The sequence below is a fragment of the Raphanus sativus genome, chromosome 5 (genome assembly GCF_000801105.2).
Source record: "Raphanus sativus cultivar WK10039 chromosome 5, ASM80110v3, whole genome shotgun sequence".
NCBI lineage: Eukaryota > Viridiplantae > Streptophyta > Magnoliopsida > Brassicales > Brassicaceae > Raphanus > Raphanus sativus.
Genome location: NC_079515.1, coordinates 2,041,629 through 2,149,793, shown reverse-complemented (window position 1 = coordinate 2,149,793; position 108,165 = coordinate 2,041,629). Strand labels below are relative to the sequence as shown.

General features: G+C 33.8%; 22 protein-coding genes across 26 annotated transcripts; 17 read left to right on the top strand and 5 right to left on the bottom strand.

Annotated features, from left to right (window-relative positions):
- Nucleotides 1-18,932: 18,932 nt before the first annotated feature.
- LOC108856628 (uncharacterized) lies at nucleotides 18,933-19,570 on the bottom strand. Its single transcript, XM_057010530.1, is given in 4 exon segments — nucleotides 18,933-19,189; nucleotides 19,192-19,267; nucleotides 19,269-19,343; nucleotides 19,562-19,570. Coding segments are annotated over 4 exon segments (210 nt in total). The 3' UTR covers nucleotides 18,933-19,139.
- LOC108856627 (protein trichome birefringence-like 10) lies at nucleotides 19,203-21,783 on the top strand. Its single transcript, XM_018630476.2, has 3 exons — nucleotides 19,203-20,042; nucleotides 20,495-20,884; nucleotides 21,077-21,783. Exons 1-3 carry the CDS (start codon nucleotides 19,600-19,602, stop codon nucleotides 21,633-21,635), a joined length of 1,392 nt encoding a protein of 463 aa, XP_018485978.2. The 5' UTR covers nucleotides 19,203-19,599; the 3' UTR covers nucleotides 21,636-21,783.
- Nucleotides 21,784-25,133: 3,350 nt separating this feature from the next.
- Nucleotides 25,134-25,904, top strand: LOC108857840 (uncharacterized). The gene is made up of 2 exons (XM_018631863.2): nucleotides 25,134-25,340; nucleotides 25,421-25,904. Exons 1-2 carry the CDS (start codon nucleotides 25,203-25,205, stop codon nucleotides 25,748-25,750), a joined length of 468 nt encoding a protein of 155 aa, XP_018487365.1. The 5' UTR covers nucleotides 25,134-25,202; the 3' UTR covers nucleotides 25,751-25,904.
- A 1,045-nt stretch (nucleotides 25,905-26,949) lies between these two features.
- Nucleotides 26,950-29,097, top strand: LOC108862108 (3-dehydrosphinganine reductase TSC10A). The gene is made up of 4 exons (XM_018636142.2): nucleotides 26,950-27,591; nucleotides 27,704-27,851; nucleotides 28,510-28,804; nucleotides 28,891-29,097. Coding segments are annotated over exons 1-4 (975 nt in total). The 5' UTR covers nucleotides 26,950-27,060; the 3' UTR covers nucleotides 28,892-29,097.
- A 162-nt stretch (nucleotides 29,098-29,259) lies between these two features.
- LOC108862109 (peroxiredoxin-2F, mitochondrial) lies at nucleotides 29,260-30,823 on the top strand. The gene is made up of 5 exons (XM_018636143.2): nucleotides 29,260-29,536; nucleotides 29,614-29,643; nucleotides 29,729-29,887; nucleotides 30,360-30,454; nucleotides 30,552-30,823. The coding sequence occupies exons 1-5, from the start codon at nucleotides 29,321-29,323 to the stop codon at nucleotides 30,655-30,657; spliced, it is 606 nt and encodes a 201-aa protein (XP_018491645.1). The 5' UTR covers nucleotides 29,260-29,320; the 3' UTR covers nucleotides 30,658-30,823.
- A 418-nt stretch (nucleotides 30,824-31,241) lies between these two features.
- Nucleotides 31,242-32,696, top strand: LOC108862111 (uncharacterized). 2 transcript variants are annotated; one of them, XM_018636146.2, is made up of 2 exons: nucleotides 31,242-31,359; nucleotides 31,964-32,696. In XM_018636146.2, the coding sequence occupies exon 2, from the start codon at nucleotides 31,976-31,978 to the stop codon at nucleotides 32,549-32,551; it is 576 nt and encodes a 191-aa protein (XP_018491648.1). In that variant the 5' UTR covers nucleotides 31,242-31,359; nucleotides 31,964-31,975; the 3' UTR covers nucleotides 32,552-32,696. The 2 variants fall into 2 exon arrangements, with proteins under 2 accessions (XP_018491648.1, XP_018491647.1); XM_018636145.2 differs by having other exon boundaries at nucleotides 31,252-31,359; nucleotides 31,893-32,696.
- Nucleotides 32,697-32,791: 95 nt separating this feature from the next.
- Nucleotides 32,792-33,828, top strand: LOC108862110 (uncharacterized GPI-anchored protein At3g06035). Its single transcript, XM_018636144.2, has 2 exons — nucleotides 32,792-33,037; nucleotides 33,245-33,828. The coding sequence occupies exons 1-2, from the start codon at nucleotides 32,953-32,955 to the stop codon at nucleotides 33,757-33,759; spliced, it is 600 nt and encodes a 199-aa protein (XP_018491646.1). The 5' UTR covers nucleotides 32,792-32,952; the 3' UTR covers nucleotides 33,760-33,828.
- Nucleotides 33,829-34,314: 486 nt separating this feature from the next.
- LOC108857076 (mitogen-activated protein kinase kinase kinase 3) lies at nucleotides 34,315-38,277 on the top strand. Its single transcript, XM_056986677.1, has 17 exons — nucleotides 34,315-34,751; nucleotides 34,825-34,863; nucleotides 34,959-35,024; nucleotides 35,112-35,222; nucleotides 35,306-35,386; nucleotides 35,461-35,538; nucleotides 35,631-35,713; nucleotides 35,921-36,002; nucleotides 36,101-36,201; nucleotides 36,309-36,348; nucleotides 36,432-36,491; nucleotides 36,564-36,610; nucleotides 36,712-36,934; nucleotides 37,024-37,251; nucleotides 37,406-37,707; nucleotides 37,790-37,851; nucleotides 37,961-38,277. Exons 1-17 carry the CDS (start codon nucleotides 34,443-34,445, stop codon nucleotides 38,017-38,019), a joined length of 1,971 nt encoding a protein of 656 aa, XP_056842657.1. The 5' UTR covers nucleotides 34,315-34,442; the 3' UTR covers nucleotides 38,020-38,277.
- A 2,540-nt stretch (nucleotides 38,278-40,817) lies between these two features.
- Nucleotides 40,818-41,912, bottom strand: LOC108859418 (protein FANTASTIC FOUR 4). The gene has a single exon (XM_018633315.2). The coding sequence runs from the start codon at nucleotides 41,777-41,779 to the stop codon at nucleotides 40,898-40,900; it is 882 nt and encodes a 293-aa protein (XP_018488817.2). The 5' UTR covers nucleotides 41,780-41,912; the 3' UTR covers nucleotides 40,818-40,897.
- LOC108859419 (uncharacterized) lies at nucleotides 41,815-41,991 on the top strand (the record flags this gene model as incomplete). Its single annotated transcript, XM_057010529.1, has 1 exon — nucleotides 41,815-41,991. A coding segment is annotated over one exon (126 nt), but the record flags the coding sequence as incomplete, so codon positions are not given.
- Nucleotides 41,992-58,468: 16,477 nt separating this feature from the next.
- LOC108862357 (leucine-rich repeat receptor-like serine/threonine-protein kinase At2g14510) lies at nucleotides 58,469-62,495 on the top strand. The gene is made up of 9 exons (XM_018636459.2): nucleotides 58,469-58,707; nucleotides 58,784-59,345; nucleotides 59,629-60,098; nucleotides 60,173-60,308; nucleotides 60,401-60,472; nucleotides 60,551-60,619; nucleotides 60,733-60,804; nucleotides 62,060-62,131; nucleotides 62,243-62,495. Exons 1-9 carry the CDS (start codon nucleotides 58,623-58,625, stop codon nucleotides 62,280-62,282), a joined length of 1,578 nt encoding a protein of 525 aa, XP_018491961.2. The 5' UTR covers nucleotides 58,469-58,622; the 3' UTR covers nucleotides 62,283-62,495.
- A 462-nt stretch (nucleotides 62,496-62,957) lies between these two features.
- Nucleotides 62,958-63,974, bottom strand: LOC108862356 (uncharacterized). Its single transcript, XM_018636458.2, has one exon. The coding sequence runs from the start codon at nucleotides 63,803-63,805 to the stop codon at nucleotides 63,107-63,109; it is 699 nt and encodes a 232-aa protein (XP_018491960.2). The 5' UTR covers nucleotides 63,806-63,974; the 3' UTR covers nucleotides 62,958-63,106.
- A 1,871-nt stretch (nucleotides 63,975-65,845) lies between these two features.
- Nucleotides 65,846-66,418, top strand: LOC108857912 (uncharacterized). Its single transcript, XM_018631921.2, has one exon. It carries the CDS (start codon nucleotides 65,846-65,848, stop codon nucleotides 66,416-66,418), a length of 573 nt encoding a protein of 190 aa, XP_018487423.2.
- A 2,022-nt stretch (nucleotides 66,419-68,440) lies between these two features.
- On the top strand, nucleotides 68,441-74,442 carry LOC108862355 (long chain acyl-CoA synthetase 6, peroxisomal). 2 transcript variants are annotated; one of them, XM_056986367.1, is made up of 24 exons: nucleotides 68,441-68,699; nucleotides 68,783-68,843; nucleotides 68,911-68,988; nucleotides 69,397-69,468; nucleotides 69,563-69,644; nucleotides 69,718-69,823; nucleotides 69,902-69,978; nucleotides 70,175-70,219; nucleotides 70,336-70,422; nucleotides 70,792-70,881; nucleotides 71,033-71,112; nucleotides 71,281-71,374; nucleotides 71,633-71,721; nucleotides 71,806-71,894; nucleotides 72,071-72,200; nucleotides 72,412-72,530; nucleotides 72,623-72,746; nucleotides 72,846-72,932; nucleotides 73,057-73,160; nucleotides 73,247-73,332; nucleotides 73,418-73,504; nucleotides 73,610-73,696; nucleotides 73,836-73,974; nucleotides 74,123-74,442. In XM_056986367.1, exons 1-23 carry the CDS (start codon nucleotides 68,570-68,572, stop codon nucleotides 73,926-73,928), a joined length of 2,097 nt encoding a protein of 698 aa, XP_056842347.1. In that variant the 5' UTR covers nucleotides 68,441-68,569; the 3' UTR covers nucleotides 73,929-73,974; nucleotides 74,123-74,442. The 2 variants fall into 2 exon arrangements, with proteins under 2 accessions (XP_056842347.1, XP_018491959.2); XM_018636457.2 differs by lacking the exon at nucleotides 74,123-74,442 and having other exon boundaries at nucleotides 73,836-74,107.
- A 429-nt stretch (nucleotides 74,443-74,871) lies between these two features.
- LOC108860786 (sugar transport protein 6) lies at nucleotides 74,872-77,447 on the top strand. Its single transcript, XM_018634638.2, has 4 exons — nucleotides 74,872-75,289; nucleotides 75,367-75,686; nucleotides 76,074-76,700; nucleotides 76,870-77,447. The coding sequence occupies exons 1-4, from the start codon at nucleotides 75,160-75,162 to the stop codon at nucleotides 77,305-77,307; spliced, it is 1,515 nt and encodes a 504-aa protein (XP_018490140.1). The 5' UTR covers nucleotides 74,872-75,159; the 3' UTR covers nucleotides 77,308-77,447.
- Nucleotides 77,448-81,669: 4,222 nt separating this feature from the next.
- LOC108856255 (uncharacterized) lies at nucleotides 81,670-84,745 on the top strand. 3 transcript variants are annotated; one of them, XM_018630020.2, is made up of 8 exons: nucleotides 81,670-81,927; nucleotides 82,024-82,091; nucleotides 82,171-82,330; nucleotides 82,403-82,476; nucleotides 82,587-82,736; nucleotides 82,920-83,205; nucleotides 83,309-83,542; nucleotides 84,037-84,745. In XM_018630020.2, the coding sequence occupies exons 3-8, from the start codon at nucleotides 82,172-82,174 to the stop codon at nucleotides 84,406-84,408; spliced, it is 1,275 nt and encodes a 424-aa protein (XP_018485522.1). In that variant the 5' UTR covers nucleotides 81,670-81,927; nucleotides 82,024-82,091; nucleotide 82,171; the 3' UTR covers nucleotides 84,409-84,745. The 3 variants fall into 3 exon arrangements, with proteins under 3 accessions (XP_018485522.1, XP_018485523.1, XP_018485521.1); XM_018630021.2 differs by lacking the exon at nucleotides 82,024-82,091; XM_018630019.2 differs by having other exon boundaries at nucleotides 81,670-82,091.
- Nucleotides 84,746-85,061: 316 nt separating this feature from the next.
- Nucleotides 85,062-85,902, top strand: LOC108860038 (uncharacterized). Its single transcript, XM_018633947.2, has one exon. It carries the CDS (start codon nucleotides 85,379-85,381, stop codon nucleotides 85,706-85,708), a length of 330 nt encoding a protein of 109 aa, XP_018489449.1. The 5' UTR covers nucleotides 85,062-85,378; the 3' UTR covers nucleotides 85,709-85,902.
- Nucleotides 85,903-86,267: 365 nt separating this feature from the next.
- Nucleotides 86,268-87,323, bottom strand: LOC108860172 (germin-like protein subfamily 2 member 3). The gene is made up of 2 exons (XM_018634074.2): nucleotides 87,179-87,323; nucleotides 86,268-87,082 (listed from the first exon to the last, which is right to left on the bottom strand). Exons 1-2 carry the CDS (start codon nucleotides 87,285-87,287, stop codon nucleotides 86,535-86,537), a joined length of 657 nt encoding a protein of 218 aa, XP_018489576.1. The 5' UTR covers nucleotides 87,288-87,323; the 3' UTR covers nucleotides 86,268-86,534.
- Nucleotides 87,324-87,698: 375 nt separating this feature from the next.
- Nucleotides 87,699-88,787, bottom strand: LOC130512479 (uncharacterized). Its single transcript, XM_057010528.1, has one exon. It carries the CDS (start codon nucleotides 88,626-88,628, stop codon nucleotides 87,699-87,701), a length of 930 nt encoding a protein of 309 aa, XP_056866508.1. The 5' UTR covers nucleotides 88,629-88,787.
- Nucleotides 88,788-93,697: 4,910 nt separating this feature from the next.
- Nucleotides 93,698-94,665, top strand: LOC108860012 (heavy metal-associated isoprenylated plant protein 43-like). Its single transcript, XM_018633920.2, has 3 exons — nucleotides 93,698-93,928; nucleotides 94,011-94,086; nucleotides 94,166-94,665. The coding sequence occupies exons 1-3, from the start codon at nucleotides 93,917-93,919 to the stop codon at nucleotides 94,513-94,515; spliced, it is 438 nt and encodes a 145-aa protein (XP_018489422.1). The 5' UTR covers nucleotides 93,698-93,916; the 3' UTR covers nucleotides 94,516-94,665.
- A 1,585-nt stretch (nucleotides 94,666-96,250) lies between these two features.
- On the top strand, nucleotides 96,251-99,020 carry LOC108862592 (pectin acetylesterase 12). Its single transcript, XM_018636771.2, has 11 exons — nucleotides 96,251-96,618; nucleotides 96,952-97,034; nucleotides 97,119-97,248; nucleotides 97,342-97,415; nucleotides 97,511-97,597; nucleotides 97,707-97,831; nucleotides 97,928-97,988; nucleotides 98,063-98,116; nucleotides 98,213-98,290; nucleotides 98,374-98,625; nucleotides 98,716-99,020. The coding sequence occupies exons 1-11, from the start codon at nucleotides 96,426-96,428 to the stop codon at nucleotides 98,821-98,823; spliced, it is 1,245 nt and encodes a 414-aa protein (XP_018492273.1). The 5' UTR covers nucleotides 96,251-96,425; the 3' UTR covers nucleotides 98,824-99,020.
- A 212-nt stretch (nucleotides 99,021-99,232) lies between these two features.
- LOC108862591 (uncharacterized) lies at nucleotides 99,233-101,832 on the top strand. Its single transcript, XM_018636770.2, is given in 4 exon segments — nucleotides 99,233-99,491; nucleotides 100,006-100,096; nucleotides 100,099-100,382; nucleotides 100,385-101,832. Coding segments are annotated over 4 exon segments (1,659 nt in total). The 5' UTR covers nucleotides 99,233-99,446; the 3' UTR covers nucleotides 101,624-101,832.
- The last annotated feature ends 6,333 nt before the right edge of the window (nucleotides 101,833-108,165 follow it).

Here is a 108,165-nt window from a genome sequence, read left to right as displayed (position 1 = left end):
TGGAATAATTTTAATTTTTTAATATTTAGTTTACTAAAATTTCATATATTGCCTAGATTAGTGTAATTAGCATTATAAAATCTTTATTATCTAGATAAACGGAGACAACAGAGGTTCTAAACCTCTTTTACCATCATCTTATGTCATGCTCTAAGAAACTATACAATAAAACCAGAATTTCATATTTTTGAAAATTTTCCAAAATCAGTGGTTTAATCTCTTCTAAAATAATGAGTTTTCGGTAAATGCTCTATATACTGAAGTTTATGCTCTTCACTTTAGTAAAACAATTTCAAACCACATTCTACATTTGAATTAATGTATTCTAAACTATCTTTCATGGTATATAGGAATCATTCTAATTTTTTAATATTTAGTTTTCTAAAATTTCATATACTGCTTAGATTAGTGAAATTAGTATTATAAAATCTTTATTATCTGAATAATATATTGAAATTCGCAGAGGAAACCCTAGTTAGAAGAGTAGCCGTCGGTCTTCTTTCACCACCACCGGGAGCGGGTAAGACTCTGGGGAAAGAGGCTCTCAAAGCTCTTTACTGCCGGCTTTCTGTCTCCGGGAAGGGATGGTTCTTCTAACATCTCTATCGTCGGCTTTGTGTCTCTAGGAAGGATGGTTTTTCTAGCATCTCGATCACCGAAACTTATGTTCTTATGTGGTGGATTAATATTAAATTGAAGTCGTGGGAATACTGCTTTTGTTTGGTTCTTGTTGTTTCAGTCACTTCGTTGCATCCTAAGTTAGCTTTTTGGGTTCGTTTTTTGTGATTTATGTTCGCTGTGGAGTCTTTGTTCTATAGGTCACTTGGCTGCCTTGCGAGTGTCCGCGTGTAAGAGCTGATGGTCTTCTTTGACGTTTTCCCAAGTATCGTTTCAAGGGTTGGGACTGCTCAAGACATTTGTTCTTTAGGTCAGCTCCATTGATATCGAATTCTTCTCGAAAGGTGGAAGGAATAGATTTGTGGACATATATGGGTTTTAGGCTCAGTTTATGTCTTTGTTTTATTTTGTTTGGTTTATGTTCTTTGTCTTTGGTTTTTTTTATCGACACTATGTATCTCAACTTTTTCGAGTTAAAAAAAAAATCTTTATTATCTAGAGAAACGGAGACAACAGAGGTTCTAAACTCTTTGACCCTCATCTTATGTCAGTGATCTACAAAACTATACATTAAAACCAGATTTTCATATTTTTGAAATTTCTTTCAAAATCCGTGGGTTAACCCCTTTTAAAATAATGAGTCTTCGGTAAATTTTATATATATTGAAGTTTATACTTTTCACTTTTGTTTAAAAATTTCAATCCACATTCGACATTTAAATTAGTTTATTCTAAACTATCTTTCATGGTATATAGGAATCATTCTAATTTTTTAATATTTAGTTTACTAAAATTTCATATAATGCCTAGATTAGTGGAATTAGCATTATAAAATCTTCATTATCTAAAGAAACAAAGACAACAGAGGTTCTAAACTTTTCGACCATCATCTTATGTCAGTGCTTGATGATACTATAAATTAAAAACCAGATTTTCATATTTTTGAAATTTTTCTAAAAATCCGTGGGTTAACCCCTTCTAAAATAATGAGTTTCATTTAATTCTCAATATACAAAGTTTATATACTCTTCACTTTTGTTTAAAAATTTCAAACCACATTAGAAATTTGAATTAATTATTCTAAACTATCTTTCATGGTATATAGGAATCATTCTAATTTTTTTTAATATTTAGTTTACTAAATTTCATATACTGCCTAGATTAGTGGAATTAGCATATAAAATCTTTATTATCTAGATTAACGGAGACAACAGAGGTTCTAAACCTCTTTTACCAGAATTTCATATTTTTGTGAATTTTTCCAAAATCAGTGGGTTAATCTGTTCTAAATAATGAGTTTTTCGGTAAATGCTCTGTATACTTTAAGTTTATACTATTCAACTTAGTAAAACAATTTCAAACCACATCCTAAAATTGTATTAATGTATTCTAAACTATCTTTCATGGTATATAGGAATCATTCTAATTTTTTAATATTTAGTTTTCTAAAAATTTCATATAATGCCTAGATTAGTGGAATTAGCATTATAAAAACTTCATTATCTAAAGAAACGGAGACAACAGGGGTTCTAAACTCTTTGACCATCATCTTATGTCAGTGCTAGATGAAATTATATAATTAAAACCAGATTTGAAATATTTTGATTTTTTTTTTCAAAATCCGTGGGTTAAACACCCCTTCTAAAATAATGAGTTTTCGGTAAATTCTCTATATACGGAAGTTTATACTCTTCACTTTTGTTTAAAAATTTTCAAACCACATTCGACATTTGAATTAATTTATTCTAAACTATCTTCCATGGTATATTGAATCATTCTAACTTTTTAATATTTAGTTTACTAAAATTTCATATAATGCCTAGATTAGTGGAATTAGCATTATAAAATCTTCATTATCTAAAGAAACAGAGACAACAGAGGTTCTAAACTCTTTGACCATCATCTTATGTCAGTGCTTGATGATACTATAAATTAAAACCAGATTTTCATATTTTTTGAAATTTTCTAAAATTCGTGGGTTAACCCCTTCTAAAATAATGAGTTTTCGCTAAATTCTCTATATACGGAAGTTTATACTCTTCACTTTTGTTTAAAAATTTCAAACCACATTCGACATTTGAATTAATTTATTCTAAACTATCTTTCATGGCATATAGGAATCATTCTAATTTTTTAATATTTATTTTTCCTAAAAATTTCATATTATGCCTAGATTAGTGGAATTAACATTTATAAATCTTCATTATCTAAAGAAACGGAGACACAGAGGTTCTAAACTCTTTGACCATCATCTTATGCAGTGCTAGATGAAACTATAAATTAAAACCAGATTTTCATATTTTTGAAAATTTTCCAAAATCCGTGAATTAACTAACCCCTTCTAAAAATAATGAGTTTCGGTAAATTCTCTATATACTGAAGTTTATACTCTTCACTTTTGTTTAAAAATTTTCAAACCACATTCGACATTTGAATTAATGTATTCTAAACTATCTTTCATGGCATATAGGAAATCATTCTAATTTTTTAATATTTAGTTTACTAAAATTGCATATAAATGCCTAGATTAGTGGAATTAGCATTATAAAAACTTCATTATCTATAGAAACGGAGACAACAGAGGTTCTAAACTCTTTGACCATCATCTTCTGTAAGTGTTTGATGATACTATAATTAAAACCAGATTTTCCTATATTTGAAATTTTCCAAAATCCGTGGGTTAACCCCTTCTAAAATAATGAGTTTTCAGTAATTCTCAATATACTGAAGTTTATACTCTTCACTTTTTGTTTAAAATTTTCAAACCACATTCGACATTTGAATTAATTTATTCTAAACTATCTTTCATGGTATATTGGAATCATTCTAATTTTTTAATATTTAGTTACTAAAATTTCATATAATGCCTAGATGTGGAATTAGCATTATAAAAATTCATTATCTAAAGAAACGGAGACAACAAAGGTTCTAAACTCTTTGACCATCATCTTATGTCAGTGTTTGATGATACTATAAATTAAAACCAGATTTTTATATTTTTTTGAAATTTTTTCCAAAATCCGTGGGTTAACCCTTCTAAAATAATGAGTTTTCAGTAAATTCTCATATATACTGAAGTTTATACTCTTCACTTTAGTTTAAAATTTTCAAACCACATTCGACATTTGAATTAATTTACTCTAAACTATCTTTCATGGTATATTGGAATCATTCTAATTTTTTTAATATTTAGTTTACTAAAATTTCATATACTGCCTAGATTAGTGTAATTAGCATTATAAAGTCTTTATTATCTAGATAAACGGAGACAACAGAGGTTCTAAACCTCTTTTACCATCATCTTATGTCATGCTCTAAGAAACTATACACTAAAAACAGAATTTCATATTTTGAAAAATTTTCCAAAATCAGTGGGTTTAATCTTCTAAAATAATGAGTTTTCGGTAAATATTTTATATACTGAAATTTATACTCTTCACTTTAGTAAAACAATTACAAACCACATTCTACATTTGAATTAATGTATCCTAAACTATCTTTCATGGTATATAGGAATCATTCTAATTTTTTAATATTTAGTTTACTAAAATTTCATGTACTGCTTAGATTAGTGAAATTAGTATTATAAAATCTTTATTATCTAGTGAAACGGAGACAACAGAGGTTCTAAACTCTTTGACACTCATCTTATGTTAGTGATCTACAAAACTATACATTAAAACAAGATTTTCATGTTTTTGAGTTTTTTTTCAAAATCCGTGGGTCAACCATTTTTAAAATATTGAGTTTTCGGTAAGTGCTCTATATACTGAAGTTTATACTCTTCACTTTAGTTTAAAAATTTCAAACCACATTCTACATTTGAATTAATGTATTCTAAACTATCTTTCATGGTATATAGAAATCATTCTAATTTTTTAATATTTAGTTTACTAAAATTTTATATAATGCCTAGATTAGTGGAATTAGCATTATAAAAACTTCATTATCTAAAGAAACAGAGACAACAGAGGTTCTAAACTTTTTGGCCATCATCTTATGTCAGTGCTAGATGAAATTATAAATTAAAACCAGATTTTCATATTTTTGAAATTTTTTTAAAAATCCGTGGGTTAACCCCTTCTAAAATAATGAGTCTTGGGTAAATTCTATATATACTGAAGTTTATACTCTTCACTTTTGTTTTGAAATTTCAAACCACATTCGACATTTAAATTAGTTTATTCTTAACTATCTTTCATGGTATATAGGAATCATTCTAAGTTTTTAATATTTAGTTTCCTAAAATTTCATATAATGCCTAGATTTTGTGGAATTAGCATTATAAAATCTTCATTATCTAAAGAAACAGAGACAACAGAGGTTCTAAACAGAGGTTCTAAATCTTTGACCATCATCTTATGCCAGTGTTAGATGAAACTATAAATTAAAACCAGATTTTCATATTTTTGAAAATTTTCCAAAATCCGTGGCCCTTCTAAAATAATGAGTTTTCGGTAAATTCTCTATATACTGAAGTTTATACTCTTCACTTTTGTTTCAAAATTTCAAATCACATTCGACATTTGAATTAATGTGTTCTAAAATATCTTTCATGGCATATAAGAATCATTCTAATTTTTTAATATTTATTTTTCCTAAAATTTCATATAATGCCTAGATTAGTGGAATTAGCATTAGAAAATCTTCATTATCTAAAGAAACGGAGACAACAGAGGTTCTAAACTCTTTGACCATCATCTTATGTCAGTGTTTGATGATACTATAAATTAAAATCAGATTTTTCTATTTTTAAAATTTTTCCAAAATCCGTGGGTTAAAATAATGAATTTTCAGTAAATTCTCAATATACTGAAGTTTTCACTCTTCACTTTTGTTTAAATTTTTCAAACCACATTCGACATTTGAATTAATTTATTCTAAACTATCTTTCATGGTATATTGGAATCATTCTAATTTTTTAATATTTAGTTTACTAAATTTTCATATACTGCCTAGATTAGTGTAATTAGCATTATAAAAGCTTTTTTATCTAGATAAACGGAGACAACAGAGGTTCTAAACCTCTTTTACCATCATCTTATGCCATGCTCTAAGAAACTATACACTAAAACCAGAATTTCATATTTTTGAAATTTTTCCAAAATCAGTGGGTTAATCTCTTCTAAAATAATAAGTTTTCGTTAAATGCTCCATTTACAGAAATTTATACTCTTCACTTTAGTAAAAAAATTTCAAACCACATTCTACATTTGAATTAATGTATTCTAAACTATCTTTCATGGTATATAGGAATCATTCTAATTTTTTAATATTTAGTTTACTAAAATTTCCATATACTGCTTAGATTAGTGAAATTAGTATTAATATATTCTTTATTATCTAGAGAAACGGAGACAACAGAGGTTCTAAACTCTTTGACCCTCATCTTATGTCAGTGATCTACAAAACTATACATTAAAACAAGATTTTCATGTTTTGATTTTTTTTTCAAAATCCGTGGGTCCCTTTTAAAATATTGAGTTTTCGGTAAGTGCACTACATACTGAAGTTTATACTCTTCACGTTAGTTTAAAATTTTCAAATCACATTCTACATTTGAATTAATGTATTCTAAACTATCTTTCATGGTATTTAGGAATCATTCTAATTTTTTATATTTAGTTTACTAAAATTTTTATATAATGCCTAGATTAGTTGAATTAGCATTATAAAATGTTCATTATCTAAATAAACGGAGACAACAGAGGTTCTAAACCTCTTTGACCATCATCTTCTGTCAGTGTTTGATGATACTATAAATAAAAACCAGATTTTCATTATTTTTGAAATTTTTCTAAAATCTGTGGGATAACTCCTTCTAAAATAATGAGTTTTCAGTAAATTCTCAATATACTGAAGTTTATACTCTTCACTTTTGTTTAAAATTTCAAACCACATTCGACATTTGAATTAATTTATTCTAAACTATCTTTCATGGTATATTGGAATCATTCTAATTTTTTAATATTTAGTTTACTAAAATTTCATATAATGCCTAGATTAGTGGAATTAGCATTATAAAATCTTCATTATCTAAAGAAACAGAGACAAAAGAGGTTCTAAACTCTTGGCCATCATCTTATGTCAGTGCTTGATGATACTATAAATTAAAACCAGATTTTCATATTTTTGAAATTTTCTAAAATCTGTGGGTTAACCCCTTCTAAAATAATGAGTTTTCAATGATTCTTAATTTACTAAAGTTTATACTCTTCACTTTTGTTTAAAAATTTAAAACACATTCGACATTTGAATTAATTTATTCTAAACTATCTTTCATGGTATATAGGAATTATTCTAATTTTTAATATTTAGTTTACTAAATTTTCATATACTGCCTAGATTAGTGGAATTAGCATTATAAAATCTTTATTATCTCGATAAACGGAGACAACAAAGATTATAAACCTCTTTTACCAGAATTTCATATTTTTGAAATTTTTCCAAAATCAGTGGGTTAATCCCTTCTAAAATAATGAGTTTTCGGTAAATGCTCTATATACTTAAGTTTATACTCTTCACTTTAGTAAAACAATTTCAAACCACATTCTACAATTGTAATTAATGTATTCTAAACTATCTTTCATGGCATATAGGAATCACTCTAATTTTTTTAATATTTAGTTTTCTAAAAATTTCATATAATGCCTAGATTAGTGGAATTATCATTATAAAAACTTCATTATCTAAAGAAACGGAGACAACAGAGGTTCTAAACTCTTTGACCATCATCTTATGTCAGTGTTTGATGATACTATAAATTAAAACCAGATTTTTTATATTTTCGAATTTTTTCCAAAATCCGTAGGTTAACCCCTTCTAAAATAATGAGTTTCAAGTAATTCTCAATATACTAAAGTTTATGCTCTTCACTTTTGTTTAAAATATTCAAACCACATTCGACATTTGAGTTAATTTATTCTAAACTATCTTTCATGGTATATTGGAATCATTCTAATTTTTTAATATTTAGTTTACTAAAATTTCATATAATGCCTAGATTAGTGGAATTAGCATTATAAAATCTTCATTATCTAAAGAAACAGAGAAAAAGAGGTTCTAAACTCTTTGACCATCATCTTATGTCAGTGCTTGATGATACTATAAATTAAAACCAGATTTTCATATTTTTGAAATTTTTCTAAAATCTGTGGGTTAACCCCTTCTAAAATAATGACTTTTCAATGAATTCTTAATTTATTAAATTTTATACTCTTCACTTTTGTTTAAAATTTCAAAACACATTCGACATTTGAATTAATTTATTCTAAACTATCTTTCATGGTATATAGGAATTATTCTAATTTTTTAATATTTAGTTTACTAAATTTTCGTATACTGCCTAGATTAGTGGAATTAGCATTATAAAATCTTTATTATCTCGATAAACGGAGACAACAAAGGTTATAAACCTCTTTTACCAGAATTTCATATTTTTGAAATTTTTCCAAAATCAGTGGGTTAATCCCTTCTAAAATAATGAGTTTTCGGTAAATGCTCTATATACTTAAGTTTATACTCTTCACTTTAGTAAAACAATTTCAAACCACATTCTACAATTGTATTAATGTATTCTAAACTATCTTTCATGGCATATAGGAATCATTCTTATTTTTTAATATTTAGTTTTATAAAAATTTCATATAATGCCTAGATTAGTGGAATTAGCATTGTAAAAACTTCATTATCTAAAGAAACGGAGACAACAGAGGTTCTAAACTCTTTGACCATCATCTTATGTCAGTGTTTGATGATACTATAAATTAAAACCAGATTTTTATATTTTTGAATTTTTTCCAAATCCGTAGGTTAACCCCTTCTAAATAATGAGTTTTCAGTAAATTCTCAATATACTAAAGTTTATGCTCTTCACTTTTGTTTAAAATTTTTCAAACCACATTCGACATTTGAGTTAATTTATTCTAAAAAATCTTTCATGGTATATTGGAATCATTCTAATTTTTTAATATTTAGTTTACTAAAATTTCATATACTGCCTAGATTAGTGTAATTAGCATTATAAAATCTTTATTATCTAGATAAACGGAGACAACAGAGGTTCTAACCTCTTTTACCATCATCTTATGTCATGCTCTAAGAAACTATACACTAAAACCAGAATTTATATTTTTGAAATTTTTTCAAAATCGTTGGGTTAATCTCTTCTAAAATAATGAGTTTTCAGTAAAATGCTCTATATACTAAAGTTTATACTCTTCACTTTAGTAAAACAATTTCAAACCACATTCTACATTTGAATTAATGTATTCTAAACTATCTTTCATGGTATATAGGAATCATTCTAATTTTTTAATATTTAGTTTACTAAAATTTCATATACTGCTTATATTAGTGAAATTAGTATTATAATATCTTTATTATCTAGAGAAACGGAGACAACAGAGGTTCTAAACTCTTTGACCCTCATCTTATGTCAGTGATCTACAAAAATATACATTAAAACAAGATTTTCATGTTTTTGAATTTTTTTCAAAATCCGTGGGTTAACCCCTTTTAAAATATTGAGTTTTCGCTAAGTGCTCTACATACTGAAGTTTATACTCTTCACTTTAGTTTAAAATTTCAAACCACATTCTACATTTGAATTAATGTATTCTAAACTATCTTTCATGGTATATAGGAATTATTCTAATTTTTTAATATTTAGTTTACTAAAATTTCATATACTGCCTAGATTAGTGTAATTAGCATTATAAAATCTTTATTATCTAGATAAACGGAGACAACAGAGGTTCTAAACCTCTTTTACCATCATCTTATGTCATGCTCTAAGAAACTATACACTAAAACCAGAATTTCATATTTTTGAAATTTTTCCAAAATCAGGTTAATCTCTTCTAAGATAATGAGTTTTCGGTAAGTGCTCTATATACTAAAGTTTATACTCTTCACTTTAGTAAAACAATTTCAAACCACATTCTAAATTTGAATTAATGTATTCTAAACTATCTTTCATGGTATATAGGAATCATTCTAATTTTTTAATATTTAGTTTACTAAAATTTCATATACTGCTTATATTAGTGAAATTAGTATTATAATATCTTTATTATCTAGAGAAACGGAGACAACAGAGGTTCTAAACTCTTTGACCCTCATCTTATGTCAGTGATCTACAAAAATATACATTAAAACAAGATTTTCATGTTTTTGATTTTTTTTCAAAATCCGTGGGTTAACCCCTTTTAAAATATTGAGTTTTCGGTAAGTGCTCTACATACTGAAGTTTATACTCTTCACTTTAGTTTAAAAATTTCAAACCACATTCTACATTTGAATTAATGTATTCTAAACTATCTTTCATGGTATATAGGAATTATTCTAATTTTTTAATATTTAGTTTACTAAAATTTTATATAATGCCTAGATTAGTAGAATTAGCATTATAAAATCTTCATTATCTAAAGAAATGGAGACAACAGAGGTTCTAAACTCTTTGGCCATCATCTTATGTCAGTGATAGATGAAATTATAAATTAAAACCAGATTTTCATATTTTTGAAATTTTTTTCAAAATCCGTGGGTTAACCCCTTATAAAATAATGAGTCTTGGTAAATTCTATATATACTGAAGTTTGTACTCTTCACTTTTGTTTAAAAATTTCAAACCACATTCGACATTTAAATTAGTTTATTCTAAACTATCTTTCATGGTATATAGTTATCATTCTAATTTTTTAATATTTAGTTTACTAAAAATTTCATATAATGCCTATATTAGTGGAATTAGCATTATAAAAACTTCATTATCTAAAGAAACAGAGACAACAGAGGTTCTAAACTCTTTGACCATCATCTTATGTCAGTTCTAGATGAAATTATAAATAAAAGCAGATTTGAGTATTTTTGAATTTTTTTCAAAATCCGTGGGTTAAGCCCTTCTAAAATAATGAGTCTTCGGTAAATTCTCTATATACAGAAGTTTATACTCTTCACTTTTGTTTAAAAATTTCAAACCAAATTCGACATTTGAATTAATTTATTATAAACTATCTTTCATGGCATATAGGAATCATCCTAATTTCTAATATTTATTTTTCCTAAATTTTCATATTATACCTAGATTAGTGGAATTACCATTATAAAATCTTCTTTATCTAAAGAAACAGATACAACAGAGGTTCTAAACTCTTTGACCATCATCTTATGCCAGTGCTAGATGAAACTATAAATTAAAACCAGATTTTCATATTTTTGAAAATTTTCCAAAATCCGTGGGTTAACCCCTTCTAAATAATGAGTTTTCGGTAAATTCTCTATATACTGAAGTTTATACTCTTCACTTTTGTTTAAAAATTTCAAACCACATTCGACATTTGAATTAATTTATTCTAAACTATCTTCTATGGCATATAGGAATCATTCTAATTTTTTAATATTTATTTTTCCTAAAATTTCATATAATGCATAGATTAGTGGAATTAGCATTAGAAAATCTTCATTATCTAAAGAAACGGAGACAACAGAGGTTATAAACTCTTTGACCATCATCTTATGTCCGTGTTTGATGATACCATCATCTTTGACTATAATTTTTTGATATTTAGTTTACTAAAATTTCATATAATTCCTAGATTAATGGAATTAGAATTATAAAATCTTCATTATCTAAAGAAACGGAGACAACAGAGGTTCTAAACTCTTTGACCATCATCTTATGTCAGTGCTTGATGATACTATAAATTAAAACCAGATTTTCATATTTTCGAAATTTTTCCAAAATCCGTGGGTTTTTTTTTTTTTTTGAATGAATGTAAAATTTATTCAAACAAAACTTTTTTACATCAAGTGCTACCAATAAAAGAAACAAGAACAATAAAACAATGACTTTTTCTCTAAACAACAACTCTTTTCAAACTTATAAACCCAAAATCTCCCTCAAGCTTGACCATGAGACAAGTCAAGCTTGGATGCTATGTGATACTCCTCATTAAAACCCATTAGAGAAAACCCAAGTGGGACAAAACTCTAATGGGAAAAAGAGTAAGCATCACAATAGCAGGAGAGAAAACCTGCAACAATAAACTTCAGATTCCAATTTTTCCAGTTCACTGAAAAGATCAACCCCTCTTCCGCAAAACCCAGAATCCCCTCTGCAGCTAAATCCAAATCACAAAATCTTCAATTATTCTAACAGACTTGTATTCTTGAGGCAAACCACATGCTTAAGCTATCTTCCAAATATTTTTTCCCCTTTCCTTTGACAGCTAAAAGCTTCAGTCTGATTAATTTATCAACAAATCTGATTAGATTTCTCGCTTCTCTTGGTTCTTCACCATGCCTACGAGCATTTCTTTCTCTCCACAGACTGTGAAGAAGAGTCTGGAAAGAGTATCGAATAATAAACAGCTCAGTGGAAGAATAACATCTTGAACGAGAGATGATGTCAAGTAACATATCCCAGTCATCAGTAAACCCATTTTTCATGATCCCTGCTATTAGATCCTTCCATATCTCATTAGAGAAGCGACACTTAAAGAACAGATGCCTACAAGATTCCTGCTCTTCATTGCAAAGAATACACGAAGTGTTTATAGAGATGTTCCATTTCTGCATTCTATCACAAGTCTGCAATCTATTTTTTGCAGCTACCCAGAGCATAAAGGAGAATTTAGGAGTAGACTGAGGAAACCACACTCCCTTATTCCATACACACTCCGGTTGTACCTGTCTCATATAAAGCCAAGTTTTCTTAGAAGAAAACGAGCTTGCAAAACGGGTACCATCCTGTCTCCAAAGGGGAATGTCATCAGCATGATCACGCCTGTTTCTCAGAACTTCTATTTCCTCTTCCAACTTGTTGAATATCTCCACTCTGTGTCTTCTTTTACGATGATGTAAAAACACTTCCTCCATAGACGCAGTATCTGTAATGCCAAGACTCAGGGGACCTCTATCACCAATTAAATCTTTCAGTGGACCAAAAGAAGACCAAGAGTCAAACCAGAAAGATGTATCTCTACCATTATGAACCTCCATCCGAATATAACCCTTTGCAAGATCTCTTATCTTTAGGATTTTCCTCCACATCCATGATCCATTACTTGTATTGTTCTTCATCGACCAAAAAGAACCTTTTCTTATCAAGTAACAGTGAATCCAATTAACCCATAAAGAAGCTCGAGAGGAGAATAATCTCCAAACCAATTTCAGACAAAGCACAGTGTTAATCTCTTTGAGAGGCCTAATTCCCAAACCACCTTCTTGCTTTGGCAAGCAAATATCGCTCCAGTTAACCTTAGCTTTACTAGTTTTTAGCTCTGGCCCTGACCACAGAAAAGCAGAACATAATCTTTCAATCTCCTTTAAACAACTACTCGGAAGCCTGAAAGCTGAAAGCCAAAAATTCGCCATGCTAGTAATAACAGAATTTATCAGTTGCAGACGACCACCATAAGATATCATCCTCCCCGTCCAGGAGCTCATCCTTTTACGAATCTTCTCCACCATGGGCATATAATCATTCACTGTCATCCTTCTTGTAAGTAAAGGAAGCCCTAGATAACGAACAGGTAATTTTCCAGAAGCAAAAGGGAAACAATTTAAGATATCTCTTTGCTGAGTTTCAGATAAACCTGCTGTGAAAAGGGTAGACTTCTCCAAACTAATTCTTAGACCCGAGATAGCAGCAAAGTCTTCAAAAATCTTCAAGATATTCTCTATAGATCTTTTGGAACCATCAGTAAATACCAAGAGGTCATCAGCGAAACATAAATGAGTGAGAAGAATGTTTTGGCATTTTGGATGATACCCTATAATCCTTCGGGCAGCAGCTTTATCAAGAAGATGGGAGAGGACATTCATACAAATTACAAACAAGTAAGGAGACAATGCACAACCCTGACGTAACCCTCTTTTACTCTGAAAGAAACCAGCCAACTCTCCGTTAACCTGAACAGAAAAAGAAGGGGTGCAGACACAAAGCTCTATCCAGTGAACAAATTCTTCCGGAATATTAAAAGCCCTTAGAGTATTAAGCAGAAAAGGCCAATGAACAGAATCAAACGCTTTAGCAATATCAATTTTCATAGCACATCTGGCTGAAATATCCTCCTTATGGTAATCTTTAACTATTTCTGTGGCTAAAAGCAGATTTTCAACCAGCAATCTGTCCTTAACAAATGCGGATTGGTTATGAGAAATACAGCCAGGAAGAGTACCTTTTAGTCTATTTGCAATGATCTTTGAGATCACTTTGTAGAGGACATTGCAGCAAGAGATTGGCCTGTAGTCCCTCATCTCTGTTGCACTATCTTTCTTCGCCACAAGAGCTAAAATAGTAGAATTCAGACCTTTTGGTAAAAAACCTTTACTGAAAAAAGATAGTACTGCAGTAGTGAAGTCCTCTCCTATAACCTTCCAAGAAGCTTTGAAGAACTCAACAGTGAAACCATCAGGTCCTGGCGATTTATTGCTAGGCATACCCATTAGTACATCTCTTATCTCTTCCCTTGTAACTGGTTTAATTAAAAGAGTCTTCTCCTCATTTGAGCAGCGAAAAGGTAAGAGATCTTGAAGCTCTTGTACTGAGATACTTTGGGTGTCAGACGATTCATAGGAAAGTAGATCACTAAAAAACCTCACTGCCTCAGCTTTAATATCCTCCTGAGATGTTACTACATCACCCGACTGGCATTTGATCTCTCTTATAGCATTCCTGGCAATCCTTATCTTGACAGCATTATGAAAAGCTTTGTTATTTGAATCTCCAAGCTGCAACCAGTGGAGCTTTGATCTTTGCTTTAAAACTTTCTCCTCAATAGCAGAGATGCGCTGCCATCTCTCCTCCACTTTTAATTCCTCCTGAATATTCTCTACCGAAGGATTCTCCATCAGACTCTCTTGCATCTTACAAAGATCACTATAAGCTTCTTTAACTCGAAGAGATAATTTTCCCAGCTTTTCTTTACTCAAATTTCTAATCAAAGGTTTCAAAGTTTTTAGTGACTTTGAGAACCTGAAAAGAGCAGATGTCGACTGAAACAAAGGCTGATTATTTCTCAATATACTGAAGTTTTCAGTAAATTCTCAATATACTGAAGTTTATACTCTTTACTTTTGTTTAAAATTTTCAAACCACATTCGACATTTGAATTAATTTATTCTAAACTATCTTTGATTGTATATAGGAATCAATCTATTTTTTAATATTTAGTTTACTAAAATTTCATATACTGTCTTGATTAGTGTAATTAGCATTATAAAATCTTTATTATGTAGATAAACGGAGACAACATGGGTTCTAAACCTCTTTTACCATCATCTTTTCTCATGCTCTAAGAAAATATACACTAAAACCAAAATTTCATATTTTTAAAATTTTTCCAAAATCAGTGGGTTAATCTCTTCTAAAATAATGAGTTTTCGGTAAATGTTCTATATATTGAAGTTTATACTCTTCACTTTAGTAAAACAATTTCAAATCAAATTCTACATTTGAATTAATTTATTCTAAACTATCTTTCATGGTATATAGGAATCATTCTATTTTTTTAATATTTAGTTTACTAAAAGTTTCATATAATGCCTAGATTAGTGGAATTAGCATTATAAAATCTTCATTATCTAAAGAAACGGAGACAACAGAGGTTCTAAACTCTTTGACCATCATCTTATGTCAGTGCTAGATGAAATTATAAATTAAAACCAGATTTTCATATTTTGAATTTTTTTTCAAAATCCGTGGGTTAACCCTTCTAAAATAATGAGTTTTCGGTAAATTATCTATATACTAAAGTTTATACTCTTCCCTTTTATTTAAAAAAAATTCAAACCACATTCGACATTTGAATTATTTATTCTAAACTATCCTTCATGGAATATGGGAATCATTCTAATTTTTAATATTTAGTTTACTAAAAAATTCATATAATGCCTAGATTAGTGGAATTAGCATTATAAAAACTTCATTATCTAAAGAAACAGAGACAACAGAGGTTCTAAACTCTTTGACCATCATCTTATGTCAGTGCTAGATGAAATTCTAAATTAAAACCAGATTTGAGTATTTTTTATTTTTTTTCAAAATCCGTGGGTTAAGCCCTTCTAAAATAATGAGTTTTCGGTAAACTCTCTATATACGGAAGTTTATACTCTTCACTTTTGTTTAAAAGTTCAAACCACATTCGACATTTGAATTAATTTATTATAAACTATCTTTCTTGGCATATAGGAATCATTATAATTTTTAATATTTATTTTTCCTAAAATTTCATATTATGCCTAGATTAGTGGAATTACCATTATAAAATTCTTCATTATCTAAAGAAACGGAGACAACAGAGGTTCTAAACTCTTTGACCATATCTTATGCCAGTGCTAGATGAAACTATAAATTAAAACCAGATTTTCATATTTTTGAAAATTTTCCAAAATCCGTGGGTTAAACCTCTTCTAAAATAATGAGTTTTCGGTAAATTCTCTATATACTGAAGTTTATACTCTTTCACTTTTGTTTAAAAATTTCAAACCACATTCGACATTTGAATTAATTTATTCTAAACTATCTTTCATGGCATATAGGAATCATTCTAATTTTTTAATATTTATTTTTCCTAAAATTTCATATAATGCCTAGATTAGTGGAATTAGCATTAGAAATCTTCATTATCTAAAGAAACGGAGACAACAGAGGTTCTAAACTCTTTGACCATCATCTTATGTCAGTGTTTGATGATACCATCATCTTTGACTATAATTTTTTGATATTTAGTTTACTAAAATTTTATATAATTCCTAGATTAATGGAATTAGAATTATAAAATCTTCATTATCTAAAGAAACGGAGACAACAGAGGTTCTAAACTCTTTGACCATCATCTTATGTCAGTGCTTGATGATACTATAAATTAAAACCAGATTTTCATATTTTTTGAAATTTTTCCAAAATCCGTGGGTTAACCCCTTCTAAAATAATGAGTTTTCAGTAAATTCTCAATATACTGAAGTTTATACTCTTCACTTCTGTTAAAATTTTCAAACCACATTCGACATTTGAATTAATTTATTCTAAACTATCTTTGATGGTATATAGGAATCATTCTAATTTTTTAATATTTAGTTTACTAAAATTTCATATACTGCCTTGATTAGTGTAATTAGCATTATAAAATCTTTATTATGTAGATAAACGGAGACAACATGGGTTCTAAACCTCTTTTACCATCATCTTATGTCATGCTCTAAGAAAATATACACTAAAACCAGAATTTCATATTTTTAAAATTTTTCCAAAATCAGTGGGTTAATCTCTTCTAAAATAATGAGTTTTCGGTAAATGTTCTATATACTGAAGTTTATACTCTTCACTTTAGTAAAACAATTTCAAATCACATTCTAAATTTGAATTAATGTATTCTAAACTATCTTTCATGGTATATAGGAATCATTCTAATTTTTTAATATTTAGTTTACTAAAAATTTCATATAATTCCTAGATTAGTGGAATTAGCATTATAAAATCTTCATTATCTAAATAAACGGAGACAACAGAGGTTCTAAACTCTTTGACCATCATCTTATGTCAGTGCTAGATGAAATTATAAATTAAAACCAGATTTTCATATTTTGGAATTTTTTTCAAAATCTGTGGGTTAACCCCTTCTAAAATATTGAGTTTTCGGTAAATTCTCTATATACTGAAGTTTATACTCTTCACTTTTGTTTAAAAAATTCAAACCACATTCGACATTTGAATTAAATTATTCTAAACTATCCTTCATGGAATATAGGAATCATTCTAATTTTTTAATATTTATTTTTCCTAAAATTTCATATTATGCCTAGATTAATGGAATTAGCATTATAAAATCTTCATTATCTAAAGAAACGGAGACAACAGAGGTTCTAAACTCTTTGACCATCATCTTATGCCAGTGCTAGATGAAACTATAAATTAAAACCACATTTTCATATTTTTGAAAATTTTCCAAAATCTGTGGGTACCCTTCTAAAAAATGAGTTTTCGGTAAATTCTCTATATACTGAAGTTTATACTCTTCACTTTTGTTTAAAAAATACAAACCAAATTTAACATTTGAATTAATTAATTCTAAACTATCTTTCATGGTATATAGGAATAATTATACTATTAAAATATTTAGTTTACTAAAATTTCATATAATGCCTAGATTAGTGGAATTGGAATTATAAAATCTTCATTATCTAAAGAAACGGAGACAACAGAGGTTCTAAACTCTTTGACCATCATCTTATGTCAGTACTCGATGAAACTATAAATTAAACTAAGATTTTCATATTTTTATTTTTTTTTCCAAAATCCGTGGGTTAACCCCTTCTAAAATAATGAGTTTTCGGTAAATGCTCTATATAATGAAGTTTATACTCTTCACTTTTGTTTAAAAATTTCAAACCACATTCTACATTTAATTAATGTATTCTAAACTATCTTTCATGGTATATAGAAATCATTCTAATTTTTTAATATTTAGTTTACTAAAATTTCATATACTGCCTACATTAGTGGAATTAGCATTATAAAATCTTCATTATCTAGAGAAACGGCAGAACAGAGGTTCTAAACTCTTTGACCATCATCTTATATTAATGTTTGATGAAACTATACACTAAAATCAGATTTTCATATTTTTGAAATTTTTCCAAAAACATTTTGTTAAACCATTCAAAAATATTGAATTTTCGGAAAATGCTCTATATACTGAAGTTTATACTCTTCCCTTTAGTTTAAAATTTTCAAACCACATTCTACATTTGAATTAAAGTATTCTAAACTATCTTTCATGGTATATAGGTATTCTTATTTTTTAATATTTAGTTTACATAAATTTCATATAATGACTAGATTAGTGGAATTAGCATTATAAAATCTTCATTATCTAAAGAAACGGAGACAACAGAGTTTCTAAACTCTTTGATCATCATCTTATGTCAGTGCTAGATGAAACTATAAATTAAAACAAGATTTTCATATTTTTAAAAAATTTCTAAAATCCGTGGGTTAACCCCTTCTAAAATAATGAGTTTTCGGTAAATTCTCTATATACTGAAGTTTATACTCTTCACTTTTGTTTAAAAATTTCAAACCACATTCTACATTGGAATTAATGTATTCTAAACTATATTTCATGGTATATAGGAATCATTCTAAACTATATTTCATGGTATATTTCATGGTATATAAGAATCATTCAAATCAAATCCAAGACTAAACCCGATTAACAAAAACTTGTCATTACTGCTTGTAGATTTGCAAGAGTATTTGTCCTGACTAGTAACAACTGTATTAACTTTCTTACTACTTCTAGATATTATTAGATGTTCACTTCTTTACTTAGTTATGAACATTCACATTCACATTTAAAAAAAAATCCAAAGTTACCACATAAGCACATATATTTTTCCATTATTCAATGGGAATATTTACTCCCTAAATTGAATTAATTAGTTTTTGGATTTTTGTTAAAAAAAGAGAAATAAATGAATCAGTTTTTTTTTTAAAAGAACAAAAAAAAAATGAATCAATATTTATTTCTAACACCCACGATTCTCAACCAATAGCCACTCGTCTTCTTTCTCTCTCTCCTTGTTGAATGTGAACACAAAAAGACAACAAGAGAAAGTTGAGACTTTTCTTTTTAACTTCCTCTTGTCTGAACTCGAACCGAATCGCCATTGTTGTTGGCAACTTGTTGCCCTTTGGTCTCTTCTTCGTCTTCTCTTTTCTGACAAAAAACCAAACCTTTTAGTATTTTTCTTCAGAAAGATTTAAACTTTTCCCAACAACAAAAAAAAAGCAGTCAGTCATCCAGGAGTGTTTCCTCGTTTCCTTGACACATGTGTTTCGCATCATTCGTCATAATATAAATAAAAGAAGAAAGACGAAACTGACTTACCAAGCAAAGCAACCTCAACATGCTTCTCCTTCATTCGCCATCATCACCTTCTTCATTATCCTAATTGAAATTCTCAAAAAAAAACATGTCTAAGAACTCACAAGTCGAAGAAGAGAGAGGAGAGAAGCCAATCAGCGAAGCTCTGAAGAGATTCAAGAGGTCGAAACTCGTCTTCGAGCCCTCTCTAGCAGTGTTGGGGTTCTTCTTACTCGGTTTGTGTCTCGTGTGGAGCTTTTTCTACTTTGACTACAGAAGCGCCGCTAAAAGCTACAACCTTTCTGATAAATCAGATAGATTCGTTTGGCTCAAACTTGACAACAAGAGTTCAAACAGAGTTGGGTTTCTAGAAGAGAGTGGAGACGGGTGTGATGTGTTCGATGGAGACTGGGTCTGGGACGAGTCTTATCCTCTGTATCAGTCCAAAGACTGCAGATTTCTCGATGAAGGGTTTAGGTGTAGTGAGTTTGGAAGGTCTGATCTGTTTTATACTCACTGGAGATGGCAACCTCGTCACTGTAATTTGCCCAGGTGAGAGAAATAAAAAAAAAAACTCTGTTCTTCTTTTTGTACTCTGTTCTTACTCTGTTTCTGCTTAGTTTAGGTGTAGTGAGTTTGGAAGGTCTGGTTTGTTTTATACTCAGTGGAGATGGCAACCTTGAATCAAACTGTTAGTTTCTAAAGAATGTCGATTTTTGAATCCAAAAAGGGTTTAATTGAATCTTGTATGTTGTTGTTTTTGATGTCGTTTTCTATGGTCTCTGTACTCCAGTTGTGTCCGTAAGTCACGGCTTAAGATAAGGGTCAGCTCTCTCTTTTATCTCGTGAACTAGTCATCATCTTTAGCTATTAAAGCCTTTACCTTTTTGTTCTCTTCTTCTCTTTGATTTGATCTTTTTATAATTGGTCCCTTCTTCTACTTTCATTTCACATTTCTTGAATTGGATCTTTAATGTGTTAAAATCATGTGGCAAATGAAACAGGTTTGATGCTAAAATGATGCTGGAGAAACTAAGGGACAAGAGGCTAGTGTTTGTTGGAGACTCAATAGGAAGAAACCAGTGGGAGTCTCTTCTTTGTCTACTCTCTTCTGCTGTCAAGAACGATAGTTCGGTTTACGAGGTCAATGGAAGTCCCATCACAAAGCACACTGGTTACTTGGTGTTTAGATTCAAAGACTACAACTGCACGGTGGAGTACTACAGATCTCCGTTCTTGGTTCCCCAAGGCAGACCACCGGCTAGATCACACAAGAAGGTTAAGACAACTTTGAAACTAGACACTATGGAGTGGACTTCTAGCAAATGGAGAGATGCAGATGTCTTGGTGTTCAATACAGGACACTGGTGGAACCACGGCAAAACTATCAGAACGTAAGTTTTTTGTCGATGTCTCGTATGTGTTAAGTTAGACGAGCTTCCAACCAAAACCTAAAACCGTGATAAGGGAATTGGCCCATCTATCTTATATATTACTTAGTATTCTTCCAAATACTGATGTGGGAGACTTTGATTCTTTATGATTCTTTTGTTTCAGTGACTAAAAATCTTGAAATGCTGTTACAGGGGATGCTACTTTCAAGAAGGAAAAGAAGTGAAGTTGAAGATGACTGTAGATGATGCGTATAAGCGAGCTATGGAGACCGTTATGAAATGGATACAGACCGAAGTCGATTCCAACAAAACTCGAGTCTTCTTTCGAACATTCGCCCCTGTGCATTTCAGGGGAGGAGATTGGAGAACGGGAGGAACATGTCACATGGAGACGTTGCCTGAGATTGGAACTACTAACTCATTGGCTTCATCAGAGACATGGGAACAGTTAAAGAACCTCGGAGATGCGTTGTTATCACATCACTCCAACAGATCAGGGACCGTTAAAGTGAGTGTATTGAACATTACAGCAATGTCTGCTCAAAGGAAAGATGGTCACCCTTCGCTTTACTATCTCGGCTCTCTCGGTCCTGCACCGCTTCATCGCCAAGACTGTAGCCACTGGTGCCTTCCCGGTGTTCCTGACACGTGGAACGAGCTTCTCTATGCGTTGTTTATGAAACAAGAAGCTTCTGCTTCTTCTAGAAGAGTCAAGGAAGCAAAGAGTAGTGGTAATGTCACAATGTCATGATCATAAAAAGGTTTGTGATTATTTTTTTGATGGAGGGATTAGTAGTTTCATTGGATGGGAATATGTAATTAGGTTTTGATAATCTTTTCTTTTGTAAAGATTAAAAATCTCGAATGATATTAAAGTTTCATACACAAAGATTGAGTTACCTTACTGTATATTACACTTTTCTGGGGGAAGGCTGTAATTATTATAAATACTAGGGCAAATTCTACAATTATATAAACTAATTACTAATAGATGTAATTGCACAAAAAATGATGGTACTGGGTATTTTTCTTGGGCCTAGCCCAAGATTTGTAAAGATCTCAACATCCACTACATTTTGGATATATGACTAGCTCGTGAAACAACGTTCAAACTGAACAGTTGTTCTTGAAAACATTCAAGATGTTAACTGATTTCAAGAAGAACAGATAAGGATACTCTTGTCTGGATCATGTTGATCTGTGTCTAGTAAATCTTTTGAGGTTCGAGATAGCGACTAAGGAGTGCACGTAGCATGTCTGGCCACTTTCATTTGTCGAGAAAGGTGTTTCTTATACGCGACATGCATATGCGTTTGTATTAACAAAGCTAGCAAGATTTATATCTTCTATTTTACATATGTATATGTAGTAAATATTAATAGATATGTTTTGTTAATTCTCTCTTGTAGTGCTTAAATATATCTTTCAAATCATACACAGCTATATACCGTTAACGATCATTTCAAACGAGACATGCACACCACTTCAGCCGCACGATCTTCCACCGGCACAACATGCTTTACCCTACTCGATGACTACTTTTTAAAAAGAGTGTTTGGTGTGTCATCAATTATTCCATTAAATGCACCAAACTTCTTTTTATGGATAGGTTTTATGTTTGTTTTTATCGTATAGTATAATAATATATAACATTTTTCATAAAAAATGATATTTTGACATTTTCACAAAGATTAGAAAAATGATTGAAATGCATATTAATTACATATATTTAATTAAATAGTATTTTAAACAAAAAATATTTATAAAATTAATATATTTTAATTAATATTGAGATGAAAGTTGTATTAAAGTTGTAAAACGACGTTTTCCGTGATAAAAAATATTAAAATAACATTTAATATAAAATAGAAAAAATATTAATTATCATAAAGCGGCCTTTTAAGTGAATCTAGTCATTAACTATGATTCCCAAAGGACAAGTCGGTGAGGCTAAAAAAAAACTTCGGTGATCGTGACATGACATGAGCCTTAGCAAGAAGCTCGTGAGTGTTTTGAGATTGTATATTCTGTTTGTAATTTTCTCTCTTTGATACTTCATTCTTATCTCGTTCAAATTTCGTTGGCTAATATAGGGATCTTGGAGTAAACATAGAGATAAAACTTACTTCACTTTAATCTGCAATTTATTAGGTTTGATTTTTCTGGGCCTTATCTGGTGATGTATGCAAGTTGGATGTGTAGGTGTAGGGTAGAGTATAACTTATCTATGACACAACCTTGTGGTGTTCTATTATTTGCTCTTTTTAATATTTGTGTGGGTGTAAATGATGAAAACACACATCCAATTTCGGATAAGTTTCTCTTCAATACAATATTATACGTCCAAGTTATATATATACGTACCATGAGTTTTAGTTAGGGTTAAGAAGTACCCCGTAGTCCGCTAGCCGATCACATGTTAACTGATGTCATTTATCTATGTACATATTATCACTCTAATGGTCACTCATACGCATGAGTGAACATAGCGTATAAAAGATAAACATAGAAAAAAGACACTTCACGTCTTTTGTATAACTATTAGAAGTCTTGATAGTTATAGATGCTACAGTATATGACCGTAATTTGAAGAGATTAGTCTAGAATTCTAATATTTCAGCCGTAGACGAGAACTATTTGAAATATGTATTATAAAGCAATTATTGAGTTCTATGTAAAGAAATGGAGGACTCTTAAAACCTCGACTTGGAATCGTTAGTTCTAAGTGACCAGCTTGACCGGTGTTGGTGTGCGACCCCACTTCCATAAAAATTAAGAGAATCTATTGAACTCCAACCAAAACAAATCATGGAGATAGATTCTCTTTGTTTTCTTCTTTCTCCTTATCTCCAGAAAATCTATATTCTTAATGTTCGTAATTGTCCACTTCAGATGCGACTCACCCGTGAATTTCCTCATAATTTCGTTACATAAACGAATAACAATAATTCAATTCACCAGCTATCCAAAATCCTCACATCATAGCATAATCAGTTCTATAAATTTGTTTTCTTCGAGTAATTTGAATGAGCAGTTTTAGATAAACAAAAGAAGTGATACAAATCAGCAGTTTGACAACCTTGTTTTGTATATATTAGGTCAGTCATCGATGAAGAAAAATTTGAAATTGTTTTCTTCATGAGGCTAATAACGAACCATCAATATATTTCAAATTCAGAAGTTAAATAAGGTTCATATACTGTATTCTCCTAACATGTTGAATGTCGATAAATAGTTAAAACATATCAAATGTGACCCCACGGTTTCATATAGTTTGGTATACGCATATTGGTCACCTATCGTGGGCATGTGCTAGCTTTCCTTTTTTTATTGGATGTAAATTGCAAATGGCTGCGAATACACCTCTTATAAAGTTAAGACTAACATGTTAAGCAACGATGCTCCATGCAGTCTCAAAAAAAAAAGGTTTTTAGAGGCTGTTCTAATACAAATATAATAGTTTATAATGAATTGAAAAAACGAATATATCTTACAGATGTATTATGTTATTTTGTATATATATATATATATATATAACTTTTTAGAAAAGCTAAGAAAATCAGAGAAATTCTTTTTTTAATATCAAAACTGATTTCTCATTTTTTTCTTGACATTTTCAAATGCATATAATCCATGCAAATTTTTATAACAATTAATTAGCATTTTCTTAGATCCTACGAACACACAGTCGCCCACACTTTTGGATTCATAAGTCTATTAGAGTTTTAGTTTTAATTTCTACACAGGTCATTTATTAGTTATGTTACGAGGGGAAGTATATATATTATATACTATATTATCTTTTTGTATCTGAAGATATTGACTAAGAAAGTCATTGGATAAGGTAGGTAATATATATGAGTTCCATCCATAAGTGGAGATTATTGGAACTATAAACTTTGAGCCATACAAGAAAATGAAGTTCGATTTAGACGCTAGAGTGAGAGGGATGGGCTTTGTGGATGAGATGATATGATAATTTTATTATGTGAAATGAAAAATATATATAAGTTGGGATAGATATGGGTGTTTTGTTCTTGTTGTGAGTTGTGAACTACTTTTGATTTAATATCTTAAGGATTTGCAAACCGTCCTTCATGATCCATTTATGTGTGGGGACTTACTTTTGCCAGAATAGATTGCATTATATATTTCTCATATCTTTATTTTGGCCCCACCCTCCCACATGCACTTCTCTCTCTAGCCTCTCTCTCTCTCACCTCAACATTTTGCCTATTTATGCAACCCTTTGAACATTCCCCCTCACAACTCCACTTAAACCATATTTTCTTAACACACTTCTTGAAAGGCTAGATATATGGCCATGGAAGTTGCTATGGACCTGGAGCTCGATGATGATGTCTTCTATGCAGACATAAGCAAACAAATCAATCTCTTAATCACAGATGAAGATGAACAGAACCCTATCTCACTTTCTTCTCCTGTCTCATTCCAGGTTTGTCCAAATTACTTCTTCTCTATCTCTTTCTTTATTAGTGAATATATGTGGTTGTTGATATTTGAATTCATGAACAGGGTTTGTTCAGAGAAAACTACCAAGCATCAGCAACACCGTATATGATATACCATGAGCAGAATTACAACCAAGTTAGAGAGAGCAAAGGGACAGGAGTGTTCATCCCAAGATGTTCTCAGCCAAGAAGGAAACAACATAACCATTCTCATCAGAAGAAGCAAGGGAGATTCGGTTCCCTCATCCCCAAGCAACAGTATCCTCATCATGTTTATGACAACAACAACAACTCCACAACTTTCAACAACAACCAAGAAAGCATCACCCTTCATCATGCAGCTTCTACTAACCAAAGAAGAACCTACAGAGATGCAGCATCTCTCTTCACTTAAGTCTCAATCAAGATTCAAGACATGGATTTGTGTCATTAATTTCATATTATATATTGATTATTGATATTTATAGATTTTGTGTTTGTAAAATCAGCAAATAATAAGAATGAAGGAGAAACCATCAATCTAAAGGGATTTGGTGTGATTTATGCAATTGTTTAGAGAGATTAATTCACTCACTGTTACAACATATACCACTTTTATAATTGTTTCAAGTCAAGTGGAAAATAAACATATGTTCAAAAGAAAGTGGAAAATAAACCCCATGAAACTAGTCCTTAATCATCAATGGAGGAATTAAACTGGATCAGGACAAGTCTCATGTGAGCTTGGAAAATCTTCCTGTGTTAGGTCCAAAACCAATCAATCTCTTGGGACCTCCCAGTTACAGAGTTACAGTTATGTTGGCAACAATGTTTGAATAGACAAAAGTCAGATCTAAAGAGGAAAAAGACTGTCACAGTCTCGCACCCACATGCCCATCACCCTCCTCTCTATCAAATTGATTATTTATTTATTTTAAATACATAGAATTATATGTATATTCTCTGATATAATATTTGAGAAAATCAGAGTTTAGACATTTGTATGGAGAAGAGCTGTATGTTTTCCTGTCAACTAGCTGTAAATTTTGCAAAATAAGTTGTAAATGTCAAATATGACTAAGCATCAATATGTGAAAGTATTAACTCAAACCTGTCTCTTTGCAAGTTGCAGACTACGAATTCAACCTTTCTGAATCCCTAAGATACGTAGTTCTTATGTGATCGGTTGCAGAAAAAGTAAAATTAATTTCATAAAACTAATCTAAAACAAAACATAAATGCATTGTCATTTATTTGATAAAACTGTTGTACAATTGTACAATTTGATAATAGTAAAATCGTATATTCCTTCCGTTTCTTTAAAAAATTATTTTATCATTTTAATTTTGTTTCACAACAAATGTCACTTTAAATTTTCATTGCAAATTTGTAAACAATTCTTCAATTTTAACTTCATAGATCTAACGTATTAATCAGAGATAATTTTTATTAATATATCAATGATATAAAAATGATTTTATTAGTTTTTAAGAAATTTTTTTATAAAAATGTTAAAATGACGGTTATTCAACTAAAATAACAGACATTTACAGCTATAAATTCAACTACCGGTTCAGATTGAAATCCTTAACCGGGGTATTTTGCATCGTTGGTTTATTTCACAATCGGGTTTTTTGTTTTCTTCTCTTCTCTTCACGAGTGAACGTCAACGATCACGAAGCTTCACAATCGCGCCACGAGATCCAAAACTCTCGACGCCTGGCAATGTCTCCTTACTTCCTTCTCCTCCTCATCCCCATCATCCCACTCTCTCTCCTCGTCATCTTAGCCCTAATCGTACGCCCCAAACCCGTCAGAATCCCCATCAAGTCCCGCCACGTCTTCATCACCGGCGGATCCAGCGGCATCGGTCTCGCTCTCGCTCACCGCGCCGCCTCGGAAGGAGCTCGCGTCTCCATCCTCGCTCGCTCCGCTAAAAAGCTCGAGGAAGCCAAAGAATCGATCAAGCTCGCCACCGGAGTCGAGGTCGCCGCGTTCTCCGCCGACGTCCGCGACTACGACGCCGTTTCGAAGGCGATCGAAGAATCCGGTCCGATCGATGTGTTGGTGGTGAACCAAGGCGTGTTTACGGCGAGGGAGCTCGAGAAGCATAGCGTGGAGGATGTCAAGTTCACGATCGATGTTAATCTGGTCGGGAGCTTTAATGTGATTAAAGCTGCTTTGCCGGGGATGAAGGCGGGGAGGGAAGGTCGTGGACCTGCTTCCATCTCTCTCGTCTCCTCTCAAGCCGGTCAGGTAGCTATTAATTAGTGTATCCCGGTTTAAGTTGGTTAATTTAGATTGTACCAATGGTTGGTTAGTTTCCTTTAGCTAAACCGTTGGACATGTTGATTGCTTTGTTGTGTAGGTGGGTGTCTACGGCTATGCTGCGTATTCGGCGAGCAAGTTTGGGCTACAAGGTTTAGCGCAATCGCTGCAGCAAGAAGTTATTGCTGATGACATTCATGTCACTCTTGTTTTCCCTCCTGACACTGATACACCAGGGTTTGAGGAAGGTAAAGACTAAAGACTATACTCTGAAGCTTTTGTTTAGTTATTCATTGTGGATGCATAGAGTATAATAGCACATGACAGTAGGTAGGAATAGGATTAGGCAGCTAATGAGTTTGCTTATACTAAAGCAGATAAGGCAGTTAAATGCATAGAAAAAAAGTTGGAGACAGAGTACATAACGCTGTTCTATATGGTTGTTATAATGAGATCAAAGCTGCACCGTTATGTTTCTGGCCTGAATATTTGCATCTAATTTGCTTCTTTGCTACGAAATTACCTGCTAGGAGAAACGCTAAATACTTAGTATATTGACTACGAAAGTGTTTAGAGTTGTGTTCTTTAAGTAGTTTCAAATTGGTTGCACTAGTTGTAAAAATGTTTTTGTTTGAATAAATTTTACATTCATTCAAAAAAAAAAAAAGAAAGAAAGTGTTTAGAGTGAAGTTTCTGCTTTAGTGTGGTTCGTGTGATACTGTTTAGAAGAGAATAAGGGATGCGTAAGGAGATGTTGTTATGCTTAGGTAGCATCTGAAACGACTTCGTCTTTTTTCTATTTGAGAAATAAGTTAATACTCTATTGACTGATGTTTTGAGGTTGCTTGGTTCATTATTCATATAAGTTTATACTCTATTGATTCTCTTTTTTTTTTGGTGTCTCAGAACAAAAGAGCAGACCTGAGGTCACTTCCATAATAGCTGCGTCTTCTGGTTCAATGAAAACAGAAGAAGTAGCCAGAAGAGCTATGGAAGGCATCAAAGCAGGAAAGTTCACTGTCTCATGCAACTTTGAAGGATTCTTGCTGGCTCTCGCGACAACAGGCATGTCACCTCAAAGATCATTTTGGCTAGCTTTTCTTGAAGTCATAACCGCAGGACCTATAAGGTTGGTCGCGCTCTTTTTCCAATGGGACTGGTACAATGCCATCGAAAAGTGGAGCAAAACCAAAAACAAATAGTAAGTAGTACTTGATACCATCAAGCCGTTCAATTTAGTAAGTCTGCTTGACTTGCTCTAATCTTGCTTCTCTTTGGTAATTTCAGAGAGCTAGAGACATAACATAGCTTGACAGTGTTTTTAAGGCAGAAACGCTGATGGCTACTCTTGCTGTTAGTTTTGTGGATTCATGGCACGGTCGCAGAACAAATTTGTGTTTTCTTTCTTCGTATAGAGAATCTAAAAAAAATCATTTGAATGTATTAGCCTCACACACTCTTTTTACTTGATCAAGATATGAATGTTCTTCACAATTTGATGTTTTCGAAATAAGTCAAAGATGAACCAACCTAGCACATAAACAAATAAAAGTGAGTGCTGTTCCGAAAGCCTTTGGAACAGCGTGCAAGTTTGACCGGCGTGTTACGAAACGGCAAGATGTTTCTTAAGAAATGGTTGAGACAGAGTCACTATATAGTAATCGAAACGGAACCATGAGGTGGAGGACTACTTCTACTTCACACTTATCAAGCGGCGATGGCGATGTCTCTTCTGAAGCTAAGAAACTCACCTGCTTTGAGATCGGCGGCGAATATTTCCCCGATCGGAGTTTTATCAAGGGCTTTCTCAAAGCTCTCTGAGGGCACGGACATAACCTCGGCGGCTCCAGGCGTTTCCCTCCAGAAAGCTCGCAGCTGGGACGAAGGCGTCTCCTCCAAATTCTCCACCACACCATTGGCCGACATCTTCAAGGTCAAATTCTTAGACTTTTGATTCGAGGGTAATAATCTCAGTTTCTGACATAACTATGTTGTTGGTATTGGTTGCAGGGGAAGAAAGTCGTCATCTTTGGACTTCCTGTAAGAAAAAAATATTCTATCTTTTAATCTTTCTCATGTCTTGTTGATCAGTTCTCTGAGGTTTGATCGCTGTGTCTGTGTGCAGGGCGCGTACACAGGAGTCTGCTCACAGCAGCATGTGCCAAGCTACAAGAGCCACATTGATAAGTTCAAAGCCAAAGGCATTGACTCCGTCATCTGTGTCTCTGTCAATGATCCATATACTATAAATGGTTGGGCAGACAAGATTGGAGCCAAAGACGCTGTAAGTTCATACTTTTTTTTGTGTGTGTTCCTAACATCACCATGGTCTGATGTTTTAGTTCTCTGCTGTATCTTGATCCCATAAAAAATTATTAATATTATTGGGTGGTAAAGATAGACCATTTAGGAATCTTCTTACTCCCTTTAGTAATTACTATTGTTGATTGCTATATATATATGTATATATATATATATATATAGGTAGGACTGTTACTCCATGTTTCAGATTAGTTATTGTCTCAAAGCTTATGGACTAGAAGACTTCTATGGTTAGATGATTGTTGAATATATGATTCTATGGTTAGAAAGACTTCCCTCATTAGCAATTTCCATTATACTTAGCATTCCAATAAATTTCATATCCTTTTCCATGCTAGATATTCGTGGTTTACACTTTGTCATTTGTGTGTTTATCTTTGCTGTTATCATCACAATGACTTAAAGGTGATGATCTTGAAACTTGTTGACATCAGATTGAGTTTTATGGAGATTTTGATGGGAAATTCCATAAAAGCTTGGGGCTAGACAAGGATCTCTCTGCTGCATTGCTCGGCCCTCGGTCTGAGAGGTAAACACCACTGTAAAAAGTCATTTTGTAGAACTTTCATATCCCTGAACCCATTGATCTTAAGTAGTGGTTTTGTTTGTGTGATGTTGATGTGCAGATGGTCGGCTTATGTAGAAGACGGCAAGGTGAAGGCTGTGAACGTGGAAGAAGCACCGTCTGACTTCAAGGTGTCAGGAGCAGAAGTCATTTTAGGACAGATCTAACAAGTGTTTCGACAAGTTCTTCTTTGTCTCTGTTGTTTCCTCTTTTATATGAGTTGCGAGTGAGAATAAGTTTGATCCGAACATCACCAAAGGATCACACCAAGTCAACAACTCCACTTCTTTTTTTGGATCTTGTTTTATGTTTCAATAACAAAAAAGTTTGTTTCTTGCCGTTTCTCAGCAAATGTACATCATAACATGATAGATAGAGTAGAGTACTCCATTAGTAAGTTATTCAAAGATAAATTTTATAGATTTCTTACCTATAGTAAAAAATACAACTAATTTTTAGCTATAAAATGCATAACTTTAGTAAATTAAAATTTTCCTATGATTCTAAGCCAATATAGCTAGTCAAAAATGTAACTAGTATCAATAAACATTTATTGATATTTCAAACTTGTTATTGTTTACTAACAAAATATTCGTTGAAAACTGTAAAAGATTTATTTTTAAAAAACAACAAAAATGCTAGAAATTTTTAATAGAAGTAGGGATACTAATCTATCGGGCTAGCCCATATTTCGAGATATAATTTTATTGTTGAGTATCTATTGGGCTTAACCAATTATATCAAAATGTAGCCCAAAGAAAGGAAGGTTCACTCTAAACCCCTCGTGTCTCTCTCTCTCCCCCTCTTCACCTGCACCATATCTCTGACCCGGCGAAGCTAGCCGTTCTCTCCCAACCGCAACGCGCCGGGTAAGCCATTCCTCAACTTCCTCTCCCTCCGATTTTAGTGCTTTATTCTCACATCATAGAAGGTATATGCTTTATAGATCCTATTGTTTCGATTTCGGGACTGTGATAGCTTGCAAGGTTTTCGATCTTTAGGGGTTTGTTTTCTCAGTAATAGGAACGGATCACTAAGTTTGTTATAGATTCTAATCACTTCCACACTAGACCATTGAATCTGAATATGACCTGGTAAATCCAATCGGTCTTATGAATCTCTGCTTGCTTGTGAAATCAACCCGTGTTTGCGCTCTTCAGTTTGCTACAGTGATCTTGTGATAAACGCTAATATGGATTTGATCAAACATTGAGCCTAAACCGATACAGTAATATAAATATGCCAAATCTTCACGCTTATATTGGTCCTCATGTAGCCATAATCAGTCTCGTTCTGTGATTTTGGATCCCTTCTTTGCATTGGTCAATAACAGCATGTACATTTGGAGATCTGGAGCTATAAATAATTCTCTTTCTGTTTCTACTGTTGCTGTCCTGTGTAGATCTGGGGGCTTGGTTAACTGTTTTTCTGTCACTTGGAAGTGATTTTGGGTTGACTTTTGTATGGTAGCAGAGTTGTAGAGTCATGAAGAAGCTTATATCACTTGTCAGGAACCTTCATTCACGCCAATGCCACCAACCCAAAGCAAACTGGTCTGTGCAAGCGCGTTTCTTGCAGCAAGACTCTGTATCCAAACCCAAACCCAAGAAATACAAGTACCCGTCGCTCTATGATCCGTACGGTCCTAGACCCCAGCCTTCGAGCAAGATCGTGGAGCTAGCCGAGCGTATCTCCGCGCTGTCTCCGGAAGAGCGGAAACAGATCGGTCCCGCACTCAATGAGCACCTGAGGCTTCCGAAACAGCAGATGATCTCAGGGCAAGGCGTGAGTATGGGAGGGAAGCAGGATGCTGGAGGAGGGAAAGTAGTGGAGGAGAAGAAGGAGAAGACGTCTTTCGATGTGAAGCTGGAGAAGTTTGATACGGCTGCGAAGATCAAAGTGATCAAAGAAGTGAGGGCGTTCACGAGTTTGGGACTCAAGGAAGCGAAGGAGCTTGTGGAGAAAGTACCCGTCGTGATTAAACAAGGTTTGACGAAGGAAGAAGCTAATGGAATTATAGAGAAGATCAAAGCTGTAGGTGGAGTTGCAGTTATGGAGTAAGTTACGTTGAACACTTGTGTTTTTCGTTTGTCTTTTGGTTATTGTGTTTGGTCACATCTTGGCACTGTAATAACAAGTCAATTAAACCATTAAGTTTACAAAAACTTGGTTTCAAATTTAAAATCTGTTTTTGGTTTAGTGAGTTTATGTCCTGCCACATTTGTTCTCGCTCCTCCCTACTCAGAACAGAACGACATCGTATAGGAGCTTAAGTGGCCGACGCAGCGTCACAATCAAGTAAGACAAGTAAAGCACAACAGAATCAAATACACAACCGTCAAAGAGTTAAAGCTAAGCAACCATTTTCACGCTCTCTTTTTTTATATCAATAAATAAAAGCTATTCATTTGCCAAGAAAAGAAGAAAAAAAAAATCAAAAGAGAGTTCTCGAATCAGTTTCAATGGCGATTAACAACAAGCTTCCTCTTCTTCTCCTTCTCTCAGTCATCATTCTCTTCCTCAGTCGCCCTGTGCTCAGCGACACTGGTAACTTCCTCTCTCTTCCATAACTATCTTGTTCTTGAGATGATTCTCTGTTCTTGATTTGCTTAGGATGTTTTTAGATCTGATCTGAAATCTCTTAAGATCTGTTCCTTTCACTTCATTTAGATCTTTAATCTTATAAAAAGATTTACTTGTGAATATGATCCTGCAAACTATATATATTTTTTGACTAGAGTTCTTGACCTGCAGATGAAGAGGACGTCCTTTTCACAGGCATCAACAGCTACAGAACATCACAGAATCTCACAACCTTAAACAAGAACAAAAACGCAGAGTGTCTAGCCGACGAACTAGCCGATCAATTCAAGAACAAACCATGCACCAACGACACCGGCTCAGCCACAGTGCCTGGAACCGAACCACAGTTCTCAGATTACCCCAACATTCTAGCTAAATGCCACTTAAACGTCTCAGACACAAGAGACGGCTCTATTATGCCCGCGTGTGTTCCTCGTCTAGAGTCAAGCCTCGTCCTCACAAACTTCACCAAGTCGCAATACTCCATGAGTTTGAACGATACCAAGTATACAGGGATGGGGATTGGTAAGGAAGATGATTGGATCGTTGTGGTTCTCACCACCAGCACACCTGAAGGAAACTATTCTCCAGCTACAAAACAGGATTCAAGTGGTTTCATCTTTAGTATTGGCCTCTTTAATTACTTGCTTGCTTTCACGTTGTCCTTCTGTTTCTTCCTCTGTTGATGAGAGTGACACCTACCACACATGTTATGAGTTTTTTTTTTGTCTCAAGAATAATTTTTGCTTATGTTATTTACTAAATTTCTTTAAAGTTTTTATACATATTAAAAGGCATCTTAAATTCTAATTATAAACAAAAAAAAATTTGTGATTAACTACTTTATAATTTTAAAGTAATAAACATAACAATTTCCAAAACTATAATCTATATCATTATTATTTATTTAAAAAACACTAAAAACATTTTTTTGTTTCGAAACATAGATTATTTATAAACGGAGAGACCATATAAGCTTAAATTCAAATTTAAACGTAACAATCCGACAAAACAAGATTAAAGTTAAAGCAAAATTGCATGTGATTAGTAATAATAGCCATGTATTTTAATCTAATACCTTTTGTCGGTAAGTTTGGTGGAGAGAGAGACCTCATGATTCAACGGCCAACACACGATCTAGCGCTTTGCCACGTGCAGACTTAACGTAAGGCCCAATACTAAAGAGAAGGCCCATTAACGAAGGGATTTTGAATTATTTTTTCTCGAAACGAAAAAAAAATCACTTTTAATTTTGAATTGCAGATCGAGTCTCTCATTCCCTCCTCTGAATATCACGAAGCCGATGAATCTTCTTCACTAATCTCTGTAACGAATCACTTCAAGCTTTCTCGCGAGAGAACCACTAACGATGCAAGACATTCTCGGATCGGTTCGCCGATCGTTAGTTTTCCGGTCATCACTAGCCGGAGACGACGGAGGAGGAGGAGGAGGTCTAAGCGGATTCGTCGGGAAGATCAACTCCAGCATCCGCAGCAGCTCTCGGATCGGACTATTCAGCAACAACAAGACGCCTCCCGGTCTCCCCGCTCCTCCTCCTCGGAAGGAAGAAGCGCCGCCGATTCGGTGGAGAAAGGGGGAGTTGATCGGCTGCGGCGCTTTCGGGAGGGTTTACATGGGGATGAACCTCGATTCCGGCGAGCTTCTCGCGATTAAACAGGTCCATTTTGAAAAAAAAAATTGTTTAGTTAATTGCTTAATTATTCGTTTACTGATTTTATTTGTTTGATTAGGTTTTAATCGCTCCGAACAATGCCAAGGAGAAGACTCAGGTGAGTTTTTTTTCCAATCGCTTTTGATTTAGCTCTCTCAGTGGTTTTGGAATCTTTGTGTGTTTAAGGATGATGAATCAATGTGTTGTTGTTAGGGTCATATTCGAGAGATTGAGGAAGAAGTACGACTTCTTAAGAATCTTTCACATCCAAACATTGTTGTGAGTATAGATATTCACTTCTTTCCTTTATTTATATAGATTTAGTGTCTGTTATGTTGATTTTTTTAATTTTTTTTTTGTTTACAGAGATACTTGGGTACTGTAAGGGAGAGTGATTCGTTGAATATCTTGATGGAGTTTGTTCCCGGTGGTTCTATTTCATCTTTGTTGGAGAAGTTTGGGTCTTTTCCTGAACCTGTAAGTCTCCTTACTACATCTGACTTTTTGTGTTTGGGCTTTCACAGGGGATTAAATGTTGTGCTGAGTATATTTATGAGTAGGTAATAATAATGTACACAAAGCAACTTTTGGTTGGTCTGGAGTATCTTCACAAGAATGGGATCATGCATAGAGATATCAAGGTGCTTTTCTGTTTTTTCCCCAACATATATGATTATTATGGGCCTGTGGTTGCTTAAAATAACTTCTTCTCCAGGGGGCTAATATTTTGGTGGATAACAAAGGGTGCATCAGGCTCGCAGATTTTGGTGCTTCTAAGAAAGTTGTAGAGCTAGTATGATTGGGCTTCTCTCTCTCTTTAGTCATATTTCAATATGTTACCTCTTTTTTTCACTACTCTAATTGATTGTTTTGCTTTTTTTCCAGGCTACTGTAAATGGTGCCAAATCTATGAAGGGAACGCCTTATTGGATGGCTCCTGAAGTCATTCTCCAGACTGGTCATAGCTTGTAAGTATTTGTAGAATACCATACTAGTCATCTTATTTCCCTAAAGTCTTAGTCATGTTATTTCCCTAAAGTCTCCTACTTTCTTTAAGCTTCTATTTTTGTAAGATGATAGATTACAAATGTTATGGGGTTTTGGAAATGGGTTTTCATCTATTTTCCCCTCTGTGTATTGCAACTTTTCGTCTGAACTTCTTCTTGAATCTGAAGCTCTGCTGATATATGGAGCGTTGGGTGCACTGTGATCGAGATGGCTACAGGGAAACCTCCCTGGAGCGAGCAGTATCAGCAGGTAGATATATATCAACTGGGTGAAAGACAATTTTCAATTTCTTTGAAACATACACTGCTGTCTTTGGTTTAGAAAACTGACAAGTATTTTTTTTCCAGTTTGCGGCTGTTCTTCATATTGGTAGAACAAAAGCTCATCCACCAATTCCAGAAGACCTTTCACCAGAGGCTAAAGACTTTCTACTGAAATGCTTACACAAGTAAGTCATAAGTTCGTTTCTGTTTTGTAGACCGATGTCCACCTTTCGTTTTCAATAGAGCGTTTATTTCTGTTTATCATATTTATAAGAGCTATTATACTTTGCAGGGAACCAAGCTTGAGACTCTCTGCATCCGAATTGCTTCAGGTGTTGTGAATCTTATATTTTGTGCAAGTATAACATGGTTATTTTTGTTGTTTATAGTACTAACATCTGGTTGACGTTTCCAGCATCCCTTTGTCACTGGAGAACACATGGAATCTTATCCAACTTCCCATAACTCTTTTACGGTTAGTACATTAATTATGCAGTGAACCATGTTCTGGTTTTTCAACCTTCTGACATTCCTTCAAATATATTAGGAGTGCGAAAACTCAATAGCCACACAAGGAATCAGTGTCAGGAGTTCGTAAGTTTCTTTGCAGATATACTTTCAGTTTTCTTTATTATTACCCCTGATTATGGTCTCTTGATTCCTTTTTCACTTTTCCTATTTATTTATCGTTCCAGAATAAACTCTTTGATGAGGAGGTCAACTTGTTCAGGCTTGAAGGATGTATGTGAACTCGGAAGCTTGAGGAGTTCCATTATATACCCAGAGAAATCAAATAACTCAGGATTCCTTTGGCGAGATGGCGACTCTGATGACCTATGTCAGATCGATATGGATGATCTCTGCAACATTTCATCACTCAGTAACAATGTTTTGTCACAATCCACAGGTTTAAACAAGGTGATCAATCTCTATCTTCCAAATTTTCAAAAACATGTCTGTTGATTACAGTTATACTGACAAAAAAACCTTTTGAACTTCTCTAACAGAGTTTTAATCCCATGTGTGATTCCACGGATAACTGGTCATGCAAGTTTGACGAAAGCCCAGAAGTGATGAGAAGTAAATCTAACTTGCTTTCTTACCAAGCTGCTGAACTCAAATCTGGTGTTCCATGTGATGAGGAAGCCAGCTTAACACTTGCTGGTAGCTCTTCCGTGGCAGAGGATGATTATAAAGCAACAGAGTTGAAAATAAAATCGTTTTTGGATGAAAAGGTAAAGACCCCCATTGCTGCAGCTTGGTGAGAAATCAGATAATACTATGCATGATTCATGTTTTCTCAGATTCATTTGCTAATGCATATATGCTACCAAGTGAGGTTTTGTGATGAGTATCTGAATCTGTTTTTGGTTTATCTCTCTTGTCAAGGCTCAAGATTTGAAAAGGCTGCAGACTCCACTGCTTGAGGAATTCCACAACGCTATGAATCCAGGAATACCACAAGGTGCACTTGGAGACACCACCAACAACTACAAATTACCAAACCTACCAACTATAAGCAAGTCACCTAAACGACTTCCGAGCAGACGTCTCTCAGCTATCAGCGATGCAATGCCCAGCCCATTCAAAAGCTCAAAACGTACACTGAACACAAGCAGAGCGATGCAGCCAGGAACCGAGTCAACTCAAGTCAACGAGTCGTCCAAGAAGGCAGTAACTAATAGCCGTTGGTTAGTTAGCTCTCGCTGAAGTTACTGATATTGTTTTTTTTTCTTTGATGTTTATGTTTTCCTTCTTTGAATCCGCCTGCAGTTTTTCAGAGATACGGAGGGAGTGGGAAGAAGAACTCTATGAAGAGCTTGAAAGGCACCGAGGCAAGTGTTTTTTTTTTCTTCGAGTCTAAACATTTTTAGTAAAGGTTTTGAATTTTTTTTTTTAAACATTTTTTTTGTAACTTATATCGTAATAAAATAATCTGTGTAGAGAATCTGAGACATGGTGGTGCAGGAGGGAAGTCTCCATTATCAGCTCATAAAGGATAGCAGAGAACGAACGGCTAAAGAGAAAACCTAATCGCCTAATCGCGTCTTAAATTAATATGAAAAGGCATCCCACTATTACTAAAAGAAGACAAAATTACATTTATTTTAATTGTTTTAATTGCACAGGAAAAAGGTTTATGCATATACACTTGTAAACCCATCCTTTTTAATTGTTTTAATTGCACAGGAAAAAGGTTTATGCATATACACTTGTAAACCCATCCTTATTCTTTATTTTACTTACCAATCCTTTTGCTCTTCTTAGCCACCAAGAAAATACCCAATTCTACTTTGCGTGATGTCATTTAGTTTCTCCTCTATTTTTCCACATTGTTGCATTTCATCCGCACCTGTCTTTATAATTATATTTGTGCATATTGTTGTATATAATACAGTCTGGCCTAATTTTGTAACATACCAATAGAGGATTGCGTCATGAATCATACATATATATAAGACCAGGTTTATTAGGACTACTGGATCAGATCAATTAAAGAGGGTCGGAATAAGACAGCATGAACGTCAGCTTTATTATGGCTTTGTGTTTATATATTCAAACGTGGAAATAAACTTTGGAGTGGTTTATGTTTCAAGAGAGTGCGTATTTTCTAGATAAATAGGAATTTTAATTCGTTGTCAAAAAAAAAATAGGAATTTTAATTGTGCGAGTCAGTGTAAGTAACTAGTTTGTTCTGTTTCTGTTCATACTCCCTCAGTACCATTAATTTTAAGTAGTGTTTAAGTATTTTTATTTTGTTTTATAATAAGCGACGTTCTTACATTTCTAAATAAAATTTAATGTCAATTGAAATTTGCAATCAATTACAAAATACTACATGTTTTTCTTATTGGTTAGACTGATTTTACTTAATGCAATTTTATGTAACCAAGATAAATTATATAGAAATTTGTATTTTCTTAATATTTGTGTAAAAACCTTAAACATCACTTAAAATGGTACAGAGAGTGAGTACTAAATACTAATATATATACAAATAGTTTTATTTGATAAAAAATTACAAATAGTTTTATGTGTTGTTAGTTTGTAGTCGATTTTAATGATTAGTTAATTAGCATAATCATTTTCACATAAGAAAATCATTAACCAAGGCAACAGCCGTTCGAAGTTTCCATTTATGATTTTACTATTAATAAATTCCATCTATATGTGGATTATGTATCGATTTGATATTAGTCCGTGTATCTTGATTTATCAAAAAACGATGAGTTAAGTTGTTTAGTTCTAGAAGTGTAAATATAAATACATTGCGCAAATGGATTAACGCAAAAAAGTTCAAAAATGGATAAAAGCACATGTAAAGTTTCAAACTACTCCTTTTTTCAAAAAAGAAGTTTCAAACTACTTTGCAGAAAAGAAACGCGAAAAGGATCGCACTTATACATCAAATTCAAACCATTAGTTTTGGGATAACGGATACAATAACAATTAATGAATAATGTTCAATTTTAAGTTTGTAGCAAACGAGTAGTCATCAACATAAGGAGAAAACAAAACTTTGAAGTTTCCTATAGAGTTTTACGTGTCATGCTTTCTATATTAATTAGTTTTGTTTTTGATGTAACAAAACACAGACACCAATTAGGGGAAAACCATGCATGCATGTATATAAGTTGGCAATTACTAATAATTATTCATTTGAAAATACTCATAATTAAGTGGTACCTCTTGTCTCTTGTATTTTTTGAACTATGACACCTCTTATTTCTGAGCAATAGGTTATGGACATGGTTTTTCTAGTCATGTAAAAACAATACTCAAATCCCAATTTTTGATCTGAAGAAAAATATATATATCATTCTTTGTCAAAAAAAAATATATATATATCATTGTTTAAATTAACGAATTTTCAGCCAAACCTTTTTATTGTGGACTTGTGGGGCTAAGAGAGAGGCTGAGGGAATAGAAGCGGAGCCTCGGAGAGCTTTTAGCATAGATGTGACGTCGTCATTGTACGGAACAATAGTCCCTTCTCTATTTCTCATTGTTCTTCTCTATTTGTATATGATTTTTTTTGTTTCCATATATGATATAATATTTAATACCAATGACGTTAAAAAGAAAAGTTACATGCCTGCAAAACTTTTTTTGGTAAAACATGCCTGCAAAACTTATAGAGATGCTTCAGCCTGATAATATACACCTAAAAATGACTTCTCAGCAAGGATTATTTCACAAGCATAGAATGCCCACTTAAATACAAATCAAAGTCTTAATTAGAGATTAGATCATAATTCAACTTTTAGAAAATAAAAACGTTGAAAAACAAGAATAGACAGAGTGAGGTGATGTGTGTTCCCATGATGAAGGCACTTCCATGGTACAGTCTCCTCCTCGATTTTTTCAGTCTGCCACTTCCTTCGGATTGTTTTATCGAATCTCACCAAACCTTATTAACTAACTGTTTACCACCCACTGACCCACCCCATACCCTCATTTCTTCTCTATAATTTTACTTTTTCTGAAATTCAGGTTCATGTTATGTTATCAAAAAAACGAAAAAAAAAATTAAGTACTAGCTACTAATATTTGGGGTTTATTATAATTGTTACGATACATGAGCGGGAAATTGTTGCCAATTTACTAAACTCAGTTTTCTTTATAAAACATTTATATACATATGTATATATATAACATTGTTATTAATTATGAACATCAGATTTTAACAGGCCGTAAACACAACCTTTTACGTATTAATTAAAAAATAAAGGTCGTTGACAAAAGCTAATAATCAAGGTCTTTGTCAGTAATCCAGTATTTAATCTTTAACCATATAGACTGATAAAAACGCTTGTTATTTATAACAAAAAAAAAAACGAAAACACAATGCATGAAATAAATTAAAAAAACTGTGTGAAACTAAGAAGTGGCAACACATAAAGATTCCCAAGTTAGAAATCCTCTGTTTTCTCGATCCCCTTCATGACATCTATTTGATCTTTGAATCCTCTCAATAGCTATCACTTCGTTGTCTTCTTCTTCTTCAACTTCTTCCTCGTAGTCTGGAATCTCTTCTTCGTTATCTCTCTCTGTCTCCATAGTTTCTTCTTCTTCTTTGATCTCTGTCTCTTTGTGGTCATCAGAGTCAATCAAGAACGCGAGTCTGACGCAGCCATTACTTCGGTCCTGTAAGCATCTATCGCGGGGCAGAGGTTTCATGGCCGTCATCACCAATCTTCCGTTCTCACGGTGGGACTTGACTTGAATGCAGTCAAAACCTCTCATACTTGTCAAAGGAGGTGGAAGTGAAGCCAACGCATCTCTCTTCCTATCTTGTCTTGATGTTCTTGTTGTGGTGGTCGAAGTTCTAGTTTCCCTGGTTTGTAATTCGGATGAAACCGAGAACAAATCTTGATCGGTAATAACATCAGAGCCGGTCTCGCTACCGAGGCTTTCAGTGCACAATGCTAAGCTCTCATCGCTGAGAGTTCTACGAGAAGATGGAGAATGAACGTAGGGAAGTAGTGTCTTCTTGTCTTTTTCATCAGAGCTCGAGTTCGAGATGGTCTCGAGCCAACTTTCCAAGTTAGAGCTCGGTTTAGGAGCTGGCGAGGGCAAGGAAGCTGCATTAGTGGTAGAAATGATGTCTTGTGGAGTGATGGATGAGTCAAGTAAATGGGGTTTGAGAGGTGTGGATGAGTGATGATTGTTAGGAGAAGAGAGTCTGAGTCTTAGAGTTCTTGGCTCAAAGTGTTGTGACTCAAAATGAGATTGATACCCTTGATATACAACAGTTGCCATGGCTTAAGAGTTTTGGAAGAAGTTTCTTGTAAGATTTTCTTGTTACGTGGAAACAGGGAAGCAGAGAGGGAGAGAGACAAGTAGAAGAGGAGATGAGAGAGGCTTTGGAAGTGAATTTGAGGGATAAGGAGAGCATGAGGGTGTTATTTTGTAGTGCCTAAAAGTTACTTTCTTCCAAGAAAATATAAATAAACAAAGAAAAGTTTGAGAAAGAATGTTTTAGTGTATAGAGAGAGAGATGGTGGGTAAAAGAGCTTTTCTACACTACCACTTGTACAAAATGAAAACTTTTATTTATGCCACATAATGTATATGAGAATATATCCATTAAAAGGCAAAAGAATAGAATATGGTCACTGTACAGTTCCATATATGTAGTATTACACTAAAAATGTTTATGTCTATATTTATTTAAATAAAAACTTTTTTACATATAGTAGAGGAAAGCAATTGTAGAAACGAAGGATGTTTGGTAACATAGTTTTATCACTTAAATAGCAAAAAAGAGAGAAAAGATATAGTAGTACATGATTGAGTCAGTGGCGAGGAAGTATCGATCCTCGTGCATGTGATGTGGCTAGAAAGAGACTATCCACACAAAAACAAAGAAGAGAAAGAGACTTTCCTATGCAAGTAGTGAAATCAGAAAATGTGGTTTGAGAGCACATGTGTTTTTGAACCTAAATAACGATTTTTTAAAAAAAACACACAAAACCAAATCAAATCAAATCTAAATTGATCTAGGGAAAATGGTGAAGAGTATATTTTTTTATATATATATAATTAACCCAAAAAGAAACGTCATTCAATTCCATAGAAAATAATTTGTAAAGGAAAAGATATGTTAACTGATAAACTAAAAATAATTAAAAAACGAAAAAAGTACATACAATAATATATATAGGCTAATTTTGGTTTCAGATTTGTTACTTTATGTCCTAAACTAGAACATAATAAAACCTATAAGAGTTTTCAGGAACAAAAATGCTTTTACTAATTTTGTATGGTTTAATTTTTTAAAATTTAAACTTGATAATGTTTATTCAACATTTATCCGTCATTATACATATTCTCGACCGGTGTAACAAAAAAAAACATATTCTCGACCATAAACAAAGAACAAGACATGTTGAGTTTTTATTTTTCTAATCATAGCTTCGACTAGCTCTTTTAGCATCTACTTTTTTTAACAGTAGCGGTCGATTCTCTAACCCAACTTACCAACATGATTAAAACAGCTCAACAATGTTGAAAGCTCTTTTACTAACCACAAAAATATAAATAATATAAAGTTATGGGCATCAGTGAAGAAGGCGTGAACATCTAAGGAGGAATGTTCGTTAACTGAATTATGCATGCATCATCCATGAAAATAAAAGAATTAACGTTATAAAAAAACATAAAGTGTGTCTAAAAACACGCCTCGCCCAACAACGCTACATTTGAATGCAGGAACAAATTCCCATTTTCCGCCCACTTTGTTATGCGCTAGTGATAAAAATGGTCCTAATAATAATAAACGAATAATCAAAACATAATTAAATGAAAAAAGAAAAAAACATAATGAAGTAGCTTAATTATCTTAACACGTTAAGGGGAAGGTTGTTTTAGTATCACTAAATGTAGCTAGATTAATTTCTGGTCTGCTATATATTTTCTCACTACCAAAAGAGTGTTTGGATGCGCTAGAACATATATGTAAGGCCTTCCTTTAGACAGGTGCTCCCAACTCGGCAAGATGAGTAAAAGTCTCTTGAGAAGCTGTATGTTTCCTAAAGGAGTGTGGAGGGTTGGGTCTTCGACGTCTCTTCTGTTTAAATCAGCTCTATGAAATTAAAATAATTTGGTTTCTCGCTGCTGGTACTGATTTTTTGTGGATTGCCTGGATTAGAAGTCACGTAATACCAGGGAGAATATTTTGGACTTCTGATTTTTCAACTGTGGGCAGTTGAATTTGGAAGCGCCTTATGAAGCTTAGACACTGGGCTAAAATTCACATACTTTGACACGTTAATTCAGGAATAACTACGTCTTTTTGGCATGATAACCGAACGGAATCAGGGTCGTTCATTGCCACTAAGGCTGTATGGTTCAGTGAGAGACTTCCTAAATATTCCTTTATAGTCTGGCTTGTCTTAACGGGCATAGTGTTAATCCAAGACATATTAAGGAGGTGTATTAATTTAACATTTGATGTTATTTGATTTTTAATAGAGTTTTAGATAATTTTAATAAGTTACAGATTCTTAGGTGATTTTTGTTAAACTATTCTAGAATCTCACATAAAACTATGAGATTTTGGTTTTAATTTATTTAACTAAAAAACTCCATCCAAACACCCTAAAATCACCTGAAAACTTTAAAATTTTAAAATTTAAAATATTTTCATTAACAGTATATTTCAGACTATTTTACGAAATGTCAAGTTCATTAACAGTGAATTTTAAATAAATTATTAAAAATTCATATTTGAATAAAAGAGAATTTGTCATTTTAATACAAATCACCTAAAACTCCCAGTTGAATACACCCCTTAAAATCGTGGGGTCTCGTGGTTCCGGAGAGTTTCCGGGAAGTGTCTTCTCTATGCTCATGCGGCAGAGACGGCTAAGCATCTGTTTTTTATTGTCAATTCTCGGCTGGAGTCTGGAATTTGCTGTTATCTAGAGTCCGAATGGATTATCCCTCTACCTAAAATGAGATTATTCACTGGCTGATTGATGTTCTTACGAGAACCAAGCTGAAGGCTATCTTGAAGTTAATTTTTCAAGCATCGGTTTACTTCATATGGAGAGAAAGGAATTCCCGTTTGCACTCTGGTGTGCACAAACCGGCCAGCCAAGCTCCAAATCAGGGCAAAGTTACTTGGTCTTGATAAGGAAAAACCTCTTACTATTCAGGTTCCATTGAGTAGACAAGAGTCCTTCAATTCTACCTGGTTTGGTCGATTTCAAGCCTGAAAAAAAATCATCTTTTCTACACTAACAACACTCCTTCACATGAGTTTCACCCTTTATTTATAGATTACCTCCGATTTTGCTGTATAATGATGTAAACATTCCCCTTTGTTGGGTATACAAATATTTGGCCAAAAAAAAAATTATGTAAACATGCCCCTTTGTTGGGTTTGTTTGGAAATAGTATTTTGTTTGAAAAACAATGTAGCTAGATTTTAGCCTGAGTGACCAGGGCCGTCTAATAGCACGTGTAAGTGGAGCGGTCGAATATAGTCCAAATTAAAAAATTTAAAAAACATTAAGAATTTATGAAATAAATATATAAGTTATAATATAAAACTTTAAATTTTTAGACATAATACTAAATTTGGTGTTGATAATTTCAAAAAAAATGTCAAATATATATAAATAAAACAATACACTTTTAAAATTATTCTATTACATCGTTAAATATATCATCAATATTTTTTGAACAGAGTCCATAAATAGTTTGAGACGGCCCTACCTGAGTCTATGGACATCTATCTTATTAAAGCTGAAGTACAATTTCGGTGTGTTTGGATACTTGGATAAGAGTATTAAAAAAATTTGGTGTGTTTGGTTACTTGGATAGCATTTATAAAGAATAAGTTTGTTTGGAAACTTGGATTGTAGTTAAAAAAATTGTTTGGAAACTTGGATTGTAGTTAAAAAAATTGTTTGGAAACTTGGATTGTATTTTTTATTAAAAAAATATCTCTATCCAAATAAAATCAGCAAATCTATTTAAACTTCCTACATTTTAGGAAACCACTAATTGATCATATATGTTTTCGTGATACACAATATTTTTCCCCTAGATTTTTAAATTAAATAAATATCATTCGAATATTATAAATATCGTAGGAGATTCGAGTTGGATCATTTTCGGTACGGGTTGGTTTGTAGCAACCTAAAAATATATCAATAAACTTTCATTTTAAATATGGCAGTAATAAATAATTTATATATTAAACTGAATTAATATATAAATATGTTATATTGCTATGTAAATAATTGTTTATAGATTCTTTAGTTGACTAATTTTTAATATAGCTTATATTGAAAGAAATTTATTTTAAAAAATTATATGAGCTGAAGAAAAAACAATATAAAAGTACTGTACATTTGAATTCAAAATCATTTCTTTAACAACAATTAGACAAATATGTTGAATTGTATACAAATTACAATGTAAATATTTAATTAATATAGAAATATGTCACATTGTTTAAACAAAATATCAATGTGAAAGTATTGTACAGTTATATTCTAAAATCATTTATTTTAATAATAAGCCAAATAAATATATTGATTGAAAAGAGAATAAAATAAAGTCAGAGAAACACATAGTTTACCAGAGGTACTCTAATATGTCGAATTTATTATAAAAAAAAGTTTTAATAAGATAAATACATTCAGTAATTACAAACAAATAATATTTTTCATAAAAGTGAAAAATAAGCGCGGGTCAAAATCTAGTGTCTAATTACCAGCTAATTTGGTTGAATTTTGTCTTGTTACAAATGTACGTAAAGTTCCAAGATCACTAATCAATCTGAGCAGTCATGTCGACGTGAGGATTGGTGAGAGTGGTAACTCCTAGTTCTATATATATAATATATGTATACGTTTTTGTTACAGTATTCATCATTATTTTCGTTTTACGAATCCTTGTGACAGTGAGAAGAAAAAAGAGAGAAAGAGAAATATAAACTCTCAAGCTTCATGCATTGTTGTGAGCGTATTGCTCTGAATTCACTGTTATTTTATTTTAAAGTTTTCTCTAACTCTAGTTTTTATGTTTTTCTTTTCTTTTATGTTTCTAGAGTTTTGATTAACTATTTCTCTAAGTTATCTATTGTGTTAGTTTTTACTGATATTCTAGGTTTAATGAAAGTGGTGTTAAAAAAACTCTTAAAATTTTGTTGTTAATTATATTTATAGCAACAGAAGTAAAAAAAGGTTAACCATCAGTAATCTTATTTTTATTTTAATTGCCATTCTAGATTGATGCACATATATTAATAAAATATATGATTTTGTATATTTTTAAAATAAAAACACAATTATTTATATATTTTAACCAATAAAAATATTTTAAACGGCTTCTATTTTGAAACGAAACTTTTACTTTATTGCGACAATTAAATTGCTGAGGGAGTATGTGTTATTATTTTTGCTGGTTTGGTCTATTTTGAAGATTGGATTTAGAAAACTCTTAGAAAGAACACATCAATCTTAGATCCGTAAGTACTGTGTTATAGGTGTGAACTTATATTCAAAACTTTCCGCTTATGAAAGAAGACGAATAGAAGAATGCCACCTAGGTTTCTACTTTGGAATATTCTCTCTCAGATTCAGCACATTGTGATTATAAATAGTAATCCAGGTTGGATTAGGTTCACATCAAACTTTGTCCTTTTTCTCATTGGCTAGCCAACACTAAGTTGCTTTTACCCTCTCCAAGTCCAACCCATGTTACCTCTAAAAAATTGTACGGAGTAGCTTACGAAGACAGAAAAGTTTTAGACTCGTGAATCAGCATTTGATTCCCCACTATCACTTTGGCTCTTAGTCTTCACTGTTTTCAGATGCTTACGCTGTGTAATGTACGAAAAAACCCTAATTAAAACCCTTTTCTGAAAAAGAAAGGGACAAAACAACACTTGCACACAACTTTTACAAGTAAACTAATGCCCTAAAGTAACTAATTACTCACTAGCTACCTTTTGCTTAACTCTATGCCATGTGAATGCTGATATAACAAACCATGTTCAATATTAAGTGTGTTTTCATGTATAATACTCGTTTAAAAATTAGTATAAGAATCTCACAATTTAAGACGCCAATTTCTCTCTCTGAAATCATATAGGGATCACAAATGATATATTTAAAAAAGTATAAATATATATATATATATATATATATATATATATATATATATATATATATATATCTTCAAAATTCGTTTAAAGTCAAATGAAAATCTTAGAACTGAATCAAAATTTTCCAAATTACTTAAAAACTACAAAATAATTAATTAAAATATAATATATAAATAAATAAAATATAAATTGTACATGTTTATCATAAATTTGCTCTTCACTAATATTTATCATATATTTTTCAAAACTAGCAAACTGGATTCTGTGTTTCTCTTTGCATATGAAAGTTTGCTTGTTGCTTGATCAAATTACTGAAATGTTGTTTCTTTAACTAAGCATAGCAAATGTAACTTGTTGAGCATTCACATAACCAAATTCATAGAGAGTTCTCAAAATTTTAATATACTATAATTATAAGAAAAAGTATTAATTGAATATTTCAATTTTAGAATCTTTTTCAAAATCCTTTTAAAAACATTGCAATGTGAATGATGTTATAAAATCAATTGGGCCCCAACCTCTTCCTTTACCGTATAAATTGCAAGAAAGAAAGGCTAGCTAGAAAGTGTGAGCCGTTTCCAAATTTGATGAGAGTAAGAGAGATTTTTGAGTTTATGGTTTCCTGTAATGGAAAAGCTGTCGCAACTTGTGTACTGTGCGAGGATAAAGAATGTGTATACAAATACAAGCTAGCTAGACACCATCCGTGAATTTCTGGCAAGCATAATAATATGTTATGCACTTATGCTAGTTGTGTGTTGCATAACCTACGATCGCTTTATTTAGCTAGCAGACCAAAACTTTTTGAGGTGTATAGCAGACAATACAAGTAGATACATAGTTTATAATTTCTCACAAAATTCGACGAGAGACCATGCATTGCTGGTTTTGTACGAAGATACCTTAGATATGTATTATATACGACAAGTAGATCTCAATTTCTTTTCTTTCTATTTAAGTTCTTTTCCAAAATAAGTAATAAGCTTCTAGTACTAATACCATTTTGATGGAACCGTATTTTATAAACTACGGATTACTGAATATTGTAAAGAATAAAAATGATAAAATTATATCAAAGAGTAAGAAAAGGATGATACAACTGCAGATGCGAGATATTATCTCTTTCCTTAACTCAAAATACGTCCCGTAGTGCGACGGTTCGATAACGTAATGAGTCCCAGGATACAACTGCAAACAATCTTCTGAATTTGCGTCACTCTATCAGAAGTCTGGCGAAACTAGTTTTGTGTTGTACTCTCAGACACAAGAAATAAAAAAAAATACTAACATGACTATTCAACATAGGAGATTGTAGTTTTTCTTTGGTATTTGATGTGTATGTCCTTCTATCATGCTAACAAGCCATTTATATAGAAAAATAATGAGAAGCACAAGTTTCATTTTCAACATAGAAATGAAACCTCCATGGTGCACTAATGGAGACTTTAATTTTTGTCAATTAATATGTAAATTCATTTCACATTTTGACCAAAAAATTAAAGAGTATAATTATTATTATTTGACTCATTCAAACAACATAATATACTTTAAATGGATTTCTTTTTTTATATTTTATGAATATAAAAGATCACATATATTTGATTTATAAGATTAAGTTAATGAACATGAAGTCCAACTAACAAATCAAAATCCAAATCCAAATATCTAATGTGTATATTTGTAACTTTATACAAGTTTCTCAAATCACACACATTAGATCCCTATTTCTCATTCACACTAACTCTATTTTTAGCATATGAATACATTGCTAAAAAAATAGTTCCAACACATTTTACCATATGTTCCAAGTGGATGATCACGTATTAATCAGTGCACTAATATGTGAATCTGAATATCTATTCGTATTACGTACCAAGCAGATGCAAAGATGATGTGAACAACAAAAGTGTGATATATATGAGTTTCCTCGTTGTTTAATCGCAATGAAGAACGACCTATATATTAGCTATCATTCATATCATATTTTTTTATTCGAGGCAGTCATAAAATACCCAAAATATATTGTATGTAACTCAATGATGTTATGAACCACACCATCAAAAAGAAACATTCGCCTTGAAGACATCGGTGTTCTCTCCTCTCTCTGGCCGTGACGGCGCGTGCGTCAGTTACGGCTCCGTTGGTCGTGGTTTCTTTGCTCCTTGCCTGCCTTTCTCTTCTATGGTGATATGCTGAAGCTCTGGTGATGGGAGAAGAAGAAGTCACTCAGATCTAGTCGTCTGATCTTGATTTGAGGTTTCTCTCTTTCAATCTGGAGTGAAGGTGAGTTGTAGAAGCTTTAGAGGATCTGCAGGGGGTCGGATTTAGTTGGCTTAGGGTTTAGTGTCCCAATTTTCTCTTCTCTGGTGAGACTCAAACCCTAGCAGTGTCTGTGTTGGTGGCCATTGTGGAGGGGGCGTGAGGTTTAGCTACGGTGGTGATTTGGGGACTTGCTTGGACTTGAGAGTGATGCCTCATCTCATTGGAGTCATCTCCGATGGTTTTGAGCTTTGATGGTCAGTGCCTGTGCGTTTTTATCTTTGGTTTCGAGAGGATCTTGAGAAGATAGCTGTTTAGCAGAGCGTAAGCTTCTTTGTTGTTCGGTTGCCGTCGAGTGGTGAGTGTAAGTCTTGGGTTCGGAGTGGTTTTTATCCAGTTACCGGCTGTTTGAATAAGTGTTCGGGAAGTTTTATAGGCTTCGCCGTGGGGCGCTGTTGCGTATGAGGCGCGTGGAGAACCCACTCAAGGTCCAATGGCGAGTTTTAGTTGGGATTGAAGGGTGTTTATGGCGACGGTTAAGGATTCTAACCTCTCCCGATCCAGTTATGTGTTGGTGATGTTCATGTGCTTCCAGTCTATCTCTTTGCCCTTCTCAGCCTGTGTTTATTGATTTTGAGTTCTCGTTAATTCTATGTGTGGTGTTGGAGCGGGTTTCTCTTTTGGAAGCACTCTTGGAGTTATCTTGCTACTCAGAACAGTAGGAGTGTGCTGCTCTCACTCTCATATCTTCGTCTGTTTCCTTTCGGCTCACCTCTCTTGTAGCTTGACCTTCCTCCTCGACTTTGTTTTCATCTTGTAGTCTAGTTCGTGGTTTTAATGGTTGTACCAATCTGTGTTTCCGGATGGTGTCGATCACCTTACCGGCTAATGGCTCCAGAAAGGTTTGATCATCTTTACTGGCTTTGTGTAATCACTTGTTCAAGTTAATATAATCTTCTAGATGACAAAAAAAAATAGTATGTAACTCCCCTTCAAAAAATATGTCATTGTGGAGTCCGAAAATTTACGCTAAAACTCTTCTCCTGAAGGAAGTATATAATGAAATGATTTAATTACCCTTTAGATTGATACACGATTGGAATGAATACCGTGAATTAAAAAAAAGAAAAGAAAAATAGAGGAGGATTCTATTACGTAAGCATGAGAGTACGTAAAAAGTTATGACATAATTTAATCAAGAAAAGGTAGAAAAAGGAGCTGACCTGCAGACGTAATCTGTCAACAAATATCAATCTACATATATCGAGTCTTTGATCAGCACATGTGGTCCTAAGTCTAGAACCAACGCATTGATTGAATTAGAAAGTAGCATAGCAACCCTTGGTCGCACCAAACGATCGTGCTTTACCTTTTTAAATTTGTGTCCTATTACTTAAAGATGCTTTTGATTATATTAATCGAGTTTTACAATTATTAAGTGAATACCGACAGGCGACAGAAGCAAATTAAAGTATGAGAATTTTATATACGAAAATAATTTGACTTGTCATGTCACACAAGCCCCATGATGCACACACGCACAAACATTAAATAATTTAAATACAGAGTGAAACTCGAATCGTTATCCATCAGTATTAGTTATTTCTTTCAACTAATGGAGGATCTAAAGGCAAAGAATACGTCATACCACTTCAAAATTAGTGGAGACAGAAACTTAAGCCTTACGTTTTGAGTGCATGTAACCAAACTAGTAATCGTGTGGTGTCATAATGTGAAACGAGACTGTTCATTTTTAACCCAGATGTGTTGGCATATTTGAAAGCGATTTACAAAAGATGCAATTTCTTTAGGATAATATGATTCTTGATTTCGTATTTATTCGAAAAGAATTTTCCAAGAAAACAAAAAAAGACTGTAACGGAACAAATTTGATCATTCCAAAACTAGTAGAAACGCTATATCGAATCTGAACACATGATTCGAAACGAAAGTGTACATCTCATGGCTCAAAATGATTTGCATAAGCAAAATACCATCTTTTGACTATCTTAGTGGAGCCTTTATGAGCCACTCCTTAAAACTTTAAAATTTTGTGACCATGCAATAAATCTTAAATTAGCTTATATAAGCAATGCTTACACATGTGTATGAACTATTGGTTAACAAATTTCACATAACTATATATTATTTAGGTAGACAAAGGATATGTATATAGAATGTTAGGTATTGGCCACATAGAGTTATTGTTTGTCTCCTTAGCTTTTGTTGAAAGCATGACATCCACATGAAAATATCATTCTCATCCATAACTATTGACTCACTCACATATTATCCAAGCAAACTATAACTTTCACATAACTATGACTAGTTTGGATAAGAATACTGATTCAATGGAACAAACACAGCCATGGACACTTACATCGATCTATTCCATTACTAGAACAAAAGGAATCCTTCGGAATCATCCAATTTAGAGTAAATTATAAGGCAACATGGATTTCTCATTAGTGGATATATATACAACTATGCATATTAAAGATTAATCATGTGATGAACCATAATATCTTATACTCCCTCTGTTTTATTATAAGTGTCATTTTAGACTTGTGAATACGGATTAAGAAATCATTTAATTTTGCATATTTTCAATATAAAAACATTATTACCGATACAATTCAACCAATAGAAAAATAGAACGGAGAATAAGTTAATAAATTTTACATTGAAACTCTAAAACGACACTTATTTTGCAACGAAAAAAATTCTCTAAAACGACACTTAATATGAAACGGAGGGAGTATATCTTAAGATGTGATTAACGATTGAAAGAAACTGACCAAAAGAATCTAAAGGAAACAACATCTCCCAAGAGCAATCAACTACGAACTACGAGGCGAACACAAAATGTGACCACTGATCAAACTCATTACAAAACGATTTAAGAACACTTCTAAATGGAGATTAATTACTAAAATGTATTTTCGGTGTTGTCTTATTACATCTTTCTAGGAACTGGTATTTTTGTTTCGGAAACTGATATAGAAACAAACAAACAAACAAAAAATAGGATTGCACGTGTATCACCATGTGCTTCTTCTACCAATTTCAAAATCTTTTTCTTTTTAAATTGTGGTCCAGATGATTGTGACCTACCCCAACGGTAAGCTCAATCTGATTAAAACGAGATAAATACAATGATACAATCTAAATACAAATGAATTAATTACTGCTGTTATTAACCTTTATTTGTTTCTAAATTTTGTTTGTTTAATGAACACTAGCATATACCAAGATCTGTGGGGTTAAATCATGACTACTATCAATTATTACCGATGTTCTAAAAAGCGGTCTATTGTGACGATTACTCTTTAAACCGTCTAGATAATTACAATATTGTAATAATAAATAATATACTAGATTTTGATCCGCGCTTTCGAAGCGCGGAATAATTTTCGATGAAAAAGATTTTATAGTCGTATTTTCTTTTAATTATAAAGTAAATTTCAACATAAAATCGTAGCCCGCAGCCGAACCCAAACTAAAAACCTGATTCATATCCGATCTGAAATGCAAAAATATCAAAATAGATCTTGTAGTATGGTACAAATCATATTTGAACTCAAAGTGTTATTAGCCGAACTCAAACGAATAACTAAAAAAACAAAAAAAACTATGTAAAAAGTATGAAACAATCCGAATGTCCAAATTTTTGACAAATATAAATATTTGAAACATAAATATGTACTTCAAATATTCAGTTCTAAATTATTTTGAAATGAAATCTGAAACTAATTATTTAAATTTTTAAATAAGTACCTTGAATATCTAATTCTATATAAATAAGTATTGTTTCTTTTAAATTTTGGATTTAACTTCGGATATATCCTATCTGAACCATTAAAAATCAAAATCGAAATATATTACTACTTTATGGGGTTTATTAGTGTTTTAAAATCCAACCCGGACCCATGGTAAAACCGGTAAACCCGTTGACCCGGTATGTATTCCGGTTTGGGTTTTAAGAAAAGTCCATTATTTAAAAACTTGGTAAATTCCATAAAAACCCGCTGAATCCGGAACCCGGTTTAACCAATATGTAACTTTTAATTTTTATTTTTTGGATTTTTCAGTTACATTATTAGAATTTGTTTTGTATTCTAATAAAAAGTAAAGTTGTTTAGTTTTTTCTTCAAAAATAAAAAGATCATTCGATCATGTGGATTATATATATTAACAAAATTAGTTGATGTGGTTTTACATTCGTTTATTTTGTCATAATTTATTAAAATTTATATTACTTTTGGCTTATTTTTAAATAATATTTAATTTTAGTATTCACTGTATACAATATCTACTTATAGATTTTAAGTCTTGATATGCTATTATGTCATGTCATAACTCTTAACTTGTTAAAATTTGTTACAATTTCTGTTTTTTTTTTTATATTTTGTATGTGGAAGGAAGAAAAAAAAATAAAATTAAAATTAAAGTTTATTTTCCAAATGTTTTTGAAAACATAAAACATTTCTTATATGTTCGTCCGCGGTCGACCCAATAATCTGTGATCCGGTAATTTGCCCGGTTCAGTTTCCGGATCGGCTTTTAAACGCTGAATTTTAGGATGTGATATAAATTAGAACTAAGATGAAAATGTTATATCTAAATATGATTTGTACTTGTAAATTTACCAGAAAGAAACCTAAAATGTAATGTAAAATGAAACCAGAATTCAAAATGTCAAATCCGTATTCCAACATGTATCTGATCATCCAAGATTAACTTAAAGTATGATATAGAATGTTCAATTACATAAAATAATAGGAAAGTTAATTAAATTAAATTATTAATATTATAAGAAAAGTGCAGTGTATATAAAATTTCAACGTTGATTTTTTAATATAGATATATTTAATTAAATCGATCTTTTTGCATATATGTAAGAATCTGTTGCATGTCAGAAAAGATATCTCAGTAATAATAGATATTGTTATATTAAAAACATTATATGATAATAACTAATAGGTTTATTTTATTGGGCTGGTATAACTTTATTTATAGTCCAAAAAGTAGTCGATATATATTGCTCATGTTTTAATAGTATTGATAATTTATTATTCATAAATTATAATATATAATATGTTGTAATATATATTCTTATGAAAATTAATTTTATCATATATAAATAATAATTTTTATTATTTATTAGTATAAATACATATATTTAATATATTAGTATAATTTATAAATGCCTAAACCGTTTAACTAATAATTTAAGCATCCGTTTAATCGTTCTATGTCGGCATAGTGTTAAGCGCCTGGCGGTTCTTAAACACTGATTATTACCATTTTAAATATCCTATCACTGGAAGTGGAAAGCCTAATGGAGATGCCGATTATCAGCAGATAAAAAATAACATGTTAGTTGATAAACGGGCTTTAATTATGGCCCATTAAGAAGAAGTAAGGGTAATTGTGTAAATATAACAAGACAGGAAGCGATGAAGGATGTGTTTGGTGAGTTACATACTTACATTGTAAAGTTTGTTGCTTTTCCTTTTAGACACACTCGAGAGATTGTTTGTTTGTTTGTGCATTACATTGTAAAGGTTGTTGCTTTGATTTGTGCAGAAGAGTAAGTTTACTCCTTTGGGAGGTTTATTATTTACTTCACAAGTTGTAATATAATGTTCATGTGAGAATGCACCTGCTGTCTTGTGTTTATACTCAACGCAGTTCGTGAGTTCCAGCTGCAAATCCAAGCAACTCAAAAAACGCCGCAGGCAAAGAAAACGACGCTGTGCAGGCGTGGCATGGGAGACAAAGACAACCCCGCAACGCGTGCTGAAAAGCTGAGGCTTAATGGCACTTAAATCCAATGATCAAGAGGCATATAATGAAGCTAGTAGAAGGAGAGTAAGAACGAAAGACTAACTACTCTTCTAGAAGAGACTAACAAACTCCTTGCTAATCTGGGAGCTTCAGTTCAGCGTCAGAAACTTCTTCCCCAAGGCGTTGATCTACTGAAAGACTCGGAATCTGATTTTATCTGAACTTGATGGTACAAGAAGTGAACCGTTGCAGGATATTGATATCAATATTCTGGCGGAGAGAGCGCTGGGTCTGTTAAAGAAGTGATAATGGAGCGTGCAAAGCAAAAGTCATATAAGCTGGTCTTTTCAACACAACTTCCACTGGTAAGTATACAGTAAATGATAGTCTATTGATGTTAATTAATTTATATTGTTTTATAATTTAACAAATATTGATTTAGAGTTTCTATTGTATATATCTAAATGGTAGTCTCTTGATGTGTGCTTTTGTTTTATTGATAAACAGCACAAGACAGAAGAGAGATGCTCGAAGAGTTTTCACGCGCAAAGGAACAACCTCGTTAGGGAATGATGTCCCTATTGAGAGAGATAAATAAACCGGCTTGCTGCTCGTAGTGAGGATGAGTTTTGGATGTTTGAGAGAATGGATGAGGAGAGGCAAAGGAAAGAAAGTTATAGAGAAAATCTGATGCAAGAGCAAGAGGTTCTGAATGGGCATACACTACTACACAGAACCAAGATGACAAGTCGAACAGTGCAAAGCACCATTTTGGGAGTGCCACAGATAAGAGAAAGCGTAAGCCGGTTTAAGTGGGCTTCAGCCTCACCATCCTTGTACAGCTCTGCTTATCCTAACAACATCTCATATTGCATTTATGGGCTTCATTAATTTAGCTATATTCCACAAAACAATACTAATATTTTAGAGAGACTTTTGACCGTTGTGGTCGACCACAAAGTGGACGTGTATGAGTTTTGGACAAAGTGCACATACATGCCATTAATGTTCTATTTTAATAATACGAGCACATGAAATGAAATATTGAGAGTGATGAGCACACGCTTTGCATCCAAAGCTTTATTGAAAATGTGCATTGAAGAAGCAAAGAAAAATAGTGAGGAAACGTAAAAAACATTTAACATGAGCTAGATCTTGATCCGTGCGACCGCATGGATATTAATTTTTACTTTTAGTTTTTATTTATTTATACAAAATAATATATTTATAATATTTGATCGTTTTATATTGACTAAGTTAGGGGTGGATATTTGGATACCCACTCGAATTCGGTTAAAATCTATTCGGGTTTGAGATTTTCGAGTTTAAAGATTCTACATTTATTCGTGTATTTATAAATTTTGGTTCCGATTTGATTCGGATCTTTGCGGGTTTGATAACCTGTTTAAACTATTTTTAAATTTTCAAAATTTATATATCTTTAAATATCGCTAAATCTAAAAATAAAAATAAGCCAAAGTACCTAAATCTAAAAATGTAAATTTGATAAATGTAAGCTAAAGCACCTAAATTAAAAATTTAAAATATGTTTAACTTGAATATTTGGATGGAGAATAAATATATATATTTTAAGTATTTTTGGTGTTTTGATAATTGTTTATCTACTTTAGATGTTTACTTTTGACTATTTTTTATATTTCAAATATTTTAAACAACTTTGAAATAGTTTATATCTTGGATATTAACTCTAAAAATAGCTAACATATTGAAGTGTATATAAATATGATTTAAATACATTTGAATATCTGAAATATTTCATTCAGATCAGGTTTAGTTATGGTTCTCTAGATACCAAAATGGTAAATCTATTTGGATATTATCTAGTTTCGGTTCAAATTTGGTAATATTTTTCGTTCAGATTCGTTAAATAAAAAAATATTGATATTATAATTTCTATGAATTGTTTGTCCAATAAAAATGTAACTTTTTTTTTAATTTGACATTGATTTAGTGGAGAAGTTAATGAAGTGTATTTAATTCAAATTTAATTTTAAAAACACATTAATCTAAGTGAAAAAGATAAAACATTAAAATATAAAATATTATTTAACTATGTATTTAGTTTGGAAAACACATTAACTAAAGTAAAAAAGACAAGCATAAAAATAGGAAACTTAATTAATACTACAATGGCATGAAGTATAGTAAAAGTGAAAACTAAGGGGTATTTTTAAATGAGTACTTCTTTTTTAATAAGATAGATATTTTTCTGAAGTTTAAGATATTTTTAGTTAAGTTAACAATGTTAAGGAATTTCACACAAAGGAATAAGAAAACCAAGTTATTACTACAAAATAAATGTTGATTGTTAATTTTTGTTCAGAAAAAAAATGTTGATTGTTAATTAAAAGATGAAAATCGTAAAAGCTTTTAATGGTCTTTCAAAAACCGCGTGGAACATATTAAAAAGGATCTTTCCAACCACCAAATTACCTAATGAAAGTGATAACTGTTACACATCACTTAACAACTACTGTGTTTATCATGGAACTAATCACAATTATACCGTCTTAGTTTATGGAAACAATATAAATCAGAAAATATCGAAAGGAAATAATAAAAGTCAAACCTGAATCGAACCGGGACTACTGAACCGCCGGTTTAATTATCAGTTTCTTCACATAGACCGTAACAGAAATAACAGAATAAGATAATACTAATTTTTCTGAAGAAAAACCAAAAAAAAAAAAAAAAATCCCAAAATTGGGAAAGACAAAACAATCGTCTTCTTCCTCGCTGACTCTGACCTGTTCCTCTAACTCTCTCTCTCTCTCTCTGCTTCTTTGTCATTTTTCTCATCCTCTGGAGCTGGAGGGGTCAACCCCCCTCTCCTTCTCCCCACCTAAACCTTATTTCTCCTTTCTCTCTCTCTCTCTCTCCTTTCATGCTAACTGCTTCTCCACCACCGCCATGTCCCATCTCCGCCTCATCCTCCTCTCGGCCGCCGTGTTCTCCCTCGTCTCCTCCACTCTCTCTCAGCCCTCTCCACCCTCCGGTACCATATCCACCTCTCTATCGTTCGTATCACTATCTCTGATCTCTCAGTTTTGTTTTTGATTTCTAATTTTCAGCGATCCTGATCGACTGCGGCGCCTCCGTCTCATCCGTAATCAACGGCCGGAGATGGCAACCCGACGAAGCTTTCATCTCCACCGGAACCTCCAGAAACGTCTCTGAACAAGTGCTCGACCAAGTCTTGTCCACCGTCAGATCCTTCCCTCTCAACAACAACCTCCTCCTCGGCCGCCGCAGCAAGTTCTGCTACGCCGTCGCCGTCTCCCGCGGCTGGAAGTACATGGTCAGAACCACTTACTTCTACGGAGGAGTCAACGGGAAAGCCAACCCCCCGCCGGTGTTCGATCAGATCGTCGACGGGACGCTCTGGGGAGTCGTCAACACCACGGCGGACTACGCCGACGGCCTCGCTTCCTACTACGAAGGAGTGTTTCTGGCGCAGGGGAAGTCCTTAACCGTCTGCGTCGCTTCCAACTCTTACACAGCTTCTGATCCTTTCATCTCGGCCTTGGAGGTTGTTAGGCTCGACGGCACTGTTTACAACTCCACTGACTTCAGAGGTTATGGGCTAAGCCTTGTTGCTAGGCATGCTTTTGGTCACAGCGGACCACTCATCAGGTATTATAATATTAGTTTCGTCCCAACAGTCACTCTGAACCAGAGATCTCTGATACAGAGTCATTTCCAGTTAAGCCAAGGATATGTTTATTGCCGGGTTCTTAGGGTGGAGTTCTTAACGTTAGCTAAGGAAAACTAAGAACCATATCTTTAATATATTTAAGATACGGTTCTTAATTTTTTTTAGTTTTAAGAGATGGTTCTTATATTACGCTAAAAATCTCACTCTAAGAAGCAAGAATTCTGTAATAAACATGGCCTAACGACCTCTGGTTGCTTTCAGGTTTCCGGATGATGAGTTTGATAGGTTCTGGGAGCCGTACTCCATCAACTCGACAGTACCAAACAATCGGAAACTAGAGGTTTCGGGTTTCTGGAACCTCCCGCCTTCGAGGATATTCAACACGGATCTAAGAGCTACTCAGGTTCAACCTCTGGAGTTCACATGGCCTCCGCTGCCTTTAAAAAACTCTGTTTATTATATCGCGCTCTACTTCGCTCACGACTCTGATTCCCTCCCGGGCGGTGGTGGATCTAGTAGAGTATTTGATGTTTCCGTGAACGGTGTAACGTATTATAGAGAGCTCTCTGTCACTCCGGCTGGCGCGGTTATATTCGCGAGCAGGTGGCCTCTCGAAGGTCTCACGACGTTAACTCTGAGTCCTAGAAGCGGCTCGACGCTTGCTCCTCTGATCAATGGTGGTGAGATGTTTGAGGTGATTGCTCTTGGAGGGAGAACTCTTGTTCGAGATGGTAGGGTGGACTGTTAAAACAACACTGATTGGTTGGTCTGATATATAACATTGCTGACTGTGTGTTCTCTGCAGCGACTGCTCTGAATGCTATTAAAGGTAGTTTCGAGAACGTACCGGTTGATTGGAATGGGGATCCTTGTATGCCTAAGAACTACTCTTGGACTGGAGTTACCTGCTCTGAAGGTCCCCGGATACGAATAGTAGCTTTGTGAGTTTGAACTCTGCCCAAAATTTTGGTCGTCTGTGTTTGTACTGAGATTTGGTGACACTTTTTTTCTAAATCCATTTGTTTGTTGCCAGGAACTTAACGAGTATGGGACTTTCAGGTTCGTTAGCACCTGAAGTTGCAAGATTAACAGCTTTGTCCTCTATGTAAGTACCTTTTACTTTACCAGTGAACAATTGCCTCAGACTCAAAAACATTGATTGATATTTTCATTTGTCGAACAGTTGGCTGGGAAACAATTCTCTCTCGGGAAGTATACCTGACATGGGTTCACTCAAACTACTTGAATCAGTGTACGCAGATAGTTCTTTGGATTTCACTAGTTGTGCTCCACATTTGTGCCAGTAATGGAACAGAACAGAGAGACTCATGCTAAATCTCATCTCTTTTTTTTTTCCCTTTGTAGGCACTTGGAAGACAATCGTTTCAGTGGAACTTTTCCTTCATTTTTCAGTGGAGTGCCACGCTTGCGAGAGCTGTAAGTTTCCTTTTCTCATATTACTACTGTATACCGGTCCTTTGGTTTATTTGTCTGAACGCTTCTCTAGAGTAAGTTGCATATTGTCTGCTCAAGATTCTTGCCTTGTGGATTGGAAAAGACATGATACCCTATATTCATTATGCATAATAACAGTTAGCCCTTACTCTTTTGGTATCCGCTCTTTTGTCTTTTGTCATTTAGCTTTTTACTTTTTATAAGATTTAAAGGCCATCATGGTAAACAGTGCATTATAGAACCGGGAAAAGTGCCTATTCCAACCTGAACAATTTGGATCGTGCCAAATACAACCCGAACTAATGGTTAGTGCCAAATACGACCTGAACTCAACTAAAACTTTAAAAACCTACTCGAACTTTTTAAAACGTACCTAAATCTACATTGAAATATTATTAAAAAGTTGACATTATATAAACTACTATTTTTTCATCGTATTAAATTTTAAAACTTTGGTGATAATTTTTTCTGATTTACATAAATACATAACATGATTTTACTTATTATATATTCAATAAACTTATATCTTACTAAAATATAAATAATAAAATATTTATAATTACATGATCTTAAATATACTTAAAATTTTGAAGTTATTTATAAAAATTTCTTGTATAGATTATTTTTATTTTTAAAACTTAAGTGATTTTTTTTCAAAAGTTATTATTATATATTTTAATAATTTGTTCAATTTTGAAAGGTAAAAGGTTCAAAATATAAATAACTTCAAAAATTTTGAACAAAATATCAAAATATATAATAATTTTGAAAAAAATTCACTTAAGTTTTAAAAATAAAAATAATCTATACATTTTTTTATAAATAACTTTAAAATTTTAAGTATATCTAAGATAATTTAATTATAAATATTTTATTATTTATATTTTAGTAATATATAAGTTTATTGAAGATATAATAAGTAAAAACATGTTATGTATTTATATAAATCAGAAAAAATTATCACCAAATTTTAAAATTTAATACGATGAAAAAATAGTAGTTTATGTAATTTCAACTTTTTAATAATATTTCAATGTAGATTTATGCACGTTTTAAAAAGTTTGGATAGGTTTTTAAAGATTTAATTGAGTTCAGATCGTATTTGGTACTAACCGTTAGTTCGGGTTGTATTTGGCACGATCCAAATTGTTCAGGTTGGAATAGGCATTTTTCTCTTATAGAACCTATATATGTTTCGGGGATGAGTTTCTGACTTAGTTATGTGTGGATATATTAGGTTCTTGCAAAACAATAACCTAACAGGCCAAGTTCCTAGCAATCTTCTTCAGAAGCCAGGACTTTATCTACGGTAAGCTACAAATTTTACAAAAGTGGTTTTCACCATACTTTTTTTTTTTTGTAACTGGCATTGTTTTCACCATATTTTGAAATGTGCTAATACAAATACTCTCTGATGCAGGACTTCTGGTAATCCCTTTCTGACTCAACCGCCACGTTGATTCAGCATTCTAAGAAGAAGACGACATTTGAGCTTGTGTTATATAGTTAGAGCTTGTGTGTAAAATAGAAGCCTCACGTGTATAATTCTTAATGCTTTATTCTTTTAACACATTGGGGGGACAAGGGAATACTGATTGCATATGTTGTGTAATGAAAAAAAAACATTATGTTGTATTATGAATCTTTATGATAAACGGAGTTTATGTGGTTAACCTGTGTCCTATTGAGATCAACTAGAATCCATTCTTACTTGGAATCAGACCTTTACATATTTTTTGATCAAAATATCTATCAATATATTGAATAAGATAGTAAGAAGAGTACAAAAGAAATGTGAATAACGAGAGCTGTAGTCTGCAAACAATGGAGCCCAGTTTTAAAATGGTGAAGCATAATCAATTGGTGCAGAGGAAAAGTAAATTTTTGAGAAAACATCTGAATCTTGCATGTGCCCATCAGTCTTTTCATCATTCACTTTTCTCATCATTAACTAACAAACAGAAGACTGTTTCTTTCTAGATTTCTATCTCATGGCTCTCATCATTTTTTTTTTGTTTTTTTTTTGACATTTACTCTTTTGTCTCCAACATTTCACAAACATATCACATCTTCATCGGTTGATAATGACATACTTTTGAATCAAGAAAGAACATATGAAAAAAATAGAGATTAAGAACAGAGGAACAGATCTTTTACTCGAATTTCACACATGACAACACACAAAATACATCTGAATAATCACATGCATTGCATTGGAGTTACAGATCACATGAGAATCTGAACAAATCAACCACTAATGTGTCATAATAGATTCCAACTTTTCTCAAGTGCGTTTTTCTGCTCTGTTTTTCTTAAGAGACAGAGGAAACAGAGGAGGCAACGGAACAGAGGATTTAGAAGGAGTGCAAATAGGGACGTGAATCATCGGCCTAATCCTCATACTCGCCGATCTCGTCCTCTCCAATCCTTTCTTACCTCTCTTCCCTTCCTTCGCCGCATCCTCAAGCGAGCTCGACGATGACGTGGACGACGACGGAGACAACGAAGACACCGTCCTCGCCGAAGAAGAAGAAGAAGAGTTCCTCTGTTTCTTCAAACGCAAAAGCTCTTTCCAAAGAACTGTGCATTTCGGAGGACGAGGAGACGGGTCTTCGTCTATAAACCAACTCACTCTGTTATCGTTACTACTCTTCATCGTCACTTCCACGTTACGACTCTGTTCTTCTTCTTCTTCGTTGGTCTTCAAGTTAACGTTTTTAAGCTTCTCCGAGTGCTTCGCTTGCCAGAAAGGAAGCAACTTTCCTTCGGAGAAGAGCTCGTCGGCGGTATGCATCCTCTGTGGACTCACATTCTCCGACAAGAACTCAAAGTCGGAGACTTTCACTGACCCTTTCTCTAGCTCTTTGCACATCACGGGAGTGATGCTGATGAAGTCTCCACCGTCGGATAAATCAGCTGAGAAAGAGATACGAGGTCCAATCAACGGTGGTGATTCCATCTTCGAAACCGCCTCCGAAACCATATCTTCTACTTTCTAAGAGTGATTGATCTTCTCTACTTATAAAAGTGAGCAGAGCAAAACGTGCTATAGACGTGTGGCTGATTGGTTTTGTGTGTGAAAGTTTTAAGAGAAGAGTTCGAGCTAGCTAGTGGTAGACTTTGTGAGAGTAATGCATGATGGGAGATAAATATATAAAAATGAACGAGAAGAGAGAAACAGAGTGAGTTCATAATTTAATTAGTTAAACTATGAATTAAGTTTTAAGTAAAATGAGTTTAGAATAGTACTAATGAGGAAGAAGATCACATGGACACGTTAGGGGGAGACACAAGCAGACAAATTACAGACATGTAATTAGAGTTATATGAGTTTAAAGACTAACGGAGATTAAGAGTAGCGATGAGCCATGCAACTATACAGTTGATATAATTAAAATCTTACAACGATCGAGATTGAATATTGAAAAGAAAAGAAAATATATTTTTCCTGTCTTCCTGATATAGAAAAGGATGGATCAGTCCATGGGAGTTGGGAATTAACGAGAGGGTGCATGAAGGAGGGTAATGAACAGCTAACACATGTCGGCACATGACCCTCGAGTCGTTGCATGTGATTTATAATTTATTACACATTTATAGTTTCTTTGTGACGTTAAAATTTTAAATATATATGGAGCATGTTTGTTTATACTAGTATTGTTTCCTTAAATATTGTACATGACGTCAAAAAAGAAATAAAAATAAATATTGCAAATGAACAAACGAAAAAGAAAAACAAATGAATTTAGGATATACACTGTAACTTGTCTTTTGGGGTAAAATTTAAGTATAAAACTTACCAATGCAAAAGAAAGCAAAAGCTTAAGATGCGTTTAAGAATATATCATAAAACATACTATATGTACCTTACCATAAAATGCATTTTTGCTGTTTTTCTAATTTGCCAACCTATTATTTAGAAGTTAGAACCAGAATCCAAAACGTACCAGCAGACATCATTTAAACAAACAATAATTTCGTAAACAGAAAAGTTATTAGCGTTTTTCTTATAGATTAATGTCCATAGTTTTGTCCACAAAGTATATTATCATAATATACAACCCTGATAAGCAAGATTTTGTGTATGGAGTGACACGGACAATAATGATATAAACCAAATGGGGTATATATTGAAATAGTATGACAATAAATAGAGATTCAAGTAAATACTTGGAAGCACGTTTAGATGCGGGTTTCTTGGTGTTGGACCACTCGTTTTGGTTCTATTTTTTTCATCTTTGTCAACGTTTTAGTTGTAGATATTCTTGATTGTTACCACTGTCACAAAAAATTGATACAGGTTGGAATTTTTATTTCAAGTAAGAGATCCGTAATATTTTCCCCACAAGCCACAGATGATCCACCATTTTCACTAGTTAAACAATTTGTTGCCCTATGCGATTATGGAAAGAAGGATTACAAGAGATCTTCAATATGGTGCAAGTAAATCTGGTCAGGCGTGGATCTTCATAGGACGGCTCAGATGATGCAGTTAGGCGTAGATCTTCATAAGACAGGTAGTATTGTCGGTTGTCGAATCGTGTATGTAATGTTCCTAATAATTGTAATATCATAATAAACCAGCGTTAAAAAAAAAAAACAATTTGTCGCCATTTGAACCCAATACTATCCTTTAACGAATAACGAGTATAGGGATCTCTCATATAAGTTATGGATACAATAAAAGCAATAAATCTAATACAAATCAATGTCAAAATACATGTAGTTAGTCCGTTACTGTTTTCATAGGAAGAGAAGTTCAGCAAGGAAATAGATCTGCCTAATAAAGTAGTTTGACTTTGACTTGACAAATACCATTTTTATAAAGCAACAAATCTCCAGCTAATTACTACCATATAAATGAATACAAATCGTCATCAGTTATCACAGATCAACGTATTAAAACTCATTCTTCTTAAACGTATCCATACTTCTTATCTTTGCAAGAAAGTGGCCTATAAGTTCTATAAACTCTAATACATTTTAGAGACAAAAGCAATCCACATATAACAATACTGTAATCATGACCAAACGTCGTATTTGTTTCATAGTTTCTGGAATCATTTTTGTCCTTTTTATCACCTTTATGACCATTTTGATCCTTTCACAGACCGTGTTCAAACCAAAACATCCTATATTACAAACCTTGTCTACGACAGTTGAAGGTGTATCCACACATATATCACCACCACTTGACGTCCAGATCAATTTCACACTTACACTCCAAATGCTGATGAAGAATCCTAATCTTGCCGATTTTGAATACAAGACCGTAGAAAATTTGGTTTATTATAGGGATATTCTGGTGGGAAATCTCACTCTTCCTTCGAGCACACTTCCAGCCAAAGGCTCAGCGATTTTGTCATGTCCTCTTGTTCTTCAGATTGATAAATTTGTTGCCAATTTAGGTGATATTTTGCAAGATATATTGCAAAGAAAAATTGTTATAGAGACAAAGGCAAATATGCCAGGGAAAGTTACAGTGTTGGGAATCTTTAAGGCACACTTGAATACAACATCACATTGCAAACTTGTACTTAGCGTTCCTTCAATGAAAGTGGTGGATCAAGTGTGTGATCTTGACGCTAAACTATAAATCTTGATGTTTTGTCAGGCAAACTTAGGCTTAATAAGGCACATTAGCTCTAGTTTCATGTTATCATGAAGATTGTATGCTTGATTGTTGTTCTTTTGTTTTGTTTAATTTTTGATTCCAATTGAAGGTATGTTTCAAAATCTTAGAGCTCATGCATTACAAAATATATGTTTTACTTATTGTTAAATATGATCCCAACATATACAGTGATGTAGAGCATGACCCATAGTAAAAGAAATGAGAATGATCTCATATTACCAAACATATATGACACGTTTGAACCTTCAATAAAGTTGTCTTACGATTCTGCAAAATATCTTTCAGAAAAGGGCAATGTAACTTTCTGACTTTCACACTACTGTACACACTATTCATTAATTATAGGTCTGAGGTCGGATTTCGTCGGATCTGGATTCTTCGAGTCTTAGATATCTACATCCAATAGGATAATTAAAATTTGTTGATTTGGGTTTAGTTCGAGTCCCGCGGGGCGATTCGAGTTTTTGTCAAAAGAAAACTTCAACAAAATCTCTGAATTTGCAAACTTCCACGATCTCTTATCTCATAGCGACGAACAAATAAGGTAATTTTCTGATTTTTTAGTGTTGTGATTTTCTAGATGTTTGATTCGATTATAGCTAATTACTTCAAACTTTCTGTTAACTTGAATTTGAATGTAGAGACAGCCATATCTCATATTAAACTGCCTCTAGAAAATCATTCACAATAAATCGAAAAATGAAACATAAAAAACTGATCCACAAGATCGTGAAAGATCTACTCAGACGGTCCAAAAACCCAACATCCTCCAAAACTCTCTTTATTAGTTTGATGGAAGTGCACCAATAGATTATCAATGATATGTTGGTGTCTAAGTCTAGAAAACTTCAGATCTAAATAGAGACAGGAGATATCATCGGGTGAAAGTTTGTTGATTCATCACAGTACGAAACTAAGTGGGGAGTGGGTGAGGCAGCGGCTCTCCATGATTTTCTTTTAGATATAATTTTTTTAGAATTTTTATAATATCCTAGATGAAAATTTGATTTATAAATATATTATTAGTATTTAGTATTTTGTTATTTTGTCCCGGATAGAAATTCATCCTAGATCTGCCACTGATTCATCATCTCATCTCCTTAAGAACTTATCAACTCCTCTCACTGGTAAAGTTCTCAAATATAATTGCTTTCAACTATTTTCTTTTCTCTTTGTTTACGTTTGTAACGTTTTTAGTATACATGACATAAACATTTTTCCAGCTAGAGATTCATAATGGCCATGTTCACTTTTATATATCGTGTCTTAAAAGTTTGGTATAAAAACATGTAAACATTCAACCAACTACTAGACAAATATAATTTGACGTTTGATTTTCTTTTGATTTAAACTTGGATGTTATCATAGAATCTTAAATTCTTAACTTAATCTTTTAAAAGATCTTCCTTACTACAACAAAAATATTGTTAAGAAAATCTTCCATGTGAGAGTATATAATTAGAAACGTAAGTTCAAGATACCACTTGCAGCAGCATAGTTTCAATTCTTCCGACAATTTTAGGCAAGTAAAGCTATCCAACTCTGGTACTTCTATCTTACTTAATCAGGTCAATCTTTGTCGAATATGCTCTTCATGAAAATGACGTCTATCTCCACCACCAGTCATTCCTTGATCTATATGCTTTAAAAATTCATGATGCCGAAAAACTCTGTTATAAAGCTAAGTTAAAAAAAACAACAACTCTGTTACAAAGTAGAATTCCTTGTACAAACGTATTTTTTGGTTTGATACTTTGATTACAATTCTACATTCAATCTCTTTTTTTTTCCAAAAAACTGATTCACTAAATGGGCCTTTTGTTGGATTGCAGATAAATAAAGAAAACAAAATCAGTCGTAGACCTATCCTTAATGGGCCTCGTATGGTCCGAATAAGAAAAAAGCTTTATAAAACTTAATTAATTTATCTCTTGACGTGTTATTAGTTAGTATTATTACATATTTGCAATTTATTAGAAGTTCATAAGATTCACGAAATCAACGGATAGCGACATCAGCAGAGAGAGAGAGAGAGAGTTAACAAAAAGCGTGCTCTCTTTTCGGATCAAACTCCATTCCTCTCTCTTTTCATTTCAGATTCCGAATCGTAAAATGGATTCTTCCTCCGCCGCAGCAGCACGCCGCCGCATAAACTCCATCCACTCCCACCTCGTCACGTCTTCTCGCTCCTCCCCTCTCCTCCGCTCCAATCCCACCGCCGCCGGAGGCGAGTTCTGTCTTGGTCAGTTTTTCATCTTTCTCTTCTCATCAGCTCCGATCATTATTATCTTCCGATTCAGATTCGTTATTGTTTTCGATTCTCAGATAGTGGCTATAGCGTCGTGCTCCCAGAGAAACTGAGCACTGGCGATTGGAATGTCCACAGGTCAGCGATTGTCTTCTTCTTTTGTTGTCTCTTCCTTTAACGTTTTAACATTTTGAGTTTTGTTTAGATCTGCACGATCTCCGTTCAAGCTGGTTAGCAGATTCCCTGATCATCCCGACATCGCCACTCTCCATGACAACTTTGAGTATTGCGTTCAAATCCTTCTTCTATACCACTTTTAACCAATCAATGTTTTCAAAACCGGACCGGAAGAAGTGAACCGGATATTTGTTGAGTCGCGGTTCAGTATAGTTCAAATCTAATTCAATATTTTGTTAGATATAAAAATTTAAAGTAAGTTAGTAAATACTATGATACCAATATAATTAAAATATAAATAAATATTAAATATAATGTATAATAAATATAAATTGTTTTGTTTATTTTTATTAACTTCAATAACTTTTCGATTCCAACTATTTGATATTTGATTGGATATACTAGAACATGATCGAACTTGGTCCAACCATTGAGTTGTTTCGGTTTCGAAAACACTGGTTTTAATCAGCTCTTCTGAGTTCTGATCACTACTGCTGTTTCTCTGAATATGAAGGCATGCTGTTCATGATTTTCGGGATTACAAGTATTTAGGAACTCGTGTTCGCGTTGACGGAACAGTTGGAGAGTGAGTTCCTAACTTTTGATGATTCTGTTTATATGCCTTAGTTTCTTTTGGAGCTTTACTCTTATTACCTGACCCTGGTTTACACTTCTTCTAGCTACAAATGGATGACGTATGGAGAAGCAGGTACAGCGAGAACTGCTCTAGGTTCTGGTTTGGTTCATCACGGAATCCCTACGGTAAACAAATTTGTTTCTAACTCTTTTTTCCTTGGATTGAAGTTTGGCTGACCCAAGTTTGTGTTTTGATCAGGGGTCGTCTATTGGAATTTACTTTATCAACCGTCCGGAGTGGCCCATTGTTGATCATGCTTGTTCTGCTTATTCTTATGTGTCTGTTCCTTTGTATGATACTCTTGGTAAGTACTCTGGTCATCTGTTGCAAGTTCTTTTTAGGGATGTTCTAATTTTTTTTTTCTTTCAATTAATTGCTCAAGGTCCTGATGCTGTACAATTTATTGTCAATCATGCAAATGTGCAAGCTATATTTTGTGTGGCGGAGACGTTGAACTCCGTAAGTTCATGAGTCTGCTGCTTGAGTTTCTGTTTTTAAAGGTCACCTGGATGATGATGAGATTTAAAAAGAAAAATCTATATTTTTTTTTACCTCTTGCTCTTGTGTATGTTGCTAACCATGGCTAAATTATCTTTTTCTATTTGACGTCTCTTTGCTTCCTTTCTTGGTTGTTGGTTATCGCTGGAGCTTGCAGTTAATTAGCGGCTTGTCTGAGATGCCAAGTGTACGCCTCGTGGTGGTATGAAGAAACCTCGTTTATTTTTTAATTATTGATTAAGCTCTAGTGTATTGCGTTTACAGCTTTCAAATTAGTTTTATTCTCTCTGTTTCTGAGACTTCTCTTGTACCAAGTAGGTTGTTGGAGGGTTGAATGAATCTTTGCCTTCGCCTCCCGCTTCAGCAGGAGTGAAAGTCGTATCATATTCAGTGTTACTGAATCAGGTATACTCTTCGTTGTTATTTGCTTTGGAAACTGTAATGCAATATCCTTATCTGAAGATAAGCAGGATTAGGGAGACATTCTATCAACTAAGTGTTTGTGAATTCTTAGCAACACGTGTTCAGTTAACAATTATATAACACTGGACACCTAATAGTCACAAGTCTACATCTATATCATTATACTTTTACCTATAATTCGACTTCAATTACAAAAGGTCTACACCTACAGTTTTCCCATATATATCTCATCATAGTCGTCTCATTGAGATATTATAGTTACCGTGAATCTTTCTCTGTGAAGCATCACGTGTACTCTAGTTGTGGCATCTGTTGATTCACAGTTTTCTTAACCACACAAATTTGTTTCAGGGCCGCAGTAAACCTCAGCCGTTCGTACCACCAAAACCCGATGATGTTGCAACAATATGCTATACAAGCGGAACAACTGGGACCCCCAAGGTTTTGTTTACTTGAAATTTTATTGATCTTCAAATCTGGGACAATATTGTTCCTTATTTCATATTCACATATACTGTAGCATCTAAAATACTGTTTATGTTATTATGCATGCCTCATTCCTCCCTGGCCTGCTCTTCTTCTGGATGAAAAGGGAGTCGTATTGACTCATACGAACTTGATTTCAAATGTTGCTGGATCCAGTTTTAGTGTGAAATTTTTCTCTTCAGATATGTAAGTACATTCCTTCTTTACTACTAGACTAGTAGCAAAAGATTTTAAACATTCTCCCTTTTTTATATTTACTGCATGTGCCTCTATTCTTAAATTCCTATTCTTAAGTGGTCTTTTCTCAGTTAAATACTTGTAACTAATTTGGTCGTACTCTCTTATACTTTCCAGTTACATTTCATATCTTCCCCTGGCGCACATTTACGAACGAGCAAATCAGATCCTAACAGTGTACTTTGGAGTTGCTGTTGGTTTCTACCAAGGGGTTGGAAACTCAACTTTCTTCTTTTAACCAACTATTTGGCATACCATTTGTTTCTTAACGTGATGGCAGAACGTCTGAAAATATTATTTTAATTCTATCTGTAGCTCCATCGTAATGCTTTTCATAAATATCCGCTGGTTTGCATTAATAATTTATGATAGACCTGTGTACCTGTGATCTGTTCTTTGCTTATGCCCCCACCCTCAAACTCTTTTCTGTTGATTTGATTGGATGAACCACTTGCGAAAACTTCTGCAGGACAATATGAAGCTACTGGATGATTTGGCGGCTCTGAGGCCTACTGTATTCAGCAGTGTTCCTCGCTTATACAATAGAATATATGATGGGTAATAATGGCTTCAGTTTGTTGATGTATGCTCTCTGCTGCTTTAGGTGATTCACTAAATCAATCGTAAACTTGTTGTTGCTAGTATCAACAATACAGTAAAATCCTCTGGCGGGCTGAAAGAGAAGCTCTTCAATGCTGCCTATAATGCAAAGAAGCAGGCTCTCCTAAATGGTAGGTCCTTTCATGCACATTAACTCTGTTCGCGCAATATGTTTCTGTAGCTTTATGTAGTAATTTCTGAGACAGCTCGAAGTTTTGATGAATGTTGGGTTTTTAAAGTTGACAATAAGATTTCGTTTTATTCAGTTTGGGATTTGATTTGCTTTGTATGCGTACTGTTGGTTCAGGAAAGAGTGCTTCTCCAATATGGGACAGGTTGGTTTTTAATAAGATAAAGGACAAACTTGGAGGCCGGGTTCGTTTTATGACGTCTGGGGCTTCACCTCTGTCTCCTGAAGTCATGGAATTTATGAAAATGTAAGTCGATTTCTTTTAGAAGATTGTGCTATGTCATACTATACAGTAGACTTAGTCCCTCAAGAATGAACACTTCTCAGTCCCCAGTGATCCATCTTTATCCCTAGATCATGCATAATTGTTGTACTGGCTTTGATTTTCTACAACTTGTTTGACATTTGCTTGTGAGATTCTCTTTATTTTTTATTTGATCTTGTAAACTCTATCCCAGATGCTTTGGAGCAAGGGTTTTAGAGGGATATGGAATGACTGAAACGGCTTGTGTTATAAGTGGAATGGACGAGGGTGATAACCTCATTGGACATGTTGGCTCTCCTAATCCAGCTTGTGGTGAGCTTTCATACTTGCTCTGCGATTTGGAACTAAATAATACAAATTTAAATCTTTATGTGATTTTTTTAAATGCACATTCCTTTTTTCAGAAATAAAGCTTGTGGATGTCCCGGAGATGAACTACACATCAGCAGATCAGCCTCATCCCCGCGGCGAAATTTGTGTGAGGGGTCCTATCGTTTTTAGAGGCTACTACAAAGATGAAGTTCAAACGTATGGAACAACCTATTGAATCACAAGTTCCTCTGCCGCTAACCAAATTGTACTTTTAAATATAAACCAACCTTTCAGTAAAATGGTTTCTCTTTTCAGGAGAGAAGTGGTTGATGAAGGTGGTTGGCTTCACACTGGAGATATAGGCCTGTGGCTTCCGGGAGGACGTCTACAAATTATTGACAGGTACTTTATTGTTATCCTCTGTTTCACTAGTAACTTACAAATGCGTTGGCTCACAAAGACTAAGGCCTTCTTCTTGACTTGAACCGATAATCATCTTAGTAAACTTTCCTCATTCTATGAATAGGAAGAAGAACATCTTCAAATTGGCGCAAGGGGAGTACATAGCTCCAGAGAAAATCGAAAACGTCTATGCCAAATGCAAATTTGTGGGACAATGCTTCATTTACGGTAAGAGAATAAAAATTTCTAAATTGTTTTGTTGAGTACTTGCTTTACTCTTTCCCCGTCTCACATGTTATCCATTTTTTTTTCAGGCGATAGCTTTAATTCATCATTGGTTGCTGTAGTATCGGTCGATCCAGATGTGCTTAAAAGCTGGGCTGCTTCACAACGCATTAAGGTGATTATAACTTACCTTCACAAAATTATCTCAGATGTTGTAACACTAGAAAAGTAACTATACAACAAGTATATGCTAAATGCAGGATGGAGATCTGAGAGAATTGTGCAATAACCCGAAAGTGAAAGCAGCAGTACTATCTGACTTGGACGCTGTTGGAAGAGAAGCCAAGGCAAATTGCATCTCAGAAACATTTATTTAATCTCATCTTTGGTTACTATTCTCAAAAAAAAACGCCATCACTGACTAAAGGCTAATTTTTTAATTATTGATGCAGTTGCGAGGCTTTGAGTTTGCAAAAGCTGTGACGTTGGTGCTTGAGCCTTTCACGCTAGAAAATGGCTTGTTGACACCGACATTAAAGGTAAAGTTCTGCAAAGCCTCCGTTTGAGCAACTAAGATCAATAAGTTCCGAATTATATAATATACTTCGTTCAAACTAAGCTTATTTAAGGTGAAACCAATTGTGAAAATGAACTGATTGACAATGTTTGCTGCAACAGATTAAGAGATCACAAGCAAAGGAATATTTCGCAGAAGCAATAACAAACATGTACAAGGAGCTTGCTGCTTCTGATCCCACCCGCCGCCAATAAAGCTTTTGTGATTCCAGAGTGATTAATAACAAGTCCACACCGAACTGTATTCTTTTTCTTTCTTTTTTTATATTCTTGCTACATATTCATTGAATACTCATAAACGTAATAAAGGTGCTACATTATAGAAATACTAATAAGTTTTTCTGTGTAATAAGAACGGCAAAACATTCTGAATCTGTTTTTTATTGCAGATTCTTCGAAACTATCACGAAACGACGATTGTTTATTCACTAGCCACACAAACCTGTCAGAACACTGTATAACATTGTCTATAAGTGGATGTGATAGCAAATGATGGAAGCCTAAATGATGATCTCTGCATCTAGTCATATCTAATAAAGCATATCTGTTCACATCTGTTATGTAACAATACATCCAAAATCGATTGTGATTTGGAGATTAGGCTTCAGATCCACACGCAACGATAGTATTAGTTTTTTTTAGTTATTGTTGTGTTGCTTTACTATCTTAAGAAGTTAATTAATGTTGTTTTCATCCTAAGAAAGTTAAATTATCAGAGCCTTAATGACGATCTCTGCATCTAGTCATATCCAAATTAATGAACATGTCTGTTCACATCTGTTATCTAACAATACATCCAGAATCGATTGTGATTTGAAGATTAGGCTCAGATTCACACGCAACGATGGTGCTAGTTTCTTTTACTTTTGGAAAACACTGTTATGGTTGAACAAAAAAAAAGGGAAAACACTCTTATGTTGCGTTATCATCTTAAGATAGTTAAATGTTGTTTTTTCGGGTGTAATAAACTAAAAACCGAAACCTAAATTTAGGATCCGGTTAAGCTTTGATTTATGGTTATTGAGTGGATCGGTTCGTTTAACCGGGGGGCTAGATATCCCTAATCGGATGGTAAATAAACAATGTGTTATCCAAAATAAACAAAATAAGATTGTAAAGAGAAAACAAGATTATGATCTACAGTTACAACGTAAAAGCCATACGGTAACCGTGGAACTCGCATGTGCTATTTCGGAACACATTCCCATTTTTAGACAAGTCTGGATCACAGTTTGGTCTGTGATTCTGTGTCATATCTTATAAATATGTGATCTGCTTCATCCTCTATCCAATAGAGTCTGTCTCCTTCTTCAGCTTCCTTCATGTCTCATATTTAGCTAACACACAAAACACTTTTGTATATATATCTAACTTTACATATATATACAGAGTTTGAGTGGTGGTGTCTGATTGAGATTCACCAAACATGGCTGTTGTTGTATCATCTAACGGGAACGCTCCGGCTTTCGAAGCCAAGCTTACTGTCTATGTATTCATCTGCGTTGTAATTGCTGCTTTCGGCGGTTTGATCTTCGGTTACGACATCGGAATTTCCGGTTTGCTCTCTTTCTTGTGGCTCAAGTTATCTCTTCTTGGTTTTCTCTTTAGCTAATGTTAATGAATTTTTGAAAAGGTGGAGTGACGGCTATGGACGATTTCTTGAAAGAATTTTTCCCTGCTGTGTGGGAGAAGAAGAAGCACGTTCATGAGAACAACTACTGCAAGTATGATAACCAGTTCTTGCAACTATTCACTTCGTCTCTTTACCTAGCTGCGCTCGTGGCCAGCTTCATCGCTTCAGCCGTATGTTCTAAACTCGGAAGGAAGCCCACGATGCAGTTCGCTTCTGTCTTCTTCTTGATCGGTGTGGGGCTAACCGCTGGAGCCGTTAACCTCATCATGTTGATCTTTGGAAGAATCTTACTTGGCTTTGGTGTTGGCTTTGGCAACCAGGTACATATATATAATGAACTCTTGCTATGTAACATTGCCATCTTTAATCATGTACAAGTGGCGCAGTTAAACAGGATTTGAAAGTTTTAAAAAATAAGATTTAAAAAAAAATTAAATATATAAATGATAAATTAAAATTTTAGGTATATTTTTAAATTTAAAACTTATGATTATTTTTTTAAACACATATAGATGAGACTATTAAATTTTAAAACTACGTTATTGTTTTTTGAATGAAAATTTTAAAACTACAATATGATTTTATCATATATGTTAAATGTTATTAATTTTTTTCCTGAACATGGTTTAGAAATAATTTGAAACAAAACTGCTCTGGTAGATCTCTAAAAGTGACCTAACGTTTTTGTATGTACCTTACATTTTCAGGCAGTGCCGCTTTTCTTGTCGGAGATTGCTCCAGCCCAGCTCAGGGGAGGTCTCAACATTGTATTCCAACTCATGGTCACTATTGGAATCCTGATAGCCAACCTTGTCAATTACTTCACCGCCACGGTACACCCTTACGGTTGGCGTATTGCTCTCGGTGGAGCTGCTATTCCCGCAGTTATCCTCCTCTTCGGTTCATTGATCATCTGCGAGACTCCCACGAGCCTCATCGAGCGCAACAAGAACGAAGAAGGCAAAGAAGTCTTAAGGAAGATCAGAGGAGTTGAAGATATAAATGAAGAGTATGAATCTATTGTTCATGCTTGTGACATTGCCAGCCAGGTCAAGGACCCTTACAGGAAACTGTTGAAGCCAGCGAGTCGCCCACCGTTCATCATCGGAATGCTTCTCCAGCTTTTCCAGCAGTTTACAGGAATCAATGCCATTATGTTTTACGCACCGGTTCTGTTTCAGACCGTTGGTTTTGGAAGCGACGCAGCTCTTCTCTCTGCGGTTATCACGGGAAGTATCAACGTTCTGAGTACGTTTGTTGGGATCTACCTCGTCGACAAAACTGGTCGGAGATTCCTTCTTCTCCAATCTTCAGTTCACATGCTCATTTGCCAGGTCCTTAAACCTATCTATGACTTTGTATATTGTGTCTAGGTTTCTTGCTCCACAAGTACTCTTCTTGTTTTTTTATACACCACAAGTTATCTTCTATGACTTGGTATAATTATGTCTAGGTTTCTTGGTCCACAAGTAATCTTCCTAAACTAACAAATTTTTGAAACAGTTGATCATTGGAATCATCCTAGCGAAAGACTTGGGGACGACGGGGACACTAGGGAAGCCACAAGCACTAGTGGTGGTGATCTTTGTGTGTGTTTACGTGATGGGATTCGCGTGGTCATGGGGACCTTTAGGATGGTTGATTCCTAGCGAGACGTTTCCACTAGAGACTCGAAGTGCAGGGTTCGCTGTTGCTGTCTCGTGCAACATGTTCTTCACGTTCGTGATCGCGCAGGCGTTCTTGTCTATGCTCTGCGGGATGAGATCGGGGATATTCTTCTTCTTCAGTGCTTGGATCATTGTGATGGGACTGTTTGCGATGTTCTTCATACCCGAGACGAAAGGAGTGGCCATTGATGATATGAGGGAGAGTGTGTGGAAACCACATTGGTTCTGGAAAAGGTATATGCTTTCTGAGGATGATGTGGAGAAGAGAAACTGATTGAAGTCAATATGTCTATGTGTGTTTGTCTTTTCATGTTTGTAATTCCTTCGTTACTTGTGTTGTTTCGTGGGAACAAATATTGTAACAAGAAGACTAACCTGGTTGATTCCGGTTAGGTGTTTTTGTCAATGAAAATTTCATGAAAATTTCTAACAATTTGTGATAAGAATCTATGTTTTTATAGTATAGGTTTCTTGCTTCACAAGTAATCCTCTAAAACTAACAAACCTGTTGATTCAGATTAGGTAATTATCAACGAAATCCCAAGAAAATTTCTTTAACAATTTATGATTTACTATATCTCTATAATATTATTTGAGAAGTCAGTTTTTTATGTGTCGCGCTCACGTTAACTCTCACGATGGTTGATTACATTGATACCCTTAATGAATTAAAAATATTACATTTAAATACTATTATTTTTTATGTAGTTTCCTTTTTAAATTTTTTCATATAACATATATACTAAAAAAAGGAAACATTTATAAATTTTAAAAATCAAATTTAAAACGAAGTCAGTTTCCTATGTGTCGCGCTCACGTTAACTCTCACGATGGTTGATTACATTGATACCCTTAATGAATTAAAAATATTACATTTAAATACTATTATTGTTTTTATGTAGTTTCCTTTTAAAATTTTTTCATAAAACATATATACTAAAAAGGAAACATTTATAAATTTTAAAAATCAAATTTAAAAACGAAAATATATATGTATATATAATAAGATTTCATTAAAAAGGAAATTTCACAAGATAGTAATATTCTATTTTAAAAATATTGTTAAATAACATAAAATATACTTTTGAAGTAATAAAATACTTACTTTATATCTATTGTTTCGTAGATGAATTATATATATATATATTTGTATATAATGTTATTCATAAAAACTTATTTAAGAAAGATAATTTTGATATTAGAAAAAGAAATATTATTTATTTTAAAACATAATTTTAAGCAATACAAAATATTTATTTTCAAAGTAGTATAAATATTTATTTTTCATATAACATATATACTAAAAAAAGGAAACATTTATAAATTTTAAAAATCAAATTTAAAAACGAAAATATATATGTATATATAATATGATTTCATTAAAAAGGAAATTTCACAAGATAGTAATATTCTATTTTAAAAATATTGTTAAATAACATAAAATATACTTTTGAAGTAATAAAATACTTACTTTATAGCTATTGTTTCGTAGATGAAATATATATATATATATATATATTTGTATATAATGTTATTCATAAAAACTAATTTAAGAAAGATAATTTTGATATTAGAAAAAGAAATATTATTTATTTTAAAACATAATTTTAAACAATACAAAATATTTATTTCAAAGTAATATAAATATTTTGATATATCTATCTAATTTCTTAGATGATTACATAAAATAATTAAGTAACATAAACTGATATATGTTTAATTGACTAAAATTTGTTTATAATTAGTATTATTGAAATGTTTTTTTCATATATTTAGTTGACTATAATATCTTTCAATTACAGCAAAATATCTATAAAATATATTTTACTTATGTACTATGATTTCTCAAATATAATCACAATTTTTTATTGCTTATTTTAAGTGTTATTATAAAAGACTATCATTTTAACAATAAACATCTTTTGATCAAATAGTTATAAAATATTTTAAATAATGTAACACTATATACTTTAACGAGGTAGATATATTTTATTTTTCATTATTACAATTATATGTTTTCCTAATATTAAATTTGCTTTAAATTTTATGTTTTTATGTTTGTGGAGTTTAATATATATATAATCAAAATACCAAAGTAAATATGAATTCTCATTTTTAGATTATATAAAATATATTTTAGTTTACTTTTCAATAAATATATTAAATAAAATTATTTAGAAATTATAAAATATTTTAATTATTGTAAATATTGATAGGTGTTCATGAGTTTCCAAAAATGTATCACCTACTTATGTATGTAACTTCCTATTGATCATCGTTTTATTATTTAATATATAATTTTTTTTAAAATGAACATGTAATTTGTTAAATATTACATACATGCACATTTAAACGATGAATAAATTAATTTTATTTAACATAATTATATATATGTATATATATTAATTTTCAATTGGATTTTTGCTAAACGGAGTCTGAATACTTAATTTTATTAGTCCGATCACGTAAACCATAAAAGATAATTATATTTCAATTTGAATTTGAAAGAATATACGTAACTCAATATACTCACAATATGAGTGACTCGACTAATCAACCTTAGATCTAAAATAATAGATTATGTTAAAATTAAGGAAGACAACAACCAAACTAAATGCAAACAAGAAAATTAATCAAAATTTTAATATATTTGGAATAAAAATATTATAGTTGAATTCCGAGAAATAAATGCAATCCAATATACCTAAATGATAATTAAATCGACTGTAAAAAATCGACTAAATATGACATATCTAAAATCATATGTCTAATTAAAGTGTTGTAATATTATTAATATTAATTATGCATAAATTTATTAATTTAATTTAAAATTAAAGTATATAGCGATAAGTTATTATAATATATTTATTTATAAATATTTATATCCGTGCATGAGCACGGGAAAATCACCTAGTATGTATTTATAGTAGAATTCTATCAAAGAAAAGGAGATTATATAATGGTGGAGAGCAAAGTGATAGGTGATATACGGTGTTTCTTAGTTCTTGAGTGTTGGCAAGTTCTGCGAAAACGGTAATTTAATGTCCAATATATCATAATATGTTTTTTTCATACTCGATTTAGTGTAATAGTGCAAAAAATATACTTAAATTTTTCGAAAATTTCAAATAACATATCTGATATTTATAGTTTTGGTAAAATCATACACCAATTACTACATCAGCTGTTACATCATCTAATTTTATTGATGTAAATGCGACGTCAGCTAATTTTGTTAATGAGATGCGACATGTACAATTTTTTTTTGAAAAATCTAAATAGTCGTTTTACAAAAAGTATTTTTTAGAAACTTTATTTAGTAAAATTGACAAAACTAATTAAATAATTAAATGTTAATCTTATATAAGTGATACATTCATTAATGTTTGTGATATACGTTTCGATTATATCATGATATCATCCCTATAAAAACTATATATGTATTGTAATGATTAAATATTATGGTATGATCGAAATATTTACGAATATAACTTTTATATAAAATTAAATTTTATTAGTTAATTAATTTTGTCAATTTTACTAAATAATAAAAAGTTTATATTTTTGAAAAAAATATTTTTATAAAACTATTTAGCTTTTTTCAAAAGAAAAAAATTATATATAGCATTTTTATCAGCAAAATTAGTTGATGTAACATTCACATCAATAAAATTAGATTATGTAGCAGTTAATATGGCACTGTTATCCTGAATACTAAATCTGAAAAAAATATCCAAAGGTTTAGAGATTGTGATTAAGGGTTTAGTATTTTTAAAATTTAGTATTTAGTGTTTTGATTTAGTGTTTAAGATTTATCCAAAAGATTATCCAAAAGTTTACGGTTCAAAGTTTATTTTTTTGGATGACAGCATTAAAAATATTTTAATTTTTTTCGCAACTATTATTTTTTAACATATTATAATTTGATAATATTTTATGTTTTCAAAAAGATATTAATATAAAATAACAAAATACTATTAATTGGTGAACATATATATTCACCCCTAAAGAGAGAATCCAAAAATAACTAGTGTAAAATAAATCAAAGGTTCAAACCAGAAAAAAGGGAGGTTAGGCTAGTGTAGCGCAGGCCCATCATTATATTTTTTCTTCTTTAACAAGCCCATCATTATCTTCTTTACTATCATCCTTAAACATGAATTTAATTGTAGAAAAGATTGTGAACTGATGATTGTTCGTTGACAACAGCAAAACATGTGAATTAATTGTTGGCTGATAAGAAGCAAGATAGGTGTGATGAGTGATGACCTACTTCTATGACTTTTGTACAATTTTGGTTGTGTAAAGTTAGCTGTAACTTGTATGCCACAATTACTAGTACTTATTTGTAAAACTTATCATTTGTTGTTGAGTAATCTAATTATTTTGTTTGTTAGAAACATTATTAAAGAGTGAACAAAGCTCAGATTTGTACCAGAAACTAGCTTATAGAGAGAAACAATAATCATTGAATTGTGGTGGAAGGGAATAAGATTATTCCCCAAAAAGATTTGCTTAAACAAAAAACTAAAATATTTTGATGCTATGGTTTGAACATCCCAGGCTGTATAGTTGTATTGGTTTCCACCTCTTAGGCTAATAAATAAACAATTAAAAAGAGATTTAATTAAACATTCCTTAATCTCTCCGCGTTTTCTTCTTCTTCTTCTTCTTCTTCTTCGCCTCGACTGCTTGCTTTATCCACTGAGACAAAAAATTTGAATTTGCACAACATCCTCGAAGTTTCCTCCTTTCCTCTTCCTGATCAGATATAGCGTAAAACCCAGATCACAAAAATCCCGGAAAAAACTATACCTAACGTAGATCTTTGTCCTTAATCCATCTCTCTCTCGCTTTCTAATTGCGTCTACGATTCTTCTTTCGCCCCTTCAAGGTACGCTCTTGTCGATTGCGTTTCAATCACTCTCAGATTCAACAACAACAACAACCACCCCACTTAGCTCAAAAGTCTAAATCCTTGTGGATTTAGGGTTTCCTTAAAGCTCCGATCTTTATCTCTTCTGGGGGCAATTTCAGATCCTTCTTAAGCTCCTCCGTGTACAGTTTTTTTTTGTTCCTTCTTTGTATTTTCCTTTGTTTGAACTTTGCTATAACTAAAGTGTCTCTCTTTTTGCAGAATGGCGGCGGATTTGCTACCTGTTTACCTCATTATATTGGCGTTTCTATGCACTGTCGGAGCCATTGCTCTGGCCTTGTTCCATATCTACAAACACCTCTTGAACTACACTGAACCCATTTATCAGAGATATATTGTTCGCATTGTCTTCATGGTCCCGGTCAGTACTTTCTTAGCTTCATATCCATTTTCATGGTAGTATCTCTCTTGCTAACATGTTCCCGTACAACAGGTCTATGCCTTGATGTCATTCTTGGCTCTCGTCTTGCCCAAAACCTCCATTTATTTTAACTCTATCCGAGAAGTGTGAGTTTGTGTTTTTTCAAAATTTTCATTTTTTTTTTTTGCTAGCTGAACATTGGAGGTGCCTTCCTGCAGTTACTATATTATGTTATCATTTGTTTTGCTGTGGGCAGTTACGAAGCGTGGGTGATTTACAACTTTCTATCGTTGTGCTTGGCTTGGGTTGGAGGCCCAGGTTCAGTTGTTATAAGTTTAACTGGCCGCTCTTTGAAGCCATCATGGCATCTCATGACTTGTTGCTTCCCACCTCTACCACTAGACGGGTTAGTTTGTCAATCATTTGGTTGCATGCACTGTTTGTTTCTAAGAAGCAATGCTTTCTGTAGACTAGATATCTTAACATCATGATGATTACGGTTTGATGCTCATTTGATAATTTCGATGACCATCTTCTTAGCTAATCTGTGTTTAGCAGCTTATACCTGGTTAATCGTATAATGTGTTAGGCGTTTTATTCGACGGTGCAAGCAAGGTTGTCTGCAGTTTGTAATTCTTAAGCCAATCCTAGTCGCTGTCACACTCGTGCTTTATGCAAAAGGGAAATACAAGGATGGAAATTTTAGCCCCAATCAATCCTATCTCTATCTTACCATCATCTATACCATATCATACACAGTAGCTTTGTATGCGCTGGTCCTCTTTTATGTGGCTTGCAAAGATCTCCTAAAGCCGTTCAACCCAGTCCCCAAGTTTGTGATTATTAAGTCTGTTGTCTTTCTAACCTATTGGCAGGTAATAATAATGTCTCTTATTCTCTCGCTATCAATAAATCTTTTTTTTTGCATTATCTTTCTAGATTCTAACAGATTGAACCTTTTATTTTTTGGTGGTACAGGGTGTTCTGGTTTTTCTGTTTGCTAAATCTGGATTTATAAGGGATGAAGAAGAGGCAGCGCTCTTTCAGAATTTTATAATATGTGTGGAGATGCTTATTGCTGCAGCTGCACATTTCTATGCATTTCCGTACAAGGAATATGAAGGTGCCAATGTTGGAGGAGCTCACAGTTTCTCAGCTAGTCTAGCTCATGCTGTTCAACTAAATGATTTCTACCATGATACTGTTCACCAGGTAAACACTGATTTGATTGATTATTCGTTGTAAAACAAAACACTGGAGCGGTTTTAAGTAGGCATGCGGGTTCGGTTAGTTTGGGTTATTCGGTTTGGTTTTGGTTAGTTCGATTCAACATAAATTTTATCAGATTAATCCGAAATAAAAGTTTGGTTCGTTATTCGGTTAGTTTGGTTTTCAAAATCCTACGTAAGTTTTTGGTTTTAGTTAGATTTTGGTTAATTTTGTTAGCGTTTCGGATAAACTCGGTTAATTTTGGATCGAAATTTGGTTATTTCGGTTAGTTTGGTTCAGGTTTTTGGTATGGTTTGGGTATAATTTTTTTTCTATAAAAGAAGAAAACCGAAATAACCATTGCTAAACCGAAATCTGATTCTTTTTAGGAAACTACCGAATCAAACTGAACTAACCCAAAACTTTGGTTCGGTTTGGTTCGAAATCCCAGGCCTTAGTTAAAACTGTGTTGATGATGAGTTTGATTTTTCTTACAGTTTGCACCTGCGTATCACGATTATGTGCTCTACAACCATAACGATGGTGGTGAGGAAGGGACGACCAAGTATCGAGTACGAACATTTGTGCCAACTGGTCAAGAAATGGATGCTGTCAGAAAGAACAAACACATGTTTGGACACAAGATAGAGGGTGTTTCGCCCTCCAGTCACTCTTCCTCTGGAACTAGCACACCGAAAGCTTCGGGTGCAGCTTCTGATCGTGCACGCCCTGAGACCATGAAATCTTCTTTGTTGGTGGACGCTTCGGACTCTGCTTCCACGATGTATGACATGTCGCTCATGGACATCGATATATCGAGCTACCCAAGTAAAGTACCTTCTGCAAATGTAAGTGGAGGACCTAGATAGTGAGGAGGGAGATTATGCACCGTTAACAGTAACAACAGTGTTTAGATTCAGGAGTCTCTCTCAAGTGTGTTGTTATAACATGAAAATGTTAATTGGAGATGGAGATTTTAACTTGTTCTTCTGATGAAGTCATCCACTGGTCGTCACAGCTTAGTTCTTGTTTGTTACTAACTTCGCTATCTTTTCGTTTTGTAGATATAAAATGATTACACAATCTCAAAAGTTGTGAGACATTTGGTGTGCAATTAGAAAGAGTTAGATAATGTTTGGAGCTGTTAGGCCATCTCTTTTTTTATGTTTCTTTCATACTGCAAATAATATTATCGACTTTTTGTTTGTTTGTCACATTTAAGCTAACAATTATATTAACTCTGCATTGGACCTAAAATGTTTGTTCTTTTTAGCATATGCTTAACAATTACGTAAAATTTAAAATATTGATACACCTAAGACCCCATCAACTAAGCATCAGATAAACCAGACATGCATCGTCGAAAAGAAGTTAATTATCATTTCAGTCTTTTTAAAAGTTTATTTCCCGTTCTTTTTTATTCAATCTAAAAGGCAGAACGTGTGAACCTTTGATCCTTTTTATTGAATTTAGACTAGTTGAGAAGTTACATTAAAGTCCCACCCACCTACATCAGTGTATTTGCTTTGACGAGAGACTTTTTTTTCATTTAGTCAAAAAAAAAAAAAAAAACAGAGACGACATAAAAAGCAGAGTAGTATAAATACGTCAAAAGCTGTAGAAAGCAAAAAACCAACGACATATTTAAAGCAACAACGTGAAGCACTTGAAACGAGAGCTTTGACATATATCCGCACGAAAACGTTATCAGCGTTTTGCGTCGGCGGCTGAGTGTTTTAGTGTTTACAAGTTAACCAAACTAAACCCTCTCCATCGACCCTTTTATAGTTCTATTCTCCACAACACAAGAAAGTTGATATTGCGCTTCCTCTTTTCAAGATGAGCCGAAACGTCATCAGCAGCGTCGGCGTTTGGCAGGGGAATAACGTCTACTATGGATATGGCTATGGAGGAGGAGGAGGATACGTGGAGAAGAGACAGCTGTTCCTCAAGAGCTACCAGTTCTCGAGGAAACAGGGGTTAACGGAGAGGATTAAGACATCCGTGAGGAGAGTGGTGAAGAAAGTTGTCTGGATGAGGTTGAGATCCGCTCGTAGGATGAAACGCGTCGTTTGGTCGCGTCTCAAAATGGCCTTCTTCTACCGCCGTAGACGCTTCTTTCGTCTCCTTCACCCAAACAAACCCTCCTCTAATTACTGCTTCTACTAAGTCTCTCTTCCTCTTTGTTTCTTTGTTTCTTTGTTTTGTGTGTGTGCATAGTTCGTTGCTTGCTTTAAGCTTAATCATGTTGTTAATTCATTAAATGATCTTGTTATTGATGCTGGTTAGGCTTGTATTTAACTTTAATGCTAGTCACGGTGTGATCAAATCTTCCAAATTATTCACAGTTTTTTTTTTGGAAAGAGTTGTCAAGATTTTGTTTTAGATTTGGAAAGTGACTTTCGGACACGAAAGATCATGCAGACAGGAAGCGTTAAGTCAGCGTCGATTCTGTTTCATGCTCGTGAATATTTTTATTATTAGTCACATAACGTAAGCGAGTCAGGTTCCTCTTTTCTCGTCTCTTTCCCAACAAGTCAGCGAAACGTTATCGTAAGCGAGTCAATGTCTCACCAAATTTTCAGTTTTTAAACAATAACTATATTGGGCCTCTTATGGGCCTAAATGTGGGTCCATAGAACATGCAATGGACCTACGACATACCCATATGTCATCAGACCGTTGATAACTGCTAACTAGAGAGGCTAGAGATTGCTGCAGCAAGGTGTGTTTAAACAGGATTGGCGATGCATTCCATTATTTGTTTCAAAATGTTCAAAGATACATAGACTCCAGAGATAGATTATTAGAAGTCTAGTTGAAACTGGTCTCATTGTAATCAATGGGCCAAAAAGTATACGAGAGTATCTACAACAATTTTCTTTAAAATGTACAAGCTTTTTTGCTTTTGCTTAGTAGTTTACAGTGTTTATGTTCATTATTTGTATATCATATTATCTTGTATTAATGAGTATGGTCAGAAACCTAGCTATGTTCATTTCTTGGGTTGGAATTTTCCCTTAATATTCTGAATCTCATTTGTTGAAACCGAGAACGCCTTGGCAAGCAAGTCATCAGGAATGGGAGGGTTAGCACCAAACAGAGACGGCCCAACGCTCTGTGTCCCAGGATTCTGACTATCGAAAGCAGCGATCACAGAGGCAGGAGTTTTGTTAGGGTTCTGCTGGAAATGAAGGAGAGCTCTCGGGAATGCAAAGACCTCTCCTTTGTTGAGGTGTTTGGAGATGAGTTTTCCGGAGGTGGTCAAGAAGCCTACGAAGAGACTTCCTTCGAGGACAAATATAGCTTCGGAAGCTCGTGGGTGAAGATGCGGCGGGTTGAGTCCGCCTGGTGCGTAGTCGATACGTGACATGGAGGTGCCCATCATGTTTAGGCCAGGGATTTTCTCGACGTTGCCTGCTGTGACGGCTGACCCCATTGAGGTGTTGGCGGTGTTTGCAGCATTGGCTAAGCCTGCGTAGAAGAAGTCTTCTGGTGTTACTTGTGATGGGTCTTTGCATGAGTATCCGTTGACTTTCGTACCTAATAAGGGCGTGGAAAAGTCAACGACAAAAATATTTAAATATTTTCAGAATAAAATGTTAGATCAAAAGACATATAGAGAAATGGTGGTGATACCCTTGAGATCAGCAACACACAAATCTTGAAGCATGTTTGTTTCTGCGAAGGCCGTGTGGGCGGCTAGAAGCATGATGGTAACAAAAAGATGAGTCATGGAAATTGCCATTGTTGGTTTTTGTTGATGAATTTGAGAACATCCTTTGACCTTGTTTCTCAATTTATATAAATGATGTTGAGAAGATCTAACCGCTGGTGAGACCAATGAAGAAGAGATAAACATGGATGGGCCATAGGCTTGTTAATTTTAAATCTTTGCCATAATTAGATTTAGGTGTTCTGATCGTTGGTTAATATTTGGTGATTAAAAGTGGATTTGTTTGTTGGAGACATCAATTAGCCTGTAGTTTTTTTTTTTTTTGGTAATCATGTTAAATTTCATACCTTTTTAAGAGTTTACATGTTGCTTAGCAACTTATTAGGAAATACAAACGGAGAACAACCCAATACAAGAAGAACAAGAGAACAAACACAGGGAACACACAAAAGACTTTAGATTGAAAGATCCAGCAGGAGAACATCAAGGAGGCCTCGTGAACGAAAGGAAGAACTGGAGGAACGATGGTTGGATCCGGAGAGATGGCGGAATGGAGAGGAGGCGATCTCTGATCTGTCTGTCAACACCTGCAATGATTACCGAAGCAGGAGATGACTTACCAGTGAAAATTCTCAGGTTCCGTTCTTTCCAAATGAAGTAGACAGAAGACTGGAGGATGAGCTTTATAATGCATCTTGCTTGGGGAGATGATGATCCATGGTTGAGTAAAATCCAGGCCGCAGCTGCATGAATGTCTTGAGGGGGATTCGCCCATACTTGGCTAGCATAGGGAGACCAGATACTTGATGAGTAGGAGCATTCAAAGAAGAGGTGGTGATGTGTTTCTATTCCACCGTTACAGAGAACACACTGAGCAGGAACATTCATACCCCAACTTCTCAATCTATCTCTGGTAGGCAACCGTCGCAGAAGTGCCAACCAAGAAATAAAAGAGTTTCGAGGGATATGCTCTTTAAACCAGACAACCTTAGCCCAAGATATAGTAGGCGACGGGGTCCGTATATGATTCCAAGTTACCTTAGTGGAGAAAGCTGGCCCGTAGTTCCCATTTGATTGGATCCACAAGAACCTGTCTTCACCAAGTGATGTATCTGGAGGGGCAATCGCTGTTAGGGCTATCTGTAAAGCTTCAATTCGTGGGGACCTTGCTGCGGGCAAGTTCCACTCTCCATTCCTGGCTGCATCTGCGACCGTTGCAGTAAGTCGCAGACGAAGTTGACGAGGCCCAGCATCTCCTACGAACGTCAACAAGGGTCCCATATCATTCCACGAGTCAAACCAGAATAGCGCCGTTTGCCCATTTCTCACTTCACACCTTAGACACTCTAGTAGCCAATCCTTAACCTGAATCAGGCTGCGGACTGCTTTAGAAAGCCTTTGAGAATCTTCCATTAACCAGTATGGTTTCCTATGGAATACATTTGACTTCAGCCACGAGATCCAAAGCGAGTCTCGATCTGTAAACAAGTTCCAAGCATGCTTTAACCGGAAAACAAGCTCATACTCCTCCAATAATCGAATTCCAAGTCCCCCCTCTTGTTTAGGCTTACATACATCTGCCCAAGACACACGAGCCCCTCTAGCAGAGGAAGATTTATTTCTCCACAGAAACCCAGCGCATAGAGAGTCAATCTTAGCATAGAAACTCTTCGGCAGCATAAAGACAGAGCTCCAGAAATTAACTTTTCCATAGATTACAGAGGTGATGAGCCTTACCTTTCCAGCAAAAGATAAGTACTTCGCCGTCCAAGCATGGAGTTTACCCGTAATCTGGTCAATGAATGGCTGAAGAGTGGCAAGAGAGATTCGGCCAGGCTGTAGCGGTAGGCCCAAATATCTCGTAGGAAAAGTTCCCAGCTTGATGCCAAATAAGTTACTCAAGACCGACTTCTGAACATCCTGATAGCCACCAAAAAATAGTTCCGACTTTGCAGGATTCATATCCAAGCCACTGAACGTCTTGAACTCCTTGAGAACCTCTAATATACCAGATAGTGAGTGCCTCGAGCCATCAGAGAAAACCAATAAATCATCAGCAAATAGTAAATGCGAGACAAGGGGATCCGAGCACTTCGGATGAAGTCTTATTTTCCCTTGATGCACTGCTTTCTCTAGGAGGTTTGAGAGAGCCTCCATGACCATGATAAAGATGTACGGCGAGATTGAATCACCCTGTCTCAGTCCCTTTTTTCCGGGGAAGAACCCTGCTAATTCCCCATTCACTGCCACTGAAAAGCGAGGAGAGGAGATACATTCTTTCACCCATGTCCTAAACAGCAAAGGAAATCCTTGAGCCTCCAGCACCTTGGAGACAAAGTCCCAAGAGACAGTGTCAAATGCCTTTCTTATATCCACTTTTAGCAGGGAGCTTTTGTGACAGGTAGACTTCTCATAATCCATAATCAAATCAGATGCCAAGAGAGCATTCTCACCAAGGTGGCGCCCTTTGAGAAAAGCTGCTTGATTCCTGCTTATACAAATCTTCAGAATCGGCTTCAATCGGTTCGCTATGATCTTGGAGATTATTTTGTACACTATGTTGCAGCAACTGATAGGCCGATACTCACCTAGGGAGCAAGCTTCCGGCGTTTTTGGAATCAATACAATAGCAGTACTGTTAAGCTCCTTCAAGAGGGTTCCATTGTTGAAAAATTCCTTAACAGCTGCAATCACATCACCTCCAATGATGTCCCAAGAAGCTCTTAAGAATTCCACATTGTACCCATCAGGCCCGGAACTCTTATCAATAGGCATTGCAAAGACAGTTCGTCTAATCTCTTCATCCTGGACTGGCTTCACCAATCCTGCAGTATGTTCTTCTGAACAACGAAAAGGAAGAAGATCTTTGACATCATCCAGAGAGCACGGGGAAGAAACCATGTCAGTTACCCCCAATATCTGAGAGAAGTACTCCGCCGAGTGAGCTTTTATATCCTCAATACCAGTAACCAAAGATCCATCGGGCTTGTAGAGGAAATGGATATGATTCTGAGATGCTCTCTGATCCGCCACCTTATGATAAAAGGAAGTGTTTCTATCACCAAGATCATACCATTGGACTCTTGATCTTTGATGATAGAATTTCCCCTCTGCCTTTGCTAGTACTTGCCATTTTGCTCTTTCCTCATGTTCTAGAGAAGCTGTATCAGGATCTGGACTTGTCAGGAGCCGACGCTGGAGATCGCTAACTACTAGAGCCTGATCCTTAACACGCTGCGAGATTCCACTGAAGTGCCTCTTGTTGAGCAGACGGAGGTCTTTCTTCAGTAGTTTCAGTGATCTAGCCAATCTGAATTGAGAAGTCCCCATTATAGCTGAAGGATTCCAAGCTGCTCTCACTGTTTCCTTGAAAGAAGGGTGATCAATGATATGGTTGAAGAACTTGAACGGCTTAGGAGCACGCCTTCTAGCAGAGGGTAGTTGAAGGAGACATGGAGTATGATCAGATTGGTCAGGCGCTAGGAAGTCTGCATAGGCGTCTGGGAACGAAGTACTCCATGCTTGGTTTATCAGAGCGTGATCAATCCTTTTTGAAATCGGATTTGCATCTTGGTTGTTCCACCAAGTGAAAGGGAGACCTTTATATTGAGCCTCGAATAAGTCAGCTTCCTGCATAGCTAGATTCATATCCTCCATTCCTGAAACATCAATCTCCTGGGCTGGATATCCAGAATGATGAGACGCTTTGATTATTTGATTGAAATCCCCAACCACTGCCCAAGGATGATCTGCAACAGGAGTTGTGGAGTTCAAGTGAGCCAATTCTTCCCATAACGCTCTTCTAGATTCCACCTCATTGAAGCCATAGACAAACGTAACAGTGAAATTGATGTTCTCCAAGGGAAGAAAAATACCGCAAGTCACACTCTGTGCAGTGGCCTTGTAGATGGTAGTCAAAACATTAGGGCTCCAAACCACCACTATTCTTGCTGTGTGATGGTGATCCCAATTTGCAAAATATTTCCATCCTCGAGGGATGGCACTGAGAATCCTTCTTGTATTAGAGGGTTGTATCCGCGTTTCTAGATAAGCTCCAAAAATTGGCCTGTGGGTATATATCCACTCTTTGACCATGTTGTGGCGATCTTGACTATTCAGACCTCTTACATTCCACACAAAAAACATATTAATATGTTGGGTTAGTGACGTGTGACCTTGCGGCCACTCTTCCGGTTATTCACCAAGAAGAAAGGAGAAGACGCTTCGTTGTCTTGTTGCGCCTTCAGATCCGATCCAGAGCTCCCTCCACTGTGGGTAACAATTACAGTTGAGGTGTATCCTCCCCTGTCCAACGAAAATATCTGAGAGGGAGTTTTGATGCCACTATCACCAGGATGATTACATTCTTCTTTGCCTGAGTCCCCGCTCTTCTCCAAAGCCGGTGAGGCTGGGTCAGCCTCAACAGTTTGGATTGTACAGGTTCCAGCGTCAGCAGCCACTTCATTGACAGTATGGGTTCCTGCCCCATCAGGATCCTTCAGAATGATTCCATCTTCCAATTTTTCTCTATCCAGATCAGGAGTATCCAGAAGTGGACTGTTGTCTCCAGACTTAGCATCCGGAGGAATGGTTCTTTCCCTGATACTTGGAGATCTCCCCGATCGAGGATGGTTTCTTGCTTTTGGCTTCTTACTGTTCGATCTCTTTGTTTTATGAGAGGGTCTTGCAGTTTCCCTTGGCGGATCCGGAATATGGAGACCACATCTCTTTATCTCATGGCCGTACTTACCACAAGCCTCGCATTTTATTGGGAGCCAAGGATATGTAACAAATATCTCTACTTCCCTTCCATTTGAGAATCCAGAAACAATCCTCGATGGCAGGTCAGCTAGTAAGTCCACCTTAACCCAGAGCTTTGCTACTTCAAAGTTTTCTTTCCTCTCTGTTTCAGGTGCCACTGAGACCGGCTTCCCAATCGCTGTAGCCAGACGGCTGAGGCTCTGATTGTTAAACAGAAGGTAAGGGACCCCTCTAAGCTCCACTGGTACTACTGCCGTAGACAGTTGTGGTTCCTCCGGAGAGAATTCTGGGGCCCAAGGTGCTACGTACATTGGATATCCAGCTATTATCCACACACTTCTCGCCAACACCAAAGTACGAGTACGAGGGCTTGATACACGAAGCAGGAAAGTGAGAGGACTCAGGCGATGAACAAAGATTCTAGGCCCCGAGCGATTCCAAATAGCATTTACTATACCGATGATTCGACCCATATCTGGAGCATCACCATGGAACCTAGCAAAAAGAAAGTCCTTGAACTCCTCCTTAGCTTCCTCCACATTCTCATCAGGTATTAAGACAAATGGAGCTCCCGAAATATGCTGTGTCGGAGTTCCGAGTTCCTCCAGCAGTGTTGATCTGTGCAGCACCTCAGAGTATTTAGGTCCTCCTTTTGGGGTAGGAGAGCGATTATCTTCAGATGTGGAGTTCCCCGCTACATTAACCGTAGCCTCCTCTGATGGCGAGATCGGAGATTTCTCTCCGGAGCCGGTAGACCCTTCTACATGCGTAGCTGATATATCCTGTCGAATCAGAGATCCAACAACCTTGTCATCGATTTCTTTGCTGTTGGAGGCAACAGTAAGGACATTGTTTCCGGACAGCTTCGAATCACTCGAGAGTTCAGCTCCACCCAGAGGCCGAGAGAACGAGGGATCTGCCGTCTTATCATCTACAGCAGCAGCCGAAGACTTTACCGGGAGCTTTGCTTTCGCAGCACCAGCACGAGCCGACTTAGCTCGCGAAGCCGCTACAGCGTAACGGGAGAACTTGAGAGAAGCAGGAAGAGAGGAGAGGATGCGCTTTTTCCTCCTCCCCATGGCAGGGATTTCTCAACGGCGGCGTGAGGCCTCACCGTGGTTGGCGGCGAATACCAAACCCTAGATCGCCCTTTCTATCGCCTTTTAGGAGAGAGAAAGAAAGGACTTTTTCCGGGTATCAAATTTTTTTTTTTTTTTTTTTTTTTTTTTTTTTTTTTTATATTGAGCCTGTAGTTATATGACACACACCAAAAAAGACCATCAAACTCTAGTTAATAATCACCAAACTCGAAATGATTAAAAGAAAAGGAGAATGATCTTGTTTATATTGTTTCTAGTTCTAGAACTCAAGAGGTTTGTTTGGCTCAGCTAAATACAAACCGGCCCTTCTGTTTTTGATAACCAACCTGGGACGCATGGTTCTATTTCTACCCAAATATAACCAAAGCTTTAAACCCGCTAGAGGTGAACCAAAATCGAATTTCTCTATCCATGCATTTGCATGATCATAAGATATCTAATATAAAAATTATTTGGTGTCAGGTAAGTACATATTAGAATAGAATATGGGACTAAATATTTAATAAATTGCAGGAATATTTAACAAACTCGTTCTTCAATAATGTCACAAGTAGAGTCCTATATAAAATAATGGCTGAATAGCAAAACTTAGCAACTCCAAAAACCTCTATTTAATTATTCAGAATATATGTAATTAACATGTATCTCAGCACGTAAATATTGTACTCTTTTGATTATTTAATTACCAATACTGACCAAAGACGACCTCAACTGCTTCACCATTATTCCAATGATCTGTCATCTCTTGTCTTCACATGTTTCTAATAACCTTCTTCTCTTCTTTCTCCATCCTTCAAAATCCTACTAATATTCCATTTCTCTTTCTTGGCTTAACCTATCATGACTGTTAAGGTATACATCACATCCTAGTACCAATTTTCTCGAATGATTCCATTCATGTTGTGTGTGCTTTTGTATTTTGTGTTTTGAGCAGAAAGTTGACATCAAGGTGGATATAAACTGTGGGAAATGCAATAGCGCAATTTTGGAAGCAGTCACGGAGATAGAAGGTAATCATGAGAAAAAAGGTCTTAAAGCAATATGTTCATTAAATATCCTACTACTACTAAAACATGACTTTTGATGCAGGTGTGAATCATATCTCACTAGATGAGGAGAAGAGCGTACTTACCGTGGTAGGGACAATGGATCCGGTCTGCGTAGCCTCACGTCTTAGGAAGATCAAACAGAAACCTGTAATCATCAGCGTTGGACCACCACCTAAACCTCCTGAACCGCCAAAACCTCCTGAGCCACCAAAGCCACCAGCAGCGCCTGAGCCACCAAAGCCTCCTCCAGCACCTGAACCACCAAAGCCTGTATGCAAATGCAAGCCTATGTCTCCTTACCCAGCTCCTTACCCACCTCCTTACTGCGCCAGATGCGATCTTGTGTCTGTTACTACCTATGAAAGTGGAAGCGGCTGCACTATTGTTTGAGTCATGTATTTCTTGCATTAGTCACCGCTACTTTTACCATATTATATAGTCTTCATGTCAAATCCTGCAACCTACATGTTAGCCAGGATTACTTTCTTATATTAGTATGCTTTGTTTTAATCATATATGTATCTTTGCTGTTGTTTCTCCCTCTGTTTTTAAATAGTAGCTCCCATCATGTCTCATAATCACTAAATCTATGTGAATTTTCCATAAGCGTGTGAAACATTCATAGACCTTTCCTGGTCTTCAAACCGGAGGCCTGGAGCACATTGCCTGAGGCTTTAACATGTTTGTCTGGGTCTTTTTCACATGATTCACTTAGGCCCATTTGTTATGTCGAGCCCACTATAAGTTTGGGCAAATCCATAATATCGATACTTTTGGAGATTGGTGTTCTAATAGAAACAAATAGTAGAGTGAGGGACCAGTACACAAAACAAAATAAGAAATAGAAGCAAGTGGACGACCGCAGCTCAAAATCAACATGTGGTGATGTGCATGCGACCAAGACCGCAGTTTCTCGTTCTCCCACGAATCTTTGTTTTTTTTTCTTAGTGTTATTGCATCTCTTTAATGCGATAATATAAAGTATAAACTATTCTATAGGGTTGTTATAATTTATTATGCATATTCATTTTCAGGGTTCAAACTAATACGAAATCCATCAAAATGAGCTAATATATAACCAAAGTGAAGATGAAACTACTTAATGGGTAAAACCTTTTTTTTTTTGAATATATGTAAAATTTATTCAAAGAAAACTAACGTAAAAAAAAAAAAAAAAAACTAACGTTTGTACATCAAGTGTAACTGGTTGATCTTTCTAATGTTGAATTTGAAAAATCAAGAGTTAAAACCTTTTTTTCTTTACAAAAAATATTAAATTCAATCAAAGTAAGTCGATCCTGTTTAAAATGGATGAGATCAATCCAATCATATAGATGGTGTCTTAGACCTTATTGTTATGTAAGGTCTAAGACTTTTTTTTTTTTTTTGATCAAAAAAAAAAAAAAAAGAAAAGTCTTAGACCTTACATAACAATAACATGATAAGTCCTGGACCTTACATAACATGATAACAATCATTACTCGTAAATATCTAAGTGTGTTTTGCATCACTCAAAGATAACTTTCCCTAACATCCCACTACATAATCAACACTTGTTTCTTTACTACATGCTTCTTGCGCAAAGTGGAAACTCCAGTTTATGAATCATAATTCAAGGGGTTCGTTATGCAAACCATGACGTCACCGTTACGCAAACCATGACATGAATGTACTAGACCTTGCATAACACAGTGTTTTCAATAATTATATAACTACAAAATAAGTCACTCTTGCTAACAAGAGATAATTATTCTTTCATTTTCAGGCTAATGCATCATCCTCATCCACTTGGATTGCTATATAACGAGAAAAGCAGATAGAAACGTTAGGCTAGAGCCAATAGAAATCAAAAATCCTGATGGACCCATCTTCTCCTCCATGTGCTATATAGCAAGCACATCAAGAACTAATTACATCTGCTTTTGTCCTTTATTTGATGCTGAGCGTTTCAAGTGTGAACTAAGATCCAGGTAACATAAAAAGAAGGTCTCTGTCTTTGTCATGTAATAAGAGAGTGAATTAATTTTAAAAAATAAATGATGCAACCGTGAATCCAGCCATGAAACTTTTTTTCAAATAACTAAACAAAAACAAACTCAGAAAAGCTTATTCTTTTTGGTGAACCAAAAAAAAAAAATCTTAATTCTTTTTCTACAAAGATCGATCCTTTCTTTATATTATTACACAACGTGTGTTTGTCTTTAAAGTTTGTTCCTTTCTTCTCTCTCATTCTCAAGGGATCTGTTTCTTTTCTTTTTTGCTTTCACTCTTCTTCTCTTCCAGTGAGAGAGTGAGAGAGAATGAAGAGGCTTCTGTTGTTAGTTGGGTTTATTGTAGTGGTAGGAGCTCAAGCAAATGATGAGTATTTAGATTTCAATGTGACAGAGATAGACCGCATTGAGGAACTAGAGTTTGGATTCTCCAAGTACAGCTCAAATTTGAACCCTTTATTAGTTGGTCTCACTCTTATCAGAGGAGCTGATTCAGGAGCTGGTACTACTCTCTCACTAGATCTCTCTCTTTATTTACTTTTTATGAGTTTAACAAAAGTGGCTTCTTTCATTTATTCACTTCAACTAACATTTTTCTCAGTTTGTTTCTCTGTTGTTGTCCCCTTCTATAGATTTAACTTTGTCTTCACGTTTACTGTTATGTATTCTTCACGGTTCCTCTAATTGTTTAGAAAATGTAATTTATATGTTGAGTTTTTAATTTAGAACTTATAAGCAGTGTATATGTTATATTTTGTTGTGTTTACTCGAAAAAAAATCAAACAGTAAATTTAATCTGGATTGTTTTTTTAACTCGGTTGTGTTTTTATATCAGTTTGTTTGGATGGAACGTTACCTGGATATCACTTGCACCGTGGACATGGATCTGGAGCTAACAGCTGGCTCATTCAATTAGAGGTTTAGTGTCTATTGAAAGCTACTGTTTTGAAGTCTTTTCCTGTGCAACAACTTGATGATCTGAAAAAAAAAATGTTGAAACAGGGAGGAGGATGGTGCAACAACGTCAGGACGTGTGTATACAGGAAGAAGACTCGACGTGGATCCTCTAACTACATGGAGAAGCAGCTTCAGTTTACAGGAATACTTAGTGATAAAGCTCAAGAGAATCCTGGTTTAGTCTCTCAAATCTTGGGTTCATGTGATGTGACTAATGTAATGTAATTTTGAGGATTATTTACTGATCCTTTCATTGTTTTTTTTGCAGACTTCTTCAACTGGAATAGAGTTAAGCTTCGTTACTGTGATGGCGCTTCTTTCAGTGGAGATGGTCAGAATCAGGTTCTCATCAAATAGTTAACAGACTTCTTTAGATTTGAGCAGCTTTGTGGAACATGTGTGATGAACTAATGCATATGTAACTCTTTGTTTCTCAGGCTGCACAGCTTCAGTTTAGAGGAGAGCGTATCTGGAGAGCCGCAATAGCTGATCTGAAATCAAAAGGAATGCGATACGCCAACCAGGTTTTTTGACACTTGTCTCTTAGTCTGTTAATACACCTTCAGGATGATCCAATGCAAGAAGAGCTGTATTTTATTTACTGAACTGTTTATTATATATTCTGTTGAAAAGGCACTTCTCTCTGGATGTTCAGCTGGTGGTTTAGCAGCAATTTTACGCTGCGATGAGTTTAGGAACTTGTTCCCTGGTTCCACCAAGGTCAAGTGCTTGAGTGATGCTGGCTTGTTCTTGGACACGTTAGTTTATTTCCCCCCCCCCCTCTCAACTCAATGGCTGTTCCTTTTGCCCTTGATTCTTCAGTAAACTAGTTTGTTTTTTGTTAATTTTTATAGAGCTGATGTTGCTGGTGGCCGCACAATCAGGAACTTATACAATGGTGTAGTGCAATTTCAGGTGGGATTCATCTTCTTTTTAATTAAACATTTGAAGAGGATAAGAAACCTTCTTGAACTTAAAACCATATGCAGAGTGTGAAGAACAACCTGCCACGTATGTGCACAAACCATCTCGATCCTACCTCGGTAAATCTTTTATTTTATTTTATTTATTTCTCTCATCTTGATGCTGTTGCAAACCAGAAACTGACCATTCCAAGTCTTTTTTTTTTTAATGTACAGTGTTTCTTCCCACAGAATCTCATCAGTCAGATTAAGACACCACTTTTTATTGTCAATGCAGCATATGATTCATGGCAGGTTAATGTTCTTCTTTTGACATTGCTCAGTTATTGTGCTTTGGTGTTTAGGCTCACTCACACAAACAATGGCTTTATAATCAGATTCAAAGCAGCATAGCTCCAAAATCAGCTGACCCTAGTGGCTTTTGGCATGAATGTACACTAAACCATGCAAAATGCACACCTTCACAAATGAGGTTCTTGCAAGGATTCAGGGATCAGATGCTGAGGGTAGTGAGGGGCTTCTCGATGTCTAGGCATAACGGTTTGTTCATAAACTCCTGCTTTGCTCACTGCCAAACTGAGAGGCAAGATACTTGGTTCGCTGATGATTCTCCTGTCATCAGGAAAAAGGTAATAAATAAGCTCAAAAATCTTTATCACCAACACAAACAGAAGCAAAGGCTTGTTCTTGACTTTGTATAATGGCATCATAATATGTAGGCGGTGGCAATAGCCGTGGGAGATTGGTATTTTGATAGAGCAGAAGTGAAGTTAGTTGATTGCCCTTATCCATGTGACAAGAGCTGCCACAACTTGGTGTTCAGATGATTCATTGATTCTCTTCTTTATATACATACTTTAGAAAGCCTCTCTCAAATGGAGAAGCTTACTATTTTACCAATGCCTCATTGGAAGAAGTGTATGATTTGATTTGGAAAAAAACATAATAAACATAAAACACCAAAAAACAAAAGTTGGCTCTCATAAGAGTTCAAATGTTAATCAGAGAGTAATGATTCTTCTTCCTTTGTTTTTTTCTTCTCTACTTTCCACTGCAAGTAGCTGATCAAATGTCATCTAAATGTCAACATACTGGTCCCACAAAGAATTTGATTTCACAAATATCCAAGAAATGCAGGTAATGGATAAGAATATAAACAATTAAAATAGTAAAGAAAAGGGATAAAAGAAAGTGAAAAAAGAGAATATTACAGAGTGTGTTGATCATAATACTTTGACACCCTGGTATTAGGGTGAGTGACAGCTATCTAGTGTTCCCCACTTTGTATGTGTTTTAGTGGTTTTTTCTTTCTTTCTTTCCACCTAATCATTTCCTTTTTAAGTTCTCTCAGTCAAACTAACTTCTTCAACAACAGCAACTCTCTCCAAAATAAAATTCTGAAGTTGAACCCTGTCCATTACTTTTTTTCTTTCTCTTCAATCTTCTTATCATGGCTTCTGATTCTCAGACCGCAACTGCAACTACATCTGAAAAGGTAAGTTAGCTAGCTCAGATGTCCCCCCTCTGGTTCCATAGAATCTTATTACATATGTTTGTTTGTTATTTATGCTGTTAAGCTCCATGGATAGATTTTAGTAAGAATCAAAATACTATCACTGTGGCAGAGCTGAATCTATTCATGCCACTCACAAAAGAATAGCCTTTCCAGTTTATAAATATATATATATATATATATATATATATTTAATTTTTGTACCTGAAACTAGGAACGTTAGGTTAGGATAAAAACTTGTTTTGGAATGTTCAAACATGGTTTTAACCCTCTTATTCTGTAAGAATCTGGAGATTTCTTGAGCAATAACTAGAAGGAACTTTTTTTTTAAAGTTGTAGATTATTATAGCACATGGATGTGTTAACCATCTTTGTCTTGTCGTTTTCTAGAAAACTATTCTGACACTATTACATAATGATTACAATTCCAAAGTAGTGTTTTTTCTGTTTAAGAAGAGAATAATAAAAAAGAGGGTTTTACTTTTACCTGATGCAGCCACTGGATAACAAGGTCGACGAGGAGGCTAAGTTGATGGAAAAAGAGATTGTTTTGGAGGAAACTGTGGATGTTGTGAAGGATAATAAACCGGTTCAGATTCAAGCCTGAGTGTTACTAAGGAGGAGAGCCTTGATCAAACTCCTGGTGGTGAGCCGGAGAAGGAACCACATGGAGATGTGGAAGAGGTTGTAGCAGTTGTGAAAGCAGAGGAATCTACAGAGAAGGTGGCAGATGTAAATGGTGAGAAGAAGGTGGAACTTGAAGAACCAACCCCTGTGAAACAGAGTGTTGAAGAAGTTATTGTTGAAGCTGCTGATGCAGAGAAAGAAGAAGGGAAAGGAAAAGAAGAAAATGGTGAGGAGAAGGCAGGTGAACAAGTGGAACTAAAGAACCAGTCCCTGTGAGTGTTGAAGAAGTTAGTCTTGAAGTTGCTGATGCAGAGAAAGCAAAAGGGAAAGGAAAAGATGAAGATGGTGAGGAGAAGGTAGCTGAACAAGTAGAGCTTAAAGAACCAATCCTTGTGAAAGCAGAAGAGAAGCCAACCGTTGAAAGTGTAGCTGAAGAAGACAAGAAGGATAAGGATGAGACCAAGGTGGTTGATGTTTCTGAATCAACAGATGAAGCCGGATGCAAACAAATTGATGTTCAACCTGTGAGAGAAGTACCTGAAGAGACTGTAGAAGACAAGATCAAAGACGTTGAGGTTCTTGAAGTCACACCAAAGGCAGAGGCTTCCGTTGTTGTTGAGGCTCAGCCTGAGAAAGCAAATGTTGAAGTAGTGAAAACAGAGGAAACCGTTGAAAGTGTAGCTGAAGAAGACAAGAAGGATAAGGAGGAGACAAAGGTGGTTGATGTTTCTGAATCAACAGATGAAGGCAAACAAGTTGATGTTCAACCTGTGAGAGAAGTACCTGAAGAGACTGTAGAAGACAAGATCAAAGACGTTGATGTTCTTGAAGTCGAGGCAAAGCCAGATGATTCTGAAAAAGTTGAGGCTCAGCCTGAGAAAGCAAATGTTGAAGTAGTGAAAACAGAGGAAACAAGAGAAGAAGAAGCTAAGGTTGAGCTTGAGGGAAAGCTGGAGGATACCATTGTTGTTGAGACCAAAGAGACTTCTGAATCTGCCCCCCAAAAGGAGACAGAAGGAGACGCTTCTTCTCCTGCTGATCTCACTGAGAAAGCCATTACTGAGGAGAAGCATGTAGTGGAAGAACCATCAAAGGATGAGCCAGAGAACGTAACTGAAGCAAAAGGCATCGTCACCAAAGCACCAGCTACAGAAGAAGTAAACATCAAGAAGGATGATGAAACACCTGCTGCAGATGTCAAGAGCGAAGAAGAGACTTTGAAAGAAACCGAAGGAAACAAACAAGAGGAATCAGTCGCAGAGAAAGTACCAGAGGTTGTAGAGACAGCACCCGTTGTTAAAGAGATCGAAGAACCGGAAGTCACAGCCAAAGAAGTTGTTGTTGTTAAGCCAAAAAATACAAACAGCATCATGTCAAAGGTGAAGAAGTCTCTTGTTAAGGCAAAGAAAGCAATCATTGGGAAATCTCCAAGCTCCAAGACTATCACAACTGAAGAAGCCAAAGAAGAGATCATCAAAGCCAAGTGATTAAAGAAAAAGAGTCATGGATTCCTTGAAAGTCTTTTCAGGTATTTTAAATTTATTTTGTTGGTTTTGTTTCTTTGTGTTGGGGGGAAAGGAAAAAAAGACAGAACATTCTTTTTATTTTGTGTTTGATGGCTTTGTGTGGTTATAACTTTTATGTCTGTAAAACCTACAAAGATTTGGCTTTGTGTTATGGATGTGTGTTTGAGAAATTTCTTTCAACATTTATTGTATTCATTCAATTAGCATTTTTACGTCCCGTTTAAAACTATCTTTTGAAAATGGGCCGTAATGGGCTCATATTGATTCCCTATCAATATCCGAATGAAAGGTAAACGACTGGATCCAAATGCTTAACGTCGGCAGAATCGTTTTTCTCTATGATTAAATCAAAGATATTTTCCTTACAATAATTGTTTCTTGACGTTTTCTATTTAAGAAAAGAATAACACCAAAAAGTGGAACGAAGAAATTTTGAGAAACTAGAGTGAGGTTTGAAAGGATAAGAACAAAATGTAGGTTTTAAGACAATATGGTACCAATTATATTTTATAACAAGAAAAAAGGAGATAACGACCATTTTGATCAAGACATCATATACAAAGTAGATAGATCTCTATCTTTTATACAATAAAACAGAAGTCAATTGACAATTCTATGAGTGACATATGGCTTTTATCATTTTTAATTAAAAATAATTAATTTTTGGAAATTGTTTTAGTTGCTAAATATTTTTTTTATCAAAGACAAGTAAACCGATAAGCAGTTACACACCCATGATTCACGTAACTTCCCCATTCCACGATTTTTAATGTATTATTTTTTTAATGTATTATTTGTTTGGTTCTAATCATATATATCCCCTAATATTCGAGAAATTACCACTATCGTAAAGTAAAAGGTGAGACTGAAGATGGTGGAACACGAAGACAGAGGAACTGAGATCAAAGAATAATTGAAAACAACACTCATTCTCCTTTGTCAAGAGTGAGTTAGTTTTTTATTTTGTTAAATGAAAAATGAGTTGTTTTGAACTTTTGTTTCATCTAACAGTGATAAATTTTAATGATTCTAGAGTTTTGTTGACACCGCATCATTAAAAGGTTGAACGATTAGAGGAACATGGAGATGGATGATCGTTTCCATGTTTACTCTTTTTATATTTTCATTCTATTTCATTTTTGTAGAATTGCCAGTTAAAAGTCAATCACATGTGTTGACGTGTTGTTCTGACATTTATATGCAAGTAATTTTCAGTGAAAATCAAACCAATATACGAGCCGTATAAAGATTGAAAAAAATTACCGAGGAAGGGTGATTTGAAAATAAGAAGGAAAATCATCTAGGCATCCGGATTCATGAACGTTAGTACCATCTTTTAACAAATCGGTGAGTTCTCCTTTTCTAATCCTATAGTTTTTTTTGTTAATCATTCGTTATGACATTTTGGTTGATTTTGCTGAGATTCTTATAAACTATTTCAACTTCTTCAGCTGAAATATTTAACCTTAAACATTGTTTGCTGATTTTGTTGTGAATTTCGTTTGGTTGATGTGTTTGATTGCAAAAAGTAATAACGTATATGTATGCTTTAAAAGAATATATATATCTCTAACTATTTAATCATACTTTCTATAAATATATAAGTATTTTATATATAAGCAATCATAATAACTAATACTTAGACTTATATTTTAACAAAATCATATCCTACACCATTCATACACTTTTGATTTTCTAATTACTGTTTTATATTCTAAATATAATGTGATCCTGCACATAGTAGGGGCCATAATACCATAGTACTAGACATAATTAAATATATTCAAATTCTCTATTTATTTTTATTCATAACTATTTGTATTTATTTTTCAGATTTAATATAATAGAAATTTGATTCAGAGTAACAAACTATTTTCAAATTTGGAATGGAATATTATTAGGCATAGTAATGCCCATGCATAGCATGGGCCATAATCCTAGTCTAATAATATTTGTGGTGTCAATACGATGCCACGGTTATGCGTTAGTGTCGTCCATAATAATTTATATTTCAATAAAAAAATCACAGTAATAGTGGTCATTTTGTGAGTGTTTTGAGTGTGTCAAGAAAGCAACTTTAGGAGAAAGAACATATGCTTAGTATGCTGACAGACGAAACCAGAGTAGAATGATCGACACTAATAAAAGAATCTTAAAATATCGCACTTTGCTCCAAATATTATTCATGACAGCTAAGCTTTATTGTCATTTATATATTTTTTTAATGGTTGATTGGTTTAGCTAAATAACTTTACGCTAGTTATCTCTGGAAAAACTGAAGTTGAATATAAAGCCTAAACAAGTAAAGGATACGTATACGTCAACACACCACAATTTCTTGGTTTTAGCTTTGGATAATTATACTTAGTTACCGGTTATTGAGACGTAGACCGACCAATAAGTACATATATTATTCATACTAAATACAGTATCCAGCCAAGCATGCATTAATACACGCGATAACGTGGATAATCGGTTTACAGACCTGAAGACATGTGCGTGTGGTTCAGGTGTCATGTTCTTGGTAGAAGGTGTGAGAGTTATATATGTAGCCATACCTCTCGCCTACCTCCACGGCGGAGATTGGTCCATAATTAAACCTAATTAAACCAAATATCATATTTCAAATAGCATTATTGATTTACAAGTTAATTCTACATCAATATGTACTCGAACACACTTATTAAGTTTGTTACTTTTCTGCACGGATTTATATATGTATATATCTATGCCCACATCACCGTCAGTTTTATAAATGATAAATATATATATATATATATATATATATAATTCTTTTTGTTTTTGGGTGTGGAATAGATAAATCCGAGAAAATTTGTGTCCAAGATACAGGAGTCTCAATTCAATATCGCGACTCATTCCTAATATTTTAGGAAAATATTAATGAACTTGGTCGCGTAGCGCGGAAAATTCGTTTTTAAATTCGATAATTTTGCAATTTTTTAAATTTAACTGAAGGAGATGATATGTACTAATTTTGGTTGTTTAAATGTGTTATGTAGCCTTATTTCGACCTTTCTAAATTGTAATAAATAGGGTTGAAAAAAAATTTGAATTTGAAGAGCCTGAATCTGATTCGAAAAATCACTATTGAATCCGAATTGAAACTGAAACAGAAATTGAAACAGAATGGGTTTCAAAATTGTAATATCCATAGAATCAAAACTGAAGCCGATCCAAAACAAAATATTTCTGGTACCCGAATGTATCCGAAACAGACTTATATACCTAAATATATTAATTATTTTTATATTTAATTTATATTAAAAACATCCAAAATATATACGATACTTTAAAGTTGTCTAATATGCTTAAATATATACAAATAGTCAATAGTAAATATTTAAAATAGCTAAAGTATACTCAAAACACACAAAAACACTTAAAATATCTATTGCTTCTCTATCCAAATATTCAAACCAAATCAATTATATGTTAATTTGAAGTATTTTGATGTATGTTATTCAAATTAATATGTAACATATTATTTTGTTTTTAGATTTTGAAAAATTTAAAGTATATAATAAATTTTAAAAATAATTTAAATGAGTTTATCCAAAGCAGAATCGAACCCACAAAGATCTTAACTGAAACCGGAGCAAAATTTAGAAATAAATAGGGTTGAAATATTTGATCCCCAAAACTCAAAACCAGAATAGATCCAAATCGAACCCGAATGGATAACCGAACGTCCACCTAATAAGATTGTGTTTTCTAATTTTGTGAAAATAACCTGTTTGGAAGACGGCAAAATGTTGATTGTAGTTAGGTTTTCTTTAAGATCATATTTTGAGTTGTATTGGTGTTTTTTTTTGATAAAATAATAGCTAAGTTGAGAATAAATTAAGAATATAGCATTTTGATATTGATACTATTTGATTTGCTAACATTTTTTCCTTCCTTTTTGGTACTCTCCTTTTCTAAGTCAACTAATTGGTTGACGGTGATAATCAAATAGAACATCTCCATTATAAAAAAAGAAGTACATTTAGGAAATGCCCCTGAGTTTTCAATGTTAATTACACTTCCATGCCACTGAATCTATTAATTAACATTCCTAAAAAAAATCTTGTTTTTTTAGATTATTAAATGCGTGTTTTCTCACTCAGATTTTTTCTTAAAAATTGGAAACAACATATTTACAGAGAAGAAAATTATTTATTTTATTTTTAATGACTTAATCAATGATAGAGATAAATCACCTATACTAATATATGATTATTAATTTTTTTTCTTTAGCCAAAATAAATTCAATATCTAAACAGAATATCTTTGCTGACAATAAGTTCTAACATATAATCACTCTCAAATATTTAATATACATGTAAAACACATAATCTTATCCTATAATTACGCTAACTTCTAAAATTTGGTGAATAATAAATTATCTTTACATTTTTTCCATATCTAAGTAATAAATAAATTGTTGTTTTAAAATGTTATATTAACAATAATGTAATACATATAATTTACGAATACATATATATATATATATATATATATATCAGTAGTACAAAGAAAAGATTTAGTGAAAACAAATATTTATACGGCCACGGGTCGAACTATAGAAATAAACAATAACAACGAAAGATTATATTTTTTATTCATTTATATTTTTTAAAGAATGTTAAAATTTTGGAATTGGAAAAAATTATGACCAACCTCTATATTATTTTAATTAGAAATTTTAAAATTTATATCAAAATATTTTGTTAAACATTTAATCTTAATTTTTATTATAACTATAAATATTAATTTCCAATCTAAATTTATGTCTAAATATTACAAATATATCATTTTGTATAAATAAAAAACTAAAAATATAAAATAATACCCGTCCGGTCAAGCGGGTCAAGGTTATAGTCTACCATTAAAATGAAAAATAAAACGAAAAGTGTTATTAGAGTTATGGTGGTTCTGATATCCACGATGATATTGATTATGGTAGTACTATGTAAATAGAATATAACATAATAAATGATATAATTCTTGTATTGGTGTATTTTTGCTCGAACTCATGTATTAAACTCTGATGATTTTTTATTGTGTTGTACCCATAGTTTATGTCAGATGGAAGATAGGTTAGAAATGTAAAAATTGTGTTTCGCATGTATATGTTTTAAACTAAACCAACTTATGAATTTTGTTGTCGCTTCTGGGTTGTGGAAATTAATTCCTTGTATCATGCACATTTTTCAAACTGCACCAACTTTAGCTTTTATGATTAACTGGTTATTTTTAATTTATTTTGTTTGGGCAAGTCCGAGATATTATCACCTAGAATGTAGGTAAGCAATGCACATATTAATTTGGAAATATTTGTTGGATTTATCATTTGTTTAGATGTTTAGGTTTATCAGACAATTATTTATCATTTGTTTAGATGTTTAGGTTTATCAGACAATTATTTATCATTTGTTTAGATGTTAAATACAAATGATATATATATATACTAGGTGTTTTGCCCGTACATGCGGGCCGGGCATAATCTTCTTATCAATACTTATTAGTTTATGTTTTGTTAATCTAAAATCAGTTTTCAAATAATTAAATTAAACATCAAAGTATTTTTATATCTCAAATATTTTTTTATCGAAATATATACTTATTATCGTGTTAGACTTTTTAAAACACTCATATCCTAGAAATAGTTTAGAAAATATTTTTATATAAATGTTTTTTCTTGACTAATATTTAATTATAAAATTTTTAATCTTAATTTTAAAATTTATAATAAAAATATTGTTTCAGGTAGCAACACAATATATATAAGAATTATGGTATTTAATTTTTTTGATAAGTTATTATATTATTTTTAAATCAATTATCGTATTAAATTTATTTTTTAATTATATATAAAATTTATTAAGGGTATTGTTTAAATTAACAAATTAGCGAATCAAACTAATAATAATAATAAATAAATAACCTAGCTAAAAGTCTAAACCTAATAAAATATGATAATAAAATTAACTAAATTTTAATATAACATATAAAATTAATATTATAAAATAAAATTCGTTTTTAATATATATAGATTCATTAAGGGTTTTAAATTAATAAATTAGTAACTTAGATAAAAACAAATAATAAATCAATAATTTAGCTAAAACCTAATAAAAACTTGAGAAATAAACAAAATTAGCTAAAACCAAGGAGAATGTGACAAATCAGCAAAATTACTTCATAAATAATATTATAGATATGTATACTGTTATATCATTTGGTCTGATTCAAACATAAGAGTAAACTAAAATAAAAGGAACATCATCATCTTAGAGAATATACATTTAAGGGAATAGTCAATTTATTGACTTGAGAGTTATCATCTACTTAATTTGTTTCTAAATGTAAACTAGTGCAACACAAGCGAATGTAACAGACTTTTATTTACATAAAAACTTTTTAATGTCGGTTACACATTACAGAAAAGGATCATAATGTTTGAAACTGATTACATGTTGGAATAGTAGGAATAAGTAGGG

Excerpts from the sequence above, each read along its gene's own strand:
- LOC108856627 (XM_018630476.2), top strand. The coding sequence starts at position 19,600 with ATGTCTAAGAACTCACAAGTCGAAGAAGAGAGAGGAGAGAAGCCAATC. Across the intron at positions 20,043-20,494 it reads CGTCACTGTAATTTGCCCAG|GTTTGATGCTAAAATGATGC; the intron begins GTGAGAGAAATA and ends CAAATGAAACAG. Across the intron at positions 20,885-21,076 it reads CACGGCAAAACTATCAGAAC|GGGATGCTACTTTCAAGAAG; the intron begins GTAAGTTTTTTG and ends ATGCTGTTACAG.
- LOC108857840 (XM_018631863.2), top strand. The coding sequence starts at position 25,203 with ATGGCCATGGAAGTTGCTATGGACCTGGAGCTCGATGATGATGTCTTC. Across the intron at positions 25,341-25,420 it reads CTTCTCCTGTCTCATTCCAG|GGTTTGTTCAGAGAAAACTA; the intron begins GTTTGTCCAAAT and ends ATTCATGAACAG.
- LOC108862108 (XM_018636142.2), top strand. The coding sequence starts at position 27,061 with ATGTCTCCTTACTTCCTTCTCCTCCTCATCCCCATCATCCCACTCTCT. Across the intron at positions 27,592-27,703 it reads TCTCCTCTCAAGCCGGTCAG|GTGGGTGTCTACGGCTATGC; the intron begins GTAGCTATTAAT and ends TTTGTTGTGTAG. Across the intron at positions 27,852-28,509 it reads TACACCAGGGTTTGAGGAAG|AACAAAAGAGCAGACCTGAG; the intron begins GTAAAGACTAAA and ends TTGGTGTCTCAG.
- LOC108862109 (XM_018636143.2), top strand. The coding sequence starts at position 29,321 with ATGGCGATGTCTCTTCTGAAGCTAAGAAACTCACCTGCTTTGAGATCG. Across the intron at positions 29,644-29,728 it reads TCGTCATCTTTGGACTTCCT|GGCGCGTACACAGGAGTCTG; the intron begins GTAAGAAAAAAA and ends GTCTGTGTGCAG. Across the intron at positions 29,888-30,359 it reads AGATTGGAGCCAAAGACGCT|ATTGAGTTTTATGGAGATTT; the intron begins GTAAGTTCATAC and ends TGTTGACATCAG.
- LOC108862111 (XM_018636146.2), top strand. The coding sequence starts at position 31,976 with ATGAAGAAGCTTATATCACTTGTCAGGAACCTTCATTCACGCCAATGC.
- LOC108862110 (XM_018636144.2), top strand. The coding sequence starts at position 32,953 with ATGGCGATTAACAACAAGCTTCCTCTTCTTCTCCTTCTCTCAGTCATC. Across the intron at positions 33,038-33,244 it reads CCCTGTGCTCAGCGACACTG|ATGAAGAGGACGTCCTTTTC; the intron begins GTAACTTCCTCT and ends CTTGACCTGCAG.
- LOC108857076 (XM_056986677.1), top strand. The coding sequence starts at position 34,443 with ATGCAAGACATTCTCGGATCGGTTCGCCGATCGTTAGTTTTCCGGTCA. Across the intron at positions 35,714-35,920 it reads CTCCAGACTGGTCATAGCTT|CTCTGCTGATATATGGAGCG; the intron begins GTAAGTATTTGT and ends TTGAATCTGAAG. Across the intron at positions 36,492-36,563 it reads CTTCCCATAACTCTTTTACG|GAGTGCGAAAACTCAATAGC; the intron begins GTTAGTACATTA and ends CAAATATATTAG.
- LOC108859418 (XM_018633315.2), bottom strand. The coding sequence starts at position 41,779 with ATGGCAACTGTTGTATATCAAGGGTATCAATCTCATTTTGAGTCACAA.
- LOC108862357 (XM_018636459.2), top strand. The coding sequence starts at position 58,623 with ATGTCCCATCTCCGCCTCATCCTCCTCTCGGCCGCCGTGTTCTCCCTC. Across the intron at positions 59,346-59,628 it reads CACAGCGGACCACTCATCAG|GTTTCCGGATGATGAGTTTG; the intron begins GTATTATAATAT and ends GGTTGCTTTCAG. Across the intron at positions 60,620-60,732 it reads CTCAAACTACTTGAATCAGT|GCACTTGGAAGACAATCGTT; the intron begins GTACGCAGATAG and ends TTCCCTTTGTAG.
- LOC108862356 (XM_018636458.2), bottom strand. The coding sequence starts at position 63,805 with ATGGTTTCGGAGGCGGTTTCGAAGATGGAATCACCACCGTTGATTGGA.
- LOC108857912 (XM_018631921.2), top strand. The coding sequence starts at position 65,846 with ATGACCAAACGTCGTATTTGTTTCATAGTTTCTGGAATCATTTTTGTC.
- LOC108862355 (XM_056986367.1), top strand. The coding sequence starts at position 68,570 with ATGGATTCTTCCTCCGCCGCAGCAGCACGCCGCCGCATAAACTCCATC. Across the intron at positions 71,895-72,070 it reads GAAGCAGGCTCTCCTAAATG|GAAAGAGTGCTTCTCCAATA; the intron begins GTAGGTCCTTTC and ends CTGTTGGTTCAG. Across the intron at positions 72,933-73,056 it reads CGTCTACAAATTATTGACAG|GAAGAAGAACATCTTCAAAT; the intron begins GTACTTTATTGT and ends TTCTATGAATAG.
- LOC108860786 (XM_018634638.2), top strand. The coding sequence starts at position 75,160 with ATGGCTGTTGTTGTATCATCTAACGGGAACGCTCCGGCTTTCGAAGCC. Across the intron at positions 75,290-75,366 it reads TTACGACATCGGAATTTCCG|GTGGAGTGACGGCTATGGAC; the intron begins GTTTGCTCTCTT and ends ATTTTTGAAAAG. Across the intron at positions 76,701-76,869 it reads TTCACATGCTCATTTGCCAG|TTGATCATTGGAATCATCCT; the intron begins GTCCTTAAACCT and ends TTTTTGAAACAG.
- LOC108856255 (XM_018630021.2), top strand. The coding sequence starts at position 82,172 with ATGGCGGCGGATTTGCTACCTGTTTACCTCATTATATTGGCGTTTCTA. Across the intron at positions 82,477-82,586 it reads TTTAACTCTATCCGAGAAGT|TTACGAAGCGTGGGTGATTT; the intron begins GTGAGTTTGTGT and ends TGCTGTGGGCAG. Across the intron at positions 82,737-82,919 it reads CCACCTCTACCACTAGACGG|GCGTTTTATTCGACGGTGCA; the intron begins GTTAGTTTGTCA and ends ATAATGTGTTAG.
- LOC108860038 (XM_018633947.2), top strand. The coding sequence starts at position 85,379 with ATGAGCCGAAACGTCATCAGCAGCGTCGGCGTTTGGCAGGGGAATAAC.
- LOC108860172 (XM_018634074.2), bottom strand. The coding sequence starts at position 87,287 with ATGGCAATTTCCATGACTCATCTTTTTGTTACCATCATGCTTCTAGCC. Across the intron at positions 87,083-87,178 it reads GTGTGTTGCTGATCTCAAGG|GTACGAAAGTCAACGGATAC; the intron begins GTATCACCACCA and ends CGCCCTTATTAG.
- LOC130512479 (XM_057010528.1), bottom strand. The coding sequence starts at position 88,628 with ATGGAAGATTCTCAAAGGCTTTCTAAAGCAGTCCGCAGCCTGATTCAG.
- LOC108860012 (XM_018633920.2), top strand. Across the intron at positions 94,087-94,165 it reads AGCAGTCACGGAGATAGAAG|GTGTGAATCATATCTCACTA; the intron begins GTAATCATGAGA and ends CTTTTGATGCAG.
- LOC108862592 (XM_018636771.2), top strand. The coding sequence starts at position 96,426 with ATGAAGAGGCTTCTGTTGTTAGTTGGGTTTATTGTAGTGGTAGGAGCT. Across the intron at positions 96,619-96,951 it reads AGGAGCTGATTCAGGAGCTG|TTTGTTTGGATGGAACGTTA; the intron begins GTACTACTCTCT and ends TTTTTATATCAG. Across the intron at positions 98,626-98,715 it reads CTCCTGTCATCAGGAAAAAG|GCGGTGGCAATAGCCGTGGG; the intron begins GTAATAAATAAG and ends CATAATATGTAG.